This window comes from Spermophilus citellus, assembly GCF_964194105.1.
Source record: "Spermophilus citellus genome assembly, chromosome: 7".
NCBI lineage: Eukaryota > Metazoa > Chordata > Mammalia > Rodentia > Sciuridae > Spermophilus > Spermophilus citellus.
The window spans coordinates 75,690,418-75,819,006 of record NC_138188.1 but is presented as its reverse complement, the minus strand read 5'-3'; the positions used below and the strand labels follow the sequence as shown (position 1 = coordinate 75,819,006).

General features: G+C 35.2%; 1 protein-coding gene across 2 annotated transcripts; it reads left to right on the top strand.

Moving 5' to 3' along the window:
• Positions 1-25,824: 25,824 nt before the first annotated feature.
• On the top strand, positions 25,825-120,329 carry CCDC39 (coiled-coil domain 39 molecular ruler complex subunit). Of its 2 annotated transcripts, XM_081302334.1 has the most exons (21): positions 25,825-25,881; positions 34,352-34,413; positions 70,463-70,582; positions 72,429-72,575; positions 75,109-75,267; positions 76,101-76,193; positions 76,291-76,419; positions 79,868-80,059; positions 93,873-93,976; positions 94,273-94,405; positions 96,314-96,508; positions 97,402-97,566; positions 99,075-99,212; positions 101,058-101,266; positions 107,553-107,676; positions 114,934-115,093; positions 116,062-116,168; positions 117,202-117,342; positions 117,479-117,658; positions 117,868-117,953; positions 119,631-120,329. In XM_081302334.1, the coding sequence occupies exons 2-21, from the start codon at positions 34,354-34,356 to the stop codon at positions 119,776-119,778; spliced, it is 2,790 nt and encodes a 929-aa protein (XP_081158460.1). In that variant the 5' UTR covers positions 25,825-25,881; positions 34,352-34,353; the 3' UTR covers positions 119,779-120,329. The 2 variants fall into 2 exon arrangements, with proteins under 2 accessions (XP_081158460.1, XP_081158459.1); XM_081302333.1 differs by lacking the exons at positions 25,825-25,881; positions 34,352-34,413 and adding an exon at positions 57,807-57,981.
• Positions 120,330-128,589: the final 8,260 nt, after the last annotated feature.

The window sequence follows — 128,589 nt, the reverse complement described above, 5'->3', positions numbered from 1 at the left end:
ATGTATAGATAAAACAGAGATCAGAGTCTAGGGACCTATTAATTATTTTTACTTCTGACAGGAGGGGAAAAGAAAAAAACTGTGCTGTTAAGAGCCACCAATGTATGTCTCCAGTGCTCTTTAACAAAACATGAAAGAGAAAAGTGGAACACTGACTCTTTCCAGCTGCTATGGCTTTAGGCAAAACTTTGGCCACAAGGTCTGCTGCCCTGCCTCCCTGATTTTTCTATTTCAACAATTGCACTAAATTCTGGGTAAATTAATTTTCCCTCAAAGTGAAAGGTTCTTTTAATAATCCTTGAATGTTCACATCATTGTCATTAATGGGCTTTGTTCTGTTCACTGTAGGATAACTTCTTTATATACTTGTCTTTTCAAAAGCTTTCTTCCAGTGAATAGACATCATAGTAAGTCACTTGAAAAAATCTCCTGTAAATATGGACTTTTTCAATATTATCAACCATTGTCTCATAATTTTCTTTCATAACTCTGACTTGGAATTGCAGAAACCTTGGTCATGAATACTAGGTCAAATTCTATACTCATAGCTTGTAAAAGCAGTTTGATAATAAATTCAAAGCTTATTGTAGTTAAAAAAATAGTAAAACGTCAATATGGGTTAGCATTCTGCAGAATTTATTTTTTAAGCATCTTTTGTTCTCGTTCTATACTTTGAGGTTTAAACAGATGATAAAAGATAGAAATATGAAGAGTTAAGAGTTCAAGGAAATGTCGCTTTTGGAGACCGTATTCCTGAGAATTTTTTTTTTTTAATTACCAAGAAAGAGATTCAATGTTGATGTATGTGGATTCTAATGACTGACCCATCTGAAGTGAGTCAATTTCTTGGCTTTTTGCTTATTAGAAAGTGACTTTGGTTTTCTCATCTATAAATTGGGGATAACAGCAGCTACTTGAAAGTCTTTTATAAAAATTAAATGAAGTAACACATGTAATGTGCTTAGCCCAGTGTCTTAAGCCTGTCAAAATATCTATTATTATTATTTCCCAGTTATTGTGACATTATGTGGAATTTAAAACTAGGAGACCAAATAATCCCAGGAATGAGGATTTGAAAATTTTCTTTACCATGGGGCTTGTTTTCAGGAGTGATAATTCTTTTGTTTGGGGGGAAAGGTGAGAACACAACTTTTCCAGGAGAGAGATATGGTTTTGTGTCTTTGAAGAGCCTGACTAGCCACACTCCCAATTCTCAGCCTACAAAAACAAATCAACAAATGTATTGAGAATAAAAATTTATAGGCACATGCCCAGATGTGTCAAAACACTTTATTTTGGTATAGGCTAAATTAATATCTGTTTCTAGCTCTTATTCTATCAAGAGGCAGGAATTACATTTCTAGTTAATTCAGATTTGCATCTAATTCCTGGAGGGTTTACATGTCATTCACTGTTATAGGTAGAAGGTCTGTGTTATTCACCTTCAAAGTCATGTGTTGAAGCCTTTAACCTTCAATGTGACTGAATTTGGAAGGAAGTGATTAAGGTTAACTGAGGTCATAAGATGGGCCCTGCACATGATAGGATTAGTGTCCTTTTAAAAAGAGGACACATAAGTCTCTCTCTCTCCTTTACACTAGCATGAAGACACAGCCAGAGCAGACACCTATAAGCCAGGAAGAAAGACTTTATCAGAAACTGAATCAGTTAGAACCTTGATCTTGGGCTTACCAGATACAAAAGTCTGAGAAAATAACTTTCTGTTGTTTAAACTATAGTCTATGGTATTTTGCTTTGGCAGCATAAGCCGACTAATATATTCACCCAGGATTTCTGGGCTGTGGCTCCAAGAACTGGGGGGCAGTTTGGCTATTGTGAATTGAGCGGCTATGAACATTGATGTGTCTGTGTCACTATAGTATGCTGATTTTAAGTTCTTTGGGTATAGAGGGAGGAATGGGATAGCTGGGTCAAATGGTGGTTCCATTCCAAGTTTTCTAAGGAATCTCCATTCTGCTTTGCATAGTGGTTGCACCAATTTGCAGTCCCACCAGCATTGTATGAGTGTACCTTTTCCCTCACATCCTCACCAACACTATTGTTGCTTGTATTCTTGATAATTGCCATTCCGACTAGAGTGAGATGAAATCTTAGAGTAGTTTTTTTTTTTAAAGAGAGTGAGAGAGGGGAGAGAGAGAGAGAATTTTTAATATTTATTTTTTAGTTCTCGGCGGACACAACATCTTTGTTGGTATGTGGTGCTGAGGATCGAACCCGGGCCGCATGCATGCCAGGCGAGCGCGCTACCGCTTGAGCCACATCCCCAGCCCATCTTAGAGTAGTTTTGATTTGCATTTCTCTAATTACTTGAGAAGTTGAATTTTTTTTTATGTATTTGTTGATCAATTGCACCTCTTTTTCTGAGAAGTGTCTGTTCAGTTCCTAAGCCCATTTATTGATTGGGTTATTTAGTTTTTTGATGTTAAGTTTTTTGAGTTCTTTACTGTGGAACCAACCTAGATGCTCTTCAACAGAAGAATGGTGGTATAAAGAAATGGTGGTATATATACACAATGGAATTTTACTCGGCATTAAAAGAAAATAAAAATAAGGCATTTGCAGGTAAATGAATGGAGTTGGAGAAAATCATGCTAAGTAAGCCAACCCCCCAAAACCAAAGGCTTAATATTCTCTCTGATAAGTGGATGACAATCGATAATGGGGGAGGTAGGGGCGTGCAGAGAATGGAGGAACTTTGAGTGGGCAAAGGAGAGGAAGGGGAGTGGAGGAAGCATAAGGGCAGGAAAGATGGTGGAATGAGATGAACATCATTACATTAGTACATGTATGAATGCACATATGGTGCGACACTACATTGTGTACAACCAGAGAAATGAAAAGTTGTGCTCCATTTGTGTACAATGTTAACTGCATTTCAATGAATCGAAATGCATTCTGCTGTCATGTATAACTAATTAGAATAAGAACTGGGGGAAGGACTCATTCTCTAATCCACTTAAAATATCTAGTACTATTTCTTTCTTTTCCTACTCCTTTATGTTCCCAAGTCCAGATAGCATCTCTTTCACCTTTGAGACAAATGGCATGTCTCTTCGACTTTTTTTCAATAGATGAACTTTATGTCCTGAGTGCTTCAGAGATTAAACTTTTAAAATACGTTTAAATTCATATTTTGCATATAAAAATTTATGTTTCATCATGAGGCCATTAGAGAAATGTGATTGACTAGATGTTTGATAATATAAGGAATTATTGTTTAATATTTAAATGTGATAATATTATGTTCATATGTTTAAAAATGCAGTGCAACAAACAGATTAATAAAGAAAGAAGGAGTCACAAAAAGGCTTCCTTTTTTAAAAAATATTTATTTTGTAGTTGTAATTGGACACAATACCTTTATTTATTTATTTTTATGTGGTGCTGAGGATCGAACCCAGGGCCTCACATGTGCGAGGTGAACACTCTATTGCTGAGCCACAATCCCAGCCCAGGGCTTCCTTTTTTTCTGAGATATATATTGAATATTTGTGGATGGAATTATATGGTGTCTGGGATTTGCTTCCAAAACTTCAGGGCAAAAGAGGAATATTAGGTGTAGATAAATCAGGGCTGGTTTTGAGTTAAAGAAACTGAGTGGTGTCTTCTTAGGAATTCACTAAATTAGGCTCTCATTTTTGTATTTGTTTGATAATTTTTATAATAATATTTTTAAGTCATGAGTACCAAGAGCCCATTATGAGCAATCAGAAAACAAGAACTGAATACCTCTGAAATCTACATATTTTTCCTCTAGAAATAAGGTGTGAAGCTTTAGATGTGACTTATTCCCTCAAAAGCTCATGTGTGAGACAATGCAAGAAGGTTTAGAGTTGACATGATTAGGTTACAAAAGCCTTTATCCATTTAGTGAATTAATACCCTGACAGGGATTAACTGAGTGGTAACTGTAGGCAGGTAGGGTGTGGCTGGAGTAGGTGGGTCCCTGGGGGCGTGCTTTTGGGTATATATTTTGTCCTTGTTGAGCAGAGCTCTCTCTCTGCTTTCTAGAGCCATGTCCCCAGCTGCTTTCCTCTGCCATAATCTTTCACCATGATTATCTGCCTCCCCTTGGCTCTGAGTAATAGAGTCGGCCATCAGTGGACTAAGATCCTTGAAACTGAGCGCCCAAAATAAACTTTTCTTCCTCTAATTGTTCTTTTCAGGTCTTTGGCCACAGCTGCAAAACAGCTGACTAAAACATAATGCATAGTTCTGACCAATGAGAAGGGTCATGGGGCAAAATAAGATTCTCAGAAGGGAGAGATCTTGTTAATATCTCAAACTTTCATTCTATTATACAAGCAAAACAGTCAACTCAGACTTTAAATGTAGACATATTTAATAATGAAAAAATATGTAAATATGAAGATCCTTTAATATTATTTGGTTATTTATTTACCATGTTAGATGTTCTAGTGATGTGGAAAGTTTGGGATTGCTTAAATATTTTTGTAGGCTTGAGAATTTTTTTTTTTTAAATCAACCAATTAGCCAGCAGCTTTGAAGGCAGTGGGCAAAGATTTCACCACATGAGCTGTTCATACAGTTTATTTAATGAGAAATGTTTACCAAATGATTACCTTCATTGTCAAAGAGTTTGTAGTGGCTGACCTAACCATACTCTGGAAAATGTATTGAGATCCTTTAAGAGAGAGAAGTTGTAAGTATAAAACAGAATCAAAATAAAGGAGGGGTAATGTTAATGCCAATGTTGAAAGGCAGCCACTGGGCAAATTAGAGAATATTTAGCCATATTGTGGCTGATTTCATCTCTGACTTTGTCCCCTCATGGCAGAGAATTCAGTGATAAATGTGCTAAGCACCTATGCAGTGCAAGGTGCAGGGCAAGAGAACAGTAGATAGATCCCAAGGTAGAGCTCCTGGCATTGTGAAGGTTTGGAGCACAGCTTGGAGCACCTCTGACTCCCGTCACACTCTTTTTTTTTTTTTTTTTTTTTGGTGCTAGGGATTTGAACTCAGGTGTGCTTAACCACTGAGTCACATCTCTAGCCATTTTTAAAATTTTATTTAGAGACAGGGTTTCACTGATTTGCTTAGGGCCTCTCTAATTTGCTGAGACTGGCTTTGAATTTGAGATCTTCCTGCCTCAGCCTCCCAAGCCACTGGGATTACAGGCATGTGCCACTGTGCCAGGCTTCACACTCTCACTTTTGTAGCACATAGGTATTAAGATGATGGGTAGGAAAATTCTAAAAACTTCATTGGTATTTAGGTTGTACCATTTAGGTCCATATAAATTTAGTGTCTTTAAGGACAAAGGGTAGTAAAGATGAGCCACTATAGGATATTATAGTTCAGTGCATTACTTTTGAAAACTTTGAAATTCCTAGGTAGGTGTGGAAGAAAAGGCGTTTTTCTTCTTAAATCTTTCTTTCTCCTACCCGCTTCTTCTTTACCCACCATAAGCCTGCTAGAATCACAGTGAGAATTATTTTAATTTGTAAAAGGCACTTCTGTGGGAGAGGGGAAAAAAACGTTACAGTGGAAATAAATGTTGAAACAGGCAGAGTGCCCTCTCTGAAGGACACTGAAGTAGCTAATAGTTTCCCTAAAAGATTATCAGTGGAGTGGTCCTGCATGAAAGAGAGGTGGCATGAAAGATCATTGCTTCAGTTATTATTAATGGATTGCTATTCCCACAAAGATCATCTGGGGGAGGGTTCTGATTGGTTGGCAGGGACCATCAAAGGTAGTTTGTTTAGCTGTGTGACTAATGCCACTGTTTTCAAGGTCTGCTCATGGTACTTCAATTAGATGGAGGCTGTGGCAGTTAGAGTAGCTTTCTTGAACTCTTTGCTGAATTTCAGGAGAGGAAAACTTTTCCATTAACTGTGAAGTTAAAAGAAAAATCCTATAATGTATTTCTTAACCAGATTAGAAACCAGAACCCTGGTAGGCTTTTGTTTAGCTATTTTGCTGAGGGTGTTCTGCTAAGGCCATGCAAAGAATGAATAATTCACATTGAAAACCTTAGCATTTTACTTAAAAGCCTTATTTTCATTTTTGGAAAATGTGACAGCAAGAATTAGCACTGGCACTTCTGTTTCAATAATGGTGGTGATGTTTAAATGACAACAAATACATAATTGGACTTACATGCACATTTATGGACACAAAAATGTCATTACCTATTTTGGTGGAACATTTTATACTTACTCTATAAACAAGAAAAATCAGCTTAAGTTGTTTTTATCTATAAGCAATAAATTGATGTGAGAAACCCTTGCAGCATTCATACTTTGAGAGAAGTATCCCTTTTTTCATTCCCCGATTTTGAAAGGATGAAATTGTCTATTTTAAATAAGACCCTTGATGAGTCTTCCTAAAAATAAATGGTAACCCATTTTTATAATATTCCTAAAGGACTTTTGAAGATCAATAATTAAGCTCCTCCTCAAATTAGGAGATAGAGACAAACTGAAGCATAATAATTCTAATCTTTCCTTAGTTTGATTGAGCTGGAATTGTTTGAATATTACAGTGCATGAGATTTAGCATTTTATGGTGAGAACAGGGAAAAGGGATTAGAAAATTGAATGTTGTGGGTTGAAGAGGGAACCCAACTATCTTGTGTACCAATCATTTTACCCAAGGAAAACAAAGGATAAATAAAATAATGCAAAACAATGAAATAAAAAGAATAATTCACTATTGCATTGATTACCATTTTGAAAGTAAGGAGAAAACTAACTTAGGTATTAATAAGAAATACTGTTATCTCTCAGACTTGCTGTGAAGTCCTGATTGACTCAACTCGCACAGTAAGACCTGTGTCTTTCCATGTCTCTGTTGAATTATTAGAAACAGATAAGAGTTAGAAATATTCTGTTCCATGTTTTTGGTCTGCCAGTCTCCTTGTATGATAATGCATGTTTTATTGCATTGAGTTTCTTTAAAAAATATAGTGTCTTGGGACTGGGGTTGAGGCTCAGTGGTAGAGTGCTTGCCTAGCATGTGTGAGGCACTGGGTTTGATTCTCAACACCACATATGAATAAATGAATAAAGATCCATCAACATCTTAAAAAAATTAAAAAAAATATAGTGTCTTACTAGGGCATCTTCCCAGAGATTGGATTAAGATCATAGATATTGCTAACCTTAAAGTTTATAGATGCATATTTCACAGTGGCCATTAAACATTGCTAGGTCTCTTCTAGAGACCATTTTAGTCTATCTACTAGTTGGGACATATGGGTTAACTTTGCAAATTAAGTATTTAACAACTACATAAAGGTTGACTGTCCCACCTTTAGCATGTATATAGGGTAAAATTTTTCTTTTTCTCTTTTGTAGTGGCTCAGTAAGAATGTGGTTTCCACCGTTCATTATGTTTTCCTGTTTTTGCTTTAGATTCAGGTAATTCCCCAGCCTTGTTTGACCAGTTGTTCCACAGCTTACGAACCCTCAGTGACTTCGGCATAGATACAACTCTCATTTCCCCAACAGCTGACTCAGGGTAATTTGTGTAAATATCGTGGTTCTGAACAGAAATGCAAGCTGTCTCAAATGCAGTCTACAGTGGACCACTAGCATTTTGGGTTTGATATTTGGGCTTACCACCCTATCCAATCATATCCCCATTTGCCTTGCTTTTCTGTCTGATCTAACCCCAAGAAAAGAAAAATTCAAACTTACAATATGGTCTAAATTAGTTTTATTGTTTGAAGGATATGTCTCTCAGGCATTTCTACAATACTAGCTGACATAGTTTTAGAAAATAAAATTATTCTTTAGTTGTGGAATTTTAGGTCTCAAAAAGAATATTGGAAAAGTTTTTGGGGGCGATGAGGGTGCAGAGTCATGGGGTCTTGTCTAGCACCTCAGAAAATACTCCCGGTCTCTTACTTTGCTTACTTATAAGATTAGTTCTGGTGAGGTATAACTCCCCTTCCCCAAACCATCTCTCTCCCCACCTTTATAGTGAAGATCAGGGAAACCTCCACTAAGAAGCTTTTCTTGATTAGTCTCACCATGCTTCAGCCAGCCTGTTTAAATTCTGGCCTACTGTTATCAGGCTGTTTAAGACCTCCAAGGGACTGGGAGCTCCCACTTTTACAGGCCCTATCCCATATTGTATCCTATCAATATGCACTGATATTCCACATTAGCTCTATATTTGTTTTCTATAAGTATAATTTGAAAGAATTTTAATGCTTTTACACCAAAATTATTTGTCTGTGCATGATATTTAAGATTGGCTATAATTTCTTGGTAATTGTGTATTTTCAGAAATTCTTGTGATGAGAAAATGTTCCTTCCATTTTTAATGTGATGCAGATTTTATGAATATCGAATTTTATAGGCAATAAAGTAGACTATAGGAATTTAGTCAGCTATTTATCAATTTATTTTAAAAGGGTTTTTTTTTTATTTTACATTGTGTTTATTTATTTTGTGTTGTTTAGATCTCAACTACACTTTTTTTTGAGGTCATGGAAAGCCCATAGACAAGTTTTAGAGACTTCTATGTATCAGGCAATGTTCTAGCTGCTGTATTTACAAGATTGAAAAGACAAAGTACCTGCCTTCAAAGAGTTCAAGATGTAATAATGATATTGGAGTAAATGTTACCAAAGCAATGTGATAAGTGTATTAAAAAGTAGAATTAGGACCGCACAGGCGACTTTTACTAACTCTGCACAAGACAAGGTGATGTTTGAGCTTAGAGATGACAGTTTTTCAGTCATTCCTAGACTGAAGAGTATCTAGCTTAAGGTACTTCAAGGATGATTGTCTTGATCATTTCCTTATTCTATTTCTTAGCAAATACAATCTTGAGCTCTTTCTGTAAAAGTCTGGAACATCTACCAGAATTTGTCTGAAATAGTTTTCAATCCCCAAGGCCACCCTCTGTTTCCAATTCTTCTCCTTCAGCTGTAGAGACAGAAGATGAACAGCAGGATGATCCAGCTGCATGTAACCTTCACAGAGACCCTTTGAGGTTAGTATCATTGTACCATTTTATAGGTAAGAAAATAAAATCTTACAGAGGGAAAATCATTTGCCTAAAGTCAGGTGGGTAATAAAACAATAGAACTGGGATTCAGTCTCCCATCTGGTTAAGGCTGTCTCATAAGCCCTCCACCTCACCACTCACAGACTGGGACATCGAGTAGCAGCTTCTCCACTGTATTCCTGTGGCCACTGTTCTCTAGGTGACCATCTGTATTCATTTTCTTATTAATTTCCTCTTCTGATGATGAAGTATAAAAGGACTTTTGGATAGGAAAGGAAAAATGAAAGGAGGAAGGAAGGAAGAGCAACTCTTGTTGCCAGGAAGGGGTAGCTCAGAAAAGGAAAAATATTGAGCATAAAAATTATCCCCCAGATACTCCCAGTTTTTCTTCTAGCTTCTTTTATGTGATGAGCATTTTCATCTGAGTTTATATTTTTGCCTACCATAGCACAAAATATTTTGCTTGATATATAATTTTTGATAAGGAAAGATTCATCAGAATAAAAACTCTATTATTTCATATACTTGAATGAATTTTAGGATGGTAGTTAAACAGAAGAATAGAAGAATTCACATTATAATAGCCATTTCTAATGATCCAATTTTAAGATTTTGTTCGAAGTTGAGAGTAGAACCCACACAAACATTGAATTAGTGAAAGGTGCTAATAGCAAAAATTCCTTAGAGCCACAAAGAGTAGTCTTTGCTGTAAGTTAGGATAATATTCTGTTAGAAAAATTCTGACTTCGGTATTGTGTAAGCTGTTTCCTTAATACATATCTACCCTCTGCCTAGGTGATATTCATGAAATAAGGCATAGATAATGCATTTAGTAACACTGAGCTGAATCATGCAAAACACAATTTGTGTGTAATTTTGGGAGTATAAAATAAAAGTTGTTTTAAATGTCAGAAAAATTCCATAAAATAAAGCATTCTAATCAGAAAAAAATTCAAGAGCTTCTGTCATAAAGGAAAACAATTTACTTGTGTTGGTACCCTTAATAAGTGCCCCAAAGCATTCCAGGGCTGTTCCATTCTCTAATGATATTACAGTATGTGGCACATCTCATCTAATCTGTTAGTAAAATCCTAAAGTCACTTATGTCAGTCTCTAATGCAAGCCAAATGAGTCTTTCCAGTAATAAGAAGCTTCGCAGAATTAGTTTTCGTTTTGCAGAAAATTGCCATTGGGGCTGGCACTTTTATCTAAAAATTTCACTCGTGCATAAGCAAAAAACTCATATATTATTTGGTTACATTCCATCAGTATGAGAAATAACATTGTGAGAATTCTATGCATGCTAATGATATATAGAAATCCACCTGCTTTCAGATAAAATGAGTTTAATTTTCTGTTGCCCACTGCCTGGTTGGCCTTTCATAAATTACTTATGCACAGCTATTATTAAAATAGAGGGAAAGCAAATTAGAAAGTCCTCCTATCTCTCCACTGGATTTAGCCAAGGCAGGGCTGTGACAGCTAGAGTCAGCGTTTTTGAAAAAATTCTGCTCTCTTGAAAAATTTTGCATCTCTATACAATTCTATACCACTGTTGTAAACGTTCTGACCTGCCTTCTTACCAAATTAACCTAAATCCTTTCTATTTTTCAACATTAATGGAATCCTCTAGAGTCCTGCTGATATATATTAAAATATATTTATTGGTTAATTTGAATTCCAGCATTTTGTACCTCATTTCCAGCACTCCTGTTATATCTGAACAGCCTTGAGCTTTAGCATTAAAAACTTACGAATTAAGATACATACAGTACATCTTACAATTATCAGATCAAAACAACTTAACTTTTATTGGAGTAGAGAATGGCAAATTTGACTTCCTGGTAAAACAGAAAATGAGGGCAGTCTGTGTGACATAGTTAATTGGATTTCAAAGAGTGTTTTCCAGCTGATGGGGGTGGGGGATCTTTATTGGTCAATGAATACTTGACCTCTTACTTGAAGAACAGGTGAAAAGTTTTTGTATCCAGAGAGTTTGGATATCCCAAAGTTCCCAATTACTTTAAGATTAATTCCTGTTAATTGTTTTCTTTTGTTCAATTCTCATCACAAGTTTCCTAGGATGTACCATGTGACCATGTCTTCAAGGACTGAATTAGTTTCAGGATGGATGAAGCTCTACTCTTTCAATATTATGGTGTTGAAAGCACTATCAAAACACCATGTTGAAAATCAACTTCAACTGTAGGTCTTACTGAAAGAGATTAAGAAAGTTTTCAAACCACTTCACAAAATTCCCTTATAAGCAGATTGGTTTTTAAGACAATTGCATCCTGTGTGGAGATGATGGGTTATACTATACAAATAGTATTGTAACCTAATTCTGGAAAATAAAATATGTCCATCAAGTTAAAATTATTCTGCATAGCATTTTGATATATGCTTGGTTCATAACTAAATGGAGTATTTAAAAGAGCATCTTGATAGAATAAGTTGAGAAACTGATACAAATAAAATTACAAATGAGGATTTGTGGTGTATGTGTGAGGTGAGAGTGAGGGGGTCTTGGGAAAGTAGGGTGGGCTGGGGAAGGAAGACACACATTCTCTCTCTCTCTCTCTCTCTCTCTCTCTCTCTCTCTCTCTCTCTCTCTCCCTCTCTCTCTCTCTCTCATCTCTGCCCTGAATTGTAGTTTGGATTTTTTTTTCCTTTTTGGAAGAATCAAATACAGTTTCTAACTTTCAACTTCATCCAAATAAAGTTTATAAATGTATGTGTGGTATTTTAGAATTGATGCTCAAAAATAATGTCAAGCAAATAAACCTAAATTCACAACTCAAAAGTAATATGAAGGATTCTGAAGATGCTGTTGCTATGAGATAGCAAAGGAAAATATCCTTTTCAGATCTGTCCATAGCAATTTTCAAGTAGCATTGTCTCTTCTCCTGGCAAAGTTTAATGACAGAAATATTTTGTCCTTGTGAGAATTGGATTAAAAAATATTATTTATGTGCCGATATTACTAATTCTAAAATTTTCAGTGTGTTATTAGGTAGTCTTAAGATGCTTTTAAAATAAATATATTCTGAAATTTGCAAATTGAAATTCACTGGTGATGGAGTTTTGTCAATGTTTCAAAAAAATTTGAGATTAGTCAACTACTTGGATCATGATATGTTAATCCTCTGTTTATAAAATACTTCACTAATTGAAGCTTCTTAGGTGTTCACTGACCTCAGAAGTGGCATGTGAGCCAAGAAATCCAATGGAAGACAAAAATCAAAATGTCATTTTTCTATAGCAATCTGCTTGTAGTCTAGCACTTTCATGAAAAGTGAGACATTCATTTCTTTAGCTAGTTTAAGATTACCAGTGTGATTGCTGTTATGTAGACACAACTTCCTATCACTTTTAATCATGGTGAGATATTAAAAAAAATCTAAATTAAAATTAGGAAATGAATAAAATTATCTGAGTAATTCAGGCAAAAGGAAAAAAATAAAGTTTTAAAAAACAAGCCAATTGCATGCTATCCCTCAAAATCTTTGATTTGATTTTCTTGTCAAACACTTTGTTTATAACACATTCATAAAAATAGGACAACAATACCATACTTGTAGATTTTTGGGAAGATTGAAAAAGATCTGTATGGAAATGATTGACTTATGAATATGTAGGTACTCAATAAACATCAAGTGTACTTGATCAACAATGGGAATGTAAGACTATTTTTTTGGTATGTGCTTTAGATCTGGTATATATATTTTCGTAGTATTATTGGCATGATTTCTACATAGAATTAATCCTTCTTTAGTTGACTATGTGTATGTAAAACTATTTTTTAGTTATTGTGATACTTTAGGTCTTTTATATTTTTTAAAAAAACTTTACAATTACACATAATATTGGGATTCATTGTTATATATTCATATATAAACACAACATAATTTGTTTGATTTCATTCCCTAGTACGTCCCTGTTTTCCCCTTCTTCCTCCCTCTGTTCCCCCTTCCTTTACTCATTCGTCTCCTCTATTTCCATGAGATCCCCCACTTTGATTTCCTTATTTCTCTCTAGCTTTCATATATGAGAGAAAACATGACCCTTGGCTTTCTGAATTTGGCTCATTTCACTTGACATAATTTTTTTTGTGGCATATTGGCATGAGCTCCATATATAATAACTCAATGTGTACATTGGTGAATGAGAGAGAGAAGGAATTGTTTGTGAAAACAGTCTTGTTCTCTTAGTTTAGATAATTGTTGCCAAATATGAACACTTGTAAGGGTTTTTGGAATTCAGCATCAAACTCTAGAAGGGCTGCAGCACTTCACACTCCCACAGGCAAAGTGCGAGAACATCCTTCTCACCTCCATTTAATAAATTAAGCACATAATTTTTCAAAACTTTTGTCAATTTAATCATTGAAAATTCAATTTCTACTAAAAGAGTATGAATACCTGTTTCCTTTAAACCTCATCAGTACTGAACAGTATAAACAAAACAAGGTATTTTATTTGTTTTGACTAAATTTATTTTTAAATAATAGGTATGTGTGTGTATATATATTATACATGTAATATATATATATATATATATATATATATATATATATATATATATATCACCATGACTTGTATTTATTGCTAATGAATTTGAACTTTTTCTTCTGTTTATTAAAATTGGAATGTCTGTGGTGAATCATCTTTTCTTATCTTTTTTCTTATTTAACTATCGGTGTATTATCTTTTTCTTACTGAGTCATGAGAACTATTTATATTTCTTTATTTTTTTATATTTCTTTACCATTTTACACTTGTTTTTGGCTTTTCAATATTAAAACGTTTTAAAACTTGCATAATTTTCTATGTTCTTTGAAAAACAAATTCTTTTCCTTGCTTTAATATTAAAAATTCAATACTTTTATATTAATTCCAAATATTTCCTTCCTAAAGACTGCAAAATTATTGCTTAAATTCATTCTAACTTTTTTATAGTTTTTTTTAACATTTTACAGAAACCATCTGAGATTTGATTTTGAATATAGGAAGAAGTAGGTTGTTGGTTTTATTTTTCCACATAGTAAGCAACTTTCCCAACAACTTTGTATTGAATAAGTTTCATTGATTTATGACACTTCCTTGACTATTTATTTGGGTCTATTTATGCAATACAAAGCTTGGTTATCACTATTTTGGCAATAATAAACTTTTTACAATAAATTATAAATGATGAAGATACTTATTATAATTTTAACCAAGTCAATGACTCATTTGCTAGGTAATGTTGAGTAAGTTACTTATCCCATTTGGAATAAGTAAAATGGTTGATATCTTAATAGTTATTTCATCCCAACTCATTTTTTTTGTGTGTGTGGAATTGAATTCAGGGGTACACTATCACTGAGTTACATCCCCAGCCCTTTTTATTTTTATTTTTTATTTTGAGACAGGGTCTGGCTAAGTTGCCCAGACTGGCTTTGAGCTTGCAATTCTCCTGCCTCAGCCTCCTCAGTATCTGGGTTTACAAGTGTACACCACTGCCCCTGGCCCATCCCAAATCTTCAGTGGCCAATTATGGTAGTCTTACCACACTTAACAAAAGTTGGTTTCTATATAGTCCTGCCTGTCACTTTGGACAACTAAAATTTGAGAAACCTCTTGGTCAGGTCTTCTGGGAAAAAAGTATCTTACTCTAAAAGGTGAGAAGAATAGTTCATCTTTATCTTGCTCTCTGGAACACACATGCACACACATGCTTTTTAAAAGATGGACAAGGGATTTTGCTGCCTTGGCTACTACTGACAGTCGTCTTGAGATCATGAGAATTAAAGATGACTCAAGGGAGGAAAGCTAAGAAAATAACAGAGCAGAGTCGGGAGCCCTAATTTCTCTTTGCCTTATGCCCACACTGATGACACACGGCTCTTCTTATTTCAGTTACTTGCAACTGAAATGATCCTGATTGATACATATGACATCATCCAAGCTCATCTTTAAGATCAACCACTCTTGGGGCTGGGATTGTGGTTCAGTAGCAGAGCGCTTGCCTCTCATTTATAAAGCAGTGAATTTGATCCTTAGTACCACATAAAAATAAGTAAATAAAATAAAGGTATTGTGTCCATCTACAATTAAGTATATATATATATATATATATATATATATATATATATATATATATGTATATATATGAATATGTGTATAGGTGTGTATATATACGTATATATGTATATGTGTATATCTACATTAAAAAAGATTAACCACTCTTTTAAATATCTCTTGGAGAGACTATTAGCAAGCATCTATAATATACTGGAATTTTCATGCTTACTCCCAATCTCACTGTAGATATTATAAAGCCTGTAATATCTAAAGTAATCCAATATATGTCCATTTAGCTCACATGTAGACTATAATAACTAGTGAAAAACTTGCTGATGAGTTAAGGCTTTTTGTCATACCCCTCACTGCTAAAAATCACACATTTCCCTCAACCTGACCTTTTATGACAGGTTGGCCAATTTTGGGTGCCCATGTACATTAAGTATTGAGTTAATTTTGTACATCTTTAAGATAAACATAATTTCATAGTTTCTTCCAACATGTCAATGAATTGTCTTATACCTTCTTCTTGGCTTGTGAGTACCCACCTTGGAATTCATTGTTTGGATATATATCAATTGTTGGCTGCTAAAAAAAAAAAAAAAGAAAAAGAAAAGGGAAAAACAAACTGAACAAAGCTTGTATACAAATCTGCATTTTCCCGAAAATAGTTATAAAGAGATAACATGTCAAAACAATTGAAAAAAAAATCCTAAGCAAGAAACTATTCTCATTGGTAAACTGTCATGAATGCAGTAGAGCTTGTTATTTTAGTCACAGCATTGATTACAAACCCTATAAACACAAAATAAGAGTGGCTGGTGCTTACATGGAAATGGAAGAAAAGCAATGCTAAATCCATGATCACATCTCCTAGTTAAGGGGTACAACTAGGAATTTATAATGGTGTAACAAAAATCACATAAAGTATAATCTTTAATTTTTTCCACACCAACAGATATTAGAAAAGTTAGGGTGGTTTTAAAATAAGGCAAATCTTGCCGAGCCTGGCGGTGCATGCCTGCAGTTCCAGTGGCTTGGGAGGCTGAGACAGGAGGATGATCAGTTCAAAGTCAACCTCAGCAGCTTAGTGAGACCCCGTCTGTAAATAAAATATAAAAATGGGCTGGGGATGTGGCTTTGTGCCCTTGGATTTAATCCCTGGTACCCCCACCCCACTCCCCCAAAAAGAAAGAGCAAATCTTGGCAAGTGAAATACTATAGAGCCAATCTTTTGCTTCTTAAGAACTAACTTCTCAACAATCAATTCTTTAACCGTATTTGGACAATTCTAAGTGGAAAGTTCTGCAGTTTGAGTTTCAGTCATTTACTCACTATGCAAGTATTTTTAAGTATCTTCAGCAGAGGCTCCTCTGAGGTGTATAAGACATGACCTCCTTGATGGTCTTGCCTAATCTTTTTGAATCCTTGATTTGCTTTTCATGGTGCATTTCTGTCTTGTCTCTTTCCGGCTATACTGTCATTTCTTGAAAACGTCCCAGGCAGTGTCTGTAGAGACGACACACAACTCTTCTTTCCCTTTATAATCTGCTGCTACAAATCTCTTCTGACCTTGAAACAAGTTAGAAATGTCCATTAAGGACTAGATTGGTTTTGATTATTGGCACAAGATCTACCCTTTGAGCAGGTTTTACTGCCTCTGAGTGTTACAACATACGTTTTAATCACTTAACATTCTTATTTGGGGTTTGGGATTGGTGAGGAGGTCAGAGACCCAAGTTTTGAGTGGGTGAACTGTTACTCAGGCTCACAGTGTCCCTGACTTTTGTGTTTGGCTTCGTGTCAATAAACTCCTTCAAACCTGTTTGTCTCTAGGTTAACTGTTAAGTCTTAACTGTTGCAGGGTAATTATAAAATATTTCCTGTTTTCCCAGTTTCTTAACTGTTTTTCTCAGAATGGGGAATTTGGAAAAACATTAAAACATCTTAAAATATACAAGGAAGGAACCCCACATTGAAACGAATGATACACTATAGAATTTTTGTAATTCTTCCAAGTCTAAAACCAAAGTACAGAGTACCATTTGACTATGAGTTGTTTCTTTTTGACTTCTAGAAACTCTGAGTGATTCTGTAAATTTTTGGCTGAAATAAAGTAAGAGGAAAATGAAAGAAATATTAAATGAATATAATAGAATGTGCTTAATTTTTATCTCACAAAACTTTGGAATTTTTAGAATGTTTACCAAAATGAGAGTTGACAACATTCGTTTGATATTTAAAGTAGCTATTATAATCAATTTGTTATTGCAGTTTAAAATTACTTTAAGACCTTTTCTTTGAGAAATTATAGAAATGTATTAATTACACAGAATAATGTTCCATAATGCCACTACTTTCTGTTTAGTATTTTAAAATTCTCAAATCATTCTCTCCATAACTTATTTCATTCTCAGAACAATGCCAACACATCAGTGGGGTAGGTACTATAATTATTTTATAGATTAGAAAACTGATCTACATTAAGACAGTGGCAAATGCTTGCAATTCTAGTGGCTCAGGAAACTGAGATAGGAGGATCACAATTTTAAGGACAGCCTCAGCAACTTAGTGAGACCCTGTCTCAAAATAAAAAGAGGTGTGGATGGGGCCCAGTGGTTAAGCACTCCTGGGTTCAATGCCTGGTACCAAATAAATAAATAAATAAATAAATAAATAAAAGATGGTGACTAAAAGACTGTCTGGGTCACATAGATAGCTAGTAACTGGCAGAACAGGAATGAAAGTGAATGCTAGTTCAGTTCTTTTTGTCTTTCAGTATGCTGTCTCAGGGTACAGTTCATAGAACTCTTCATATGAAAATGAATGTTTAATAAAAACCTATTGATCCATAGTGGGGTGGGGGTAGGGAAGAATGAAGGAACTTTGGATTGTGCAGAGGGGAGTGAGGGGAGAGGTGGGGTGGTGGGGATGGGAAAGATGGTAGAATGAGACAGACATTATTACCCTATATACATGTATGATTACTCTACTGGAGTGAATGTACCATGTACAGCCAGAGGAAGGAGAAGCTGTGCTTCATTTGTGTACAATGTGTCAAAATGCATCATACTGACATGTATAACCCATTAGAACCAATTATAAGAACAAAATTAAAAAAAAAAAAACTACTGATAGCCAGGTGCAGTATGTGGCACACACCTGTAATCCCAGTGGCTCGGGAAGGGAGGCAGGAGGATTGCGAGTTCAAAGCCAGCCCTAGCAATGGTGAGGCACTGTCACTAAATAAAATACAAAATAGGGCTAGGGATGTGGTTCAGGGATTGAGTGCCACTGAGTTCAATCCTTGGTACCCCCTCAGCCCCCCCCCCAAAAAAAAAAAAACAAAAAAGCCCTATTGACTGATTGATTGACTGACTGATTGATGTGATAAGGAGGATATTTTCACTAACTGAAATAAGAAGAAATCACCAAGGATCTGATATGTGGATGTTTTCTTCTTCAACATTCTTAAGTCCTGTTTCTAGTGGCAGCAGCAGTAGCTGCTACATGTGAGTTCTCCGTTTAACTAGAATTTAGGAGGGACTATAAGATGAGTGGCAAAAGAGTCATCTCCCTACTGTATTAGGTCGAAAAACTGTTCAAGATTCAGGGTAGGTCTTTGGTTCCCCATTCACGTGAAAAAGGAACACTGGAACTGATAAGGAATACTACCTTGACTGTTGGAATCTAGGGAGAGGTCTTCAGGATGATACAGCACATATCAATACATATAACACTTCATAATAACCAGTTCTTTGTCTCCAGAAGCTAATTCTCTCTCTCTCTCTCTCTCTTTCTCTCTCTCTCTCTTTTATTTAGCACAGGACATATCCTAGAAACTTAGTAAAGGACATGCTACAATATTAAGAATTCTATAATTAATGTTGGATAGCTTTGAATTTAAATCCTGTACTTTTCAGGGTCTAATTAAACTCAGACATTATTGTGAGTGGAATGAGACATTTTCCTGACCAACCGTATATTAATGGTTTAATGTGAAGGATTTTATGTTAAAAGTTTAAAACATATTTGGAATAATGCGTTTCCCTTTGAAGTCAGGAAGAGTGAAAAGTTATCTTGCCTTAACATAAAAGGAAATCACCTTTGATAAAAAGTTGTCTTATTAGGACAGATATTATTTTTATCTCTTTACAATTCTCAGTAGCTCTAAAAAAATAGGCTGCAAGATTGTAAATATAATTCTTGACACTAAACCAAGATAACTGTTCTAGTTTAGTGGTCTTTGGTTCTAAATTATTAATTCATTTTAGATGACATTTTTAGTTGTTGAACTCTTTGGTGAATGATGTTAATATCTTTAGATACCATAACTGCAAAATGGTTGATTAATTGTTTACTAAAGTGTTTAATTTCAGTATTTACTTGGAGTGTGAAAAGTAGTTTCATGTATGTCCTAGAAAATAAACTATAAGAAAATAACCATCTGCTAATGTTTATAATGTACTTTAAAAAGGAAATGCTGTTCATTTTCAGTCATTTTTCCCAAAATTATAAATTGTATGATAGTAGCATTACTACCTTAAATGTCTGCATAACAACTTTATCCCTAATAATTCAAGTGCCTTTTTACCTATTATTTCATTGTATCTTTCCAACCTACACATGAATGTTAATTTAAAATAGCATTATAAAACTTAAACCTAAAAAAGAAATGCGTACTCTCAACAATATATAAACTATAAAAATTACAGAAAGGTAAATTTCCAAAACTACCATTTCATAAAACCTTCAGTTTCACACAAGTAAAATAATATTAGTCAGAATTTAAGTAATCCAATATTGAATGAAATCATAGACATAAATAAAATAGCCAAAATGCCATAAAATGAGCTTTAAGTTTCCATAAATTTTCATGCTCATACAAACTTATAATCTTCTGCCCTGTTTCTTTCCTGGTCTTAGAAAGAAAGGATTGAGTTCTGCTTTTTTTCTCAGTTTCGTCAAAATAGAAATAATAGATTTCAGGAGAAAAAAACCAAGAAAGTAAAACAAAGGGCAGAGCTGAGAGCCAAGTGGTTGGAAAATAAGTCTGAACACATTTCTCTAGTGCTCATGTTCTCTGAGTTGGCTCTTTAACCTTGAGTAGTAGTGATGTAATTGTCACTCATTTCTATATTCTTACTGAAACTAGAGATGATACATTAATTTTAAGGCAATAATAACTCTCTTGGAGCCTGCAGATTTAGGCCCAAGGTACGGAATAGAATGTATGACTCTCAGAAATGAGAATCTTATGCTTGAACTTGGATGATTTACCTTTGTCATCATTAGTAAATCCTGAAGTTGGATCTCTTAAAACTGGTTGTTTTTTTCTTTCTTTTTTCAGCATCACCAGGGTTAAAGTTTTCTCCCAATTGCCCTAGACTAAAGCAGTTCTCCCAAATCCCAAGTAAGTTATTCAAGAGAGCATAAGGCAGAACTAAATTCTGTTGAAGAACTTATCACCACTCGAACCCCAAGAAAATCTAAAGAAGGCTGCCAACCGGCTTCGCTGCTGCCCTCCCCCCACCAAGAGAAGACATAAAAATGGAAGATTTACAAAGTAAACTACAGTGTACAGAATATATGTATGTGTATGTGTGTATATATATATATATATATATATATATATATATTTTTTTTTTTTTAACCCACCACTTTGTCTTATTTGCATGAGCACAAATCGCTTTCAACTTAATGCCAGAGAAAAAGGCAACATTCCCTGTGATGACTTGCTGAAAAGCTTGCTGTATTTGTTTGATAATGGATTTTAGTTCATTGTCATGTACTTCACTCTTCATCAGCAGGAGCACTTCAGGGTAAAGAAACAGGCTTTTACCACACTGGAACAAAAGCTATATAAGGAAAAAAAAAATCCTGAGCAGATGGAATATTATTTGCATTTGCACAAATAGTGCTTTTTAGCACAATTCATATTACTCCATTGTGAGCTCAAGTAAGCCAGATGTGTCTACAGCATGCTGTAGGCACAGAATCGGCTTTTTGTTTGTCAGACTCAGAGGTCCCAACCTTATGATATCTTTGTACTTGTATATCCATTAGTTTTATTTCAGTTACTTATCAGAAGGGAAAAGAAGAAAATAGCACTGGGTATTTAAGAGGACCATTGCATAGAGGGCCAAATTAACTATTTTTTATTTTCATGAATGAGGATCAAATAGGTTTCAGGTATCTGTCCATCTAGAGATCTAAATGATGATACAAAATTAAAATTCAGGAGCTAAGTGTGAGAAATATCATTTCTTCATGATTACATCAAATAATCTTTGACATATAGCTTTTTCTTAAGTATCTCAGATGCAAAAAAGATCAATCATATGATTTGACATGATTAAAATAGAAATTTAGGTCTGAAACGGGTATCTGACACCATTCCAACTTTCTTATTTTACAACTCAGGAAACAGACTCTGAAAGTGAGGTGACTCATAGAGAGGATGGGCTACACAAAATTGGGGCCTATTCCCTTGACCTTGAATCCAACTCTCTATTCATTTGTCAGCATTTTCTAAAATGTTTTACTCAGGCTCCAACCTCAAATGGGTTTGGCAATTTGGGCTTCAAAAAAGTTAAACTAACCAAATTTTCTCAGCCTTTAGTATCATTTGCGTTTTACCTTTCCAAAGACAACAAATAATAAGTCACACTTCTCAAAGTTACTTGTTGCAGAACCACCTCTTCCTATTTGTTGTTCTTCAGAATGCCCTTTTGGGGATTTAAGCTATGGCGTCCCATGCCCTCTACTAGGAAAACACAATGATCAAAATTATGAAAATCACAGAGGGGAAAAAAAACTAAGATGAACTTGAATTCTGAAGATAAAGATACTCAGTTGAATTGAAAACAGTGAGTGGTTTTTAAAGGTTGCCAGAAACAACTTTATCAATTAACATTTATTTATTTCATTTTTAAAAAGAAGCCTCTGATTTCCATGTTACATAGTTTGCTATATGTAAAATAGTATACTCAAAAATAAATAAAAAAAACAGCACACTCATCTTTCATACTGGTATGAAATAGTGGTTGTCACCATCTGTGTTGATGGTGGAATAGTGGAATAGTGGCTGTTTTCCATTTGAACCAACCCAGGGATCACTGGGAAAACCAAGAGCCATTTTTATCAGTCCTTGAGCCACTCTTATTCATTTCTCCCTCAATTATTCCATGATATGGATACACCCCTGCTTTGTGTCAGGCATAGTGCTAGACATTGAAGCTATAGAAAAAAAATAAGATAAAGCACTTCTCAAGGAGCTTGCCGTCTAATTTGACAGAGTCCAAAAAAACAACCAAACAAAACATAAACAAGTAAGTAAACATCAAGAAAAAAAATGGTTATGGTAAAATACATGTTACTGTATTCCAGATACAGGACAAAGATGACAGTGAACTGAACTAGCATAGCAGCGGTGACAATGACAAGAAGTGGACAGAATTAAGAACTATCAGGGAGGGAACATATGCAGTTCTCGTGAAATATGACTGTGTGGATCGAGGAGAGAAAGACTAAATGGTGCACATAGTTAGGGCACTGATAGGTTACTTAGCAACTTTGTTTTTATGCTTAAGGGTATTTCTCTAACTACTTGATAGCAAAAGAGGCAAAGCACCTTAACTGAGATTTAAATGATACAAAGTCACATGGATGCAGATGAATTCTTGTTTTTAATTCAAAAAAATTCAGGTTAAAAGCAAATCTTCTTTTTTTTCTTGTTGAAAAATAATATTTGTATCTCACGAACTTTTAGATGATAAATAAAGCATTTAAATTTAGCAAATGTGCATAATTTACAAAAGAAGAAAATACTATCTCTATTCAGAGATAGGTGTTCTTGCTATTTTATATACAGGTATTTCTAATTGTCCAAATTTTTATTACCTGAATTTAAGAACTGAAATGGATTTGATTAACATGGATAGTTGTATTTTCTTCCATTCTTTTAATGTATTCATTTCAAAACATTGCCTACAGATTGCATCCATAATTGTTCTCCTATCTTTTTTTTAACATTATGGTGCATACATTTTCCTTTCCATATAATCTTTTAAAGCATTATTGTATACTAAATGTATAATTTGTTGAGTCATTTCCCCATTGAAAAACACTTAGGTTATTTTTGTTTTTTCACCATAATAAACACTGTACTAATGAATGTGTTTTTATGCAATATTAGCCTTTGCTTTTTTCCTTAGGATAAATTTATAACAGTGCACTTGCTAAATCAAAAGTTATCCACATCTTTAAGTCTCTTTATAGATAATGACAAATGGATCCTATAGTTTATATCAATATTTTGAGTATTCCCAAAAACCATGTTTGAGAATTATAGAAAACAGAAACATTTTAGAAAATATCTTCAATTCAGGGACATGTACCAGCTATTTGAGAAAAAGGAAAATGTGATCATTTGCCATGTTAGCCATTTCAAGTGGGGCAGTAGATAAGCCTTTCATAACAAACGAGCATAGTGTGTCTTTGCACCAATGGGATGTGTAGCACCTATCCTATGCCAACAGAGTGGAAATGGAGGAAGACACGCCATGTGAGAAGAGTTCATTATCGTGTGACCTATTCAGTGGAGAACAAATAAGGTAATAATTGGTCAAGTATTTTGACTTTTTATCTACTTGTGTATAAGTAACTCACACTTCCTGAGTGATTGTCAGGTGCCAAATACTTTTTTAAGAGAACAAAGATACAAAGATGAATAGTATGGGACCTGAATTCAAGAAGTCTGGTTGAGATAGACTCATGAGCAAATAATATCTACTATTAATCTAGCATTGTGTGTGTGTGTGTGTGTGTGTGTGTGTGTGTGTGTGTGTTACTGGGAACTTAATCTAGGGGAGATCTACCACTAGCCGGTCCTACCAGTCCTTTAAAAATTTTTTATTTTGAGACAGGGTTTTGCTAAGTTGTCAAGGCTGGCCTTGAACTTGCGATCCCCCTACCTCAGCCTCCCAAGTCACTGGGATTACATGTGTGCACCACCATGGCTGGCAATCTAGCATTTTCTACTTGTTAGTCATTGTACCAAAATCTTTACAATGATCTCTTTTATTCAGAAAACATCCTTGTGAGGGAACTTTTATTCTCTCCTCTTTTTTTTTCCTCACATAAAAGAAAACTTGACTCACAAGAGTTAGGTAATTTACTTAGGTCACATGTCCAGTGGATTACAGAGTGGAAATTTATCCTTGGTCTGTATGAAGTCTGAAGTCTGTGCTCTGGTCTCCAGTGCTATAAAGTAAGACTATTTTAAGAACTATAATGAGTATTTTATTGTACAAAGCCCCAGGGGCCAGACACAAAAGTTGAAGTGTCCAATTCTACTAGAGGATAAAGAACGAAAGGTCCAAGGAAGCTTTACAGAGATGCTATGATTGTGTGGTGTCATTTCAAATGAATATACATTCATGAGGTTCACAAAGGGGAAGCTCACTCCAAGCTGAGGGATTAGCATGAACAAAGGCCCATTCTGATGTTTTAGAATAGAGGGAGTCCACCTTCCACCATCTTTTCCTTCTCACTTTATGGGCTATCTGCAAACAATCTCATCCACTCCAGAGGCTATACACACTGGCATAGCTACATCACTCTCAAGCCTATATATGTATTGTGACCTTCCTATGGATCAGCAGAATCGTGTTCTCAATCACCCGCTGGGTGGCTCCACTTGGATATTCAACGAGCACTTCAAATGAAACATGGTTTGTTCTTTTCCAGCAAAGTTTTCCTCCTATACATACTCAATGTGATTTCCAAATCTTAGCTTTCTTATTGTTCCTCAGCATTTAAAATACTTGGAAAAAATCACCAGGAACAATTGGTTCTCTTTAAGTTCTTGAGTTTCTTTTTGTTTATTTGTTCTAATTGTTTATACATGACAGTAGAATTCAGTTTGACGAATCAGACATAAATGGAGTATAATTTCTCATTCTTCTGATTGTACGTGATGTAGAATCACCCTGTCATGTAGTTATATACACATATAGGGTAGCAATCTCTGATTCATTATCTTTCCTACACCCTGTCCCCTCCCCTCCCTTCATTTCCCTCTGCCTAATCCAAGATAACTCTATTCTTCCTTAGCCACCCCACCCCTTATTGTGAATTAGCATCCACATATCAGTGAAAACATTCTGCCTTTGTTTTTTGGTATTGGCATATTTCACTTAAGTGTATTCTTTAGCTCCATCCATTTACTGGCAAGTGCCACAGTTTTATTCTTTTTTAAGGCTGAGTAATATTCCATTGTGTATACACACCACATTTTTTTTATCCATTCATTTGTTGAAGGACACCTAGGTTGGTTCCAAGGTTAAGCTATTGTGAACTGGGCTGCTTGCTATAAACGTTGAGGTGGCTGTGTCACTATAATATACTGACTTTAAATCCTTTGGGTATAAACTGAGGAGTGGGATAGCTGCGTCAAATGGTGGTTCCATTCCAGGTTTTCTGAGGACTCTCCATACCTCTTTCCATAATGGTTGCAGCAATTTGCAGTTTCACTAGCAATGTATGAGTGTACATTTTCCCCCACATCCTCGCCAAAATTTATTGTTGCTTGTATTTTGATAATTGCCATTCTACTGGAGTGAGATGAAATCTTTGAATTTCTTTCCTTCTAATCCTCACTGCTATTGCCTTAGTCCAAGCTTTTATTATTTCTCATCTAAAATATTGCTTTCAAATGTTACAGAAGGGATATAGCACAAAGAAGATTAAGTGGAAAGAATATAGACTGGAATTGAAGAAAAGTTTAGAGTATCATTTCCAATTCTTAGTGGTGAGTTAACTAAATTTTTACCAGTAATTTATTTGAATTATGGTTTTTCCTTTGGTAAAATGGATATTTACTTTCCAGGTTACTCCATAGATTTATATACTAATGTGCTTGAAGGATCCAGCATCATGCCTGATACTTAATAGTTCTTTAACCAATGACAGGTAACTTTCCTATTAGTCAGAGCCTGTTTCTGGTGAGAGAAAGAAAAGCAGTTCAAATGAGTTAAACAAAAAGAAGAAACAGATTGATAGATCCATCTGGGAATTTCCAGACATTGTCAATTAGGGATAAAGCAGTGTCAACAGAACTCTGTCTTCTCTTATTTTTCTCAAGTCTTGGCTTCAATTTTACACAATCACTTTCTACATTGGGAACTCAGTTTACATCCTTACATTATCTGAAAGAACCCACGAATTAGAGGGAAGCAACTTAGATCAGTCTTACTTGATTCTCACTAACCTGTGGACAAATCACTTGTCCTGGGAAACGTAGCATCAGCATTGACCCAGCTTTGTGGTTGTGTGGAACACTGTGATTGACAGTCCAGCAGGACCCCAAGTGCAGAAATTCTTCCTAGGAAATAATGTTTTCAGACAAAGACCATGTGCAACCACACCTTTCCTCCCCAACTTTCTGTCTCCTGCATTTCTGTCTAGCATATCCTCAACCATTTTCTTCCTAAAATATGGAGTATACTTTGTAACTCCCCAAAACTTAAAAACTGGCACTCAGAAAACATAATGCTAACTTCTTCACAGGGCTCAAAAATGCATATATATCTTATCTCAACCAACCCTCCAAACTTTCCTCTGTGTCTCAGGGCTATCACCACCTCAATAAGCACTGAGTTTTCCCTCTTGCCTTTGCTCAACCCTTTCTTTTGCTTGGAAGAATCATTTTTTTTTTTCTGTGTCAGCTTAGAGGTGCCCTATCTGTCTTTCCAAACTGCAATGGAATTCATTCTTTTTGTTTACCCCAAACCCTTCCTCCTTAGAGAATCTGCTTGTCTCCCACTGCAACTCTGTATTTGGAAGGCTTGCCAATTATATAGGGCCTGACCACGTTCTCTGAGCAACTGCAGATTGGAAAGGCTTTGAGAGTTATAAAATAATTTCTAACATACAGAGAAAGCCTACATTCAGTAGGAGACAATGAGGCCAAGATGCAGAGAGAATCAGAGAGATAGGATAGCCCAAGAACCTGAATCTGAATGCTTCAGATCTTGTTATAATAGTGACAACCAATAATCTATTTTATTTTGTTTCTCTTTACTTATGTTGAACTGAACCTCTGTCACTTGACAAAAACTGCCAGGTTCAGCTTAAATATTTTTTTCCTCTAAGAGACCTTTCTGGACTTGGTTCTTGTAGATCTCCTCTATTAGACTGATTTCTGTTTTTTGGAAGGTCCACATAAGTGTTTCCCTATCCCACTAGGTACCTTCATTAAGTGTTACTATTTTTCTGTCTGTGCTAGACTGGGAGCTTGCCTCCTACCCTGTTAGCACAGGGTCTTATACACAGGAGAGTTTTGAAAATTGTTTATTGAAGTGGCTTGCCAAAGGGGGTTAAAAGAAGGGTTTCCATCCCATTTGCCCATGTATTTCTCTTTTTATTTTTAAACTCTGCATTGATAATTGAATCATAAATAGTCTAAAATATTTCACTGAAAATGTATTTTTTGAAAAATATATGCCAGAAACCAGAGAACATAAGCTATATTTGAAGCGGAAAAAGGTTACATTTTCAAATAATGAACTCGAGCCATTTCTGTGTCTTACCTCTAAATAGCAGGTACAAATTGGTTTATTTGCATTTTCTTGGTTAATTACACATTTTGGAATGATCTTTCCATGTGGAAGTCATTGATAACAGGATCTAATTCCAGAGACCAAAGTGCCATTAGTTTCATTGAATTGAAGCATTTTCAGAGGGTTGGAGTCAAAGCCTGGGAATTAGAAATCATGGGTCTTAATTACATCTTGTTCCTAGATTGGTTGTTTTCTTGGAAGCATACAACCTCAAAAAATTCAAGTGTTTATAAAATGAAGATGGGAATATGCATCCTTCAACATCAGACCTTTATTTCGTTTAATGAAATATGACCTATAAATACCTTTGAAATTCTAGGGCGATGTTCATTACTTTCCTGAGCCCTTAAATTGAAGGACAGTTTTAGCAAAGTGAATCGATAGGTAAATTGGCTATGCTTTTATGAACCTCTTTTATTATAGCAATGATTGTTTGGTCTGATCAAGGCCTCCAGTCCAAAGTGTGCAAAGTCCAGTTGTTTGTACAGAAGGCACAGGAATAATGAAGAGAAGAAAGCTGATCTGAATTGGATGCCTGCTTTACATGGGTGCTGGGCTAGGCTCTTTACTTACCTTTAATCTTTAGAAAAATTCTTTGAGCTTGAGGATACAGTTTATCCATGATAAGACTGAAGCACAGATACCTTAAGTAATTTTCTTCAAGGTCATATAACCAACAATTGTTTCTGTAAGATCCTGTGGAGGTCTGTGTGATGGTTTTCCATAGAATTAATTATAATGTTAAAATGTCTATGTTTTTGGACATTTACTAAAAAATAGGTACCTATTATGTATGGGTATCTTATCAGAAGTAATGCTGTGTATTTTATGGTTAATTATTGTCAACTGTAAGGAGAACTTTGGCCTTCAAGGTATTTTCCTCTATCAGAGTGGCTCATAAACTGAGAAATTTAGCCCTTCAGTTTGTCTATAGATGGGACTCTATAGAAATGTTGTGGGCAGTCATTTTTGAACTATAGGATGAGCATCAGATTCATTTATGAAGCTTATTGAAAAAATCAGCTTTTGGATATATTTTGTTTAGATTCTGAAGTGTGTGTGTGTGTGTGTGTGTGTGTGTGTGTGTGTGTGTGTGTGTTTACAATCTCTTCCCTGGGATAGGAGACAATGATTCAACATTCCATGGGAGAAGACAAAAGCCAGTTCCGTGGAAGTATGTGTGTGTGGGAAACTCTATAAGACTTAGGTTCTCTTTCTGATAACCTGAGGTGCCTAAAATCACTTCACAGTTGCAGACAAGTCTAAATTGGCTTCAGAACTGACTTACTTTTCATAAAACCCAATTGGCAGAGTTACCTGATCCCAACATGTTTTGTTGTCTCTCAATCTGGAGTCAAACAGTTAACATAAGTGTGAACGCAGCCCTCCCAGGAAGCATGTGTAGCAGCTGAAGTAAGAATCTTTGGCAATAAGCCCACAACCTTACCATGGAGGCTGCACCCTGTTCCACCACCAGATAAGACAGGATAATACCTTCATGTTTCACTTGGCCAGTTTGTAATGTGCCACTCAAAAGGAAGCAAGTCTGTCGAGCTCCTGTGTTCAGCATCTGATTGTCCCCACACTGCTCCTGCCAGCCCTCATTGTGTCACAAGTACATGACTTGCCGGGGCAGTGAGGCTCAACCAACAAGGAGAGCGGGGCTGGGAGGATTATGGCAAAGAGCAGCGAGGCTCAACTAATGGGGGAGTGGGGGAAACCAAGAGTCCCACATCCACATGAGCTCCGCCTTGCTTCATGCAACTAAACCCTGTTGAAAAGCCAGTTCAGATTTTGGTGTAACAACTCTATTGGCAAAAGACAGCCAAAAAACTCTATTTCCCAAAGCTTATTTGTTTTAAACTCAGAGGAAATAGTGTTAGAAGGAGGTCAATGCTATTTCCTTATTTTTATTTATTGAAAAGCAACGTGTGTGTGCACATATGTGTACATATGTGCACATATGTGTGTACATTCATTACTTCCTACACTGGCACAAAAACATCGGTGAAGACTCTTGGAAACAGCCATAAAGCACTACAGGACAAAGCTATTTATTTTATTGATATTTTTCTTGCCCATCTGATATAAAACTTTACCTGCTAATCCTTTCTTATGGGAACTGGCAGTAGTCAAATGTAACAGAGGTGTCCATGGGGCCTGGTATGTGTGTGTGGGGGGGTCTACATCATGATTTACATTGTATCAATATGCAAATGCAAATGGTTTATGGCATAGTTAAATACTTGGTATATATTAGCTATAGATTCAAAATAGCTTTGTAAAAATTATTTCACAATGAATGTAGTGGTAGTGATCACACCAAATGATGAAAACTGGCCTTACAAAACTATAGGGACCATCTAAAAAATTGATGGTATAAAAAATTTCAATATATCTGGCTATAGATGATACCCCCACTCTACTCCACCCCCCCAAACCCATTTAAATTCTTCAAGTGAGAATATCACTTAGAAAGTGCTTTGTAACACTAGAGAATCTTGTGTGCACTTTAAAAAACTTGGCCTTGATCCTCTCTTCTTGTTTCCTGGCCATGGTGGGATGAGCAGCTCTGCCCCACATGCCCTCCCTGCCGTGATGCTTTGTCTCACACAGGCCCCACAGCAAGGCAATAAGCAGACCATGGACTACAACCTTGAACTCTAGCTTTTTTCTATTCCTATACACAGATGTCTACTTTTAAGAGCAAAATTATAGATACATTATAATATTATTTCATTTGTTATACATATATACAATATAATAGATACTCTATAATAATATTTCATTTACTATTTTGAATATCATTATGTCATAAACATGATGTCATTAATACTTGCTTCCTTTATAAGAAAAAGTGTTTATTGGTTATAGAGTACCGTATGAATTTTCCAACCTATTATTGGACACTTCTTTCCACACTTTTCTTATCTGAATATAGATACAGCAATACATTTTTTTGTGCCTATCAACAATCATTTCTTAAGAATAAATTCCCCAAATGGAAACTATTGAATGTTATAGTGATTATGGACATATATTCTATGGTCACATTCAAATTCTTAGCTTATGAATTGTGAGAGTTTGGGAAAATTACTTAGCTTCTAAATGCCTTAATTTGCCTTTCTATAAAATAAAGATACCTATAGTGGTGTCATAAAGGTTCTTTTTTTAATATTCAAAAAATTCTTAATTCAGTGCTTGGCACATAGTAAATGTTCTATAGATGTTTGTAAATGAAAAAAGCAAAGGGTATATACCTTTGTAAGGACTCTGATGCATGTTATCAAATTACCTTCCAGAATGAATCTATCAGTTTATATTTCTTACATTTGCATGTAAGTGTAGTACCTTTGTCCTGCCCTCATGGAGTAGTGCTTAAGGATATGGGAGGTTAGACCACTTTATCTCAAAATCTGGCTTCATGCGGAGGGGTTGCATTTTCCTGGGAGAGTTACTTGACCACGATAAGTTTCAGATTTTTTTTGTTTTTTTTGTTTTCTGTAAAATGGGGATGATGAGAGATATTCACCTTATAGGATTTTTGTGAAGCAGAAATGCACTGATAAAGTGCTTAATGCAGGGCCTTGTACAAAGTAGGAGATCAATAAACTATTAGTCTTTGTTTGCAGTCCCTCTATTTAAAGTGAAAATTAGAATCAGAAAGTATTGCATCTATGGCCGAAGCACTAAGGTCAACATGGCCCAATAAATCAAGTAAGAAAAAGGAAGTATCTGATTCTAAGTTATACAGTTTTTGTATTCTGGACCAATATGGAGATGTTGAGAAAAAATGTCCAAGCAGCCTTGCCATGCCCAGGTTTTAGTAATCAATGATGTGGAGAGTGGAACTGAAATTACAGTCATTACCATTGTTTTAGTGTGAATGTGGAAAGGAGGAAACTTCATCTTGGAAAAAAAGAGACAAGATAATTCAATTAAGCAAAGAAAACTATAGTAGTTGTCTACTTGAAGAGAAAATTAAGTTAGCCAAGTACCAGGTGTGGAATGAGTGAGTACTCAAAACAGGCAGCAAAAGTTGTATTAGCCATTTTGTGAAACCAAAACAAAGCAACACCGGCAATGAACAAAATTCTATAGAAAAAATTTACCTAAGATACCTAAATTTACCTAAGTAGATATTTAAAAACTGGGTAGTACCCCACTCTTCTTGGGTATCACTTGGTCAGCCTTCTATATAAGTTAATAGAAGGACTGGACCTCCTAATTACATACAATCTTGAAGAACATAGAAGTCATCAGAGGAGACCAACACCAATGGCTGGAAAGATAAAAGACTCTTGTCATGATCCACCTTGAGAAATGTAAGAGAAAATTTTGCCATTTTTTAAAAGAGTAGGCAAGACTTTCTTAGAGAAGAAACGGTACAATTATTTATTCCCACTGTGAATGGAACTGCAAGAAGTGAATTTCAAGCTGCAGCATGAAAGATTTAAGTTAGAACGATTGGAAATAATTTATTTGTAGTGTGCAATGTAAAATACTACAAATGATTACTAAAGAAAGCTATGTAAGTTCTTCAGAAGTATTTAAAATGGGACTTTGTTTTTGGATAGGTTTCAAATTATTTTAATGGGTCTTAACTAAAGACAGGAGAATGGGCTGGGTAGACTCTCGAGGTTCCTTTCTATGATTTGATGATAAAAAAAATTTGATCCTATAAAGATTGCTCTGGCTTCTTTTCTATTGCAGCTACCCAAGGAAAAGCTGTTGCCTTGACAACAAGGGACATTCTTAGGTTCCTCATATGCTAATAGGAAAACGGCCAATTTTCTTGTTCATAAAAGAAAACTGTTGGTTAATGTCTCTATCTTTTTTTTCTCTCTCTCATTCTTTTTCTCTCTCCTCTCTCCCTCATACCATTACTAGCTACTCTTCAATGAACCTTAGCAAAGGGCAGAAAATAAGAAAGGATAGAACAGTTTATATTTCTAGAAATCCTCACTGAAACTTAAGAAACTCATTTACAAAGGAGTTTGGAGTACGATGATATGAACTAACAAGAAAACTGTTTAATGTGTAAAGAAGAAAAACAATGAATAGTATAAAATTCTTAGTTTGCGGTAAGATAGGGAAAGACCAGTGAACAGATTCCAGGAGGAAGGACTCAACGTGCCCCTTCATGGATGTCTCAATACAAGATGACATCAGTGAGACAATTTTTCAAAAACTACTTCCACATAATGAAGTGCATGTATGCATATACCGCCTGCTTTTGAATAAACTGATTCAATTGTATACAGATGTAGGTTTACATAGGACTTATGAGAATAATGCCACAAAATAAGGCAGAAGAACAGCAATCACTTTCACATGCAATTCACTAAGGTCAGAAGTGACAATTAGTTCACCCGGGCAAAAGCCATCGAATAACCCCTGCTTTCTCCTTTGGTACCTGAAATATAGCCAAAAGCAAGCTAACAAACTGATTGACAGCTGATAACAAGTGCTTTAAGTAAATTTACCCACATATTATGTGGAGAGTTAGAGCTTGTAGAATAAAAGCAAGCCACCTCTCTGCAGTGTCTCTTAAAGCCTCAACTATAAAAAAGCCAAGTGTTTGAGCCCAGTGGAAGATGGCTTTTTGCATATAACAGCATGGAAGTGTCAAGATGCAGCCTCAAACCACTCTTGTTTTTGTGTTGTGTTCACATGGCTGGTGTGTACAGTATCATGACAAACATATATTCCCTTGTACGTCCACCCTACATTTTTCTATATAGTAGTTACACGGTGGGTATATTATTTGCTGTTTTCTCCATTCCCTATTACCTCCAAGGATTTTTTTTGCTTATTATTTTTTGTTAAAAAAGTGCTTTAAAATTATCAAAATAATTTGTGCTTGTTGTAAAGAATATGAAAACAGTGTAGAAAATAACAAAGAAGGAAATGAAAGACTATTGTTTTGAAGAGCAATATTGAAAGCAAAGGAAGCTGTGGTAGATATTTCTTTTATTAATTGCTAGAAGAGCACAGGACACATGATACAGTACACACTTCTTATCCTGGCTCTTTCTGTTTTCTGTGCTGAGGCTCGTGCCTCCCTGGACCCTGGAGAATTAGAACACTGATGACATATACAGGTACCATAGGTATAAATGGGTACTATGTTTCCCTGAAGAGCGTGCTTGTTAAGCATATTGAAGGATAGATGAGCATTTGAAATACCAGGCCAAAGCATTTGCAAAACTTTGACAAGGTAATATTGAGGAGGTTCTGAAATTTTTTGGTCTTCAAGGCACAATATTATTGGAAGATTTGGGGGGTTAGCTTTTCTTACCCACAATCTACTTGTCCCCAATTTTCCCCATAGAATGAGATGATCATTGGCTCAGTTGGCCCCACTTCTACATAGTCACAAAATCTTACCTTTTAGTTCAGTCTTCCCCTATTTCATATTATCATTACTGACCTTTTTTCCATCCATCTCTCCCATTTACAATGATTCAGTTGATCCCTACTGTCCAGAAGAAAATATTCTTGTGATGGGGCACCTTTCAACTTTTCCTGTCTTGTCTCATGTCCCTCTCCTACACAAAGGCCACCCGACAGAAGTCATTCCATCCCCCATCATGTTGAACTGCTTCTAATTCCCCACCACCTCCTCCTCCAGCTCAGGGCTTGCTATTCTCTCCCCAGGAATGCACCTTTGCCCCAGCATTTCATCAGGATTCATTGAGCCACTACCTTTACAATTTCAGGTAAGAGTCTTTGCTGGCTGGATGGCTCCTCTGCCCTGCTTGCTTCCCACCCGGAGATAAGACATGTTCCCTTGCTGAGTTGTGACAACCTTGCCACCCTCTGGGCACGTGGTATGTGTTAGCTAATTTAATAGAAGTTCTGAGAGGCAGTGTCTATGTCTGTTTTATCCGTAGATGTATATAGCTATCACCCACTGTAGAGTATGTCACACAGAAAGTGTTCAATGACTTGGGTACAGTGAATGAATGAATTTCTACTGTGTATGGAGGCTGGTGAGTCCGAGCTAAATTACCATGAGATTCTCTGAATTATGCTGCTTATAGGGTAATAGAGGCCCAGATGGATCAGAAGTTTAACAAGTGCCATGATAGTGAAAATAGGAGCACATATAGGTAACCTATAGCATGAACATGAGTAACAAATATATGTAGGTCATGAACATGAGCAAATATGGGAAGATATCCATGTAGAGGAAATGGATGTGTGGAGGCTTAAAGTGAGAGAGAACTTGAGGAAAAGGAAACACATTTAGCTTGGCTAGAAATTTCCAGCATAAGGTGAAGGAAAGTGAAAGACCAGGCTGGGGAGGAGTTTGGGACTGGTTCATGAAGGTCTTTTAATCATGTTAGGGGGCTATAGAGAGCCATGGAGGAGTCTTCATGGGAAGGAGGTGTTGTGCTCAGATCTGAGATTTAAAAACGTCATTTTGGCTGAGATGTGGAGGTGGTATCAGAGAGATGAGTTGTAGAGGTCAGGAGACCAGTCAGGGGGCTTCTTTTCTGGACACTTCTCCAACTGAAGATAAGCTCTTCGAGGAAAGGACAATCGTGTTTTCGGTGTTGTTGGAGACTCTTCTTATCCTAGTGATCATTTTTCAAAAGTCAGAATAAAAAAGGGCCAATTATATCGTAAGTAAGATAATATATATGGGTGATACACACACACACATACACGGGTACATATGTGTGTGTGTGTGTGTGTGTGTGTGTGTGTGTGTGTGTATTTCATTGAGCTGTCATTTCTTGGATTAAGACCATATGATCTTTCCATGTTGCATAAAATACCTAGGAATAACCGATCAAGTCCTGTTGTCTTGAGTTTGTTTTGAGGACTGGTAAAACAGTTAATGAAGATATGAAGGAAACCCTGAATGACAAAAGAGTCATCTGAAAGGTTATTCGTGAATATGCTGTGCTTGTGTTAGAATATAGCCTTAAAATCACGTATGCAAGGAGGGCTTTGTGGACATGGATAAGCTCCCCTCTAAGTAAGGTTAAGTCCTGGGAAGTAGGACCTGGCCATCCATTGTCAGGGTGTCCCATCCCTTAATCTTCCACCATAGCCCCGGGATGGCACACTGCCCACTGAGGTGATGGGTTTGGATGTATATGCATTCTCTGGTACCTGTACACACACATAGATACACACACATGCACACACATGTGGAAAAAAAATAGAATATAGCCTTAAAGGAGTACACTTTATTGAATAAGACCATTTTATTAAGCCTTCAGTCAGCAGACTATGAATACCTATCTTATATATAGCACTCATTAGTAACCGTAGCTCTCATTTTCCTTTTGATAAAATGAAAGAGAATAAAGTAATTTTCAAAGGGACTTTTTGAAATCATAGTAGTTAACTAAATCAAAATTTAATGTAATATGTATTAATATAATATATAGTGAAATGTTCCAATTTTTATATTAGTTGATGTTATTGAATCTTTGATTTAAAAAACAATTATTTTTTCAAAACATTTAAATTATGTGAGATAATAACATATTGCAAATTCGCCAGATAGAAGAAGGCAGAGAACGGATTATTTCTGATTCAGATTGTACATTGTTTAGTTGTGTTTAAAATTAATAAAGGACATAAATTTATTTTTTTTGTAGGTTGCTGGGTGATATGGATTATTTGTTCTAATATCTAATATGGTTCCTACTTTTCTAAAACTTTTGGTTTTTGATGGTTCATAAAGAATCGTATATGATTAGCTTAATCATTGATTCAACAACTATCTATATAAATTTAAAATGTATGTTATCTTTAAAAAATTTTTTATTTATTCGTTCTAATTAGGTATATATGACAGCAGAATGCATTTTGATTCATTGTACACAATTCCAGCACAACTTTTCATTTTTCTGTTGTACATGATGAGGGTTGCACCATATGTGCAGTCGTACATATACCTAGGGTAGTGATGTCCATTTCATTCTACCATCTTTCCTGCCTCCAGTATGTTATCTTCTTAAAGAATTGATTTGCATGTTGATCTCTCCATTGTGAATTATTATCGTCTTTATGGTTGCTTCATAACAATAGCAACTATCAGTGTTTAAAAGAATAAGAAGGACTATGATTCTGCATCTGGATGTTTTTAATAGACTGATACAAAATTCTGTTTGAGATCAAACATTTTGTCATTTTAGAGTTGGGCATGAACTGAAGGGAAAATGTTTGTAGATTGTTAGGTTGGTATTGGTCCACAATTATTTTTTGGGTCTTTTTAAATACATCTCTAATGCTACACCCAGAGATTTGGCTCAGATGTCAGGAATAATGATCTTCATCATAATAGTAGACCTTGATGAGAGTTCTGGAGAGAGAAAGGAAGGAAGAAAGAAAGGGAGGAAGGGAGGGAGGGAATAAAGCAAGTGTGGTATTTTACATATACAGACATGTAGCACCATCTACTGGATTAGAGTAAATGAATAAAAGCAGTAAAACATGTATTTCCACTAGCGAAAGTGTGAACCTCTGAATATCAAAGCTTCTTTTAGTATTGACTTATCCAATTCTTTTGACTTTTCGGGTTATTTTACTAGATAGGTGAGAATATTTTGACATATGGGCCTTCTTTCCCCCTTTGGCCTAGGTTCTAGGAAATAGTCATAAAATTATTAGCTGTTATTTATAGTGCCTTCGTCTACAGCAATAGATCACACACACACACACACACACACACACACACACACACCCTCCACTCAACCTAATTACATAATAACACACACGCAGCCTATTCTATCTACCTCAATTACATAATACTTTACAAGGCAGTAGTTGCCATTGGCAAAATAAATTTTGTGATTGTGTATTTCCCAGAAATAGATATTAGAAAGTCTGTAATTAGAGAGGTGTTTCTTCTATTGTTCTTCTGCATTAGAAAATGCTTCTTTAAATATAGTTATGGTCTCTTGTTATCAAGAGAAATAAACCTGTAGGGGTAATTGATTCATTAATTCAGTGAGCATTAATCAAGAGATTAATATGTGCCATCCACAGGATGAAAACATTGAGAAAAAAGCAAAGATGACATCAGAAATATTACATAGTCTTTGGTTGTGAGATCAATGCTCCTTCATGAAGATTTACATCCATTTTTAAAGAGTGAATAGTGTCCACTAGAACAGCTGATTATCTGATGCAAACTTGTGGAGTGTTAAAGTTCTCAAAATATAGACACTGGCCAAGATACTCACCACTAAAGTCATATTTTGTGTAGGCAGGAAATTGAAGAAAAGGACAGTTACAGGACCCCTCTGATACTCTTCTTCTGAAACTTATTTCATCAACCCAGTCATTACCTACCTTGTAATAAAATGCATTTCCTCAGAAGGCAGGGAGTAACTAATCAGTGGAAGTGCAAATCTGATGCACATCTTGCAGTCAGGGGCAATCTTGGAGGTTTCTTCTAATTCTGAGGTTATATAAATGCTGAGTCTAGGCATATGCAATCACTAGGAATTAATTACATAGAAGAAGATCTGAACAAATGCTGAATAAATGGAGACTTTTATCATATTTATGTGTAGCCAAACAATAAATGTTTCAGTTTTTAAATTAATCTGTATATTCAATGAAATCGCAGTGAAAATACCTCAGGCTCCCCTTTAACCACAAATCAAAACAAAACTTGACAGTTTGATTCCAAAGTTTCAAATTAATTTGGAATTGTGTTAAATAGACAGAAGAGTGTTGTGACAGTGGTGAGATATGGTACATTTGACCGACTCCACCACTCAAAACAGTGTGGCATTTTTGTAGAGATAAATAAATCAATGGAGTACCGGACATCCCCAAACTATACCTTTGTATATATAAGAATTGAACATATAGAATGGATATATTTCAAACCAAAGGAGAGAGCTATTTCAAATAGTCTATTGCTATTTATTTTGAAAAAGTTATAAATATACTTCTCACACATGAACATAAATTTCATGTGAATTAAAAATTTAATATAGAACATATAATTATAAAGTACTAGAAAAAATTATTGGAGACTATTTTTATAGTTATTGTAATACCTTTTGCTTCACTTTTCTTGCTAATGATTGCTTTGGATATTCTGGGTCTCTTACTCTTCCAAATGAACTTAAGAATTGTTTTTTTTTTGGCGGGGGGCTGGGGATGTGGCTCAAGCGATAGCGCGCTCGCCTGGCATGCGTGCGGCCTGGGTTCGATCCTCAGCACCACATACAAAGATGTGTGTCCACCGAAAACTAAAAAATAAATATTAAAATTCTCTCTCTCTTTCTCTCTCTCTCTCTCTCAAAAAAAAAAGAATCGTTGTTTTTTTTTTTTTTTAAATTTTGTGAAGAATGTCATTGGTATTTTGATGGCGATTGCATTGATCTCTATATTGCTTTTGGTAATGTGGCCATTTTGACAATATTGATTCTGCCTATCCAAGAACATGGGATGTCTTTCCATCTTCTAACATCTTCTTCAATTTCTTTCTTTGGTGTTCTATAATTTTTATTATAGAGATCTTTTACCTCCTTCGTTAGATTAATTTCCAAGTATTTAATTTTTTTTAGGTTATTGTGAATGGGATAGTTTTCCTGATTTTTTCCTCAGCTGAATCACTGATGGAATATAGGAAAGTTATTGATTTATGGGTATTATCTTGTATCCTACTACAATTCATCTTTGAGCTTTAGAAGTCTTCTGGTGAAATTCTCTGGGTCTTCTGGATATAGGATCATATTGTCATCCAACAGAGATAGTTTGACTTCTTTTCCTATTTGATTTTATTTTCTGTCCTGATCACTCTGACTAATGTTTTGAGGACTATATTGAATAGGGGTGGTGAGAATGAACCGTTTTATCTTGTTCCTAATTTTAGAGGAAATGCTTTTAGTTTTTCTCCACTTAGTATGATTTTGGCTTTGGGTTTGTTATAAATGGCTTTTATGATGTTGAGGTAATATCCGTCTATCTCTAGCTTCTCCTGAGTTTTTAACACGAATGGGTATTGGATTTTATCAAAGGTCTTTTCTGCATCTATTGGGATAAACATGTGAGTTTTGTTCTTAATTCTGTTTAAGTGGTGAATCACATTTATTGATTTGCATATGTTGAACCAAATCCTTGCATTCATGGGATAAAATACATTGATCATAGCAGATTATCTTTTTGATGTGTTTTTGAATACAGTTTGCTAATATTTTATTAAGGATTTGGCATCTATGTTAATCAGGGATATTGATCTGGAGTTTTCTTTGTTTTCATAGATCTTTGGTTTTGGTATCGAGCCTATCCTGGTTTCATAAAATGTACTTGGGAGTGTTCTCTCCCCTTTAATTTCATGGAATAATTTGAGAAATACTGCTGCTAGTTCTTCTGTAAAACTCTGGTAGAACTTAGGCAAGAATCCATCCTGTCCTGGACTTTTTTTTTTTTTGAAGACTTTTAATTGCTGTTTTAATTTCATTACTTGATGTTGGTCTGTTTAGGTTTTCTATATCTTCCTGATTCAATTTGGGTAGGTCATATATGTTTATAAATTTGTCAGTGTTTTCCAGAATTTTCAGTTTATTGGAGTATAAATTTTCAAATTTTATCAGAGGTTCTGATAAACTTTTGGATTTCAGAAGAGTGTGTGGTGATAACTCCATATCTTGTTGATTTGAGTCTTGTTACTCTTTCTTTTGGTGATTTTGGCTCAGGGTTTGTCAGTCTTATTTATCTTTTTAAAGAACCAACTCTTCATTGCATTGATTTTGTGTAATGTTTTCTTATTCCTAATTTCATTGATTTCAACTCTTATCTTAATTATTTCCTGTCTTCTACTGGTTTGGGGGTTAGTTTGTTTTTCTTTTTCTAAGGAGTTAAGGTGGAGCATAATCTTATTAATTTGAGATCCTCTCTAATTTTTTAATGTGGACACTTAGCATTATAAATTTTTCTCTTAGAAGTGTTTTTATACTGTCCCAGAGATTTTGATATATCTTTGTTCTTATTTCTAAAAATTTCTATATTTCAATTCTCATTTCTTTTTTGATCCATTTTTTCATTTAAGAGAGTATTGTTCAATCTCCATGTGGCTTCTATTATTTTCCTTGCTGTTGATTTCTTGTTTTATTCCATTACGATCTGACAGGATGCATGGGTTTATATCAATTTTTTTTTGTATTTGCTAAGATTTGCTTTGTGGCCTTGAATATGATCTATTTTAGAAAAAGTTTCAGGCAAAGCTAATTCAGCTGTTTCAGGGTGGAATATTGTGTAGATGACCATTAGGTCCATTCGATTTGTAGTGTTATTTAGGTTGAAGATATCTTTATTGATTTTGTTTTGATGACCTGTCTATTGGTGATAAGAGTGTGTGAAATGACCCAGTATTATTGTGTTGGGATATAAGTGGGATTTAATGTCATGCAGCATTTTTTTTCATGTAATTGGGTATGTTGACATTTAGGGCATAAATGTTTACTATTGTTAGATCTTCTTTTGGATTGCTTCCTTTCCTAGAATGTAGTGGACTTCTCTTTTTTGATTAATTTTTGCTTGAAAACTGCTTTGTCAGATATGAGAATAGCTAATCCTGCTTGTTTTCTTGGATCATATGACTAGATTTGTTTTCTATCCTTTTACCTTCAGTCTGTGAATATCTTTGCCTATGAGATGAGAGTCTTTTGTAAACCATGTATTGTTAAATCTTGTTTTCTGATTCATTCTGCTAATGTGTATCTTTTAATTGGGGAGTTGAGATCATTAACATTCCATACCTAGTCTTTTGAGGAACCTCCGTACTGATTTCTATAATGGTTGTACTAATCTAAAATACCACCAGCAGTGTAAAAGTGTTTATCTTTTTCCACATCCTTGCCAACATTTATTATCATTTACATGTAGACCTTGATTTTTAAGTACAATTCTTTATAATAAGGAAGAGGCTCCTCAGAGAACTGGCTTTTGGGATGGATCATTGAAAATACAAGATGAACCTGAAAAGTCTTACAGTGTCAGAAAGTAAGAAGATGTTCAAAACCAAAGACTGGAGGCATGTCAAAGGCTCACTGGGGCCAATAAATGATTGTATAAATTAATAAATGGGAGAGAACCATTTATATGTGTGTGTGTGTGTGTGTGTGTGTGTGTGTATACACACATATATAAAAATATATATTTTATATATGTATACACACACACACAGACACACACACACACACACACACACACACACATATATATATATATATATATATATATATATATGAGTTGTCAATGGACCATTATTTTATTTGTTTATATGTGGTGCTGAGAATTGAACCCAGTGCCTCACACATGCTAGACAAGTGCTCTACTACTGAGCCACAACCCCAGCACGCCCCAGAGAAGGGAGAATCCTACAGAAAAATTTGAAATAACATATGTAGTCATTCTTCCTTTAGGAGGGAGAGTGTAAGCTCTCTCCTTAGGAAAGGCTGATCTTAGTGATCTGCTTCCAAAGAATAGTGTCTAAAAGGGGAAGAATAATAATTTTTAAATTCATGTTTGTCAATGCAGCATAGTCTTAATAATTTGGTCCATTCCATTCTCCAGTACTTCCCCTTTCTCTGTCTTCTGCTTTCTCCCCTGATAACCTTCCTGTTCTTTATTGACCTTTCATCTATTAGAAAAATAATAACTTTACAGTGGAAAAAGCTGGCAAACACTACCTTGACAAAATGTCTGAGGGTGAAATCACCACGGCGATTGTAGGGCAAACATAAGATGGCTATAGCCAAGCTCCCTTGACAACACTTCCATCAGCCTATGCTTTTAGTATTCAATCAGAGTCATAAATATTCAGCATATGTACTCAAGGTCAGAAACATATGCTTTTGAGCATGTGCTCCTTTATGTAACCTGTTGATACCGTGTCTTCTTTGTTTGGCCTGCATATAAAAAAGGCCTATGAAAGCACTACTGCTGCCTCCAAATAAAGTATGAGTCCTATCCCAACTGACCCTTGCATCTTCTTTCACCTACTGGGTTCTGAAATCTGTGAGTATGAGCCCCTGCAGGATAGAGGTCTTGGGGAGTCATGTGTTTGTTTGTGTTAAGAAGAAAATTTGTAATTTTTTATTTCTAACTATGCTTTGGTGAATTGATGCAGAATAAACATGCATTTGGGCAAATATTGAATTCCAGTGCGTTATATGCTTCCATTGTGTTTTGAAATATAAGTTGGCATAAAAGAACCAACAAAAAGAATCATTATGGTTTCAGTGTTTTTTAAAATTAATTAATTAATTTATTTTTATTAGGAATATAGGACAGCAGAATGCATTTTGATTCATTATACACAATTGCAGCACGACTTTTCATTTCTCTGGTTGTACACGATGTAGTGTCACACCATATCTGCAGTCATACATGTACCTAGGGTAATCATGTCCATCTCATTCCATCATCTTTCTTGCCCCCTGCCCGACCTCCCCTTTGCCCCATCAAAGTTCCTCCATTTTTCCCATGTCCCCTCCCCATTATGGATCAGCATCCACTTGTCAGAGAAAACATTCAGCCTTGGTTTTTTGGGATTGGCTTACTTCACTTAGCATGATATTCTCCAACTGCACCCATTTGCCTGCAAATGCGATAATTTTATTCTCTTTTAATGAGTCATATGTTCTTATATCATGTGATGAGAAGGGCACTGTACCTCTGTGGCTTTCTTTCCCCAAACCCATGACTTATCATACCTAATCATGAGGCAAACAACAAACAAAATAAAATTAGATATATTACACAATACCTGACCAGTGCTACTCAATGCTGCAAGGCAAATGAAATATAAGGAAAAAAAATAATAACATGTCCCAGACTAGGGGAGACTAAGGAGACATAATAACAAAATGCAAAGTGATACGCTGGATTGGGCTCTGGAACAGAAGAAGAACATTCATGGGAGAGATGGAAAATCTGCAGTTTAGTTTACTTTATAGTAATGTACCAATGTTAGTGTCTTTATTTTGACAAATACCATGCACCATGGTAATATGAAATGATAATACTGAGGAGATGTAAAGCTGGGTGAAGGTATACAGGAACTCTGTTTACTATTTTCGCAACTCTGTGCAGATCCAAAATTATACTAAAATAGTGCATCAAAAAAACTTGGGCAAATATGTCTTTGTTTTGTTTTGCTTTGCAATGCTTGTGATTGAACCAAATATGTTTACAATAGCTTTATTTGCAATAGCCCCAAATTGGAAACAATCTAGCAATTAAAAACAAGTTATTGATATATACATCATATGGATAAATATCAAAAGCATTATGTGAAGGGAAGAAAAGCACCTTATATGAGAAAGTACATATTTATATCAGTCTAAGTCCAATGATGATATAAGGGTGGAGCCCTAATCCTAGGACTGGTGGGATCCTTAGAAAAAAGAAGAAGAGACACCAGGAAAGTACAGAAAAGAGGTCAAATGAGGATACAGTGTCCAATGGTATAGGCTTCATCAGAAACCAACCCTATCAACATCTCAATCTTGGATTTCTGGCCTCCAGAACTCTGAGAAAACAAATTTTTGTCATTTAAGTCACCCAGTCTGTGGCATTTTGTTATGAAGACTTAGCAAAACTAATACACCTGTTATATTATTTAGACCATGGAAATAGATATGATCACCAGGGAAACAGGAGTAAAAAGAGAACAGTGGAAGGAACAGCTTGGGTCTTAATGATGACCAGTCTTTAGTAGCCAAACAGGACAAGATAAAGCAGCAAACAAGACTGATAGGTTAATTGGAAGCTTTCTCTTATGACAGAGAGTCAGAAAAGCCCCCAAGAAAGCAGGGCACGGTGATGCATACCTGTAATCCCAAAGACTTGAGAGGCTGAGAGGAGAATGGCAAATTCAAAGCCAGCCTCAGTCAGGTAGCAAGTCCCTGTCTCAAAATAAAACAAAGGGACTGGGGGTGTATCTCAGGGTAGAGTGCCTCTGGGTTCAATCCCCAGTACTTTCTCTCTCTCTCTCTCTCTCTCTCTCTCTCACACACACACACACACACACACACACACACACACACACGCACACACACACACACACACAGAGAGAGAGAGAGAGAGAGAGAGAGAGAGAGAGAGAGAGAGAGAGAGCCATAAGAAGAAAATGTTTTATTAGGAGAAAAACAGCTGAGTTGAATGTTGGATCCTGAGGAACAGGAAGCATGCTGATTATAACAAGTGCAGTTTCTGAGCTATGCATGGCAAAATATATTAATAACAAAGTTAAAAATAAAACCAAAACCAGATTGGGAGAAAAACACTATTTACACATATGTAATGCTATCTATAACATTATATAACCTGCTATAATTTAATAAAACAGCAGTTTAGGGAAAATGGGCAAATGATATGATAAAGACATTCTTAGGAGAAATATGCTCAGTCACTCAGAAATATGATACTTCATCTCACTCAGTGAAATGTTGAGACACATGACTAATCAGTCAGGGTCACTCCGGGTGAACTGGGCTGGCAGGAAATAATCACACAAAGACAGAAAAAAATACCTTTTTGGGGGGGTGGGGTCGGGGGTGGGGGGTTCTATGACAGCTCCTCTGACCTAGGCAAGGCAGGCAACAAAGAGCGTGAAGCACGCCTGGAACCCTGGTTTTATTGGTGGAGCCTGTTTGAAAGAACATTCTAACCATTTAAGGCAGAGGGGTAATGTTACAAGAGGCAGCCCACTCCCAAAGCTGTGCTCCTCTCCTGAGTGGAGATGGGGATCCACCTGCTTCCAGGTCAGAGAAGCCAGTCTCCACATTTCCATCACTCAAAGCTAGGGGGCGCTCAGCTCCTATGTGACAGCTCCGGACAGTGAAATGTCAATTAACAATAATCTATTGTATTTTACCTTTTGTGAAATATTTAACATCTTACTTCATAAGTAACTTCATGAAAATAACATCCAGAATTTGTGGAGAATATTCTTCTATTGTTCATGAGTATTTAAAGGCTTTTTCTTTTTCTTTTTTCTTTTTTTGGTACTGGGAATTGAACTTAGGGGCATGATCATTGAGCCACATCCCCAGCCGTTTAGAGACAGTTGTCTCACTGAGTTTGCTTAAAGCCTCGCTATCGCTGAGGCTGGCTTGGAACTCGCAGTTCTCCTGTCTGAGACTCCCGAGCCCCTCGGATTACAGGCATGCACCACTGCACCCAACTTTTAAAGGCTTTTTTGAGCATAACTTAGTGGTATCTTTCAAAATAAAATAGCCTATACCGGTTTTCCATTCATTTTACTCATAAGAGTATGTTTTACCAAAACACATAGGCATGCAAGATTACATCTAATTTCACTATTGATTAAAAGATGCAGCTCAATTTCAGAGATATTAAAATGTGAAAATAAGCACATTCTAAAATTTGTGAAGTATGGTATTATAAAGATGTTTGCTGCAGAATTGGTAATATTGAATTTTAAGCTTTCATTAAAATACTGAGGAAGATCTAAATGTACTGTCATGGAAACATGGCCACCACTCTTAAGTGAAAAATGGATTTGCAGAATATGATTCTATTTCTGTAGGACAAAAATTTATATATGTAAGCATTTATAGCTTCATTAAAAACATGTACTAGGGAGCGGCCACCATCTTGGAGAGCTGAAGTATCCACCGCCACTCTCCGACAGATTGCAACAACAAACAGGTGTGTGTCACCCAGCTCAGCCCCCATACATAGGGGGATTTCGCATAAAATCTCTCCTAGACTTTCAGGGGGAGGGACTATCAGAGAGAGCCTGCATAAAGACTAAAGGAGAGCTAGAGGCACTTGACCCCCAACCCCCCCTCCCATCAGCGGCCAAAACAAAACCTGTCTAGCCAGCGCTGGGGGAGGGGCAAGCAGAAAAAATCAAAACCATAGAGTGCCGGGGATCCCAAAAGCCAACGGTGTGACCCTGGAGATCCAGGCTGTCTGATACGTGCGGCCTGCCCCGAGGCTACAGAAGGCGTGGCGCCCCAGAGAAGGGGTTAACTAGTCAGCAGGGAATTAAGTGGCTGCGACACGGTGGTATCCCACCAGCCAAGCCCAAGCCCGCACTGACCCCCGGGCTGAGTTCGGGATTGCTGACGGGGACGGAAGCGGTACAGCCCCTCCCCCCACAAGGGACACTCCACTAAGGTAACCAGCGGCCACCATCTTGGAGAGCTGAAGTATCCACCGCCACTCTCCGACAGATTGCAACAACAAACAGGTGTGTGTCACCCAGCTCAGCCCCCATACATAGGGGGATTTCACATAAAATCTCTCCTAGACTTTCAGGGGGAGGGACTATCAGAGTGAGCCTGTATAAAGACTAAAGGAGAGCTAGAGGCACCTGACCCCCAACCCCCCCTCCCATCAGCGGCCAAAACAAAACCTGTCTAGCCAGCGCTGGGGGAGGAGCAAGCAGAAAAAATCAAAACCATAGAGTCCCGGGGATCCCAAAAGCCAACGGTGTGACCCCGGAGATCCAGGCTGTCTGATACGGCGGCCTGCCCCGAGGCTACAGAAGGCGTGGCGCCCCAGAGAAGGGGTTAACTAGTCAGCAGGGAATTAAGTGGCTGCGACACGGTGGTATCCCACCAGCGAAGCCCAAGCCCGCACTGACCCCCGGGCTGAGTTCGGGATTGCTGACGGGGACGGAAGCGGTACAGCCCCACCCCCCACAAGGGACACTCCACTAAGGTAACCAGCGGCAACCATCTTGGAGAGCTGAAGTATCCACCGCCACTCTCCGACAGATTGCAACAACAAAACAGGCACAGAGTACAGTTTGAACTGCCGAGAATCATCACTGAGGGGAAATCTGGTCTAGCAGGAGAAACCAAGGCTAGCAGGAGAAACCAGGAGCCTAGAGGCAAGGCCCTCGCGACTGGGCAGCTGTAAACTGCAAGCCCGCCGGCGACAGTTCACCCACTGCCCGCGTAACTGGGCGGTAGGAGAACGCCCTCCCGCTGGTGACGGATCACCTGCCCACGGCCTGTGATACTGGGCGGCTGGAGTCTACCCGCCTGCCACGACCGGGAGCTGAAACCACACAGAGACAGTCCAGTCACACCCCCCCCATTAGGGCACCCCGGCAAGGAGACTGGGGCCCGTCATAGCAGAGTAGTGTCGTCACTGGAGCTTGAACGTCGGAATTCCTTCCCAGCGGAATCCACGTTAGCAGTCATACTTCAACAACACAAAGGAGAGACATCAGAGTAATACAGAAACAAAACAAATCTATAGAGGAGAGCAGAAACACGACAATCAAAAAGAGCTGGAAAGTAACGTGGACAACATGAGAAAACAAGGGAAAAAAGGATTACAAACAATGCAAGACTACTCAATTCTACAGGAGGACATAGAAACTTCAGAAACAGGTATAGGGAAAGAACTCAAGGCATACCTAACTCGAATGGAAAGGAATATTAGAGAAGACATGAGACAGCAAGTCCAAGAAATAAAAATATATTTTGAAAATGAATTAAACAAACAAATTCAAATGGCAAAGAATGAGCTCTACCAGGAGATAGAGATCTTAAAAAAAAATCAAACAATAATCCTAGAATTACAGGAAACTATAAACCAAATTAAAAACTCAAACGAGAATATTACAAATAGACTTGATCAAGTAGAAGTCAGAACATCAGATAATGAAGACAAGGTTTATCAACTTGAAAAGAATATAGTCAACACAGAAAAGATGCTTAAATCCCACGAACAATCTATTCAAGAGATATGGGATGTCATAAAAAAACCAAATATGAGAGTCATAGGGATAGAAGAAGGCACAGAGATTCAAACCAAAGGAATGGACAGCATATTAAATGAAATAATTCTAGAAAACTTCCCAGAGATGAAAGATGGAATGGAGTGCCAAATCCTGGAAGCCTACAGGACCCCAAACATTCAAAACCATAATAGACCAACCCCAAGACATATAATTATGAAGATAGCCAACGTACAGAACAAGGAGAGAATATTAAAAGCTACGAGAGAAAAGAGGCAGATTACTTTCAGGGGTAAACCAATTAGGTTAACGACAGATTTCTCATCACAAACTTTGAAAGCGAGAAGATCCTGGAATAATGTATTTCAAACGCTGAAAAATAATGGATTCCAACCAAGAATACTATATCCAGCAAAATTGAGCTTCAAATTTGACAATGAAATTAAAATCTTTCACGATAAACAAAAGCTAAAAGAATTTGCAGCAAGAAAACCAGCTCTGCAAAGCATTTTGAACAAAACACTACAAGAAGAGGATGTGAAAAATAGTGCCCAAAACTAACAGCAGGAAGTATCTCAGTAAAGGGGGAGGAAAATAACCAAAAAACAAAACTAACCAAACTAAAATAAATAAATAAAGAAGCATGACTGGAAATACAAATCATATCTCAATTGTAACCTTAAGTGTTAATGGCCTAAACTCACCAATCAAGAGACATAGGCTAGTAACCTGGATCAAAAAAACAAATCCAACAATATGCTGCCTTCAGGAGACTCATATGATAGGAAAAGACATACACAGGCTGAAGGTAAAAGATTGGGAAAAATCATACCACTCACATGGCCCTCAGAAGCAAGCAGGAGTGGCCATACTCATATCGAATAAAATCAACTTCAAACCTAAGTTAATCAAGAAGGATAAAGAAGGTCACTATATACTGTTAAAAGGAACCATCCACCAACAAGACATAACAATCATCAATTTGTATGCACCAAACAATGGAGCTGCAACGTTCATAAAACAAACTCTCCTCAAGTTCAAGAGTCAAATAGACCACAACACAATAATTATGGGTGACTTCAACACACCGCTCTCGCCATTAGACAGATCCTCTAGACAAAAACTGAATAAAGAAACTATAAAACTCAACAGCACAATCAATAACCTAGACTTAACCGACATATATAGAATATATCAACCATCATCAAGTGGATATACGTTCTTCTCAGCAGCACATGGATCCTACTCAAAGATAGACCATATATTATGCCATAAGACAACTCTTAGTAAATATAAAGGCGTGGAGATAATACCATGCACCATATCTGACCATAATGGAATGAAATTGGAAATCAATGATAAAAGAAGGAAGGAAAAATCCTACATCACATGGAAAATGAACAATATGTTATTGAATGATCAATGGGTTATAGAAGACATAAAGGAGGAGATGAAAAAATTCTTAGAGTCAAATGATAACACAGACACAACATACCGGAATTTATGGGACACAATGAAAGCAGTTTTAAGAGGGAAATTCATTTCTTGGAGTTCTTACCTCAAAAAAAGAAAAAACCAACAAATAAATGAACTCACACAACACCTCAAAAATCTAGAAAAGGAAGAGCAAAACAACAGCAAATGTAGTAGAAGACAAGAAATAATTAAAATTAGAGCAGAAATCAACGAAATTGAAACAAAAGAAACCATTGAAAAAATAGATAAAACTAAAAGTTGGTTCTTTGAAAAAATAAATAAGCTAGACAAGCCCTTAGCCATGCTAACGAAAAGAAGAAGAGAGAGAACTCAAATTACTAACATACGGGATGAAAAAGGCAATATCACAACAGACACTACAGAAATACAGAAGATAATTAGAAAGTATTTTGAAACCCTATATTCCAATAAAATAGAAGATAACGAAGATATCGATAATTTCTTAAGGCATATGAATTGCCCAGATTGAGACAGGAAGACACACACAATTTAAACAGACCAATAACAAAAGAAGAAATAGAAGAAGCCATCAAAAGACTACCAACTAAGAAAAGCCCTGGACCAGATGGGTATACAGCGGAGTTCTACAAAACCTTCAAAGAAGAATTAATACCAATACTTTTCAAGCTATTTCAAGAAATAGAAAAAGAAGGAGCTCTTCCAAATTCATTCTATGAGGCCAACATCACTTTGATCCCAAAACCAGACAAAGATACTTCAAAGAAAACTACAGACCAATATCTCTAATGAACTTGGATGCAAAAATTCTCAATAAAATTCTGGCGAATCGAATACAAAAACATATCAGAAAACTTGTGCACCATGATCAAGTAGGATTCATTCCTGGGATGCAAGGATGGTTCAATATACGGAAATCAATAAATGCTATTCACCACATCAATAGACTTAAAGACAAGAACCACATGATCATCTCGATAGATGCAGAAAAAGCATTTGACAAAGTACAGCATCCCTTTATGTTCAAAACACTAGAAAAACTAGGGATAACAGGAACTTACCTCAACATTGTAAAAGCTATCTATGCTAAGCCTCAGGCTAGCATCATTCTGAATGGAGAAAAATTGAAGGCATTCCCTCTAAAATCTGGAACAAGACAGGGATGCCCTCTATCACCACTTCTATTCAATTTAGTTCTCGAAGTACTAGCCAGAGCAATTAGACAGACAAAAGAAATTAAAGGCATAAAAATAGGAAAAGAAGAAATTAAACTATCGCTATTTGCTGATGACATGATAATATACTTAACAGACCCAAAAGAGTCTACAATGAAGCTGCTAGAGTTAATAAATGAATTCAGCAAAGTGGCAGGTTATAAAATCAACACGCATAAATCAAAGGCATTCCTATATATCAGCAACAAAACTTCTGAAATGGAAATAAGGAAAACCACTCCATTCACAATATCCTCAAAGAAAATAAGATACTTGGGAATCAACCTAACAAAAGAGGTGAAAGATTTATACAATGAAAACTACAGAACCCTAAAGAGAGAGATAGAAGAAGATCTCAGAAGATGGAAAAATGTACCCTGTTCATGGATAGGCAGAACTAACATCATCAAAATGGCGATATTACCCAAAGTTCTCTATAGGTTTAATGTGATGCCAATCAAAATACCAACGGCATTTCTTGTAGAAAAAGACAAAGCAATCATGAAATTCATATGGAAAAACAAAAGACCCAGAATAGCAAAAGCAATTCTAAGCAGGAAGTGTGAATCTGGAGGTATAGCGATACCAGAGGTCAAACTGTACTACAAAGCAATAGTAACAAAAACAGCATGGTACTGGTACCAAAACAGGCGGGTGGACCAATGGTACAGAATAGAAGACACAGAGACTAATCCACAAAGTTACAACTTTCTTATATTTGATAAAGGGGCTAAAAGCATGCAATGGAGGAAGGATAGCATCTTCAACAAATGGTGCTGGGAAATTTGGAAATCCATATGCAACAAAATGAAATTGAATCCCTTTCTCTCGCCATCCACAAAAATTAACTCAAAATGGATCAGGGAACTAGATATCAAATCAGAGACACTGCGTCTAATAGAAGAAAAAGTTGGCTACGATCTACAAATTGTGGGGTCGGGCTCCAAATTCCTTAATAGGACACCCATAGCCCAAGAGTTAACAACAAGAATAAACAAATGGGACTTACTTAAACTAAAAAGTTTTTTCTCAGCAAGAGAAACAATAAAAGAGGTAAATAGAGAGCCTACATCCTGGGAACAAATCTTTACCCCCCACACCTCTGATAGAGCCCTAATATCCAGAATGTACAAAGAACTCAAAAAATTAAACAATAAGATAACAAATAACCCAATTAACAAATGGGCCAAGGACCTCAACAGACACTTCTCAGAGGAGGACATACAATCAATCAACAAGTTCATGAAAAAATGCTCACCATCTCTAGCAGTCAGAGAAATGCAAATCAAAACCACCCTAAGATACCATCTCACTCCAGTAAGATTGGCAGCCATTATGAAGTCAAACAACAACAAGTGTTGGCGGGGATGTGGGGAAAAAGGTACACTTGTACACTGCTGGTGGGGCTGCAAAATGGTGAGGCCAATTTGGAAAGCAGTATGGAGATTCCTGGGAAAGCTGGGAATGGAACCACCATTTGACCCAGCTATTGCACTTCTCGGACTATTCCCTGAGGACCTTAAAAGAGCGCACTATAGGCATACGGCTGCATCAATGATTATAGCGGCACAATTCACAATAGCTAGACTGTGGAACCAACCTAGATGCCCTTCAATAGATGAATGGATAAAAAAAATGTGGCACCTATACACAATGGAGTATTATGCAGCACTAAGAAATGACAAAATCATAGAATTTGCAGGGAAATGGATGGCATTAGAGCAGATTATGCTAAGTGAAGCTAGCCAAGCCCTAAAAAACAAATGCCAAATGTCTGCTTTGATATAAAGAGAACAACTAAGAACAGAACAGGAAGGAAGAGCATGTGGAAAAGACTGCAGTAAACAAAGACGAATGGGGGGAGAGAAACGGAGAGAGAAGGGAAAGCATATGGAAATGGTAGGAGACCTTCAAGGATACATAAAATTATAAGAGGCTATGAGGGGCAAGGGGGAGGGAAAAAAAAGGGAGAGAATTGAACAACAGCAGGGGAGGTAGAGAGGGAACATGGGAGGGGAGGGGAGGGGAGGGGGGATAGTAGGGGATAGGAAAGGTAGCAGAATACAACAGACACTAATATGGCATTATGTAAAAATGTGAATATGTAACAGATGTGATTCTGCAATCTATATTTGGGGTGAAAATGGGAGTTCAAAACACAATTTGAGTCTAATGTATGAAAGATGATATATCATGAGCTATGTAATGCTTTAAATAATCAATAAAAAATTAAAAAAAAACATGTACTAGGGCAAATAACAGTGATAATCTTCTAGAGATAAGTTTGGCATGGAAGTAAAAAGATCTTTCCTTTTACTTTATACATATATGTATTTTTTAAAAAGGATAACCTTATTTTTGCCAAAAAATCTTCTTTATATTTTGTCCTTAACCTGATTTGAGTGAAGTTAGCTACATGGAAATAAGATAATGGAAGTGTGCCATCTTTGTATTATTGGTATTAAGTATTTTTTTTTTCCTATATACATATATTTGTTGTGGTGCTGTGAATTGAACCCAGGGCCTTAGTGCATGCAAGACAAGGATTCTACCAACTGAGCTATATTCCCAGCCCTCCTTTTCCATATTTTCATTAGTGTATTATAAGTCATACATAATAGGCTCATTTTGATATATTCACATAACATCATGACTACATTTTAACCCCAGTCCTACCTCTTTCTCTCTCCTCTTCCTTCCCCCTGACTCTTCTTCCACTCTACTGAACTTCCTTCCATTTATTTATTGATTTTTTAAAAAATTGCTGCATTATAGTTATACCTAAAAGTGAAATTCATTGTGATATACTCATACATGCATATGGCAAAACTTGGTCAATTTCATCTTGCAGTTTCCCCTTTCCCAGCAGTTCTTTCCTTTTCTCATTCCTCCTGCTCCCCCTCAATCCCCTTCTACTCTACTGTTTTCCCTTCTATTTTCATGAGATCCTCTTATTTTAATTCCTTTTTCCTCTCTAGCTTCCACATACGAGAGAAAATATTCAACTCCTGACTTTCTGAGTCTTGCTTATTTCACTTAGCATGATGTTCTCCAGTTCCATCCATTTACTGGCACAGGAGGTAATTTCATTTTATGTTCAACTCAACAAGACTTTAAAAACTGTGGATTTTGTTTCCACACCTGGATCTGAATGAATTCAAGTAGGGTTATGATCTAGAACTTGTGAGTTCTCACTTGTGAGTGAGAACTAGGTGACACAAGATGTGGAGGTGATGAACTGAAGCTGCAGAAATATAATTTTAAGGCAGAATTGTAGAATTTGAAGACTAGATGGAAATTTCATCTAAAATTATGTCATATAATTATCATCCTTAAATTCAGAAAATAGAATCCTTGAGATGGGTTTCATGAGATTCTTTACAAGGCTTCAGCTGCTGGACTTCTTTGCCACGGAGTAGAGGGGAGTGCCCCTCAAAGATTGCAGTAGTCATGTATTTAGCAGCTCCTGCTGGAACTCAGAGGGATCAATCAATCAATTGGCATGGGCCAAAGGAGTATTTCTCAATATTCAAATTAGTAACTGGGATGGGAGATTAGTAATGTTTATGATATATGGGAAGTAATAACTCATAATTTTAAAAAGCAGCATTGCAACAAACAAGGCTCCAACATAGATGACCACTTGACATCTGAACATAAGCTAGAAACTAACATCTTCATTAGTAGGATGACTAAACTATTATAAGTTATGATCTTCTAAAAGATATTTGAGTTCTAAAATTCCATTATTCTATGCAGGTCAAAATTGCGTTTGCAAGCTGAGTCTTCCTCCCAAGCTAACATAAGGATTTAAACATTGCAGAAGTGAGAAGGAAAATGCCTTGCTAATTGTGGTCTTTAACGACACTGTTTAAAAAAGTTATATGTAACAATAGAATCCATTCTGACATAATTATACAAGCATGGAGTCTTATTCTAATTCAGACCCCAGTACCTTTCCTTCCTTCTCACTTTCCCCTGTCCCTGAGCCATTCCCTTTATTGATCTTTCTGCCATTTGCCCATTATTATTTTTAAAATTAATTTCTTGTGGATGTACATGATGGTGAGATTCAATATGTTGTATTCATATATGTAGACAGAAAAGTTGTATGAGATTAATTCCACTGTCTTTCCTTTTCCTATGCCCCCTTCTCTTCCCTTCATTCCTCCTTGTTTAATCCACTGAACTTCTATCCTCCTCCCACCCCACTTTGGATAGTTTTCATATATGAGAGAGAATATTCAACCTTTGGTTTTGGGGGATTGGCTTATTTCACTTAGAATGATTGTCTCTAGATCCATCTATTTACCAGCAAATGTCATAAAGTCATCTTCAGTATAGCTAAGTATATCTGTTGTGTATATATACCACATTCACTTGTTGAAAGGCACTAAGGTTGGCTCCATAGCTTAGCTATTTTGAATTACGCTGCTCTAAACATTAATAGGGATGTATCACTATAGTATGCTGATTTTAAATCCTTTGGATATATACCAACGAGTAGCATTACTGGGTCAAATGGTGGCTCCATTCCTAGCTTTTTTTTTTTTTTTTGAGAAATCTCTATACTGTTTATTGGAGTGGTTGCACCAGTTTGCAGCCTACCAACAAGTATGAGTGTACCCATTTCCCCATGTCTTCACCAACATTTATTGTTACTCACATTCTTGATAATTGCCATTCTGACTGCAGTCAGATGGAATTTCAGTGTATTTTTAATTTACATTTCTCTAATTGCTAGAGATGTTGAACATTTATTTTTTTCATATATTTTTGACCATATTTCTTCATTTGGGAAGTGTCTATTTAGTTCCTTTGTCCATTTATTGATTGGGTTATTTTTTTTTTTGGTGTTAAGTTTCTTGAGTTCTTTTTATATCCTGGAAATTAATGCCCTGAGGTGCATGTGGCAAAGATTTTGTCCCATTCTGTAGGCTCTCTCCTCATGGTCTTGATTGTTTCCTTTGTTGTGAAGATTTTTTTTTTTTTTTTTACTTCTTGCACTTTAGGAGTCTCTTTTAGGAAGTCAGTTTCTGAGCTGATATGAGTAGGTGCCAGGTTTCTTGTAAAGAACACCATTTCTAAATCCACAAGATTAAATTTGTGGAAAATACTGTAGGTTCAAAGAGACAAAGCTATTAAAGGAGAATTTTAAAAGCATAGTAGCTAATCTGCCAGACATGGTACCCCATGCCTATAATACCAGCAGTGTGGGAGAATGAGGCAGAAGGATTGTAAGTTGGAGGCTAGGCTGGGCAATTTAGTGAGACCCTGTCTCAAAATAAAAAAGGCTAAGGATGTAGCTCAGTGGTAGAACACTTGGTTCAATCCTCAGTACTGCATGAAAGAACAACAACAAAAGCAAACCTATAGTCACAAGCCAAGTGTAAATATGTATTTCAGGACAATTGAGAAAATATAAATGACTATGGGGATTACTTTTTTTTTCCTTCTTGTACTGGGGATTGAACCCAGGGTCTTGCATATACTGAGCAGGTAATCGACCTGTAAGCAACATCCCCGGTCCAGGTCCTGAAATAGTTGTTAGGTAATACTGAAAGATTATTAGTTTTATTAGATGTGATAATGATATTAAAGAATATGTCTATAATTTGAAGTACCACGGCAAATGATACCGATAAAGCTAATATGGAAAATATGAATGTTAAGGTGATGCATATATAGCTGTTCTTTATACTTTCTATTCTAATACACACTTAAAAATTTAGGGAAAAATTTATAAATGGTTGCTTACTGGATGTGCAAAATTAATTCATGCTTGTAATGCATACTTTAATTATTTCACTGTTGCCTCAGTTCATTTATTTAGCAAACGAAAGGTATAGATTGTTTTGTCCCTCTATTCCTGAGATTCTAAACAAAGACCATAACGCAAATGCCAATGGATGCCAAACAGGTAATTCAAATTAGTGATCTGGTGAAATGTTTGCTGGTCTCAAGGGGGCATTTTCCAGGGGAATATTGCCTGTTGATGAAACGGGCTCTGCCATCTAGCCTTAGCCCAGAGAAGGACATACAGATTTTTATGTGAAATTCCGTATTTTTAAATGTTAGTAAATGAAAATGCAAAAAAATTAAGAGTGTAGAAGCGGCCCTGGAGGAACCACCAAACTCTGCACTGCGAGTTGGCGGTCTCTGCGTGGTCCACCCTCAGCGGTCAGTTAGGAAGTTTGCAATGGGCAGATGAGCATTGTGGGGGAAGTTCAGGATATTAAGATATGAAGATCAGAACATCCAGAGTGAATTCTGTTTCAAAATGCCAGTCCACCTCGGCCTGTTTTCATCTATAACAGTACTAAAAATGTACACAAATCGGCAAATGCCACTTGTAAACAACAACAACAAAACCAGGTTTATATTCTTGTAGTCTCTCCTCTCCTCCAGGCAACGGTGCAGCGCAGCCACCCCTCAGGTACCCTGTGGTCCTCCCACCGGCTGTTGGAGCCATAGATTTCACCCCCCCCCCCCCCACACACCCCCTCCACCGTCCTTTTTTTAGATGGAAAGTCGCGCTGCCAGCAAGTCTCTGAAAATCTCGGAAGGGAGTTTAGCTTCCCTCTGCGTTTGAGAAAAAAAACGTTCCTCAAGCTGTTAGTAGGGAAATCAAGGCAGGAAGTCCCACCCCCGGGTTTGGGCGCTTCCGTTTTGGTAACTAAGGGCGCCGTGCCGTTGCTAGGGCTCGGGTGGCAACTTTGCTCGTGCTTCAGCGCAACGCGGGAGCTGCTCACTCGCTGTACTCGAGCGCAGGTTTTTGTTTTGCTGTGTGTGTGGGGGTTCCCTGTCCATTTGCCATGAGCAGCGAGTTCCTGGAGGAGCTGCATTGGGAGGATGGGTTTGCCATCCCAGTGGCGAACGAAGAGAACAAGGTCCTGGAGGATCAGGTGAGGACCAGGTGAAGGCGACCCGCAGGAAGAAGGGAGGGTCTGTTGGCGGGTCCTCTGGTGGGCAGCGCTACCGTGGCCGTTTATTTCTCTCCTCATCTCATCGGTTCTGTGTAACGCTCGCCCGTGCCATCTTCTTCTTCCCTCACCCAGCCTGTCCTTTTCGGTTATTGTTAAGCATTCAATTTTTTTTTTTTTTTAAATTGAAACAGTAATTGACATCTCGGGGTTATAAAACCCGAGTGGCTATTCATTTCCTCCCTCCCGCTCTATGTATTCATTGCAAGCCTCCTGGGCAGGAAAGGAAAGACCGGTTCCCATGCCCGCTTTTTCCTTCTTTGAAATTAAGCGCTACTTAGGGATTCCTGAGGTTTGCCCAGCAACAGTTATTTGACCATGTTTATAAACAAAACACGTTTGGTCGACATCTCTTTATGAGCTTCTGCTTATGATGTTTAAAGTGACTGACAGTGACTCAAGATGTTTTCAAGAGGGATAGTTCAACAAGAATGTAAAATATGAAGTGCAGAAATTTCAAGTGGGGATCAAGTTGTCACAGTATGACAAAATATTTTACGTTGTAAGGACGAACTTAGACCAACTCCAGTTCTTAGTACTTGTTTTTAAAGAATTGCAGCTGTCTCAGCAAACTTTGAAAAACATTTAGCAGTCAGTCTTAAGTTCCTGGTTATGGTGATGTTTTGTGTAGAAGAGAATCCAAGAAATACACATGATGCTTATGCAACTTTACAAGATAGAAAATTTTCTCTCCTTTGACAAATGAAAATGAAAATCCCTAAAGCTATCCTTTGAAAAGGATGGAAAACACTTTTCAGAATATTCTGTCCTATTTACCCAATTTAGAAGTCTGCTTCATTTTTTTCTTTATCTAAGAAAGACAACATTAGGAAATGTAAGAGATCTAGCACTGAATTTTGAGAAATAAGAAGTATCCAGTCCCGGGTTCAGGTCCTATTTACTCACCCTGAACCTGTTTCATCTTCTCTAAAGTAGAGGTAAATAAAAATAACTACCTCATACTATTTTTATAAGGCTCATAATGTAGGTTAAATGTAAGTTTTTAGTGTTATTGTTATATCTGTATCACAAGATTGCATGTACATAGACTTTTTTTTTTTGAGAGAGAGAGAGAGAGAGAGAGAGAGAATTTTTTAATATTTATTTTTTTAGTTTTCGGTGGACACAACATTTTTTTTTTTTTTTTTTTTACTTTATATGGTGCTGAGGATTGAACCCAGCGCCTGGTGCATGTCAGGCGAGCGGGCTACCTCTTGAGCCACATCCCCAGCCCAACATAGACTTTTATTAGCTGCTTAAAAATTATAGAGCAGGAAAAAAGAAAAATGAGGTTCATAACTGTTTCACCCGAATAAACTCTGACATCAATAAAGCAATTCTTTAAGATATTCAAATATAAATGTACAGGCATAAAATATAAGATATCACTTCCCAGAAGCACCTACTGGTGACTGTAGAAGTGACTATCATAACATTAAATAAACATTTCAGACATTTGCTACACAACTATACAGAAAGAAGAAAAATGAAATCCTATTACATGTGACTTTTTAACACAAAATATTAATTTTAGCATTGAGAGAAGAAAAAGAAGAATTTTTGAATTTAGGTATTGCTTGATTGAAAAGAGGTACTGATTGCTAAAAATTCCTCTAAGAAAAACTACTTAAAAATTAAACAGCTTAATTACTGTTTTTTGAAAAACTGTTTTAATTATAGACAGTACTGATTAACTCCCTGCTTTAAATTTTTTTTAAATTCTCATTTGTTATATAACAGTGGAATGCATTACAATTCATATTACACATATAGAGCACAATTTTCATATCTCTGATTGTATGCAAAGTATATTCACACCATTTGTGTCTTCATACATGTAGTTTGGATAATGATGTCCATCTCATTCCACCATCATTTCTAACACCACGCCCCTCCCATCCCTTCCCACCCCGTTACCCTATCTAGAGAATTCAGTCTATTCCTCCCATTCTCCCCATCCCTACCCAAGTATGAATCAGCCTCCTTTTATCAGAGAAAACATTTGGCATTTGATTTTTGGTGATTGGCTAACTTCACTTAGCATTATCGTCTCCAACTCCATCCATTTACCTGCAAATACCATAATTCTATTCACTTTTATTGCTGAGTAATATTTCGTTGTGTATATATACCATTATTTTAATCCATTCATCTACTGAAGGACATCTAGGTTGGTTCCACAGTTTAGCTATTATGAATTGTGCTACTATAAACATTGATGTGGCTGTGTCCCTGTAGAATGCTGTTTTTAAGTCCTTTGGGTGTAGACCGAGGAGAGGGATAGCAGGGTCAAATGGTGGTTCCAAGGAATCTCCATACTACTTTCCATATTGGCTGCACCAATTTGCAGTCCCACTAGCAATGTATGAGTGTGCCTTTCCCCCCTATCCTCACCAACACTTATTGTTGTTTTTATTCTTAGTAGCTGCAATTCTGACTGGAGTGAGATGAAATTTTAGAGCAGTTTTGATTTGCATTTCTCTAATTGCTAAAGATGATGAGCATTTTTTTTTCATATATTTGTTGATTGATTGTTTATCATCCTCTGAGAAGTGTCTGTTCATGTCCTTGGCCCATTTGTTGATTGAGTTATTTGTTTTTTTCAGGCTTAGCTATTTGAGTTCTTTATATACCCTAGAGATGAGTGCTCTATCTGATGTGTAAGGGGAAAAATTTTCGCCCAAGCTGTAGATTCTTTATTCACTTCACAGATTGTTTCTTTTGCTGAGAAGAAACTTTTTAGTTTGAATCTATTTGTTTATTGATTCTTGATTTTAATTCTTGTGCTATAAGACTCTTATTAAGGATGTTGGGGCCTAATCTGACATTATGGAGATTAGGCACTACTTTTTCTTCTATTAAATGCAGGGTTTCTGGATTAATTCCTAGGTCCTTGATCAACTTTGAGTTGAGTTTTGTGCATGGTGAGAGATAGGGGTTTAATTTCATTTTGTTGCATATGGATTTCCAGTTTTCTCAGCACCATTTGTTGAAGAGGCTATATTTTCTCCAATGTATGTTTTTGGCACCTTTGTCTAATATAAAATAATTGTAATTTTGTGGGTTAGTCCTTGTGCCTTCTATTCTGTACCATTGCTCTACCAGTCTATTTTGGTACCAATATCATGCTTTTTGTTACTATTGCTCAGTAGTATAGTTTAAGGTCTGTTATAGTGATGCCACCTGCTTCACTCTTCCTGCTAAGGATTGCTTTAGCTATACTGGATCTCTTATTTTTCCAGATGAATTTCATGACTGTTTGTTTTATTTCTGTGAGGAATGCCATTGGGATTTTGATTGGAATTGCATTAAATATGTATAGTGCTTTTGGTAGCATGGTCATTTTGATAATATTAATTCTGCCTATCCAAAAGCAAGGTAGATCTTTCCATCTTCTATGGTCTTCTTTTTTTTCTTTAGGGTTCTATAGTTTTATTGTGCAGGTCTTTCACCTCTTTTGTTAAGTTGATTCCCAAGTATTTTATTTTTATTTTTTGAGGCTATTGTAAATGGGGTAGTTTTCCTTTCAGAGGATTTGTCACTGATATACAGAAATGCCTTTGATTTATGGGTGTTGATTTTAGATCCTGTTACTTTGCTGAATTCATTTATTAGTTCTAGCAGTTTTCTGGTGGATTTTTTTGGATCTTCTAGGTATAGAATCATATCATCAGCAAATAGTACTAATTTAACTTCTTCTTTTCGTATCTGTATTCCTTTAATTTCTTTCATCTGTCTAATTGCTCTGGCCAGTATTTCTAGAACTCTGTTAAATAGAATTGGTGAAAGAGGGCATCCCTGTCTTGTTCCAGTTTTTAGAGGGAATGACCTAAATTTTTCTCCATTTAAAAAGATGTTGGGGGCTGGGGATGTGGCTCAAGCGGTAGCGCGCTCGCCTCGCATGCGTGCGGCCCGGGTTCGATCCTCAGCACCACATACCAACAAAGATGTTGTGTCCGTCGAGAACTAAAAAATAAATATTAAAAATTCTCTCTCTCTCCCCTCTCTCTCCCTCTCTCTCCTCTCTTACTCTCTCTTTAAAAAAAAAAATAAAAAGATGTTGGCCTGGGGGTTAGCATAGATAGCCTTTACGATGTTGAGATATATTCCTGTTCTCCCTAATTTTTCTAGTGTTTTGAACATAAAGGTGTGCTATATTTTGTCAATGCTTTTTCTGTATCTATTGAGATGATCATATGATTCTTATCTTTAAGTCTATTGATGTGATGCATTACATTTATTGATTTCCGAATGTTGAACCAACTTTGCATCCCTGGGATGGATCCCACTTGATGGCAGTGCACGATTTTTCTGATATGTTTTTGTATGTGATTTGCCAGAATTTTATTGAGAATTTTTTCATGTATGTTCATTAGAGATATTGGCCTGAAGTTTTCTTTCTTTGATGTGTCTTTGCCTGATTTTGGAATCAGGGTGATATTGGCCTAATAGTATGAGTTTGGAAGGGCTGCCTCTTTTTCTATTTCCTGAAATAAATTGAAGAATATTGGTATTAGTTCTTCTTTAAAGGTCTTGTAGAACTTGGCTGTGTATTCATCTGGTTCTGGGATTTTCTTGGTTGGTAGGCTTCTGATGGTGTCTTCTATTTCATCACTTGATATTGGTCTGTTTAAATTGTGTATATCTTCCTGATTCAATTTGGGAAAATCATATGACTTAAGAAATTTGCAAATGCCTTTGATATTTTCTATTTTTTGGAGTACAAGTTTTCAAATAATTTGTAAGTATCTTCTGAATTTCTATAGTGTCTGTTGTGATGTTACCTTTTCATCACATATGTAAGTAATTTGAGTTTTTGCTCTCCTTCTCTTCATTAGTGTAGCTAATGGTCTGTCAATTTTATTTATTTTTTTCAAAGAACTAAATTTTTGTTTTGTCAATTTTTCAATTGTTTATTTTGTTTTAATTTCATTGATTTCAGCTTTATTTTAATTATTTTCTGTCTTCTACTGTTTTTGTTGTTGTTTTGTTCTTTTTTTTTTGAGATGTAATGTTAGGTTATTTATTTGTTGACTTTTTCTTCTTTTTCATCTTCATTTCTTCATGCAATGAACATTTCTCTTAGTACTGCCTTGATAGTGTCCCAAAGATGTTGATATGTTCTCATCTACCTCTAAAAGTTTTTAAATCTCTTCCTTGATGTTTTTGCAACCCATTGTTCTTTCAGTAGCATATTATTTAGTTTCCAGGTGTTAGACTAATTTTTATTTTTTTATCTTGTCATTGATTTTTAATTTCATTCCATTATGATCTAATTAAACACAGGGTAGTATCTCTACATTTTTGTATTTGCTAAGAGTTTCTTTGTGGCATATTATATAGTCTATTTTAGAGAAGGATTCATGTGCTGCTGAGAAGAAACTGTATCCACTTATTGAAGGATGAAATATTCTATATATGTCAGTTAAGTCTAAGTTATTGATTGTATTATTGAGTTCTATAGTTTTTTTGTTCAGCTTTTGTTGGAAGAGAGAGAGATGTGTTAAAGTTACCCAAGATTATTGTGTAGTGGTCAATTTGACTGTTGAACTTAAGAAGAATTTGTTTGATGAACATAGATGCTCCATTGTTTGGGGCATATATATTTATAATTGTTATGTCTTGTTGGTGTATGGATCCCTTGATCAGTGTGAAATGTCCTCCTTTATCCCCTTTTATTAACTTTAGCTTGAAGTCTACTTTATGTGATATGAGGATGGAAACTCCTGCTTGCTTCCACAGTCAATGTGAGTGGTATAATTTCCCAACCCTTTACCTTCACTATGTGGATTTCTTTATCTATGAGTCTCTTGGAGGCAGCATATTGTTGGGTCTTTTTTTTTAATCCATTATGCTAGTCTATGTCTTTTGATTGTTGAGTTTAAGCCATTAACATTCAGTGTTACTATTGAGACATGATTTGTATTTCCAGCCTTTTTTTGTTTTTTTTTGTCATTTAACTTGACTTGTTTTCTCCTTTTATTAGTTTTTCATTTAGTGTAACACTTCCCTCTACTGATTTTCATTGTTGTTTTTCATTTCTTCTTCATGGAATATTTTGCCAAGGATGTTTTGTAGTCCCAGTTTTATAGCTGTAAAGTCTTTTAACTTTTGTTTATCATGGAAGGTTTTTATTTTATCATCAAATCTAAAACTTAATTTTGCAGGATACAAGATTCTTTGTTGGCATCCATTTTCTTTCAGAGCTTGATATATGTTGTTCTAGGATCTTCTAGCTTTCAGGGTCTGGTTTGAAAAACCTGCAGTTATCCTAATTGTTTTCCCCCCATATGTAATCTGATTCCTTTCTATCATGGCTTTTAATATTCTTTCCTTTTTCTGTGTGTTGGGCACTTTCATTACAATGTGCCTTGGTGGCCTTGGTGTGTATCTGCTGTGATTTTATACATTTGGCATCCTGTAAGCTTGTTGAATTTGTTTTTCCAAATTATTCTTCATGTTTGGAAAGTTTTCTGATATTATTTCATTGAATAGATTTTTCATTCCTTTGGTTTGGAACTCTATGCCTTCCTCTATCCTATAACTCTCAAATTTGGTCTTTTTATGCTAACCCATATTTCTAGAATGTTCTGCTCATGGTTTCTTACCATTTTCACTGCGTAGTCTGCATTCTTTTCAAGATTATATATTTTGTGTTCATTGTCTGAGGTCCTGTCTTCCAAGTGGTCTACTCTGTTGGTGATGCTTTCAGTTTGACTTTTAATTTGGTTTATTGTTTCTTTTATTTCAAGGATTTCTGTTTTTTTTAAGAACCTCTATCTCCATATTGAAATAATCTTTTGCTTCTTGTATTTGTTTATGTAACTCTTTGTCAAAATGATCTTTTGCTGCCTATATTTGCTCTCTTATATGATCTTTTAATTCACAGACTATTTAATGATGTATGTCCTGAACTCCTTCTCTATAATTTCTTCTGCTGTGCTAGCTATGGATTTGTTCGGGGCACTTTCTTCCCTTGTCTTTTCATGTTTCTTGTGTGTGTTCCCTTCTAGCGCTGTGGTCCTAGGCATTATTGCTTTTAACCTATAGGTTTATAGTGCTCCTTTAGGGTCCTAATACCTCTCATTTTGTGGGGAAGAACAATGTTAACAGATCCCAATATGAACAATGTTAACATATCCCAATATAAACAAATACCATCTATAAACAATTCATTGCTATTAAGATGTTTACAATTTCGTTACAATGTACAGAAATGTTGAATTTGATCATTATCTATAATATAATCAGTAGGTTTGTAAAAGGGTTTACAGTTTCTAGCGTTTGATAATGAACTGGGGGTGAGGTGTAAGATGATATGCTGAGGAGTCAGGATGTGAGGATATACAGTTAGTATTTCTTAGGGAGTGTCAAAGAAATCTCATGAAGAGGGTTAGTAGCAGGAGAATAGACTGGAAGTAATTTGGGGTAGACAAATACGTGGAAAGACAGTAGAGTACATAAAACAAATACACATATGTATTAAGAAAAATAAAGGATGTTAAAATAGTAAAAAATTGGAGGAAAAAAAGAAAAAAGGCATATACTACACAGGTAAAATATACTATTCAGATATACCAGTCCTCAAAAACCTAATTCATGCAAAGTACTTGGTTTCACATATGTTGGGGATGTGAGGGTGGGAGAATAGAGGGGGAGAAGAAAAGGAGAAAAAAAGTCTTGAAGAGAGAAACCTGGATTATTAATTGTTTTGGTTGGAGATCAGTATCTTTCCTGCTTCCCTTCTCATCTGATAAGGTGGGGTTGTCTGTTGTTAGCTGGTATCTCCGCCCTCATGATGGTGAAGGTAACCAGGACGGGAAGATTGGTCCTGGTGTAGGGTACCTGGAAGTGAGGTGTGGCACCTGCCAGTCTCTGGAGGGAGACTGCACCTCAAGGGTCTATTCTGGGTCCACTCTTATGACTTGAGTGCCTGGTTCTATCTTCCTATCTTGCCTGAAGATTTCCCAGTTCCTGGTGTCTCTGTTAGTCTCTAAACTGTTGCACCCTCTCCCTCTCCCTTAGTAGTTCTCAATTAAGGGACCTCTCTCACTGGGACTCCCGAGGACGGTGCCCTGGTCACACTGTGCACCTGTTTCACTAAGACCTGTTTTGCGTTGGCAGTTACTGTGCTGGATTATGGGCCGCTGTTGGGGGGGAGGGTTGAAAATCAGGTACCTGGCCAGCTGGAATTCCAATCTGGGAGCTGCCCCCACCAAAAATGGCCAGAAGGTGACCCAAGATGGAGGCGGGCCACTTCCAGCGCCAGGGTATGGATGGGGGGAGCCAGGCAGTGGCGTTGTGCGATGTGTTCAGAGATGAGCTCTGTGATGTGCAGAGTTGCGGCTTTTGGCTGTCTTCAGAGCCTGTAGGATGTTCCTAGGTGCAGGCAGACTACTGCGTGTAGGGGACTATGGCAATAGCTGCTGAGTTGCAAGATGGAGGTGACGGGGGAGCCCCATGTTGGTAGATGAAGGTCCATAGGGGAATGGCAGCAGGAGTTCCTGTGGGTGGGTAGCAGCTCAGTGTCCTGCATGGGAGCGGAGTGGCTTCTGGGAGTTCTGCATCAGTGCTGATTCAGTGATCCCACTAAGGCACTAGGGGAGCCCTGCGTGGGCTAGTAGGGATTTGGGTGTCAGGAGCTGGGAGTCCTGGTAATGCTAAGGCCCTGAGCCCTGCGCGGGCATGGCGCTGATGATTTCTGCAAGTGAGCAGCTGTATAGGGGTCCTCTATCGCTCTCAGAGAAGCAGTATTCCTACTAGTTGAGACCTGTGACACAGAGTGACACAGAATGCTGCCTCCCTCTGGCCCACCATCTTGGATCCTCTCTAACTTCCTGCTTTTTAAGGTAAAGAAATTAGTTCTCTTACATTTTTTTTTTTTTTTACATTTTGTCTTGGAGCATTAAAGATCTCAGTTTTATTATTATTATTTTAATTAGTTATACATGACAGCAGAATGCATTACAGTTCATATTATACATATACAACACAATTTTTCATATCTCTAGTTGTACACAAATTAGAGTCACACTGTTAGTGTCTTCATGCATGCACTTAGGTAATGATGTTCCTCTCATTCCACTGTCTTTCCTATCCCCAGACCCCTCCCTAACCCTTCCTCCCCTTTGTTCTATCTAGAGTTTGTCTAACCCTCCCCTGCTCCCCACCAACTCCATTATGAATCAAAATTTGTATATCAGAGAAAACATTTGGCATTTGATTTTTTGTGGTTGGCGAACTTCACTTAGCATTATATTCCAGTTTTACTATTTTTATATCATCAAGGTTTATTTTATTTGCATTCAATCCAATACCATTATCACAAGTCTTTAGTCTTAGTTTATATTTAAATCAACTTATTGATGCTCACTGAAGCCACTTTTACACCATTTATCTTTTCTTGAATCAATCTTTTTCTTCCTTTCCTTTCCTTTCCTTTCCTTTCCCTTTCCCTTTCCCTTTCCCTTTCCCTTTCCCTTCTCCCTTTCCTTCTCCCTTTCCTTCTCCCTTTCCTTCTCCCTTTCCTTCTCCCTTTCCTTTCCTTTCCTTTCCTTTCCTTTCCTTTCCTTTCCTTTCCTCCAGCAGTGCTGGGTATCAAACCCAGGTCCTGGTGCATGCCAAGCAGATGTTCTGTCACTGAGTCACATCCTCAGCCCTTAAATCTTTCATTTTGATTCATCTTATCTTCATATGGTTGTACTGTGCTTTTAGTTCCAAGTTGTTAAATTGGGAATTCCTCTATTGGATTGAAGCTCTATTTCCTAGGTCACATACCTTCTTTCTTGTATTATTTCCTTAATTTGATAGAATACTTTCTTGTGTCCTCTAAAGAAGGGTCTATGGGAGGTAAACAGTCTGAGTCTTGAAATTCCAGGAAACATCTTTATTGGCCATCACATTTGATGGTAGTTTTGCTGTGCAGAAGATTCTAGGTCAGAAATAATTTTTTTTTCTTAGAATTTGGAATGAATTGCTCTTTTATCTTCTAGCAGTATTGTTGGTGAAATCAGTTATTGTTCAGCTGTCCATTTCTTTGTAGTTTATTTTAAAAAGAATTTTTGAAAGTGTTTAAAAGTTCATCTTTCCACATCATGCCTTATTTTGGCAACTATATTGATCAATTATATTTTAAGTTTCTTTGTTGCTTTTTTTTGTAGCACTATGGTTTTGTTTTAGGGGTACAACATAATTTCCAGTTTCTCTGTTTGTGTTCATTTATATCTCTTTGTGTAGGTATGTGGGTTTAGTTCTTATCTTGTGTCCTTTGGGATCCAGTTTATGTTTCCATCCCCCACATGTTGTAAACTTTTCAACAAATATCTGAAAATCCTTATATATCCTTTTATATTTAAGAAAGAAATAGTAAATTTTGGGATCTTGTTGGGGTAGGGTTTGTTTAATGGGTACAGATTTTCACTAAGGTAAATGAAAAATTTCTGGAGATAATGGCTATAATGGGTGGCACAATAGTACGAATGTTTTTAATGCCACAGAACCATACACTTAAAAAATAGTTAAGATGGCAAATTTTTTGTTTTATATTTTACTACCATTAATATATATCTATATCTATCTATCTCTCTCTATATATATATCTTAAAATGCTATACAAATAGAAATTTCATAGTTCACATTCTCTGCAAGCCAATAGAATTTATAATAAATATTTAAAAATTATTTTTAGATTTTTGGATCAAATAATTAAAAATAATCCTCTATCTTAAATTCTTAAGCCATATGTATTCCTGGATGGACCTTATATGGAAGAGAAATTGAAAGGAAAAATCCTGTTTTAGAAAACAGTACAAGGAGACTGTGTCACACCCAGATTGATGGGAAACTGCCAAAATCTTACTCAGAGAAAATGTATAGCCTTACCTGCCTTCATTATTAAGTCAATAAGACAAGAAGAAACTAAAACCTCATTTTAATAAATTCAAAGAACAGCAAAGTAAACAAAAGAATCAAAATCAATGAAACAACTAACATAAATACTGTGCATATAAAATCAATAAAATATTGTGACAATAATACTAAAAACTAATATTTATATGTAAGTTTAGTTAAGTATGTAGGATTTAAATGAGTAAATTAATGTTTTTTCTTCCTTAGATAAAATTCTGATATTTTCTTTTTCCTATCAGTGGATTGTGTTGTATGCCCCTGTGAGGTACCACATACTTTGGGGACTATAGCTCAAGTCTATAAGGAAATGTATTTGAGCTTTGTTTAACCTTTATACACTTTGAGGTGTGATATATTCTAATGGTTTGGAGAATCTATCTTGTAACCTCCCAAAGGTTTATTTTTTTGTTTAATAATTTGTACCATTTTGTTTTTTATTAGGGGTTCTAGTTGAAAGGCAAATAAAATATATTAAGAAAAGGTTCTAAGCAGCCAAGACCTAGTCTGTTAATCTTTGAGGTTGGAAAAGGAGTTCGGAGAGAAGCAGCCCTATGTGGTGTATAGCCACTATTCAAATTCATGGTTTCTGTTCTGTGTTTTTGTTGTCTTATTAGCATGGTCTTATTCACTTAAGACATCTTGTGTTTTAATTATGGAATAGAATCTCATTTTTGCCTTACTGCTGTATGAAAAATACATTTTAACAGTGGATCCTGCTACTGCCATAAGTCTAAGAAAGATTCTGTTCTATGTAATATGTTCTGCTTTATATTTAAAATGTCAGTAGATTTTAGCAGTTCATATGGAAAATTTAAAGAAGCAAAGTGTTATGTACTGGATGTACAAAATTTGTATGGTCAAGTTTTAACCCCCTGTGTGATGGTGTTTGGAGGTAGAGCCTTTGGGAGATAATTAAATCATGGGAATGGAGCCTTCATTGTTGAGATTAGTACCCTGTATAAGAAGAGAAAAGACAGAGATGATCTTTCTGCCATGTGAGGACACAGCAAGAAGGCATCTCTCTGCAGAGTAGGAAGAGGGTCCTCATGAGGAACCAAATTGGCCAGCACCTTGATCTTAGCTTCCCACTCTTTACAACTGTGAGGAATAAATTTTTATTGTCTAAATTAACCAGTTTATGGTATTTTGTTATCATTAGCAAAATAAGATGCAAAGTAAGTGAAGATATAATTTTCTTTAGATTTTAGGGATTTAAAGGTGATAAAACTTTATGTAAGTATGTGTGTATGTATGTATGTATGCAGTGCTAGGGGTCCTACCCAGGGTCTTGTACCTGCTAGGCAATTGTTCTACCCCTGAGCTATGTCTTCAGCTGCAAAGAATCAGGAAGGGCTTTTGAAGTAAATTATATATATTTTTTGGAGGTGCTAGGATTCAAACCCATGGTTTCATGCCTGCTAGGCAAGTGCACTGTCACTGAATTACACTACCAATTAATAAGACTTTGGTTAATCATGACATTTATTATTTACAGTTATCAAAGCTGCAGAATGAAAGATCAAGGTTGCAAGATCAGCTACGTGACTATGAAGATCGAATTAATGCTATGACTTCTCACTTCAAAGATGTTAAGCAAGAGTTATCATTTATACAGGTATAGTAATATTGAAATTTATGTTGATTATGTCATGTATAGTCATGGAACAAATATTTCACAGTGTATTTGTGTCTGTGATTTTATTTGCATTTGATATAGGAAACTTTAAAATAATTAAAATATTGGGAAAATAACTTGAATCTGAAAGTATATTTAAAAAAAAGGCTTTGGGGGAATTAACTCTGCTACCAGTTTTAAACAAAAGTTGATTCATACGAAAGGAGAAATCATCATTCAGATAAGTGAATATAATATTAAGTAGCAGATTAATATGAGAAGAATACCATGATGACAATGAGAAATTAAGGCTGTAAGCAGAAATAGGGATAATATAATACATAATAGATTTTCAGTCTCTCTTTTTTTTAAGTTTTTCAGCATAGCCAACTGGGATCATTTTGAATGGAGGTCAATAGTCCGCACTTTAGTGGTTGCTACCGTATCATGGTACTTCATTGTTCAAGAATTGAAATTTTAATAATATTGATATTCAAAAGTTAAATTATATTTAGGAGACCTAAGCTATCTGGGGAGGGCATAATTCATTTTTAGAAGTATATAAAATAAAATTAAAACATGAAGTAATTAAGTAGACTTCTGCTTTATGAACAATGTATTTAACTTGTTGATACGCAGCAAAGCAGATAGCTCTGTATATCAGCATTGGAGAGTTTACAAACTTCTTTTCCAAACTATTTTTTTTCCAAATTTAATAATAATTTTTCTGAGAAAAAAATATAAAACTCTTAAAAGTGAACAAAGAACAAAGCCATGTGTTTCTTTTTCCGAAGGGGTGCTGGGGGAGCAGAACACTGGGGATTGAACTCAGAAGCACTCAATCACTGAGCCATATCCTCATCCCTATTTTGTATTTTAATTAGAGACAGAGTTTCACTTGAGTTAGTTGCTTAGTGCCTTGCTGTTGCTGAGGCTGGCTTTGTACTTTAGATCCTCCTCCTCAGCCTCCCAAGCCACTGGGATTACAGGCTTGCCTGGCCAAAGCCATGTTTTTAAAAACAATTTATATTCAATATAAATAAGTTTTTCCTGGCTTACAAATTTCATTAGAATGTTACCTTTAAAAACAATAGTCAGGATTCTCGAATCCTGTTATGCTTGAGTAGTAATCAATAAACTTTGAAATTAACTAATGAGTTGGGGATTTGGAAGACAGAGATTCTTCATAGGTATATCTTATAATAATCATTAAACTTGGACTAAATAGACAAACTTGGATTAAGTAGAAACAAAATGTGATAATTTTCCTATAACACAATATATAGCTTTAATATTATAATTAATTTTGAATATTAATTTCAAAGCACTACTAGATAAATGGTTAAGAAATGTTCATTCTTTAAATAAAATAATACAAAGGCATGATTACTTACTAATATATTCTGGGAAATAATGCTCAATGTTTAAATAATTATTTTAAAATTATCTCTGTTAGAATATGTGATCAATTCAATATAAACATTCCATTTCCCAATTATTATTAAGTTGGTATTTCTTCTTACTGATAGATAAGTAATGAGTTGTAGTTTTTAAATCTCACCTTATAAAGTTTTGTTTTCTTTAGTTTTTTCTAGATCAACATAATATATGAAAACTATTGACAATATTTTCTCCCACCAGTTCATTGACTAATTTTCTTACAACTAGTGAGCTGCCAAAGTACATTATAATAACAGTATAAAGTGGTGTAGGTTTCAGAGAATTAGAGTTTATAATACTCAATCTAAGCATTTTGTGGGAACTGTTTTTTTGTCTAATGGATTACTATAAACATTTCATAATGTTAACATTTAAAAGTATTTCTATTTTGTGTATCCTTTTGTAGTCTCTTTACAAAGCCAGGGAACATGAGATTGAAAGCGAAGAGCATTTTAAGGCCATTGCCCAAAGAGAACTGGGACGAGTGAAGGATGAGATCCGTCGACTAGAAAATGAGATGGCTACAATACAGGAAAGAAAAAGTGACAAGGAAGTATGTGTTGAAGTGCTACTTAAAAATTTGTGCTACTGTACCTTCTCTCTCATCAAAGGAACCTTGATTTTTGTTTGTGTGTAAAGAAGGCATCCATTAGTTTCCTGGCATTTACTTATATTGTTTTTTGGACAACAAAAGGGCATGGAGATATGATTGAATAAAATAATGCTACATTATTACATTTCCCTCATTATTCATTCTCCAGCTATGTATTGAGAGTCTGTGCAAAGTATCACACTGGCTGCCTGTTATAATATAATAGGCATGGTTTATATGCAAGTGCTAAATTTTTAACAGCTGTATCACTCTAGGTTTGAATTTCATTTACAATTCTTACCTTTTGTATTAATTTGTCAGCTTTGTGACTCTAATATTAAGCTCCTTTAACCTTTCTCTTTTCTTTAGCTTCTAGTTACTTGAGTTAGGAGCTCTTTCCAAATTTTGATTCTTTTCTTATATATGCATGTACATATGGAAATATACACATACAAATTTTGTTATAATTTTATACTGTATTTGTATATGTAATATCATTCATATCAATTTGTATTTCTATATTATTCCGTTTTATGAATATAGGTTATGACTAAATTTAAAATAGTAAATATTTTTTAGCTACTTTACTATATTTGCTTCTGTTAGGAATACTTCAAAAATTTATATCTTATATAGATAAGAGACTTCCAAATATGATTGGAAATGGGGCTGACAGGAACTTGTGGTTTTAGTTAACATATCAAACACATTTTTACCTAAGACTGTGTATATATTTGGGGTGGCTTTGGTGGAGTGACTGAGGAGATTGCTGTCAGGAAGCTACCCCCCAATTTTTTTTATTTGTTCTTTTTAGATATATATGACAGTCGAGTGTGTTTTGACATATTATACACACATGGAGTATAACGTATTCTAATTAGGATCCTATTCTTGTGGTTGTACACCATGTGGAGTTTCACTGGTTATGTATTCATATATGAACATAGAAAAGTTATGTCCAATTAATTCCACTGTCGTTCCTATTCCCATCCCTGCTGTCTTCCCTTCATTCCTCTTTGTCTAATCCAATGAACTGTTCTTCCCTCCCCCTCCCCTTATTGTGTGTTAGCATTCACATATCAGAGAGAACATTTGGCCTTTGATTTTTTAGAACTGGCTTATTTCACTTAACATGATAGTTTCCAGTTTTATCCATATCCAGCAAATGCCATAATCTCATTCTTCTTTATGGCTGAATAATATTCCATTGTGTGTGTGTGTGTGTGTGTGTGTGTGTCACATTTTTTATCCATCCATCTGTTGAATCTGTTGAAATGCTCCATAGCTTTGCTATTGTGAATTGAGCTGCTATAGATATTGATATGGTTGAGTCACTGTAGTATGCTTATTTTTAAGTCCTTTGGCTGTATACCAATGAGTGGGGTAACTGGGTCAAATGGTGGTTCCATTCCAAGTTTTATGAGGAATCTCCAGACTGCTTTCCATAATGGTTGTATTAATTTGTAGTCCCACCAGCAATGTAAACCATTTCCCCCACATCCTCACCAACATTTATTGTTACTTTTATTCTTGACCATTGCCATTCTGACTGGAGTGAGATGGGCTCTCAGTGTAGTTTTGATTTGCATTTCTCTAGTTGCTAGAAATGTTGAATATTTTTTCATCTATTAATTGACCATTCATATTTTTTCTTCTGTAAAATATCTGTTCATTTTCTCCCCATTTATTGATTGAGTTTTTTTATATTAAGTTTTTTGAATTCTTTGTATATCCTGGAGATAAGTGCTCTATCAAATGTGCATATGATAAAGATTTTCTCCCATTCTGTAGGCTCTCTCTTCACATTCTTGATTGTTTCCTTTGCTGTAAAGAAGCCTTTTAGTTTGATACCATCCCATTTATTGATTTTACTTCATATGCTTTAGGAATCTTGTTGAGGAAGTTAATTCCTAAGCTGACATGATGGAGAGTTGGTCCTACATTTTATTCTATTAGGTGTAGGGTTTCTGGTCTAATACCTAGGTCCTTGATCCACTCTTGAGTTGATTTTTGTGCAGGTTGACAGTTAGGGGTTCAATTTCATTCTACTACATTTGGATCTCTGGTTTCCCCAGCACCATTTGTCGTAGAGGCCATCTTTTCTCTAATGAATGTTTATGGTGCCTTTGTCCAGTATGAGATAACTGTATTTATGTGGGTTTGTCTCTGTGTCTTCTATCCTGTTCTATTGGTCTTCATGTCTGTTTTTTTTGCCAATAAGATGCTGTTTGAAAAACTTTTTCAAGAGGGTTCTGGTTCAACTACTGTTCTCGACTTTGTGTAATTTTCCATTTTATGACTTCTGTATTTTATGACTAAAAAATTAAAATATGAGTATGATGGTTTTGTAGTGAAATGTGACATTCTGAATATCTGGAAGATGGGGGCAGAATTTCTGCTTAATATGTTCTGTTGTATACAATATTATGTTTTATTTTGGTTTGTATAGTGAATAACGTTTTGTAATCTCCCTTTAACATTCCTTGGAAACAAGAACGGCATATTTAAAGCTACTCAAAAATTGGATGGTTTGAAATGTCAAATGAATTGGGACCAGCAAGCCTTGGAGACCTGGTTAGAAGAATCAGCTCATAAAGATAGTGATGCCCTCACTCTTCAGAAATATGCACAACAAGATGATAATAAAATTAGGGTAAGAAATTATAAATTGTAATTGTCAATTTGTCTCTAAATCTGTAGTATGTCGATCTTCCTTCCTTCCTTCCCTTCTTTCTTACCTACCTACCTACCTACAATTGTATTTACTGATTTTTAAAGCAGGACCAGAGACTCCTTTTTGTATCTAGTAAAGCCAAATATTCTCTCCATACCAAAAAAAAAATCACTATACTTAAATAACCAAAAATTTTTGCTGGTAGTTTTACAGATCCTTTGACAGTTTTATAGATTCTTCTTTGATCAATTGGGGATCCATGGACCTCAGGTTAAGACTATCTTGATTTAGAAGGATTCTTGAGAGCATTTCAGAACAGAAAGTCTCATAATAGAACTTTTTATTGACATTTTACCTATTTTATTTAAAATATAGTTTGAATATTATATTTTTTGCTATTTGAGAATATAGTGCTATTGTTTGATCTGTTATCATAACCATCACTTAAATTCCACTTATATCTGGTGATATTAACAAAGTTAGTATTATAAAACATGCTATTTTCTAGTAGGCTTAATATCAAATATATTATGTTAAGTAGTTTCAAATGTCTGATTATAATTTAATATTTTTTCTATTTAAGAAGTATTAAGAGTCATTTTAGAAATTATTGAATATTCATGAAGCTATATGCAAATAGTTTAGCCCTTTGGGGTTAAAAGATAAGGAAAATGTATACTATATATAGTTGGTGTAGATATCAAATAATGCATAATTTTGTGTAAAAGTAGTTAATATTGGGTATATTATCTAATAGCTTTTAAATTAATAAAATGATAATAATGAATATTTTGCATGAAACCACATCTTAGGCCTTGACTCTGCAATTAGAAAGACTGACTTTGGAATCTAATCAGAGAAGAAAGATTCTTGACAATGAACTCGTGGAGACTCTAAGTGCACAGGTTGGTTTAATAAAGGTTTTTATTTCTTTTTTTTGCAAGGTGATGTTTACAGAAGCACTTAAATTCACATAAATGTTCTTTGCTCTCTAATTGACAGTTAGAATTGGATAAAGCAGCACAAGATTTTCGTAATATTCACAATGAAAGACAAGAACTCATTAAACAGTGGGAGAACACAATAGAACAGATGCAGAGAAGGGATCAAGACATAGATGACTGTGCCTTGGTAAAGTAATTTAGTTCTTGTAATGTTCAGCTGTATTTGTCTCTTTTGTATTTAACTCTTTATTTTAAATGTAAATCACAGTGTTATTTGGAAGTCAATTTTGCAGCAGGATTCAATAATTTTGATGTTTTTCAAAGCTGATTCCAATTAGAAATGTGATTTTATGAATATTATTTTCTTATAGTATTACAATCCATGAAGGCTGAATCTTGCCACCTACGAATTGTGTAACAAATATTACTGCAGTAAAACCAAGGCCCTGACTTACACATGGTTGTCCATGATGCCTTAGATTTAACGTATGTGCAGTTTGGCAGTTAGTTACAGGTGTAGGGAAATGAGCCTTGATAAATAACCAAGATACAAATAAAGGAGATTCAGACAAGATGGTTATAAGGTTTAACTTTGGTACTGGGATTGAACTCAGGGGCACTCGACCACTGAGACATATCCCTAGACCTATTTTGTATTTTATTTAGGGACTCACTGAATTGCTTAACACCTCGCTTTTTGCTGAGGCTGGCTTTGAACTTGTGATCCTCCTGCCTCAGCCTCCTGAGCCTTTGGGATTACATTGGATTACAGGTGTGTGCCACCATGCCTGGCTAGGTTTAACTTTTTAATTTGGGGTCCCAATAATGATGTAGAAGAGGAGGAGAATGGCACAATGGTAATATAGAGCTAGTATTATCACTTGTTACTTTCAGAGGTAATTTAGGAGAACCCTATTGGGAAAGAAATAAGGAATGAAGTATTAGTAAGTAAAAATGGAAGGATTAGGAGGAGTTGGGAAGGAGAAGAAATCAAGGAGGAGAGAAGGATGTTGAGAAGATGTGTTTCAGAATTCCATTATAAAACTATTCCAAAAAAAGGACAGCAGCCAAGGCCACTGGGAGTTTAGAATTCTGATTACTTGTGATTTTTTGTATTTTAAATTTCTGTAAGAGACCAATGTTTTATTGGTTAATGGGCTATGTCTCCCTAGGAGGAATACATGAGAACCAATTATACTATGAGGTCCTCTTAATTGTAGATATTGTTATATATTTTTTAAACTTCTTTCTACTTTCAAAATCAAGTCCTGTCTGTCCCCCCTCACCTTATAGGTCCACAAACAGCATTCTCAAACCACTCCATGGCTAAATTGACTCAGCCCATTGATTTGGCAGTAGTAGCTATCTGATCATAATAATAGTGGGTTCTTAGTTTCACATTGACATCTCTGATTGGGTTGTCAGAGACTAGGAAGGGTGCCAAGTGGTGGTTTCTTTAGGCAGTGATACACTTCTAAATGTTTTTTTATAACTGTTCTCTGAGAAGAAAACAAGATAAAATAAACACAAAACCTCTTAGTTTAAGTATTTCTGATTTCTATGGTATAACTACTTCTATACCAACATGAGTCTTCTGAATACAGAGTAGAGTAGAGATGTGTAAAATCAATTTTTGTGAGTCATCAAGAGCTGCTTCATACTGCAGTAGCATTTAGACTGGATAGGTTAGGTTTTTCTATGTCTATCCTGTTAGGCTTTTTATCTAGGATTGACAAAAAACAGATTAACAGGAGAAAAGCATACATATTTTATTTACAAATACAGGGAAGCCCAAACAAGAAAAATACTCAAAAGATGTGGCAAGACCTAAGTGCTTATATACTAAGTTGAACAAAGAATTGCAATTTTGGAAAAATAAGTAGGATGGCAAGGATTAGTTTGACGAGATTTGTATATCTAGATTTCTCTTGGCCTTGACTCCTTGTCTCTGGTGATGTGAATGTCTTTCTCCTGTGGTAGATGGGCACCTTTCATATAGAATTTTTGCCTTTTGCTTTCAAGGGGAAAAAGAAGAGTACCCTTCTTGGGATCTGTAGTGTTTCAAGTGCCTTTAACTCAAAATGGTCAGTAAGTTGAAGTAGGATTGTTTGGGGGTGGTGACATATTTTGATATTCTGCAACTGAAATTGTATTCTTTCGTCTCTTTTCAAACAAAACTTGTCTTTTTAGTGACACCTTAGCAGGAGTCTGGCCAAAAAATTCTGAAATTGGCTTCTTAAGAGAAACAGTATTTAGAAAAGAAAAAAATTCTATACTATGGTTTTATTCTAAGGTAGAAATGTTGGTATAAGCAACATATTTTCACTTATAAGCATCACCCATATGAAAACATAAATAGCACTGTTGAGAAATATAATGTTGAAGTAGGCTTAAAGCATTTGCCTAAGTGTTAGAAAAATTAATGTAATGCAGAAAACTTTAGAATGATCATTGGAAATGTTTAAACATAGGAAGTTCTGCTATGTCTTTTGTTTGAATGAGCCCAATAATTATATAGAATGTTATAGAATGTTTTTGTTATAGAGAACATATAGGAATACTACATTAAACAAATTTAAAACATCTTATTAAAAGTACATTAAATCTCAGATATGCATCAATTTAATATGCAAGTGTGTACAAATATTATGTGTAACACTTAAAAAACTTACTGATTTCAGAATACATATATCCTCCCCCAGTTTCCTAGGATTAGTTATTTGGTAGGTTCCCATTTGGTAAACATAAAAAGAAATACATTAGGGTAATTTTTCCTTTTAATTCATCAAATCTATTGCCATCAGAGTCATTTGTAAAAAGCTCATCTGATTTTTTTATTCCCCAGGTTTAAAATATTCTTTGTTCCACAGTGCTTAAAAAGTTGACCCTCTTTAAAATGGCATTTGATTTTACACAATTGTGGTCTAAGTTCTACCTTTCCAGTCTCATTCCTTGCATCTATATCTTGTTCTTAATCTATTCCCTTCTCTTTTCTGTCCTCCCACCCTGCCCTCTAATCACTTTAGAATATTTATGCATCTCCATGCACTGTCATAGGCCTGACTTAAATGATGCCTCTTGAGTCCTATCTTCTATTGACTCCTCTGGGGTAGAATCCATTATCTCCTTGTTCTCATATTTATTTTGTCCACATTTCAGTTATACTTTATGTATTCCATTTGTTATTGTATATTTAAGATCAACAAAAGATGCGAATGAAGATCTTGCTTTACAAACAAATAATTAAAATGTTATTTTTGAAAGATGAAAAATACTGATCTATAAAATATTTGGAAAAATTTATTAAAATACAAGTTTCTATGTGAAAAATAGTTAATAGTATAATCTTTTTAGGTGCTACCCTTCATATGTAAAGTCCCAATTGTTTTTCTTTCTTTAACAAAGTTCCAAAAAGATAAAATAGAGACCTTTAGCCGTATGAGTTTATAGATATTAGTGTATGACATATTAGTATTTTGTTCATATAAGAGACTCTTTTATTCATATAAAAGTATCTCTTAAAATGTTTTTTGTTAAATGCTGAATATAATAATGGAAAAAAATAAAAATGAAGTTCCTTTTAGTTTTGTTATATTAAACAAATATTTAAGTGAACACATTTGTTTCAATCCTAGGCATTAATGAAGGTAAAGCAGGAAACAAGAGAAAAGGAAAATTTGGTCAAAGAAAAGATTAAGTTTTTGGAAAGTGAGATTGGAAATAATGCAGAATATGAAAAAAGAATTTCTGCTGCTGAGCGTAAAGTTTTTAAATGTAGAATGGAATATCAACACCATGAAACTAGCAGAAGTCAGCTGAAGGATGAGGTATGTCAACTACAAGATGGGTTTGTGTGTTCATGACAACATTACTATACGGTAGCATAAAGCCTTTCCTTGGTTTAAGGAATTATCTTCTAGTTCTTCTTGCTACATCTCTTTTATAAAACTTCTAGGATGCTCCCATTGAGCCCCAGAATGCTGAGGTACCTGGGAGGGCTCTCCTGATGGAGTTGTGCAGTGCCCAATCTGCTCGCCACATATGGTGTTCTGTAAGGGACCTGAAGACAAATGGTTTCTGAGGATCTAGATGGAAATTGTAGTGGCAAGGTAACAGGCAAATGTGAAAATGAATATTAACGTATAGTTATGGGTGATAATGTGAGGTGTCTTTCCATTGCTACAAGTGTATGTGTAATTTTAACTCTAAAATTCAACTGGAGATACCTGCTTAAGTTCACTGAGTATTATTTTGGTCTGGTAGGCTAATGTAGAATGATATTTTGGTCTAATAGTAGGCTAATGTGGGGATAAAGAAACTTGGAACAGAATTAGAGGACAAAACTTCTCAGGCATACATGTCAACTAGACTATTTTGTGCAGAGAATAGCCCTTTAGTTAGCAAGAGAGGATCTTTAGAATATTTCTATATTGAGGTAATATGATCTGAAATTACCAGTTTTGAAGTAGAAAATTGGAATATTATAAATATTATAGACCATTTTATTCTACAAGCTATTATCATTTTTATCTCTGATGGAGAAGACTTTTTTCTGTATAAAGATAATAATCAGATCATAAAAATAAATAATTTCTTGCTTAAATTAGATGTCACTGCTGATAGCTCATTCTTAAAATTTTCAGGGTTTAAGCCAGTTTCAGAAAAGAACACAAGGATTGATTGATTCACTTATTTTATTATTCAGTCATAATTTATTTATCAAGATGTAATTACCATATAGTAATTTATTCTTTTAAAGTGTGCCATTCAAAAGTTTTTAGTATTTTCATGAAGTTGGGGAATTATCACCACTGTCTAATTTTAGAATGTTTTTGTCACCCCAAAAAGAAACCCTATCCTCAATAGTAGTCATCCTCTTCCCTTCTGTTGATTCCTGACAACTATTGATCTACTTTCATTCTCTAGAGATTTTCTTATCCTGTACATTTCATGTAAAAGAAATATAACATATAGATTTTTGACTGGCTTCTTTACTATATTTTCAGGGTTCACCCACATAATAGCATGCGTATACTTCATTCCTTCTGATGCAGAGTAATATTCCATATAATGGATATACCCCATCATTTAGGCATTCATCAGCTGATGGACATTTTGGTTGTTTCCACTTTTTAAAACTATTTTGAATAATGTCGCTGAGAACATTCATGTTATTTATTTAATTTATTAATTATTAAAAAATATTTTATGAATTATAGTAGATGGGGTAGAGAGAGAAGATGGGAGGGGAGGGGGGATAGTAGAGGATAGGAAAGGCAGCAGAATACAACAGACACTAGTATGGCAATATGTAAACCAGTGGATGTGTTACCAATGTGATTCTGCAATCTGTATACGGGGTAAAAATGGGAGTTCATAACCCACTTGAATCAAAGTGTGAAATATGATATGTCAAGAACTATGTAATGTTTTGAACAACCAACAATAAAAATTAAAAAAAGGTGATCCAACATGGCGGCCGGCGAGGAAGCAGCACTTCCAGGATCTCCACATTAACGGGATCAGAAAGACCCATTAAAACAGTTACATTCTACCTACTGAGGAACTTCTAGCAAAATTCCGCTGAAAGGAGACCTGCCGGGAATTAGTAAGTTTATTAGAGGTGACAGTTTGTCCCAGACAAGTGAATCTTGGCTGGCCACGCGGGGGCAGAGGTCCAATCCCGCGGCCACCGCCCGCCCGGCTCTGCAAGCGGCCAGCGGCCCGGAGTGGTGCGGTGAGAAGGGTCCCCACCCGGCCAGGCAGACGGCCCTCGCCATCCCGGCTCTCCTGTCGGCCCCGCCCGCTCTGCGAACGGCCACCCCGCCCGGCTCTTAGCCATGCGGCCGCAGCTGCCCGGCTCTACAAGCGGCCCCCGGCGGCCCGGCTCAGCGAGAAGGGTCCCCGCCTGGCCTGGCAGACGGCCTGTGCCCTCCCGGCTCTGCTAATGGCCCTGCCCACCCGGCAAACAGCTTCCCCCTCCCCCAGACGACGTGAAGGGAATCTAACCAAGGCTTTATGAAATAGCGAACTGGGAACTAAAACCAGAGATTGTGTCAGACCAGAGACAAGCCAGTTCCACCCCTCCCTTTGGACACTCCGGCAAGGAGCCAGGGGCCCGCCATAGCAGAGAGGGGAAGTCACCAAAGTTCGGCCAAAGAGATTCCTTCCCAGCGGAATCTACTTTAGCAGGAGTGTGACTCCCACCCACACCAGATACAAACAACCGGGAAACTTCAAAATCTCTCCGTGGGTGTGACTGTAAGGGCCAAAGGACTCTCGACCCCCAACTCCCCCTACTGCCAGTGACGTGGGCGTGACTGTAGGGGCAGAGGGAAGCAGAGAAGACTCCCCACCCCCAACTCCCCCAACCGCCAACTGAGAGGGCGTGATGGTAGGGGCGGAGGGAAACAGAGGACACTCCAGACCCCCAACTCCTCCTACTGCCAGCGGAGTGGTTGTGATTGTAGGGGCTGAGGGAAGCAGAGGGGTTCCTCGACCCCCAACTCCCATTACCACCAGCAGCGACACCAATGGTCTTAGCTGCCAGATTCCGAAGGTGTGCCCACCAAAGGGGTCCGGAAAAATTAAACTTTTGACTCCCAGACCACAGCTCCACAGCACTGGGGCTTAGATGAATGACAGAGAGAGTGCTCAGTCGTTAGGGAAATAGAGCACTCAATGGGGCTGAAAGTGTAACCAAATCCTTGGGGAACCGCCTCCTGTGAGCAGGACCTGGCTGGCTGGCAGGAGGAAGGGGGGGAGGGGCCTTAGAAGTTAAACAGCCCTGGACCAACAGGATTGAGAGACTCCCACGAGCGGCCTTACAGGGATTGCTGTTGACACATTGAGGGCAAAACTAAGCCCGGAGGGCACAGCTTTGCCTACGGGAAGAGAAGAAAATGGATCTCTAAAACCTAATTTTATTTCTTATTTTATTTTTTTCTCTCCCTTTTCCCCTCTTTCTCTCCCCTTCCAAGTTTTATTGTTCTTTCCACTCTCCTCTATGCTATCTATCTCCCTCTCCTTCTTTCTTTTCAAGAGCACCTTCCTTTCCCTTCCCCCAACTTTCATCCCAAGCATTATGTCCTCCATTTCGTTTAACTGTCTAAATGCAAATAGGTGAATGTTTCGAGGCCATCTATAGTGCTCCTAAATACCTAGCTACTACCAACACCCTGATCCAATCGATGGTTAGTAGCCCCCTTCAGTAGAGCAATCTTCTAAAGTAGCCAAGACATACTAACCCTTATACCTGCATAGCACCTAACCTAAAGTCATAAGAACAAAAAACAAATCACTATATGCATAAAAAATCCAGAAGCCCTTTATAAATTGAATGTATCAGCTCTAAAGTACAATAAAGCCCAACATCTATAGGCATACTCTCCCACCACAAAGGAGAGACAACAGAGATAAACAAAGCCAAAACAAATGTATAGGAGAAAGCAGTTACAAAGCAGTCAAACAGAGCTGGAAAGTAACGTGAACAACATGAAAAAACAAGGGAAAAAAAGACTACAGATAATGCAGGACAACTTAAATCTACAGGAGGACCTAGAAGCATCAGAAACATGGACATGGAAAGAAATCAAGGCACACCTAACTCAGATGGAACGGAATTTTAGAGAAGACATGAGACAGCAAGTCCAAGAATTGAAAGTATATTTAGAAAACGAACTAAACAAACAAATTCAAACTGCAAAGAACGAGCTTTACCAGGAGATAGAGATCTTAAAAAAAACAAACAGTAATTTTAGAAATGCAAGAAACCATAAACCAGATTAAAAATGCTAACGAGAATATTACAAATAGACTAGATCAAGTAGAAGTCAGAACATCAGATAATGAAGACAAAGTTTATCAACTTGAAAAGAGTATACTCAACACTGAAAAAATGCTTAAATCTCACGAGCAATCTATCCAAGAGATATGGGACCTCATCAAAAAACCAAATTTGAGAGTCATTGGGATAGAAGAAGGCACAGAGGTTCAAACCAAAGGAATGGACAACCTATTAAATGAAATAATCCTAGAAAACTTCCCAGAGATGAAAGATGGAATGGATTGCCAAATCCTAGAAGCCTACAGGACCCCAAACATCCAAAACTGTAATAGACCAACTCCAAGACATATAATTATGAAGGTAGCCAACATACAGAACAAGGAGAGAATATTAAAAGCTACGAGGGAAAGGAGGCAGATTACATTCAGGAGTAAACCAATTAGGTTAACGGCTGATTTTTCATCACAGACTTTGAAAGCAAGAAGATCCTGGAACAATGTATTTCAAACGCTGAAAAATAATGGACTCCAACCACGATTACTGTATCCAGCAAAATTAACCTTCAGATTTGACAATGAAATTAAAATCTTTCATGATAAACAAAAGCTAAAAGAATTTGCAGCCAGAAAACCAGCACTGCAAAGCATTTTGGGCAAAATTCTACAAGAAGAGGAATGGAAAAATAGTGCCCCAAACCAACAGTGGGAGGTATCTCAGTAAAGGGGGAGGAAAACAACCAAAAAGTAAAAACTAGCCAAACTAAAATAAATAAAAAAATAAATAAACATGACTGGAAGTACAAATCATATTTCAATTGTAACCTTAAATGTTAATGGGCTAAACTCACCAATCAAGAGACACAGGCTAGTAACCTGGATAAAAAAAAAAAACAACAAATCCAACCATATGCTGCCTTCAGAGACTCATATGATAGGAAAAGACATACACAGGCTAAAGGTGAAAGGTTGGGAAAAATCATACCACTCACATGGCCCTCGGAAGCAAGCAGGAGTGGCCATAGTCATATCGAATAAAATCAACTTCAAACCTAAGTTAATCAAAAGGGATAAAGAAGGACACTATATCCTGTTAAGAGGAACTATCCACCACCAAGACATAACAATTATCAATTTATATGCACCAAATAATGGTGCAGCAATGTTCATAAAACAAACTCTCCTCAAGTTCAAGAGTCAAATTGACCACAACACAATAATTATGGGTGACTTCAACACACCACTCTCACCATTAGACAGATCCTCCAGACAAAAGCTGAATAAAGAAACTATAGAACTCAATGACACAATAAATAACCTAGACTTAACCGACATATATAGAATATATCAACCATCATCAAGTGGATACACGTTCTTCTCAGCAGCACATGGATCCTACTCAAAGATAGATCATATATTATGCCTTAGGGCAACTCTTAGTAAATATAAAGGTGTGGAGATAATACCATGTACCATATCTGATCATAATGGAATGAAACTGAAAATCAATGATAAAAGAAGGAAGGAAAAATCCTGCATCACTTGGAAAATAAACAATATGTTACTGAATGATCAATGGGTTACAGAAGACATAAAGGAGGAAATAAAAAAATTCTTAGAGATAAACTACAATTCAGAAACAACATACCGGAATCTGGGCTGGGAATGTGGCTCAAGCGGTAGCGCACTCGCCTGGCATGCGTGCGGCCCGGGTTCGATCCTCAGCACCACATACTCCCAAAGATGTTGTGTCTGCCGAGAACTAAAAAATAAATATTAAAAACAAATTAAAAAAAAAAAACATACCGGAATCTATGGGACACAATGAAAGCAGTTTTAAGAGGGAAATTCATTTCCTGGAGTTCATTCCTCAAAAAAAAAAAAAAAAAAAAAAAAAAAGAAAAAACCAACAAATAAACGAACTCACACTACATCTCAAAACCCTAGAAAAGGAAGAGCAACACAACAGCAAATATAGCAGAAGACAAGAAATAATTAAAATCAGAGCGGAAATCAACGAAATTGAAACAAAAAAAACCATTGAAAAATTGATAAAACTAAATGTTGATTCTTTGAAAAAAAATAAATAAGATCGACAGACACTTAGCCATGCTAACGAAGAGAAGAAGAGAGAAAACTCAAATTACTAACATATGGGATGAAAAAGGCAATATCACAACAGACACTACAGAAATACAGAAGATAATTAGAAAGTATTTTGAAACCCTATATTCTAATAAAATAGAAGACAGTGAAGACATCGATAAATTTCTTAAGTCATATGAGCTGCCCAGATTGAGTCAGGAAGACACACACAATTTAAAAAACCAATAACCAAGGAAGAAATAGAAGAAGCCATCAAAAGACTACCAACCAAAAAAAGCCCTGGACCGGATGGGTATAGAGCGGAGTTTTACAAAACCTTCAAAGAAGAATTAATACCAATACTTTTCAAGCTATTTCAAGAAATAGAAAAAGAAGGAGCTCTTCCAAATTCATTCTATGAGGCCAACATCACCCTGATCCCGAAACCAGACAAAGACACTTCAAAGAAAGAAAACTACAGACCAATATCTCTAATGAACATAGATGCAAAAATTCTCAATAAAATCCTGGCAAATCGAATACAAAAGCATATCAAAAAAATTGTGCATGATCAAGTAGGATTCATCCCTGGGATGCAAGGTTGGTTCAATATACGGAAATCAATAAATACTATTCACCACATCAATAGACTTAAAGATAAGAACCATATGATCATCTCGATAGATGCAGAAAAAGCATTCGACAAAGTACAGCATCCTTTTATGTTCAAAACACTAGAGAAACTGGGGATAACAGGAACTTAACTCAACATTGTAAAAGCTATATATGCTAAGCCTCAGGCTAGCATCATTCTAAATGGAGAAAAACTGAAGGCATTCCCACTAAAATCTGGAACAAGACAGGGATGCCCTCTCTCACCACTTCTATTTAATTTAGTCCTTGAAATACTAACCAGAGCAATTAGACAGACAAAAGAAATTAAAGACATAAAAATAGGAAAAGAAGAACTTAAAATATCACTATTTGCGGATGATATAATCCTATACCTAGAAGACCCAAAAAGGTCTACAAAGAAACTACTAGAAATAATAAATGAATTCAGCAAAGTGGCAGGATATAAAATCAACACGCATAAATCAAAGGCATTCCTGTATATCAGCAACAAAACTTCTGAAATGGAAATGAGGAAAACCACCCCATTCACAATATCCTCAAAAATAAATAAAATACTTGGGAATCAACCTAACAAAAGAGGTGAAAGATTTGTACAATGAAAACTACAGAACCCTAAAGAGAGAGAGATAAGAAGACCTTAGAAGATGGAAAAATATACCCTGTACATGGATAGGCAGAACCAACATCATCAAAATGGCAATATTACCCAAAGTTCTATACAGGTTCAACGCAATGCCAATTAAAACCCCAACGGCATTTCTTGTAGAAATAGATAAAGGTATCATGAAATTCATATGGAAAAACAAAAGACCCAGAATAGCAAAAGCAATTCTAAGCAGGAAGTGTGAATCGGGAGGTATAGCGATACCAGAGGTCAAACTGTACTACAGAGCAATAGTAACAAAAACAGAGTGGTACTGGTACCAAAACAGGCAGGTGGACCAATGGTACAGAATAGAGGACATAGAGACCAATACACTAAATTACAACTTTCTTATATTTGATAAAGGCGCTAAAAGCATGCAATGGAGAAAGTATAGCATCTTCAACAAATGGTGCTGGGAAAACTGGAAATCCATATGCAACAAAATGAAGCTGAACCCCTTTCTCTCGCCATGCACAAAAGTTAATTCAAAATGGATCAAGGAGCTATATATCAAATCAGAGACTCTGCACCTGATAGAAGAAAAAGTTGGCTACGATCTACATATTGTGGGGTCGGGCTCCAAATTCCTTAATAGGACGCCCATAGCCCAAGAGTTAAATACAAGTATAAACAAATGGGACTTACTTAAACTAAAAAGTTTTTTCTCAGCAAGAGAAACAATAAGAGAGGTAAATAGGGAACCTACATCCTTGGGAACAAATTTTTACTCCTCACACTTCAGATAGAGCCCTAACATCCAGAATATACAAAGAACTCAAAAAATTAAACAATAAGATAACAAACAACCCTATCAACAAATGGGCCAAGGACCTGAACAGACACTTCTCAGAGGAGGACATACAATCAATCAATAAGTATATGAAAAAATGCTCACCATCTCTAGCAGTCAGAGAAATGCAAATCAAAACCACCCTAAGATACCATCTCACTCCAGTAAGATTGGCAGCCATTATGAATTCAAGCAATAATAAGTGCTGGGGAGGATGTGGGGAAAAGGGTACACTTGTACATTGCTGTTGGGACTGCAAATTGGTGCAGCCAATATGGAAAGCAGTATGGAGATTCCTAGGAAAGCTGGGAATGGAACCACCATTTGACCCAGCTATCGCCCTTCTCGGTCTATTCCCTGAGGATCTTAAAAGAGCATACTATAGGGATACTGCCACATCAATGATCATAGCAGCACAATTCACAATAGCTAGACTTTGGAATCAACCTAGATGCCCTTCAATAGATGAATGGATTAAAAAACTGTGGCATTTATACACAATGGAGTATTACGCAGTACTAAAAAATGACAAAATCATGGATTTTGCAGGGAAATGGATGGCATTAGAGCAGATTATGCTAAGTGAAGCTAGCCAATCCTTAAAAAACAAATGCCAAATGTCTTCTTTGATATAAAGAGAGCAACTAAGATCAGAACAGGGAAGAAGAGCATGAGGAAAAGATTAACATTAAACAGAGACGAGTGGGGTGGGAGAAAGGGAGAGAGAAGGGAAACTATATGGAAATGGAAGGAGACCCTCATTGTTACTCAAAATTACATATAAGAGTTTGTGAGGAGAAAGGGGGAAAAAACAAGGGAGAGAATTATACAACAGCAGATGGGGTAGAGAGGGAAGATGAGAGGGAAGGGGAGGGGGTTAGTAGGGGATAGGAAAGGTAGCAGAATGCAACAGTCATTAATATGGTATTATGTAAAAATGTGGATGTGTAACCGATGTGATTCTGCAACTTGTATTTGGGGTAAAAAATGGGAGTTCATAACCCACTTGAATCAAATGTATGGAAGATGATATGTCATGAGCTTTGTAATGTTTTGAACAACCAATTAAAAAAATTTAAAAAAATATTTTATACACTAGGATGTTAGAACCTCTGTCTTACATTGAGATAGTTACTATTGATCCTCTTTAATAGATTGCAAATTTTCTTTTATTTAAAAAATATATTTATCTTTTTTCTGGGCTTTATTGACAAATGATTGACAATTGAAATTGTGTATATTTATGGTATAAAATGTGATATTTTTATAGGTATATATAATGTGAAATGATCACCCTGATCATGCTAATTAATACATCTATCACTTCACATAACTATTTGGGTGTGTGTGGTGAAAAACTTAAGAACTACTCTCTTGGAAAATTTCAAATATATAATACCCTAGTGTTAACCATGCTATACTTTAGATTTCCATAACTTCTTTACAACTGAATAGTTATATCCTTTGACCAATTTCTAGCCCCTGCTAACCAGAATTCTATTATCTGCTAATGCAAGTTTTTGACTTTATTAGATTCCACGTGTAGGTGAGATCATGCAGTATTTGTCTGTTTCTTGCATAATTAATTTAGCATAATGCCCTCATATTTCATCCATATTTTTAGGAGTAGCAGAATTTTTTTCTTTTTCAAGGTGGAACTATATTCCATCATGTGGAATATAGTTTTTTTATACACTCATCTGTTCATGGATACTTAGGCAGTTTCCCTCTGTTGACTATTGTGAATAAGACTACATTGAACTTGGGGAATTAAGTCTGTCTTTAGCATAATGATTTTCTCCCCTTGGGGTCTTGGTCCAGAAGTAGGATTACTGGATTATATGGTAGTTCTGTTTTTAATTTTTTGAGGAACCTCCATATTTCTTTTCAATTAAATTAAAAATTTACATTTCCACCACCAGTGAAAATTTCCCTTCCTCCACATCCTCTTCACTTTTTACTTTTTGATAAAAATCATCTTGGGTATAAAGAACTTTTATTTCATGTGCTTTTTATATTAAATCCAAAAAAATTACCGTGGAAACTAATTAGTTTTTTCCTTAGAATTCTTCTCAGAATTTTATGGTGTTATTTTTATTTATTTATTTATTTATTTTTAAAGAATTTTTATTGGTTTTAATTAGTTATACATGATAGTAGAATGCATTTATACACTTTGCATCATACATAGATTGGATATAATTTCTCATTTTTCTGAGTGTACATGTTATAGAATCACATTGGTTATGTAGTCACATATATACATAAAGCAGTAATATCTGTTTTGTTCCACTATCTTTCCTATCTTTAATTCATTTATAAAACTTGTTATTTCTAGATACACATGACAGTAGAATGTATTTTGACATATTATACATACGTAGAATAAGTATATCTTGTTCCAACTAGGATCCCATTATTGTGGTTGTATATGATGTGGAGTTACATTGATCATGTATTTCTATATAAGGATAGGGAAGATATGTTCGATTCATTCTACTATGTTTTCTATTGCCATTCCCCCTCCCTTCCCTTCATTCCCCTTTGTCAAGCCCAATGAACTTCTAATATTCTCCTTCCTTGGTGTGAGTTAGCATCCACATATCAGAGAGAATAGTCTACCTTTGATTTTTGGAGACTGACTTATTTCACTTAGCATGATAGTCCCCCAGTTCTATCCATTTACTGGCCAATGCCATAATTTTATCCTTCTTTATGACTGAGTAACATTCCATAGTGTATATGTACCACATTTTCTTTATCCATTCATCTGTTGTAAGGCACCCATCTTGGTTCCATAGTTTAGTTATTGTGAATTGAGCTGCTATAAACATTAAAGTGGCTGCATTACTGTAGTATGCTGATTTAAAGTCTTTTGTGTATAAGCTGAGGAGTGGGATAACTGGCTCAAATGGTGGTTCTATTCCAAGTTTTATGAGGAATCTCCAAACTACTTCCCAGAGTGGTTGCAACAATTCACAATCCCACCAGCAATGTATGAGTGAAACATTTTCCCCACACCCTCACCATTATTATTACTTGTGTTCTTGACCATTGCCATTATGACTGGGCGAGATGGAATCTCAGTGCAATTTTAATTTGTATTTCCTTAATTGCTAGAAACATTGAACATTTTTTCATATATTTGTTGACCACTTGTTTTTCTTCTTCTGTGAAGAGTCTATTTAGTTCTAAGCCCATGTATTGATTGGGTTATTTTAATTTATTTTGGGTTTTGGTGTTTAGTTTATTGATTTTTTGTATATCCTGTAGATAAATGCTCTATCTGAGTGCATATGGTAAAGTTCTTCTCCCATTCTGTAGGCTTTCTCTTCACATTTTTGATTGTTTCCTTTTCTGTGAAGAAGCTTTTTAGTTTGATTCCATCCTATTTGTTGATTCTTGATTTTAACTTCTTGTGCTTTAGAAGTCTTATTGAGGAAGGTGGTTCCTAGGATGACATGGTAGAGAGCTGGGGCCTACTTTTTCTTCTAGTAGGCATAGTCTCTAGTCTAATGCCTAGGTCCTTGGTCCACTTTGAGATGATTTTTGTACAGGGTGAGAGATAGAGGTTCAATTTCATTCTAGTACATATGGATTTCCAGTTTTTGCAGCATAATTTGTTGAAGAGGCTAGCTCTTCTCCAAAGTATGGCACCTTTATTTATATGAGATAAAATAAAGTTATAATATGAGATAACTGCATTTATGTGGGTTTGTCTCTGTGTCTTCTATTCTGTTGCATTGGTCTACATGTCTGTTTTTGTGCCAATACCATGCCATTTTTTTGTTATTATAGTTCTGTAATACATACTAAGGTCTGATATTGTGATGTCTCCTAAGTCTCTTTTCTCACTAAGGATTGCTTTGGGTATTCTGGGCCTCTTATTTTTCCAAATTAATTTCATTGACTGCTCTTTCTATTTCTATGAAGAACATCATTGGAATTTAAGAGGAATTGCATTATATATGTATAGTACTGTTGGTAATATGGCCATTTATAATATTGACATTAATTCTGCCAGTCCAAGAGCATGAGGGAGCTTTTTATCTTCTAAGATCTTTTTTAATTTTTTTTCTTTAGAGTTCTGTAGTTTTCATTGTAGAGGACTTTCACCTCTTTTGTTAGATTGATTCCCAAATATTTTATATTTTTTGAATTGTGAATGGGGTAGTTTTCCTAATTTCTCTTTCAGTGGATTTATCACTGATGTGTAAGAAGGTGTTTGATTTATGGGTATTAATTTTATATCCTGCCACTTTGCTAAATTCATTTATTAGTTCTAGAAGTTTTTTTGGTGGAATTTTTGGATCTTCTCAATATAGAATCATGTCATTGGCGAATAGTGATAGTGTGAGTTCTTCTTTTCCTATTCATATTCCTTTAATTTCTTTTGTCTGTCTAATTGCTGTGGTTAGAGTTTCAAGGACAGTGTGGAATGACAGTGGTGAAAGAGGGCATCCTTATCTTGTTCCAGTTCTTAGAGGGAATGCTTTCAATTTTTCTCCATTTAGAATGATGTTGGCCTTGGGTTTAACATATATAGCTTTTACAATGTTGAGGTATGATCCTACTATCCCTAGTTTTTCTAGTGTTTTTAACATGAAAAGGTGCTGTATTTTGTCAAATACTTTTTCTGTATCTACTGAGATGATAATATGATTCTTGTCTTCAAGTCTATTGATGTGATGGATTATGTTTATTTGCTTATGCTATACTATAGCTTTATAATATAGTTTGAACTCAGGAAGTGTGATTCCCCCAGCTTTGCTTTTCTTGCTCAAGATTGCTTTAGCCATTTGGGGTTTTTTGTGATTCAATATGAATTTTAGGATTGTTTTCTACTTCTGTGAAGAATGATGTTGGAATTTTGATAGGAATTTTATTGAGTCGGCTTCAAGTATTACAGACATTCAGACAATGTTACTTTTTCTAACTCATGAATACTGGATATCTGTTTCTATTTCTTTGTGTCTTGTATAATTTATTTTATCAATATTTTCCAGTTTTCAGCATAAGATCTTTGACCTCCTTGGTTAAATTTATTCCTAAATATTTTATTCTTTTTAGTGGTTTTTGTAAATGAGCTATTTAAAATTTTCTTTTTCAGTAGTTTGTTAGTGTATAGAAATAAACTGTTTTTTATATGTTGATTTTGTATCTTATACCTTTACTGAATTTGTTTATTAGTTTGAACTTACTTTTTGGTAGAGTCCTTAGGATCTTGCAAATTTAGTGAAGGAGAAAATTTGTATCTTGCACTTTCTGTTTTAACAATTTAGATTAATGGTAAAATGTAGGTGATTAGGAGGATTTGTGTATTTAGGATGATGTATTAGAATCTTTGAGATTTTTTTTCAGATCCAATTGTACTCATATGATTTTCACAAGCACTTTATATACAGACATTAATTTATCTTGAATCCTGGGATACAGTCTTCCTAAGTAGGTCTAGTGATATTGAATATTTCTGCATTTCAACACATTTATGTAATTTTTTATAATTTAATAGTATTGTAAAGCAGACCATTTAAAATTTGACATGAAAATAAGTAAGAAAATACATATATATTAATTACAAAAAAATTTTGTGGGTGTGGTATAGGTTAGAACTTAAAAATGGGAACAATTGAACTTCTTAGAAATGAAGTTAATTTATAAGAAAATAAATAAATAATTTTTTCATTTAACTAATGAATAGCTGGATTCTTTAAAAGCCACTGTGAATAGAACTTCCAGTGATTTAGAAGCTCTGAGGAAGAATATTTCCAAAATAAAGAAAGATATTCATGAAAAAACAGAAAGGTAAGAAAAAAAGCTATTTACATATGTTTATGGTTTTTTTAGATACTTAAATTTATTTTCTATAAAATAATTGCAAAATTATACCTACTACTCTACTGAGCTTAAGACAGTTTTACCTGACTTTCATCACAAAGGCTCTAGAGCAGTATTTTTATATTTATTAGATATACAATTTATAGTAAAAAGGTTTATAGTAAATTTTCATAAGATATAAAGAAGTCTTAGAATAAAGTATTCTTTGTTTTCATTAAATACTTTTTTGGAGTTTGTTTTCTATTTTTTTTCTCACTATTTAGGTTACAAAGAATTAAAAATCATAATCAGATTGTAAAAAAAAAATTAAGTCACATTACTGAAAAAACCATGTCTGTGGAAGAAAAAGCTACCAATCTGGAGGATATGTTAAAGGAAGAAGAAAAAAGTGTAAAGGTAAAGTTTACTTTTAATTTTTTAAAATTAGCAAGAGTGAATTCATTAGACTCTTGGGGTCAAAGGACTATTTGTTTTGAGGCACTGGAAAAGGCTAGTCACCATTTCCTCATTGAAATTTTCAAAGGGACCTGTAAGGGTGCTCTGTTACAGTGGGTACTACTTCTTGCTTTTATCCTTTTTGGGGGGACCAAAGGGGAGGAAGAAGGGATAGCTGAAGATGATGGCAAATTCCCTAGACATTTTATGAGGCATATATAAAATATCTCTATATTTGGATGGAATACAGCTTCCTCAGTAGTCATGTAAAAATTTCTGAGTAGCAATCTTGACTTGAGTGGTGTTTGAGTTCAAATCATACAACATTATTATTTTTTAAGTTGTTTTTGTCCTCTAATGGCATGATTTTCTATGGCACATGATAGAGGGCAGTATTGGAACTTACTACAAACTTGTAAAGACTGTAAAATTCATATGAAATAGACCTTTTGATCACAGAGAATAAAAAATCATTTTAAGAGAAATTAATTAAATTAGAAAATAAAAATATTGGCAGCAGATGTACTGATCGTATTCTAGCAGGACTGTTCATTATCTTAATTTTTTTTGATGTTGTCTTTTGTTTGGAAAAAAAGGCTAACTCTATCTTTATTGAATATATACTGTATTATTTACCCTAAAACACGGACTTCAAAATTCTGCTAGGTAATTTTTGAGAAGGTCTTAAACCCAATGAAAACTGCCTGTTTTATGAAAAATGATATGTTGATTATCAGGTATTTCTTGGTTTATAAAGATTAAAATGTGCCAACCATAGATTTCTTTTACTTCATATTGAGATTCACTGGTTACCGAAAAGTATAAGAACACAGAAGGAAATTATTTCAACATTTAAAAATGATGACTTTCAGTTGATCTTAGCTTGGTAGATCAACCAGAGCTTAGAATACATTGGTGATAAAGTTTCTAGGTCAAGATCAAGTTTGCTTCCAAGAGGAGAAATGAAAAGGGGGACTTGTTTATATTTCCCAGGGGGCAGCACATGGCAGGAAGGTCAACATGTATGAGTGATAGGTAGTGCAAATAGTATGCAGCGCCTGCCCTCTATTAGCCTATAAAGCCAGTATTTGAATTTCCAGGAATGTGTATTATGCTGCTAAACACAGTTACTATTAAAATCAAATTCTATTTATAATTGAATAAATTATATTCAAATCAAAAGCAAAAGTAATAAATATTCAGCATTTATCCCTTCCAAATTATTTTATTATAATCTATGTCTTAAGGTTAAAATTACTTACATCTCCTATGTGTATGTTAGAAATGCTGCATATAATGGTCTGCTTCTGTGTATCATTCCACAATTCTGCATTTAGTGGACTCATGTTAGTAGCTTGAAATTGGTTGCAGTGGTAAATGTTTATATCACGAAAGTCATATTCTTCTGAATCCCACCTCCATTGGAGAGCTGATGTTTAGACAGTTACCTGATCATTACATGATCAAAAGAAGATGGAGATTGGGTGACACTGTTTCTTCCCTCCCACACCCTCAAGATGGCAATGAACTCAGTGAACTTATATATTTTTCTCCAGTGATTTTTATTTTTTGAGGAAACCAGTGGAGTGACCTAGTGTTGAGACTAGGGCCATGTGATATGGAATTAAGATGACAGGACAAAGTGCATGATAGAGGAATAGAAAACTCCTAATTTAGTCTACTAGAGTAGATGATAGGAAATGTTGGGAATTTGTTGAAATCATGCATGGGGTTTTATATTCCCAAAGGCTTCAATATTGGTGGCAAGATTTCAAGTTTGTTTATAAGCTCCTAAATTATAGTGTTCATATATAAAAAAACATTTTAAGATATTATGATTTCATTAACCATTATAATTCTTATTATCAGGAAGTAGAAGTTCAATTGAACATTGTGAAAGATGTGCTATTTAAGAAAGTTCAGGAGTTACAGACTGAGACAATGAAAGAAAAAGCTGTCATATCAGAAATTGAAGGAACCCGTTCCTCTCTGAAACATCTCAACCATCAATTATATAGACTGGATTTTGAAACTCTGAAGCAGCAAGAAATTATGTACTGTCAGGTAGATGTTACTCTTGTGATTGTCTTCCATATTGATTTTTTATACTTGTAGTGGCCAAGATGCCTCAATATCCTAAAAAAAGAACAGTTTCTAAGCACTCTTTTGGAAGGACAGACAGATGCTAACGGTGGGATATTATGTTAGGTTCACAGTAGGATAGGGAAACCCTAAAAGCTATTCTTTTTTTCTATCTAACATGAACAGGCAATAGGAGAGACAATTCTAGTGAGGAAACGGGGACAGCTGAGCCCAGAACAAAACAAGTCATGGGATACCTGAAAACTAGAAAAAACTACATTGATTTTTATTTGTGCCAATAGGAACACCTCATCCCCATCTCCAGGGCAATAGAGTAAATGTATTTTTCATTTTTTCTGTATTTATTAAAGACACACACATCTTACGTATTTTCATGATAATTTCTTAACACCCTCTCTTTCTACATCTTAATTTTCTCACCTAATACATTCTTGGTGGTTCAAAATTAAGTGTAATTTTTAAAATGATTAATGAGAAGTTTATCATATTTGAACCTTTCACAGTTATTTGTGACTATCTTTCTTGCATGCTCTAGAAAATGTACCCTCAACGATCCATGTCTATATAAGTCCAGTAAATTTACTAAGGCTTTTAGGGCAGTATGATAAACACCCCTGACTTTGTTACATTTTTAGATTGCTTTCATGTAACTCATGCACTCTGTTGAAAATGGTTTGTTGTTGATCCCTTTAAAGAAAAATTCTATCCTGAATTGCTAAAGGACTAGAGTGATTTTACTAAGTGATGATGCTGAGGCCAAATGCATAAGAATGTGTTCAGTGTGTTTTTATGTTACAGAGAAGCTTTGAATTATTTATTTCTCCTTATTAACTTCTTTTTAAAAACTATATCAGGATTTTTACATTCAACAAGTGGAACGGAGAATGTCACGGTTAAAGGGAGAGATTAATTCAGAAGAAAAACAAGCCCTTGAAGTAAAAATTATTGATCTTAGGAAATCGGTGGAACAGAAGAAGGCTACCCTTGGTGTTCTGGAGACACAAATAAAGAAGCTTCATGTAATTTAGCTTTATGTAATTTGTTATGTTTCTGGTATCCTAGTTAACAGTTGTTCAGTTTTAAGTCAATAGGTTCCCAAGACAACTTTGGTTAGGGTGATTGCTAAATTACCCAAATATATAAACAAAGGTTCACATTTTGAGAGACAGTATTAGAATGTAATGTTCCCATTAAACATTTACTATATGGTAAATATTGTATTATATTTCTCTAATATTTTATTTCACTTATGCCTTGTGGAGGAAGGTACTGTTTCTATTTTACAAAGTATGTGACTTATCCAAGGTTACATAGTTAGTACCTAGAGAACTGGGATTTGATCCTTGGTCTATTTGACTTAGAATTACTTTCTGAGTAGACTTTTTAGAACATTGGTAAACTCCATTTTTTTGCCATATTAAATAACTTGATTGCCTATTTTCTCTGAAATGCTCTCTAAAAGAAGCAGCTCTTTTTTTTTGAGTCATCTATTGTTATTATTCCACTAATTACTTATTACAATATTTCAGTTGACTCAATTCAGTTAGTAAGGTGAGAATGCTCTTCATCTTTAGGGGTTTTATTATGTTTATGGAAGTATAAAAACCTAGAGATGATGAACACTTTTCATATGTTTGTTGATCAATTGTATTTCTTCTTCTGTGAAGTGTCTGTTCAGTTCCTTAGCCCATTTATTGATTGGGTTATTTGGGTTTTTTTGGTATTAAGTTTTTTGAGATATATATATATATATATATATATATATATATATATATATATATATATATCTCCATCCTGGAGATTAATGCTCTGTCTGAGGTGCCTGTAGTAAAGATTTTCTCCCATTCTGTAGGCTCTCTCTTCACATTATTTTTTCCTTTTATGTCTAGCAATATATAGTTACATTTGTAATAATAATAACAGCCACCACTGATTTCTCATGTGTCAGGCACTGTCCTACATACTTCTTGACAGTAACTGCTTTAATCTTCCCAACAACCTGGAGAGGTAGGAGTTGTTCTCATTTCCATTTCAGAGGTGAGGAACTGAGGAAGAGTAGGTTACCCACCAAGGTCAGATGGCTAATAGGTAATAGAGGTCATCTGATTCTAGAGCTTATACTTAGGCCCCTATGTTTTCTCAGACCCATAATGTTTTTACTTTGGAACTTGGATAGGATCAAGCAATTCCAGCATAGAAGGGGTGAGTCCTGTAATGAGTTAAAATGTATACTCCCTCTCCTTAGAAATGGTGAGCTCTTCATTATTTGGGTTGAGCTAGAACAATGCATAATATTTTCTATAATTATTGAACTCAGACTAAACCCAAAATATCAATAGATGATGAAAATAAAAATGTTTCTATGTGACTATCTGTGTATATTATGTAAGATACATAGCATGATGAGAGAGTAAAATATCTGATTATAAATATTCGAGAGTGTCTAATTTAAGATATTTTCATTATAGTATGTGCTTAATTTAGTTCTTGAAGACATACTTTCATATATCTTTTTCTTTTTTTACAGAATGATCTTTACTTCATCAAGAAGTCAAACAGTAAAAATTTTGATGAAAAACAGTCCCTCATGACTAAAATAGATGAACTAAATATTTTTATTGACAGATCAGAGAAAGAACTTATTAAAACCAAAACTTTAAAACAGGTACAATAAAATTATGTGCATATATCATTTTAAAAGCCATGTAGAAATTTTAAAAATATGGAAAAATAGTGAAGAAGAAAAAAGTATGATCACTGTACCTAAGAAAAAGTGTTGAAGTCATATTTTTTTCTTTCAGATTTTAAAGAAAATTGGCTTTTTATTTTATTTTGTATTTAATAAATTTTAATATATTATACAAATTTCCTAAAACAATAACTACTCCTTAAAAAAACAACTCTTGATGACTTCCTGCAAATATATTGCATGAGTTACTATAACTCACTTAAGCACCTTCTACTTTGGGGATATATTTGTTTCCAATGTTTGGCTATTATGCATCATACAATAATAGAAAATGCACATATGTCATTGTACAGTTTTTCAGTTAGTTTCCTGGGATAAATTTTTAACTATATAATTATTATTATCAAAAAATTTTAATTGTAGATGGACACAATATCTTTATTTTTGTTTGTGTATTTTTATGTGGTGCTGAGGATCAAACCCAGGGCCTCATGCATTCGAGGCAAGTGCTCTACCACTGAGCCACAATCCCAGCCCCTAACTGTATAATTATGAGAGAGGGAGAGAAGAGGGAGAGAAGAGGGAGAAGAGAGGGAGAGGAGAGGGAGAGGGGAAAAAAGGAAGGAAGGAAAGAGAAATATCTTTGGTGTCTTAAAACTATTTTTTTAAGCTAAATTGCCCTCTAGAGGCTTTAACTAATACTTCCCCAACAGCAGAGTGTAAACATTCTATTTCATTTACTACCACTGAGGCTGGGTATTCTAACTTACAAAACCATTGCCAATTTGATAGACAAATATGGTATCTCGTTGTTTTATTCTACATGTTTAAATTTGAGACTTTAAAATATTTTGTTTAAGGATAAAATGTAAAACATTTATGTTTAAATAAAATGTTTACAACATTTTTCCATTATGTTCCATATTTTTCTTTTTGGATATCTAACTTATGTTTTTTGTCTACTTTTCCACCAGAGGTTTATATATTTGAATTTTTAATGAAATAGTTTTATATGTGAAAATATTATTTTGTTGTGTTTATATTTTTATTACTTACCTTTAAATTTTTATTCAGACATGAAGTCTTTTTTAAATATCAAACCTGTGGGATTTTTTCCTCTTTATAATTTTTATGCTTAGAATCTTCTTTGTCACCCTAAAAATCAGAAAAATGTTTGCTATTTCTAGTTGCATTGATCTCATTTCTCATGTTAAGTTTTTCATTCATCTAGAATATATTTTTGTACATGTGAGATCTAGTAAGGATATAGTCTCTCCTCCAACTGTAAAGCCAACTGTAAAGCTACATTTATGAAATAGAAAAATCTTATATTTTGTTTCTATGTTTTATTTTTGAGATTGATCAATTTATTCACTCTTATGTCAAGACTCTACTTATGACTAAATTGTTTTAAAATAGAAATGTATTTTCATATTATATTGTGAGATTTAGTTGAGTATAAAAATGTTCTTCCATAGGATTTTATGTTTTTTTCTGGACATTTAAATTTCAATTGTGGGAATAACTTCTTCCTTTTTTTTTCTGTAAAGCCAGAATTTAAAATTGAATGATTTAAAAAAAAATGACTTGGAATAGCCATGCCCGCCCCTCCTGCATTATTTATTTATTTATTTATGTATTAAAGAATCATGACTATGGAGAAATTTAAATTTAACCCTAGTTAATGTCTTTAGTCAATGGTCAAATTAGAAAATGGCATATTCTCAAGATTGACTTTTAGAGCGAAGATATTTTGGAAGATATTTTGGTTTTGATATAAAAATTAATTATTTCAATATTTGAAAATTTTGCTGTTAATAGGATATGATGATAGAGGACAATCTTCTAAAACTTGAAGTTAAACGCACTCGAGAAATGCTTCACAGTAAGGCAGAAGAAGTTCTTTCCCTGGAAAAAAGGAAACAGCAGTTATGTACTGCTATGGACGAGCGAACTGAAGAAATTAAGGTTCATAAAACAATGCTTGCCTCACAAATAAGATACGTTGATCAAGAACGGCAAAGCATAAGGTAATTATCAGTTTTGAAACACTGCTAAAGAATTTTGGAAACAAACGTGTGTTAAACCATGATGCAAAGAAAAGACCACCGACTCCAATTTTAAATGAAAGTAAAGCAAGCTTGTAATTCCTACCAGCCGGGACTGTCTCTCCTGAAATCCTTGGGTTAGAGAACAGTACTCCAGCTATCTAGGAGTGCAGTTTTATAGCACAAAAAGTTGCAAAAAAGGGGAGTGTCTTGAAAACTTACAGATAATAGGATTTTGACAAGCATAATAGAAAGGCAGGTAGTAGGTTAATGGTCTAAATGGTTCAGCACCCTGGAAGTAAATTTAGATCCCAACATCAGAATTTATGAGGCACCATTAGGGTTTCAGAGAGTGTTGTTATCTGGTCAGGGAAAGCCAGACATGGGTGAGTTCAAGGCATGGGCAGGCATTCCAAGCAAGTTTAGAAATTGCAGTAATTTATAGTAAAACAGAAATTAACTTTTCATGACTTTGTGTTGAGATGGCTCCCAATCTTAAGATGGAAATAGGCTGGGTTCATCACGTGAAGTGATGCTTGTTCCCTCCGTGACCCTGATATTCATCTTTTTCTCATTTGCTTGAAAAGGCCTTAATAGAAGATAATAGAGTATGTTATAGCCATAAGTCTAGGCACTTTCCTATCTTTCCTTTGGCTTATTCTTTACTCTTTGGATTCTTGCTTTTACATTAAGATCATTAAGCCACTTGGGGTTGATTTTTGTGTATGGCTTGTGATAAGGATCCAATAATGAATTTTTCTGTATACAGCTACATTTATTGAAGCAATTTTCCTGCAGGAGTTTTTCAGATCTTTTATAAAATTATTCCTGGTCACATGTTATTTTTTACATTGCTGTCCACATTATCTTCTTTTATAGCATTTTATTAATTTTTTTGTTGCTGATATTTACCAATATTTTACAGTTAGTTTCTGTATCTTAAGTATTCAACAAGCTCCCTGAAACTTGAGTTAATTATAACATCCATCTGTAGATTCTATACTTATAGCTATTTCATTTATATCACTTTTTCATAATAATTGTTTTGTTTCTTTCTAATTTTTATAAGGTTTGTTTCTTTTCTATACTTGCTAGGACCTTCAGTCCAATGCTGAATAATGGTGATTACACATGCTTTAATCTTGTTCCTGATCTCAAAGGGAAAGTTTTTGTTGTTTTATCCTTAAGCATAAAGCTTACTGTAGGTTATTGATTGATTGATTGATTGATTGCTACAGACTGAACCCAGGGCCTTGTGCATGGTAGGGAAATGCTGTGGCAGTAAGCTATAGTCCCAGTGCTGTTTGTTTTGAGATACCCTTTACCATAATTAAGGTAGCTCCCATCTATTTTTATTCTTTGCTTAGAGGTTTTAATTTTTTAACACTGGAAATGGCTTTGTCTTTTGTTATTAATTTTTCTGTATTCACTTATATTGATCAGCTTTTCAAAGTTAAATCATCCTTATATTTCTGGAATAAACTCAATATGTCTGCCACATATTATCTTTTGTATGTACCTAGATTTTATTTGATGATATTTTAATGCAAGTTTTACTTAAATGTTCATGTATACAAATGACCCACAATTCTCCTTGCTCTATTGCTTTTGTTAGGCATTCCAAGCAAGTTTAGAAATCACAGTAATTTATAGTAAAACAGAAATTAACTTTTCATGACTTTGTGACGAGATGGCTCCCAATCTTAAAATGGAATTAGGCTGGGTTCATTATGTGAAGTTGTTAAGGTTATGTTTATCTTCTTAAAATGACTTATGTGTTTCTTATTCATTTATATTCTGGATAAGTTTGTAAAAGAGTAGAATTACATCTTCTTTGAATTTTCAAAGACCTCATTGGTAAAATCACTGGAGTTACCTGTTGGGGAAGTTTTTCGGTCCTTTGTTAAATTTATTTATTGGTCATATGGAATAATGCAGATTTTGTATTTCTATTTGATTTAGTTTGGGAAATTGTGTTTTTCCCTGGGGAAATATTTTTTTGTACTTCATCCAAAGTTTCAATTATTGCCATCAGTAGTCCATAATATCATTTTATTACTTAATAGTTGTAGCATGTATAGATATTCTTGATATTGTTTATTTGTACCTTGTCATTTTTAGGTGGGATAAGTCTTACAAAAAGTTAATCAATTTTATCAGTGTTTGAAAAGAATCAGTTCTTACTGATCTTTTCTATTGAGCGTTCATTAATTTCTGATCTCATCTTTACTATTCTCATTTTTTGTGGGGTTTTAAATGTTCTTTATCTAACTTCTTTAAATAGATGTGTAGTTCATTATTTTTCAGTATTAAAGCTAAATTTCCTCTAAGTATGATTTTAGCTGCATCCCATGAAATTTGATATTGCCATGGGTCTCTTTCTTTTCTTTCTTTTTTTGTCTTTCCTGCCTTTCATTATCTTAATTGAAGTTTTATTTTAAAGAGACAACTTTGTGGAGGTATAACTGAGCTACAATAAATAGCTCATATTTAAATAGCTCATATTTAAACTGTACAATATAAATATATACCTGAGAAAACATCACCGCACATCATGACCCTCACAAGTTTCTTTGTGCCCCATCGTAAATCCTCCTGCCAGTCCCTTCCCATGTGCCTTTCCAAGATAACTGCTTTTTATACATATTTTAGATTGCATTATCAGGAATTTTATATGAAGGGAATCCATTAGTAAATACTCGTTTTCTGCCTTTTGTCATTTGACAATTATTTTGAGACTCCGTCGGTACTGTGTGTAATCACTAATAACATTCCTTTTCATCAGAGATTGGCACACTCTTTTGCAAGGGTTAGATAGTAAATGTTACAGTTCTTTGCAAGCCATATCATCTTTGTTTCAATAACTCAACTCTACCATTGTGGAGTGAAAGCAGTCACAGAAAATATGTAAATAAATGAGCATAGCTATATTCCAAAAAACTTTATGAACAATGAAATTTTGTTTTCATCTTTCATAAAATTTAGTTCTTTTGGTTTTTTTCAACTATTTAAAAATGTAAAAGCCATTCTTTGCATGTAGGCTGTACAAAACAGGTGGCAGTCAGAATGGTTTGCCAACTCTGGCTTTTTATTTTCTCAAAAGTAGTGTTTCATGATACTCTAATTTGTTTATATATACACCTGATGAAAAATGGACGTTCGTGTTCTTTCCAGTTTTTAGCTGTTACAAACAAAGCTGCTATGAACATATGTATTGTTGACATAGACATGTGCTTTCTTTTTTTCCTGGCTAAATACCTGGGAGAGGAATTACTGGCTCACATGATATTCATATCTTCATTTATTTGTATCTATATCCATATGACTTTTCAAGAAATATTAAGAAATTACCATGTATTCAGTCTTTCTCTCTCTCCTGTCTTTTATTGATTTAATGAATTTTATTTTTCTTCCTTTTAATTGAAAATTAAAAATTCTAATTACTTTTTGGTCATTTTTATTTTTTTATTTTTTTTATTGATTGTTCAAAACATTACAGAGCTCATGATATATCATCTTTCATACATTAGACTTAATTGGGTTTTGAACTCCCATTTTTACCCCAAATACAGATTACAGAATCACAACTGTTACATACTCACATTATTACATAATGGCATATTAGTGACTGTTGTATTCTGCTACCTTTCCTATCCCCTACTATCCCCCCTCCCCTCCCCTCCCATCTTCCCTCTCTATCTCCTCTGCTGTTGTTCAATTCTCTCCCCTATGAGGGGCAAGGGGGAGGGGGGAAAAAGGGGAGAGTCATTTTTAAATTCAAAAGAGACTTTGTCTTTCCCTTCTTGAAAAGACTTAGCACCTTTTACTTCTACTTGTTTCCCCCTCCTCTTTTATGTATTCTTGAAAACACTGATTAAATTTAGAATACAATGTTTTTATGAGAGATCTGATTCCAGGGTAATTCAATTTACATCATAGGGAACCTAATTTTTGTTGTTGGGTTTCTTTGAAAGCTTTAGGACAATCTCTTTATCCTTGCTTTTCATGTCTGGGTGTTTAAATTTTTCTTGCTTGGCTTTTAGAGAACTCTTTCAATTAATTATTTCATTCACATCTTTCTTTGGTTCAGGGGAATATTTTTCTCTATTACTTCAACTTTTTTTCTCATCAATACTTTCTCTGTTTTCCCCAATTTTTTTGCTCATTCTTAGTGGATGCTGACCTCCTAGATCTGTCCTCCAGGTTTCTTAACTTTTCTCTCATTTTCTACTTTATTTAATTTTAAAAATATTCTTATTTTCTCTCTCCCTAGTTCCCTTTCTCTCTGGCTAGCTTCCTCCACATTTCTCCATCTGTCCAGCTCACAACTGAATCTTTATTCTTCACTGATATTTATTGAACAGGAGAACTCATTTTCAAGAACTGTTGTTCTTTCTTTGATTCTTTCTTTTCCTAACAGTCCATTTTGTTTTATAGATATTTTTGGAGCTAGTATTTTTTTCATATTTTAGAGAATACTAATTAGAATAATTTGAGAGTTATATTCTATGTATTATCTGTCTCCCAGGATTTGTTTTTCTTTGTTCATTTAATTCATGCTGTTACCATTTCATGAATGTCTGATGATCCTTGGTTTTCTATCAATACTTTCTAATAAATGCTTAATTAATAATTAGTGGATATTGGGATAGGTAGTTGGTAAGGGTTTTATCTGTAGCTAAGTAGATCTCTTTCTTCAACAGATTTCTCCACCAAATGGGAGCCTGGTTTTAGGCTCTTAGCTAGTTTGTCCCCTAAGGAGCACAAATTGTTACTAGGCAGAATCAGGACTTCCATTGTTACCAACAATTAGAATGTATTTATTTTGAATGAAGTAGACTTCATTATATTGCTAAGCAGAACTGCCTTTCTTTTTCATTTACTTCTACTGTTGTAAAACCTCAGAATTACTTCATGTTCTCTCTTTACTTCTCTCTCTAGCACCAACATATACGCTACTGTGGCAATCTGTCAGTCATCATCAGAGTAGAGACCATCCCTGTCAACATCTGTGTATACCCAGGGTGTTGGGGGAAATGACCCAGATGTTCGATGAATGATCCTTTTATTAACTACCCATTGATGGTAGCTCACAAATCAATCTTGCTCTTTTTATTTATTATTCTTGAGTTTGGGTTTTCTTCAGACTTCTTAGGTAGAAAATAGTTTTTGCTGCCTCAGTAATCTTCTATGAGCATCTGTCTTTTTCTATCACTCTTATCATATCTGTTTTCCATTTTCCTATGAATTTGTTTCTTTCTGGTTTCTAGAGATATTATGGCTTAAAAAAACTTCTTCATCTCAGGAAAGAGAACAGATAAACTTCTGCTCAGTCTGCCATCTTAAGCTTGAAGGCTAGCTTCCGTTTATGATCACCTGAAGGATGGGCAAATTTTTTTTCTGATAAAAAAATAGTGACAATTAAAAATAAGAAAATCTTTAACTAAATATATTTTTTCTGTCAGTTTTCTCTTGGGGCAGAAAACTGGTAGGTTGAAGATTTTTTTTCATCATGGTTTTGTGTCTTAACTTTCATGAGATTGTTGCAGGTAAATGACTCACCCTCCATATTCCATGAGTATATTAGAACTACTAGTATTATTATAAAATAACTTCTAAAAAATAGCTTATAAAATATAAATTTATTGTAATAAAAGGAAAAAGTACCAATTTAAGAATTTGAATCTGAATGTTAGGAGACAATTCTCTGTGAGCTTCTCATATTTCTGCATGTGTTGCAAGGGGAGGTATTTTCTGCCCTGTTCTGGATTATCTTTTCAAAGATGTTTGAATAGCAAACAGCCTCAGAGGAAGAGGTAGTATTTCAGTATGGAGGAACAGTTAGGCATACTTGTTTATTTTCTGTTAGAAGATATTTGGGTTGCCTATACTTCCTCAGCTATGACACAAACCTACCTACTGTGTTTTGGTAGCCTTCACCTGAGCATCTCCTTCCCATTGTGGGACAGGGGAATGGGGAGAAGCAAGGGGGAACCATTGCAAACAGGAAACTTATACATATTACTTGCTGTATCATGAGTAATAATTTATAAGTCCTTTGTTTCTGCCATAGGAATCTCATGTCTTCTGACAGCATCCATGAAATCATGGCATGATAACTTGTTAGCTTTCAAGTAGATAAACTCTGAATTATTAAATTAAAAAATGAGAACACATTTGACCTGCTTGAGTTTGATAATAATATAAATCCAAATGTCATCAGAAAGAACTCATGACTGTCCTTTATTTTTTTTTCTCTTTATATTAGTGCTGAGTTTCATGAGCGACTAAGTAAAATCAATAAGCTGAAGAATAGATATGAAATTCTTACTGTTGTTATGATGCCTCCTGAGGGAGAAGAGGAGAAAACACAGACCTATTATGTAATAAAGGTAATCTTAATTGATTTACAGATGTGAGAGTAAGAAGTATCCTTTCTTTGTTAACTCACTCACAGTAACCTTCTGGGTTTAAGTGAACCCAAAGAGCAAATGTTTTCCATGAAACAATAGCAACTATTTTACTTAGTTAGGGTCATTAGCTAATGCATTAATAACATCCAAAACATTAGTTGCTAGATGGAGATAATGAAGCATTAGCAGTTCTATATATATCACCAATCCCTGAGATCCAAGCATGCCCTCTGGATCCCAAAGCCTACTGCTAACTTCCTCTTTTGAGTTCAGGTCATTCTAAGTTGACCATTTTTTAACCATCATTTTTGCTGTCATTTTTATTGTGTCATTTTCCCTCATCTAGTCAAGACTCATAATCTGTTTTACTCTAAGACATATATCATCATTCTGGGTGCCTTCAGCATGCATGTGACAAACTGTTCAATACCTTAAGGCTTTATTTCACTATGGCCACCTATTATATGCCATACCCTGGACCTTAGCATTTTGTGGGAGCTATACCACCTCTGAATCTTAAACTCCAGTTTACATTTGCAGTCCTGGTAAGCAGTTGTCCAGAGAGGAAGAGGGCTGCTCCCTTTCTCTCTTACTGTACAGGATACAGACAGATCAGGTAAAACTGTTTCTGTCTCTCTCTCTCTCTCTTTTGTTTTTAAACCAGAGTGCTTAATCACTGAGCCACATCCCCATCCAGTTTTATATATATATATATATATATATATATATATATAAATCTCACTAAATTGCTTAGGACCTTGCTAAGGCTGGCTTTGAACTTTCAATCCTCCTGCCTCAGCCTCTCAAGCTGCTGGGATTACAGGCATGCACCACTGCACCCAGTGAAACTGCTTTTTCTTTTGTGATGTTTTGAGAGTTGTCTGGTTATCTTAACCTAAGAACCCATAAGAGAGAACTCCAGAACTGATCAGGAATTGAATGTAATTTTTTCCCTGTATACTGCTACATTCATCTTTTCCATGTAGAAAATACCCTGGATAGATGTGAATTTCTTTATAAAAAGGTTTGGGAAATTACTCAGTACACTTTAAGAAAGGACTAAAATTGTAACTTTGACTCATGGATAGAGGTACTCTCCATTCACACCTTCAGAGAATGGTCCTGTGGATGCTGTCTTCAACTTCTACATATTTCCTTCAGCAACCAAGTTTTCTTCTATAGCCTTTCTTCAAGTTTTCCCCTAACACATACATTGAGTGTGGCTTGCCTAACTTGTAACCTTTGGAAATTAACCTATGGGAAATCAGTGCTAATTCTCAAATCTTTGTTATAACATCAGACTTCTGCCTAATAGTAACAAGATGCTCCTCCTCCCATACTTGAAATATACATATTTCATAGTGTGAGGGGTAATCTCTAATTAGTTAGCTGTGGGTAGAAGGTACATGTTGCAATTGCAGTTATTCTTCTCTACCAACAAGGGCTGCGGTGAGTTACTTACATATACTGGTGTTAAGAATGCCTCTGTCCATATCCTGCTTTTGTCTCTAAGTAAGTGATCTTGAATAAGTTGTATGACCCTTTAAGGCCTGTTTTCTCACTTGCAAAATGAGGATGATAATATTGTTACTTTTGTTGGAAAAAGTATGTGAGAAAATATATGCAAAGCTCTCAGGATAGTGCTTGGCACAAGATGGCACTCAAATATTAGCTATTATTATTGTTATTGCTGTGATGCTGCTGATTCATTTACTCAGGAAAACAGGCAAAATATTTTTAGTGAGGAAAATTCTGCTTCTATTCACAGTGACATTGATGGACAAATATCATATAACATGTTAAGTAATTTGAGGCTATCAGTTACCCTCAATTGACTGATACCATACTTCTTTTCCTTCCATCTTCTCTGGGATCCATAGCTTGTCACACAGTTATTTCTGTTTTTTATTGTATAATATGTTTAAAATTTTTACTAACAATACTTCACATGTCTCACATATATAAAAAATGAGCCTTTATTTCTTTATAACTGTTACTGTTTGGGGATGCTGGGTTGTTGTCTCTATTCAGCAAAGAATTGAAGAACAGGACACAGGGAGAGCAAGCAAGAAGTAGATTTTTTGCAAAAACTAAAGAGGTATAGGGATAGATTTCTCTGAAGAGAAGGGGCCCCAGAGCTAGGATTCCAGGGGGAGTTTTGGCTTGTTCTTTTTATGGTCTCTGGAATTTCCTCCTTTTCTGATGTCCTCCCCTGTCCATGTGCTTCACACTATTATTGGTTGGTGCCCCCTCTGTCCATGTGTTTTACTCTTGGATCTCACTTAGGAGCATGAGTACGGAAGTGTCTCTCTGATTGGGTCCTCCACTTTTCTCCACAATCACTTTCATCAACCAGGAAGTTGACCACATTAGAAGACCCACTCCATGCTCCTTTGTTCTGACTTTGCCTCTAACCTCCTTACTCACGGTCTTTCCCTGGCTGTCAAGCCCTTCTATATCTGCCTCATAACTAAATTCAGTCTAACTTTTATCAGGAAAAATTATCCATGGCATTAAAATGGAGACAAACAGTCACTGGGTGCCATGATACCATTACATGGTGACACCAAGTACTTGGCATTTCTTAGCAGGCCCTTCAGGGATTATCTGATTGAAAAGGAGTGAATACCTTTGACTTCATGTTGACTAATTATTTTATCTATCCTTCCATGGGGATAGATATGAACTTGTAGATAACTGAGAGTAACACAAATGATTCTTTTTGCTAACAATGCAAATGAATTTTGGCTAGTGGAAACACAACTGTGCTTTTTTGTTTTATATTTGTATGAGAATAACTTTTAACCTTTGGAAAATAATATTTTAACAGTTTCACTAGGAAAAACAAATTTGCCAATTAGAACTTAATTTTTATTTTTCAAAATGATTCCATTTTTCAGAGCCACTGTTTTTTTTTTTAATAGATTTAGGGTTAAAATATAGTCAATTCAAGAGCTTTCTCTTTTTCTTATCCTTACAATTCTCCACAAAAGGATCTTTCTTGGTGGAGCATATTCGTATGTTTATAAATCTGGGTAAGAGGAATTTGGTTACAGTGTTAGCAACTGATCTGTTTTCTGCGTGTTGTAAGCCAGGGGTCAGCAAACCAGGCCCCAGTCAAATGCTGCTTGCTGCCTGTTTTGTAATTTAGTATTATGAGACACAATAATACACTTATTCATTTGTGTGTTGTCTATGGCTGCTTTCCTGCTACAATGGCAGGTAAGTAGTTTCAGCATAGGCGGAATGGCCCAAAACATTAAAATATTTACTATCTGGCCCTTTACTTTAAAATTTTGTTGACCCTCTTGTTAGTTTCTTAGGGCTTCCATAACAAGGCCACAAAGTAGATATTGTGAACAACAAAAATTTGTTTCATACTCTTGAGTCTAGAAGTCCAAGAGGAAGGTGTTATCAAGGTTGGTTCATTCTAAGGGCTAGGAGGGAGGATCTGTTCTATGCCTCTCTCCTCTTCTGGTTTACTGGCAATCTTTGGTGTTCCTTGGCTTGTACCTTCATCTTCACATGGTGTTCTTCCTATGTCTCCATGCAGTCTTCCCTCTGGTTGTATATGTTTAAGTTTCTCATTTTGTAGGAATATCAGTTATATTAGATTAAGACCAACCCTAATGACCTCATTGTGACTATATCTACAAAGACCCTGTTTACAAATAAGGTCACATGTCTTTTTCCCAGACACAGTTCAACTCAGAGTTCCTATTTTTGGTCTTACAGTAGTAGCCTTTGGTCTATGGAGCATACATGGTTTTGTTTTTCTTTTATCAATGGTAGCATCTCACTGTATCTGACTTTTAAAAACCAGACTGAAAAATATAATCAATAACCAGTGAAGAACTGGTATCTTTAAGATCTTATCTACAAGTTTCTCTTAGTCTTTATAAGTGTAGTTATGACCATAATCTAGTGAAATTGTCCAACTCTAAAGGTACTTGAAAATGCTTTGAAATGTTAGAAAGCTATTAAAAATTCCAAATACCAACTTTTCTAACCCCAAACGAAAATAAACATTATATAATCTTCAATTTAGAAGCAGATGGAGAAACTTTAGCATTTCAAGGTATACATGAAATTAGAGCAGAAATTTGTATAGGATGATTTAACTCCTTCATTTGAAAAATGAAATCAAGCTCAAAGAAGAAATATGAATTACTAATGTCACTGAACTCACTGGTAGTCAATCCACAGTTAAAATCCATGTTTTGAATCATTCCAGCTCTTCCACTAAACTATTTATATTTCAAGTAAAAATAGATGTCAATTCTAGACACAACTTAAAGGGATTAGATATAACATATATAGCAACTTTTATCTTTCTTTTTTCTGAGCTTTGACACATAAAAATTGTACATACCTATGGGCTTTTGGGTGATGTTACCATATATGTGTACATTGTGTAACGTTCAAATCAGGGTGAGTGTTATCTGTCTCCTCAAGCATTTACCATTTCTTTGTGGCTTTTAAAAATTATATTTGTTACAAAAATATGTGTAACTCATGTTTTGAAGCATAATGCAACAAATACCAATGAAACTGTTAAGACTTGAAGCATTACTAATAAGACTTTCTTTCTCATTGACTACATCTGGTTTAAATACATATATCTAGGGATTGAATTAAAATATTGATTTTTAGTTTTAACTAAAAATAAAATTTTCAGTGTATATGTTTTTGTGACCCTTTAATCAGAGACATTCTTTGAACTGTACAGAATATAGCCCAGTGGCATAGTTACCCTAATAGGAATTCACTGTAATATGTCTACTCAAAGGAAATTTTAGTTTTTAGCAATTTATAAACTTCATGTTTTCTAGCTGTGTTTATCAAAATAATCTCTATTTTTTACATAGTTATTTTAAAATTATGACAAAACAAGCAAAGGAGGTTATTTCCCTGGATATACCTGGTTTATCTTTTATTCCTTCAATAGATTTGAAATGAGAAACTGTTCCTGAAGCTCTTTGAGGCCAAAAACATTCTTCTGATTTAATACTGAGTTTCTATTTTTAAAATTTGTTCTAATTAGTTATATAGGACAGCAGAATGCATTTCAATTCATTGTACACAATTGCAGCACAACTTTTAATTTCTCTTGTTGTACATGATGTATATATAGTCACACCAACATGTGCAGTCATACATGTATCTAGGGTAGTGATACCCATCTCTTTTCACCATCTTTCCTGCCCCCATGCTCCCTCCGCTCCCTTCCCCTCACTCCCCTTTGCCCGATCAAAGTTCCTCCATTCTTCTCATGCCCCACTCCCCCATTATGGATCAGCATCCACTTATCAGAGAACATTTGGCCTTTGGATTTTTTGGGATTGTCTTACTTTGCTTAGCATGATATCCTCCAATACCATCCATTTACCTTCAAATGCCATAATTTTATTCTCTTTTAATGCTGAGTAATATTCCATTGTGTATATATATCTTAGTTTTTTCATCCATTCATCTATTGAAGGGCATCTAGGTTGGTTCCACAGTTTAGCTATGGTGAATTGAGCTGCTATGAACATTGATATGGCTGCGTCACTATAGTATGCTGATTTTAAGTCCTTTGGTTATAGACCAAGGAGTGGAATAGCTGGGTCAAATAGTGGTTACATTTCAAGTTTTCTGAAGTATCTCCATACTGCTTTTCATAGTGGTTGCACCCATGTGCAGTGCTACTAGAAATGTCTGAGTGTACCTTCCCCCCCACTTCCTCTCCAGCACTTATTGTTGCTTCTATTCTTGGTAATTGCCATTCTGAATGGAGTGAGATGAAGTCTTCGAGTAGTTTTGATTTTCATTTCTCTAATTACTAGAAAAGTTGAAAATTTTTTCATGTATTTGTTGATTGATTGTATATCTTCTGAGAAGGGTCTGTTCAGTTCCTCAGCCTGTTTATTGATTTAGAGTTCTTTATATATCCTGGAAATTAATGCTATAACTGATGTGCATGTAATAAAGATGTTCTCCTACTCTGTGGGCTCTCTCTTCACATTATTGATTGTTTCCTTTTCTGATAAGAAGATTTTTAGCTTGAATTCATCCAATTTATTGATTTTATTTCTTAAGCTTTAGGAGTCTTGTTAAGGAAGTTCAGGCCTCATCTGATGTGATGAAGATTTAGGCCTACTATTCCTCTATTAAGTACAAGGACTCTGGTCTAATTCCTGGGTCCTTGATCCACTTTGAGTTCAGTTTTGTGCTTGATGAGAGATAGTGGTTTAATTTCATTTTGCTGCATATGGATTTACAGTTTTCTCAGCACCATTTGTTGAAGAGGCTATCTTTTCACCAATGTATGTTTTTGGCGCCTTTGTCTAGTATGAGATAAATGTATTTATGTTGGTTTGTCTCTGTGTCTTCTATTCTTTACCTTTGGTCTACATGACTATTTTGGTGCCAATACCATGCTGTTTTTGTTACTATAGCTCTATAGTATAGTTTAAGGTCTGATATTGTGATGCCTCCTGCTTCACTATTCTTACTAAGGATTACTTTAGCTATTCTGGGTCTCTTATTTTTCCAAATGAATTTTATGATTGCTTTTTCTATTTCTGTGAGATTTTAATTGAAATTGCATTAAATCTGTATAAAGCTTTTGGTAATATGGCCATTTTGACAATATTAATTCTTCCTATCCAAGAACATGGGTCTTTTCATCTTCTAGAGTCTTCTTTAATGTCTTTCTTTGGTGTTCTGTAGTTTTCATTGGATAGGTCTTGACCTCTTTTCTTTGATTCCCAAGTATTTTATTTTTTATTTTTTTGGAGACTATTGTGAATGGGGTAGTTTTCCTAAATTCTCTTTCTGAATGTTATCTCTGAGGTAAAGAAATGCATTTGATTTATGGGTATTAATTTATATCCTGCTACTTTGCTGAATTCATTTATTAAGAATACTGAGTTTCTGTTCTCTCTCTAGTGAGTCTTATTTCTGTTTTCAGTAGGATTTACATATGCTTAACTTTTTGTCAGACAGTTTTAGGTAAGCTTTGGTTAATTATTATATTTCCATCATGGTTTTGTATCCCGTATGCCATATTTTAAGGCCTGAGGACTTGGTCTTTTACTCTAAATCAAGTGCAATAAATAAATGCCTGGTCCCATGTGTAGGTACTAAGGTAAACTTATGTTGTTGTTAATTAACTATTTTCTGCTACAAAGACAAGACCTTTTCTCCCTGATAAATACCTTTACTTAACTAGTTCTCTTCTATACTTTATAGGCTGCTCAAGAAAAAGAAGAACTTCAAAGGGAAGGTGACAGTTTGGATGCTAAGATCAATAAAGCTGAAAAAGAAATCTATGCTCTGGAAAACACCTTGCAAGTACTCAAGAGCTGCAATAACAATTACAAACAATCTTTTAAAAAAGTGACGCCATCTAGTATGTAGGAGTTATTAAAATATGTACAATTAAGTATATATAATTATTTTATTTATAACTTGTCATATACGACAGCAGAATGTATTACAATTCATATTACACATATAGAGCACATTTTTTCATATCTCTGGTTGCATACAAAGCAGAGTCACACAATTTATGTCTTTGTACATGTGCATAGGGTAATGATATCCATCTCATTGACCATCTTTCCTACCCCAATGCCCCCTCCCTTCCCTTCCCTCCTCTTTGCCCTTTCTACAGTTTATCTAATCTTCTCATGCTCCCCCTCCCAACCCCATTATGAATCAGCCTCCAAATATTCTGCATTTGGTTTTCTGGGATTGGCTAACTTCACTTAGCATTATATTCTTCAACTCCATCCATTTACCTGCAAATGTCATGATTTTATTCTCTTTTAACCCTAAGTAATATTCCATTGTGTATATATATGACATTTTCTTTACCCATTCATCTACTGCAGGGCATCTAGGTTGGTTCTACAGTTTAGCTATTGTAAATTGTGCCACTATAAACATTGATGTGGCTATGTCCCTATAGTATATTGTTTTTAAGTTATTTATTTTATTTTAACCAGAAGAATGTTATGAGACATGGAGAACAAAAATATACTATGTTTGATTGAGTAGGAAAAATCAATCACCCTCCCCCCCTTTTTTTTAATTGGTCTGTTAAGATGTTGTTTTCTTTATTGGTTCTGTTGGTATATGACATGTTACTTCTATGGAGAATTAATTTCAAATCTGAAAAAAATTGCAGCATATTGCTGCTGTGTGTTGACCAAACAAGAAATGGCTACTACATGCTCACATTGTCTTTCTTCAAGTAGATACAAGGAATTTAACCTTTTATAAGAAGACATCTTAGAAATTTCTTATCTGTAATATTTTGAGACTTCTTCCTCATAGTAAGTTGAAAATTTTATCTAAAAATTTTCCAAATTTTAGGTGATGAATATGAGCTAAAAATTCAACTAGAAGAACAGAAAAGAGCTGCTGATGAAAAATACAGATATAAGCAAAGACAAATAAGAGAACTTCAAGAAGATATCCAGGTAAATTTTATAGTACCTTTAGTATCTGAAGTATCTTAATAAAAGTCAACTATCATTATTACTACTTCTATTTTCTTGATCTTACACAAATAATAGAGTTTTTGTACATCTTTAGGGAAGTAGACAGTAAGATATAAAAGTGAAATATTCAGTAAATCAGTTAAAATTCCAATGTGAAGCATTGACATTTGTTATTTGTTGATGGGTCATAGCTAGCCAATTATGATCTATCCACTGACTAATTCCTTAGTGTTCACATTAAGATTGCTCCTTGATATTTAAAAGATAAAAATAAAATAGCATTAAGTAGTTACTAAAGTAAATCACTTTGCCTAGCATTCATGAGGCCCTGGGTTTAATACTCATTAACTTGAAAAGCAAACAAAAAATAAGTACATGTATGAAGACTCGAATTGGGTGTCAACATACTTTATATATAACAGAGATATGAAAAATTGTGGTATATATGTATAATAAGAATTGTAATGCAAAAAAAATAAACAAAAACAAAGCACATGTAAAAAGGCATGAATTGGCATGAACAAATTCTATATACAAAGATACAAAAAAATTGTACTCTATATGTGTAATAAGAGTTGTAATGTATTCTGCTGTCATGTATTTTAAAAAAATAGAATCAATAAAACTAAAAAAATTTGTGATATGGTAAAAAATGAATGTAAATGTCATTTTAGTTCTTCTGGATAATTTACTAATCCACATACTTATCCCAATAAACTCAACTAAATACAGAAAAAAAAGAAATAAAGCTGGAACAAATAATATAAATTGTGAACCTTTAAAATTGCCTGATTACAATAGTTATTTATATTATTGATTTTTCCAAGTACCATGAAAATACTTTCTAGTGGAATTTCGTAGAAAATTTAACCCACAAGACCATTATACTTAGGCATTGATAGATTAGATATGTATTATATGCAACAATTAATGAATTAAAATTAATACTTGACAAATGAGAAGCAATGTCAGTTTTTGTTCTAGCCAATAAGTGTGTTACTTATTTTTGCAGAGCATGAAAAACACTTTAGAAGTTATAGAACATTTAGCAAATAATGTTCAGGAAAAATTATCAGAGAAGCAAGCTTATTCATTTCAACTACATAGAGACATTGAGGATCAGAAGCCAAAATTTGAGAGAGTAACTAAACAGGTATTGATATTTTTTTTCAAAATTTACTTATAATAGTTTTTTTTAAGTCTTAAATGGTAAGCCCCAATTCTCCTTTATCCTTAAAATTTTTTGTAAAAATCTGTTTATCTAATAATTAATTATTATTTACCAACAGTGTGGAAAACTCACCAAAGAAATTCGTCTTTTGAAAGAAACAAAAGATGAAACTTTAGAAGAACAAGACATTAAACTTCGGGAAGTGAGGGAGTTTCACAAGGTCATTGACGAAATGTTAGTTAATGTCATAGAAGACAATGCTGAGATCAAACTTATTCTTAAAAAGTACTTTGAACAGGTAATAATACAGTACTCTCTAATAAGTAAATTTTTTCTTTATTCTTTCTGTGGTACTAAGTATTGAACCTCTTTGTACATGCTAAGTATGCTATGCTCCATGAAAATAAAAAATTTTAATATCCATCATACAGGAAAATCTAATTAGAATATTTTTTTTCTAAAATAATCGTTAGTAGGACTATTGATTACTGTTAAATATTCTTCCAGAATGGGTTGGAACTACCCACAGCCAGTCCAAAAAGCAGTCGCCAGAGTTCTAGATCTCCTTCACAGACTTCCCTGGTGTCAGCAAGGTAAGTAAAAGGCTAATAAAACATCCTAACTCTCACAGCTGCTACCCTGAGTGCATCTAGCCCCTTTCATGTCACACAGCTGGTGGATGAGCCAGTGCACTCCAATGCTCTCCTCACCCTCAGCTACCTCACTATGCCAACATTACACAGGCTACATGTAGAAAAAGGCAGTAAAGCAAGACTTCCCTTCTGACTTCCACTGTCACCATTCCTATTACAACACAGGGCTGTGACTGACAATTATTTTAGTAGAATGAAACTTTGGGGGTTACAGCTAGCACTGGGGTGGACCCCAAGTTGGGGAAATATTTAAGCCATAAAAGGATACATCAAATTTGTGAATAAAACTGCATTAGTGAAATTGTACATAATTAGAATTTATTTGATACTTTGTTCTGATAAAAAGGAAACTATTTTTCCCTTCTGCCATTTATTGTTATTTAGAATTCTATCACTGGGGATGCTTAATCAATACTCTTGGGCTTTGTTGGCAAAAAATATATATATTGTTGATCCTTATTTTAGAATTTCCAATCTCCTATAGTCAGCAGCTACTTATTACTTTTTATTGTCCATGTAGAGATTTCAAGAAAAAGGGAGCTCCTAAAATATAATGTTTCAAGTATGAAAACTTGGCTTCTAGGGGCCGGGGTTGTGGCTCAGTGGTAGAACGCTCACCTAGCACATGTGAGGCACTGGGTTCGATCCTCAACACCACATAAAAATAAAATATATTGTGTCCACCTAAAACTAAAGAATAAATTTTTAAAAATGGCTTCTATATAAATATATTAAATAGTTACTTGTGTTTCCCTGTACTTTCATAAAATATATTTTAAAAAGCTATCATTTCAGTTGCATAGCTATTTTTCAAATGATCCCAATTTTCTATCAACATGCCTCTCCTTTTCCTCTTGAATTATTATGTAAGCTATAATTTTGATTGCTTTTCTCAGCAGCAAAATCTTGCCCCTGTTTTGTTACCATCTTGAAAACCTTTAATACATCTAACTCTAAGAAATTGATTATATTTGTGTGCTAAGTCAGCTTTTCATTGCTGTGACAGAATACCCAAGTAAAACAACTTAAAGAAGGAAAGATTTATGTTTGCTTCTGGTTTCAGAGGTGTAGTTGGTAGTTGGCTGTGGCAAGGCACAGTATCATGGTGATGAAGGTGTGGTGGAACAGAGCTGCTCACCTCACAGAGGCTAGGAAGCAGAGAAAACAAGGGGCTGGGGACTAGATATATTATCCAAGGGTACATATCTACTAAGAACCCAATCTCATTAATTAGTTTCTACTTCCTATACTTTCTGTCACCTCTCAGTAGTCCATTCGGTATGAATCCTTCAATGGATTAATTCACTGATGAGGTCAGAAACCTCATGATCCAATTACTTCCCCAAAGCCTCACCTCTCAAAAATCATTGCATCGGGCACAAAGCCTTTACACATAAGCTTTTGGGGGATATAAATCATAGCAAGTTGAAAACATTTTTCTCACATAGAACATATTTATCTATTAATTGAATCTATGTTCATCATTTTCTAAATTGTTTTTTGATATCTGTTAATAGTCATACTTTTTAAAAATTTATCAATGTTTTGGACTAAACTTACAGTATTTTTTTTCAGGTCAGCTATGAAATTTACATTAAATTTATAATTTTTTTTTAGGTCAGCTTCAAGTTCCACTAGTATTTCTCCTTCTCAGACTTCAATTAAAGTATTAGCGCTCAACTTCCCGGACTCAGCACCAGGATACAGCACTTCTAGTTCATCCAGTGGCTCTAGTAATGGTAAAAACAAAAGGAGCAGCAAATAAAATTTTACTCTTTTGTACATATTTTTAAATACAAAAACTAAAGTTTCATAGTAATAGCAAATCCCATTCTATTTTTTTGGTTATATAACAGGACTACTGATATAGTATTAGAAATAAAAAATGATCAGACAAAAGTTTTAATCTAGTGGAAAATGTAAAAACTGATAGTTTGTAAAACAAAAAAAGGTAATTTTCTTAGTTTTCCTATTATTTTATTCCTAGAGAAGGAAAATAATAACAGTAGATTCTTAAGGATAAGTTGTCTAAGCATAGAAAAGATTGTAATTTTCACTGTAATTTTGATGTCTGTAGTGTTAAAAGATAGTTTGCTTCATTGTTTCATGGAACCACACATTCTAATGTAACGGAATCTTTCAGGAAGAAACTTCTAAAGAGTCAGTGCAATCATAATAAGAAAATTCTCATTTACCTTAGACGACTTCAATATTAAGTTTTCTTTATTCAAAGAGACATATTTCCCAGACTTTTAGGGGAAAATAAGTCTGTAAAGGCAGTTCCTTCCTTTGGTATAATTTGTTACCAAAAGATAACATCGTAACTCCTCTACCCCAAAGAAAACAGCTAGTAAGAGAAATTCAGTTTATCAGTAAAAAATGTATCTTAAATTCCTAAGAATTACTTCACTTTGACCTTGAAAGAAATACAACACATCAAAGATTTTGCTCTCAAGATACAGCCAACCCAGCATAAAGAATAAGAATATATTTTTAAAATTTCTTGAAATAATTAACAATTTGGAGAAAGCTTGATGTGATATGATTTGCTCTTAGAATTCTATAAATTTAAATTGGAGGTAAACTACTATATTTAGAATTGGAATCACTAGATTTAGAATTAGTTTTTTTAAAGTTAATACTTTGTATCCAGAATTCTGAATTCTTGGAATAGAGTGGAATATCATAAAACTGGATTTCAAATAAAGGTATCATAATTTGTGTATGGAAACAAATGTCTCCTAAAAACCTTGGGAAAAAATATTCATTGCAGCTGTCTGGAACTGCCATGCAGTTCCTTCTGAAAAGCAGTAGTGGTGGTAAAGTAAATCTGTTTCTCCTGATTATTATTTGGAAAAATGATCTTGTTTGGAAATAACCAGGAAAAGTCATAATAGTAAAGTCCAATGATTAATATAGGTAAAAATACTAGGCAATTTTTGGTTAGAACATTGCTCCAATGCATGAGTTATATTTGTAAGCTCTAAAAACTGATTAAATATATTCACTTTATTCACCAAAGTTCTTAATTCTCAATCATATATTACTTTGTAAATTACCTGGAACTTGGAAATATTTTTAATTATTTTTTCTTTTTTCCATTTTTAAAAATTTGTTCTACTTAGTTATACATGACAGCAGAATGCATTTCAATCCATTGTACACAAATAAAGCACAACATTTCAATTCTCTGGTTGTACACTATGTAAAGTCACACCATTTGTGCAATCATGTCTATACCTAGGGTATCTCATTTCACCATCTTTCCTGCCCCATGCCCCCTCCCCTCCCGTCCTTTGCCCAATCCAGTGGAACTTGAAATATTAAATACTGTGTTCTATAAAGGCAGATTGTTGTCTAACTAACTCTGACTTTGGACAGTTAATTCTCTATGCTTTTGCACTTTATTTGTAATACAGATAGTTATGTACTTCAAAATTTATTGAAAAAGTTGTATAATATAAACAAAATGCACAGGGCTTAACATAGTAATTACACTATAACTAGCAACTTCTACCTATTTGAGTCACTAACTAGAGCCTAGCACAGAATTTGTGGAATGGTTAGGTTCTTAGGCCAGCATACAAGTTTACATTGAACCTTTCAATAATAGTTCCAACTTGAGTGCAATAATGCTAAAAATGGTGAGGCAAGATTACCTCCTTTTCAAATCTGGAGTTTTCTTTACCTCTATAAGTCAAGCTTTTTCTACTTATGGAAATCAACACAGAGTCAGCCTGGGTATGTACAGTAAGACATATTGATGCAAAGAAAAATGGTGAAGATTTCACTAGGGAATCTTCATAATTTAAATCCTCAATTTATACACACACACACACACACACACACACACACACACGATAAATATAGAAAATTGTTGTGAAGGACTTCCTAAATACATCCTTAGAAACTGGTTTGTGTGTTCTTTCAATTTAGTATGTCTGAGGAAAGTTGAAATTTCTAAATTCAGGCAGACAGCGAGAGAAGGCATTATCCTAATTCTTACATAAAATGGTGGGTGTAAAATTTTAAGGTGTATTTGGGATTCCCAAGGCTCAAGGGCTATGCCAAAAGGTAGTTTTTACTCTTTTAAGAATCCCATTATGTAGGACTGTAAAATGTTGATATTAGAGCTATGAATACATAGAAATAACTGGAGTTTATTGTTGCAGACTAATGCTTGAGTAGCTTATTTCTTTTCTTTTTGGTTATTTTTAGTTATATGTGACAATAGAATTCATTTTAATATAATTGTACAAACATGGGATATATCTTATTCTAATTAGGATCCCATTTTTGTGTTTGTACAATGGTAGAATTCAGTATGATGTGTATATATATATATATATATATATATATATATATATATATATATATATAAATAATATGTGCATAGGAAAATTATTTCCGATTAATTCCCCTGTCTTTCTTCTATGTCTTTTCCTCTCACCCCCTCACTTCCCTTCATTCCCCTGTCTAATCCACTGAATTTTTATTCTTCTCCATCCTATTGTGGATTATCTTCCATATCAGCAAAAACATTTGATCTTTGGCTTTTTGAGATCAATTTATTTCACTTTAATGATAGTCTCTAGATCCATCCATTTACTGGAAAATATCATAAAGTCTTTTTTCTTAATGGCTGAGCAATACACTATTGTGTATATATACCACGTTTTCTTTATTCATTCATCTGTTGAAGGGCACCTAGGTTTGCTCCATAGCTTAGCTATTGTGAATTGTGTTGCTTATAAACATTGATGTGGCTGAGTAATTGTAGGATGTTGAGGATTTATATGAGGAGTGGGATAGCTGGGTCAAATGATGGTTCTATTCATGTTTTATGAGGAATCTCCAGACTGCTTTCCATACTGGTTGCACCAATTTGCAGTCCCACCAGCAATGTATGAGTGAACCTTTTCCCCCACACCCTAGCCAACATTTATTGTTACTTGTATTCTTGATAATTGCCATTCTGACTGGAGTGAGATGAAATCTCAGTGTAGTTTTAATTTGCATTTCTCTAATCGATAGAGATTTTGAACATTTTTCATATATTTTTTGATCATTCATATTTCTTTTTTTTTGAGACGTGTCTATTCAGTTCCTTTGTCCTTTTCATGACTGGGTTGTTTTTCTTTAGTTCTAAGTTTTTCGAGTTCTTTATATATCCTGGAAATTGGCACTGAGATGCAGGTATCAAAGATTTTCTCCTGTTCTGTGGGCTCCCTCTTTGTGCTCTTGATTATTTCCTATGTTGTGAAGAAGATTTTGGTTTGATACCATTCCATTTATTGATTATTGATATTACTTCTTGTACTTTAGGAGTTTTGTTAAGGAAGGCAGTTCTTGAGCTGAAATTTTGGAGTGTAGGGCCTGCATTTTCTTCAAGTAGACTCAGGGTTTCTGGTCTAATGTCGAGGTCCTTGATCCACTTTGAGTTGAGTTTGGTGCAGGGTGAGAGATAAGGGTTAAATTTCATTCTACTACCATTTTCTTAGCACCATTTGGTAAAGAGGCTATCTTTTCTCCAGTGTATGCTCGTGGCACCTTTGTCTAGGATGAGATAATGGTATTTATGTGAGTTTGTCTTTGTCTTCTATCCCATCTCATTGGTCTTCATGTCTGTTTTGGTACCAATACTATGCTGTTTTTGTTAGTATAGCTCTGTAATAGTTAAGATCTGAGATTGTGGTGCCTCCTCCTTTGCTTTTCTAGCTAAGGATTACTTTGGCTGTTCTGGGTCTTTTATTTTTCCAGATGAATTTATGATTACTTTTCCTATTTCTATGAAGACTGTTGTTGGGATTTTAATTGGAATTGCATTGAATCTGTATAGTACTTTTGATAGTATGGCCATTTTGACAATATTAATTCTGTCTATCCAAGAACAGGGAGATCTTTCCATCTTCTATGGTCTTCTTCAATTTCTTTCTTTTATGTTCTATAGTTTTCATTGTAGAGGTCTTTCATCTTTTTTGTTAGATTTCCAAGGTTGTTTTTTTTTTTTTTTTGAGGTGATGGTGAATGGGATGGTTTTCCTAAATTCTCTTTCAGCTGCTTTGTCATTGGATTATAGGAATGCAGTTGATTTCTGGGTGTTAAATTTTGTATCTTGCTACTTTGCTGAATTCATTTATGATTTCAAAGAAGTTTTCTGGGGGAGTTTTTTGAGTCTTCTAAATGTAGATTCAGGTAATCTGCAAATAGGTATAAAGTAGTTTTAACTCTCTTTCCTCTTTAATTTCTGTTTTGCCTAACATCTCTGGCTAGAGTTTCAAGGGCTATGTTGAATAGAAATGGTGAAAGTGGGAATCTCTGTCTTGTTCCTGTTTATTGAGAGAATGCTTTCAGTTATTCTGTTTAGAATGATCTTGACCTCAGGTTTTTCATATATAGCCTTGACAATGTTTTCATTTTTTAAAATATTTTAAACATGAATGGATGCTGTATTTTGTCAAATGCTTTTTCTGCATCTATTGAGATGATCATTTGATTCTTGTCTTTAAGTCCAATTATTTGATGAATTACATTTATTGATTTCTGTATTTTGAGTCAACCTTGCATTCCTGGGATCAAACCTACTTGATCCATGGGTATACTATCTTTTTAATATATTTTTGTATGTGACTTGCCAATATTAAGAATTTTGCGTCTATATTCATCAAGGATATTGGTATAAAGTTTTCTTTCCGTGATGAATCTTTGTCTGGTTTTGGTATCACAGTGATAGTAGCTTCATAAAATGTGTTGAGAAGAGTTCCCTCCTTTATATTTTTTTGAATAATTTGAGGAAGATTGATTTTAGTTCTTTAAAGGCCTGGTAGAACTGATGAGAATCCATCCAGCCCTGGGCTGTTCTTTGTTGGTAAGCTTTTAATAGCTGCTTAAATTTCCTTACTTGAAATCAGCCTGTTTAAATTTTCTGTATCCTCCTGGTTCAATTTGTGTAGGTCATTTGTCTCTAGAAATTTGTCAATGTCTTCAAGATTTTCTATTTTATCAGAGTATAAATTTTCAAAATAGTTTCTGATTATCCTTTATTTCAATAGTGTCTATGGTAATATTTCCTTATTCACAGATTTTAACTTTTGGAGTTTTTTTTTTCTTTCTTTTGGTTAACTTGGCTAAGTGTTTATCAACTTTGTTAATTCTTTCAAACATCTTTTTGTTTTGTTGATTTTTTTGAACTGTCTTTTTAATCACAATTACATTGATTTCAATTCTGATTTTAAGGATTTCCTGTCTTCTATTGATTTGGGTTTTGGTTTGTTCTTTTCCTAAGGCCTTGACATGTAGTGTTAGGTATCTTTTTAGTATATTTCTATTCTTTTAATGTTTGAGCTCATTGCTGAGCTTTCTTTAGAACCACCTTCATAGTGTCCCAGAGATTTTGGTATGTTGTATCTCTATTTTCATTTTCTTCTAAGTATTTTTATTCCATCCCTGATTTCTTCTGCTCTCCATTCATCATTCAATAGTGAGTTTTTTAGTCTTCAGGTATTAGTTTCTATTTTTATCTTATGTTTTTAAATTTCATTCCATTATGATCTGTTAAAATGAAGGGTATTATCTCTATTTTTTTGTATTTGCTGAATTGCTTTGTAGCCTAAACTGTGGTCTATTTTGTTCCATGTGCTGCTGAGAAAAAAGTGTGTTCAGTTATTGATGGATGAAATATTTGGTATAAGTCTGTTAATAGTCTACTTTAATATTTTTTTAGCTCTAAAATTGTTAGTTTTTCATCCACTGTGGGATCAATGGAGTCTGTTGTTAAGGAATTCTGGGTTATTTGGGATGATTTGTTCTCTTACTTTTTCCCATTGTCTGCATGTCTACCCATCTATATGAATGGATTTGAAGCAGCAGAGTTTCTACCCTATGAACTTATAGTATACCTGTTGGTTTCTAGTACCTCACAGATTAGGGGAAGCCAAATAGCAGCAACCACCTATGTAAACAATATATGCAATAAAGTACTTGGTTTCTATCATATCAACAATGTTAATTGGCACAATAAACAGAATGGCTAGGATCAGCAATTTCCATCAGTAGGAACAGTAAGTGATCATGTTATTATGTTTGATGTAAAATCCAAAGTAGATATTTGACTTCCATAGTATTACTACTACAGCATTAGTGATAGGGTCTGGTGTTATGTAAACCAACTAGTGCTAAGAGATATTTAGAATTAATTAAGAGGAAAAATGAAGAGATAGGTGGATAGAAAAGTGTCTACAATTTCTGATTCTTCAGGTGAATGTGGAAATGCAAAAGCAACATAGGGAGTGATAAATGAGGGCAGATTTAAAAAAAAAGAATAAAAAATTAAGAGTGAAGAAGAGAAAAATGGAATTCGGCTTTTAGCAAGATAAAAGAAAAAGAAACAAGAATAGAAAAGAAACCAATACAAAATCAAACTATAATAATCAAAAACCTAATCCTTAAGACAGAGTAAGCCTTCAAAAAATGCTAGAAATGAGAAAAACAGATACAAATGTGTATATCCATGAATCATTCAGCACACAAGAAAAAAAGAATAGAATCTTGATGAAAAATAAAAAAGGTTCTTTCCATTGCTGTGGACCAAATATCAGTGGGAATGTTTGCTGTCTGTGCCCAACTGTCTTTTTTCCATTTCTTCTTGAGGTATGTACCAGGTGCAAGAGTAAGGGCTGCAGTTTGTCATCTCCTTTCTTTTTATTGTGTTGCTCACCAAGATCTAAAACTTCTGCTTCCCTTCTGGGTGTTAAGATGAAGTTTGGGATGGAAAGTACTGTCAGCTTGCTCCAGAGTGAAGTCATTGGGAGATTCTTGAGATGAGGACCTGTAGATGGAGCTCTCAGGGACGTGGCTTAGGTCTGGTGAGACCCCAGGTGCTATATTACATGGCTAGTTGTCATGAAGGTATTAAATCAATGCACTTTTAGAGTGCATCAACTATCAAACTGTACTGGGAGACTGTACTCCAGGAGTCTACCCAGGCATCCACTCATAAGACAGGGAGCCAGTCCCTTGCCACTTCTGTTGCTCACAGCTACTGTCCTTCATGGTCTCCCAGGGCCTGTCTCACATGCCATTAATTCAGGTTACTGACCCACTGCAGCTAGTCCTGTGTCCTTACTAGCCTCCTGGGGTTGGTCTCGAGTGCCCACACCCTTGCCTGTTCAGATTCCTGACCCACGGTAGCTGGTCCTGCAAGCCACAGGACTGAAGTGGGGAGGGAACTGGATTCTCCCCAACTTGTATTCCTGGGAGCTAAATACTCTCTGTGCCTAATTTTCTCCAGATTTTGGTAGGCTTAATCTAGGTTATGTAGCTCGTGTCCCCCTTGACTGTGTATGGGAGCCAGCCCAGTTTTCCTGGATCCAATGCTGACCAACAGTGTAGTTGGTAGCTCAAGAAGGCTTCTACCTTGGTTCTCTGTGGACAACTGATAAACAGAGCATCATTTGTGTACCAATTAACTGTGCCCAATAGCTTCCTGATTGACCCAGGGCAGGCTGCCCCTCAGATCTCAGGATTTTCTATGCTAGAAGTGTCCACTGCATTTCTTGACTTTTGTCCTTGTGTGCTAGTTCCACTGCTTCCATCAGCAGCCCAGATCTTATTTTTGTCCATTTTCCTTACTTAATATACCTAATTTCTAAGTCTCTAAGGTATTTTGGCTATCTAGTATTGAGTTTTAATAAAATCTCTCTTTCACACATCTCACAGAAAAGCAGTATTCCTGCTGCTTGACTACCAGGTTGCCAAGCTATGAAAAATGCTGTTTCCCTCTGGTCTCCCATCTTATTCTCTATCTAGCCTATTTCTAATGCCGTAACTACCTCTTTTAACCAGTTTCTTATTCCTGTTCCACTACAAAATGAATTTGTTAGATTTTTATCGCTAGGATTTGAAGGACACAAATAGTATACACCAATATTAAAACTTTATAATTTTGTGGCAAGCACTGCAACACAGAATAAGAAATGAGTTACTTCTTTGATCATTTTCTCACTCAAGCCTTTGCAGGAGATACCCATCTATACTCATCCTGTACCATCTTCAGCAGCAGGATTAAAAGCCCAATGCTGTTCACAGCTTAGAGTCCTAATTTTTCTAAATATATCAGAAGCCCAGCACATTATTCCTATCTGTATCTCCCAGAGTATAAAACTTTCAATAATTCTGGGAATCTTTAAAATCCAAGTGCCTTCCTTCTTGAGCTCCAGCTGCTGAAATTTATTTTGAGTAAAATCAGGCTCTGGTTGAGACATCAAGTCATTTATTCAGTTCCTAATATGGCAATATTGGAGAGGTGGTAAGTAGAAAATGGCAGATTAGCTCAAAACTTTAAAAACATGCCTAGAGACTTCCCAACTGAACCTCTGCATTTTTTCCTCCAGAAGAAAACCAGATTTAGTATGCTTCTCTGCTATTTTTGCTAAAACGATTCCTTTCTATTTTGATCTACTCTTGCCTAGAACATAGTTTCTGAGGGTCTTGCCAATATTTAAAGTCAAAAAATTTCATAGGGCCATAATGGTACCAATAAGTAAATAAGAAATAAGCAAAATAGGCTTCTAATCAT

What these genes read in the sequence shown, in the direction of transcription:
- CCDC39 (XM_081302333.1), top strand. Translation starts at nt 57,892, where the DNA reads ATGAGCAGCGAGTTCCTGGAGGAGCTGCATTGGGAGGATGGGTTTGCC. An exon ending in ACATAGATGACTGTGCCTTG is followed by an intron (nt 76,420 to 79,867) that starts GTAAAGTAATTT and finishes TTTCAATCCTAG; the next exon opens with GCATTAATGAAGGTAAAGCA. An exon ending in ATTCATGAAAAAACAGAAAG is followed by an intron (nt 93,977 to 94,272) that starts GTAAGAAAAAAA and finishes CTCACTATTTAG; the next exon opens with GTTACAAAGAATTAAAAATC.